This window comes from Coregonus clupeaformis, chromosome 9, assembly GCF_020615455.1.
Source record: "Coregonus clupeaformis isolate EN_2021a chromosome 9, ASM2061545v1, whole genome shotgun sequence".
In the NCBI taxonomy this organism is placed as follows: Eukaryota; Metazoa; Chordata; class Actinopteri; order Salmoniformes; family Salmonidae; genus Coregonus; species Coregonus clupeaformis.
Window position 1 is genome coordinate 24,917,712 of NC_059200.1, and position 144,179 is coordinate 25,061,890.

General features: G+C 45.5%; 4 protein-coding genes and 1 long non-coding RNA gene across 12 annotated transcripts in view; 2 read left to right on the forward strand and 3 right to left on the reverse strand.

Moving 5' to 3' along the window:
- The window catches only part of LOC121573522 (heterogeneous nuclear ribonucleoprotein K-like), a 13,476-nt gene extending 9,812 nt beyond the window's left edge, over positions 1–3,664 (reverse strand). For 2 of the 5 annotated variants that reach the window (XM_045222537.1, XM_045222536.1), the window contains exons 1-4: positions 3,475–3,664; positions 1,659–1,768; positions 846–943; positions 542–598 (exon numbers count right to left, since the gene is read on the reverse strand). In XM_045222537.1, the coding sequence (XP_045078472.1) occupies positions 542–598; positions 846–943; positions 1,659–1,719 (216 nt within the window). In that variant the 5' untranslated portion in view covers positions 1,720–1,768; positions 3,475–3,664. The remainder of the gene's footprint in view (positions 1–541; positions 599–845; positions 944–1,658; positions 1,769–3,474) is intronic. The other 3 variants (XM_045222535.1, XM_045222533.1, XM_045222534.1) reach the window with 2 other exon arrangements.
- A 12,998-nt stretch (positions 3,665–16,662) lies between these two features.
- On the forward strand, positions 16,663–48,710 carry LOC121574532 (BDNF/NT-3 growth factors receptor-like). The gene is made up of 18 exons (XM_041887136.2): positions 16,663–16,899; positions 26,422–26,496; positions 26,660–26,731; positions 34,146–34,214; positions 35,887–36,047; positions 36,307–36,443; positions 36,872–37,004; positions 37,440–37,754; positions 38,138–38,155; positions 38,370–38,378; positions 39,903–39,937; positions 40,051–40,150; positions 40,382–40,573; positions 41,489–41,619; positions 43,544–43,716; positions 43,966–44,206; positions 45,583–45,741; positions 46,448–48,710. The coding sequence occupies exons 1-18, from the start codon at positions 16,694–16,696 to the stop codon at positions 46,631–46,633; spliced, it is 2,412 nt and encodes an 803-aa protein (XP_041743070.2). The 5' UTR covers positions 16,663–16,693; the 3' UTR covers positions 46,634–48,710.
- Positions 24,303–24,632, forward strand: LOC123491561. The gene is made up of 2 exons (XR_006661413.1): positions 24,303–24,335; positions 24,434–24,632. It is a non-coding gene; the product is annotated as an uncharacterized LOC123491561 (long non-coding RNA).
- Positions 48,711–57,871: 9,161 nt separating the features above from the next.
- Positions 57,872–70,806, reverse strand: LOC121573523 (E3 ubiquitin-protein ligase KCMF1). 3 transcript variants are annotated; one of them, XM_041885582.2, is made up of 7 exons: positions 70,607–70,806; positions 67,706–67,873; positions 66,964–67,103; positions 66,570–66,671; positions 66,089–66,266; positions 65,375–65,663; positions 57,872–59,519 (listed from the first exon to the last, which is right to left on the reverse strand). In XM_041885582.2, the coding sequence occupies exons 1-7, from the start codon at positions 70,620–70,622 to the stop codon at positions 59,231–59,233; spliced, it is 1,182 nt and encodes a 393-aa protein (XP_041741516.1). In that variant the 5' UTR covers positions 70,623–70,806; the 3' UTR covers positions 57,872–59,230. The 3 variants fall into 3 exon arrangements, with proteins under 3 accessions (XP_041741516.1, XP_041741517.1, XP_045078473.1); XM_041885583.2 differs by lacking the exon at positions 70,607–70,806 and adding an exon at positions 70,341–70,471; XM_045222538.1 differs by lacking the exons at positions 67,706–67,873; positions 70,607–70,806 and adding an exon at positions 67,664–67,696.
- Positions 70,807–100,382: 29,576 nt separating this feature from the next.
- The window catches only part of LOC123491562 (calcium/calmodulin-dependent protein kinase type IV-like), a 46,438-nt gene continuing 2,641 nt past the window's right edge, over positions 100,383–144,179 (reverse strand). The window contains exons 2-11 of one of the 2 annotated variants that reach the window (XM_045222539.1): positions 108,445–108,523; positions 108,276–108,338; positions 108,088–108,170; positions 107,920–107,992; positions 104,920–105,010; positions 104,567–104,641; positions 103,870–103,945; positions 103,295–103,421; positions 101,854–102,006; positions 100,383–101,584 (exon numbers count right to left, since the gene is read on the reverse strand). In XM_045222539.1, coding sequence (XP_045078474.1) covers positions 101,420–101,584; positions 101,854–102,006; positions 103,295–103,421; positions 103,870–103,945; positions 104,567–104,641; positions 104,920–105,010; positions 107,920–107,992; positions 108,088–108,170; positions 108,276–108,338; positions 108,445–108,523 — 985 coding nt within the window. In that variant the 3' untranslated portion in view covers positions 100,383–101,419. The remainder of the gene's footprint in view (positions 101,585–101,853; positions 102,007–103,294; positions 103,422–103,869; positions 103,946–104,566; positions 104,642–104,919; positions 105,011–107,919; positions 107,993–108,087; positions 108,171–108,275; positions 108,339–108,444; positions 108,524–144,179) is intronic. The other variant, XM_045222540.1, reaches the window with a different exon arrangement.

The window sequence follows — 144,179 nt, forward strand, 5'->3', positions numbered from 1 at the left end:
GTATAAGAACACTGCAGTTATCCCTCCCAGTTTTCACAGACATGCAACATTTACTTGAAGAACAGTGCAGATGCAAAGTTTGTTAACAGAATGACGGCACAAACAGCACAAAACATTCTGTTAAACTTTGCAGCTGCACTGTTCAAGTAAATGTGTTTTGTCAAATGTTAAGTGGAAATTGTTGAAAGTAGTACATGTGCATAGAGTTGTATGGTTGGTTTAAATTCCCAATCATTGGTTTTTGTTTGACATATTTTAAAGTCTCTGCATCATTCTGTTAACGTGGAATTGCTTCAAGTCAAACAATACATTCAGATAACAGAATGACAATCTATAGATGGGAAATTATCTATATTAAAGGGAAACCATTTAGTACAGGGATCACGTTTCTTTAATAGGACGCATAAGGGTTGTCATTAGAATGGGGTAATTGGATTCCATAATGCCTATGAAAATGTTGGGTTTATAAGGACATAAATATAGCTTTACAGCAAATCCCCCAGTCGAGGAAAGCATTTGACGATGCCAACTCTGTACTCACGTCTGTGCGCAAGGCTTTTATATTCTTGCCACCCTTTCCGATAACAGCTCCAGCATTCTGAGGAGAAACAAGAGGGTTTCCTTAGGAACAGAGTAATTGGTCTGAGAGTCCGCTGAATTATATGAAACTTGGAAGATGGGATGTGATTAGCAAAACTCAGAACACCAGAAAAAAACACCTACCAATCGACGATGACATACAGACGTAAGAAATAGCATTGCTGATTTTATGCAGTAAACAAAAATCGTGAATTCCTGATTTAAAAGGAATAGGCCTAAAATCCCATTTCTGTTGGCAGGCTTACTTTGCTCTGCAGCAGTACCCGCAGCTCCACCATCTCGTCAGTGTTGCGAGAGCGCTTGAAGGCCTGCTCCTCCTCCATGTCCTCAGCAGGTCGTTTACCTGGAGGGAGAAACCTGGAGAGTTAGCCTGATGCTATGCTCTGCCCAATACTGGTTCCAAGACAGGCGACAGTATCCACCCAGCATGTGTTCAGCCCCTATCAGTCCACTTCCTGGATTAAAACTAGCAGAACTGCTCCTGAAACCGCAGTGACTTGGACAAGAGAAACCCATGGCCATCTGACATGCACACATGGTGCCAGCATGTAGCTATACCAGTAGTCCAGGGATTGACATTAAAGTCTGAAAAGTACCTGCCTATCAGGCAAGTCAATAGTAATTTTTGGTTGCCTGTAGATTATGATCACTTGCCTGAAAATTAATTAGCCATTTACATGCAGAAGTGCCATATATTGCCTGCCTTTCACCTACACATAGGGGAGAATTCTTTGTATTTTGGTTGTTATCAGAAAAAAGAATATACCAGAGCAGGCTTAACTTGCCTGTGCCATAAACTGTCTGTATTTTACTTAAACAAACAGGAGGAACCAGAACGATCAGTTTTAGGCTACTGGAATTCTTTAAAGTTTGATTGTTTAGTTCACTTGCCCAAGGCAATAGGGCATCCCTTAATGTCAATCCCTGTAGTCTCTTCTGTAAAGACTGATATCAGCTATTAGAGAAAAGCAGTCTTATACGTCTAGTCTAATCAAGGTAATTGCATGGCTTACACACAGCTTTGATGAGGCACTGACAGAATAGCCTACGCGTCTTACCGTTAGTGTCAGTGTTGCTGAAAGTGGTCTCTTCTTCCTGCTGCTCGATTTCTGTCTCCATTGTCTTGCACCAGCAGTGAAATGCGAACAGGCTCCTCTCTGTGGATCAACTGTGTGGAGGCAACAATGTAAATGAGGCTATGCCTTTTGAGGACACTGAGGCGGTGTCAGACAAGACCAAGGGAAACTCACCTCTATGATAAAAGCCTCACCAACCCAATCTAGTCACTAATCAAACCTGTTGTTGCCTTGCCCCCATTTACAACTTAAATTCCTATTAATTCTTGGCCACAGAATACACAAAAGTGTATACTATAATTCAATGGAATATATCCCAAATCACTGCCCCTGATAAGTGGTTACCACGTGACATAATCATGGTAACTGGTCTAAAATTAAAATAGTACCCCCAACAAATTGTAGGGGTTAGTTTTAGTCATTGTGACCCGCTAGCTAGCTAGGTAGTTATGGTGTGGGTGTAGTATGCTCTGCCTCAAAGATTATTACAAAATATTTCTGGATGCCTGCAGGCCAATGAGTTGCATTACCAAAGAACTGGATGATGACATTAGTTAGATAGTTAGCTAACATTCGCTAACTACTGACGCAGATGTTAACAACTGCTAGTAGTAACTAGTGAGCTAGAAAACATGCTAATGTTACACATGTCAACACTGGAAGTAATCTAGCCAAATTAACGTTAGCTATTTACAGTAGCTAGATTATTTCCAGTGTTGCTACAACGACGAGACAGCCTATAGGGAGGGGGTCAGAGACCTGGCCGTGTGGTGCCAGGAAAACAACCTCTCCCTCCCTCAACGTGATCAAGACAAAGAAGATGATTGTGGACTACAGGAAAATGAGGACCGAGCTTCAAGTTCCTTGGTGTCCACATCAACAAACTATCATGGTCCAAACAAACCAAGACAGTCGTGAAGATGGCACGACAAAGCCTATTCCCCCCCCATGAGACTGAAAAGATTTGGCATGGGTCCTCAGATCCTGCTGCTCTTTTATTTATCCATTTTTTACTTAACACTTATTTTTCTAAAAACTGCACTGTTGGTTAAGGGCTTGTAAATAAGCATTTCACTGTAAGGTCTAAACCTGTTGTATTCGACGCTACGCATGTGACAAATACCATTTTATTTGAAGGCCTAACTAGCTAACATTACTTGCCTCTGCACAAACACATTTAGAGTAACGTTAGCTAACGCCTAGCTAGATTTTTTTAGTCAGCTGTTAGCATGTTGGTTTAGTTGTCTGACTAACGTTAGCTAGCCGTCTTAACCTGTATTAACTAACTAACGCGTTACGTTAGCCAGGTAACGTTAGTTATCATCACATTGGCTAACCATCCTGGCTGCGTAAATTAGTTAGCCACCAGCAGCTAGCTAGATAACTAACAACTCATCTGTGCAAGTAGCTAACATGCATGCGCTGTAGTGTATGCAAGCGGCCTAGTTTAGTTTAACGATTGGCTGAATAAGTAAACTTCCAGCACATACTAGATTCCAAATCATGTAGCTACTTAGCTAATGTTAGCTGACGTTTTCTCAAAGGAGGGGAAAGCAAATGAGCCGTTATCTAGCGAAATTAACTAGGCTCAATTGCTAAAGTTAGCTGCATAGCTAGCTACCGTTAGTTAGCGTAGCTAATATTAGCGATAGAGTTCACGAGGCATGTCCCCAAATGAGCCTAAAAGTGATTGAATTCCCATTGACCGATTACAATGCAAATGAACTAACAAACAACCTCTTTATAATTTAACTTTAACCACGACCCTAAATAAATGTAAACAAAATATTTAACAAACCTCCAGCCAAACCGCGTTCTCCACAGCAGTTTATTGTCCTGAAATTGTTAGCAACCAATCCTTCCGATTACGGTGAAGCAGCAAAATAGGGCGTCAGTCTACTGTATTCTTTCACTGATTGGAGCGGGCAGGTTCGAGACCAAAAATATTGTAAAGAGATTGGCTATATCAGCTGTCTCTCAAAGTCAACACGTCTTCAAAGAAATGTAAGAGGTCGACAAATTAGCTAACGCCAGGCACGAACATTTGATTTACCAATCATGCAGAGCTATGTGAGAGTCCTTAAAGCAACTGGGCGGGACTTGCAGGTCCCGAGCGCCAGAGACCATACCTTTGTAGCTACACTGAACAAAAGTATAAACGCAACACGTAAAGTGTTGGTGCCATGTTTCATGAGCTGAAATAAAAGATCCCAGAAGTGTTCCATACGCACAAAAAACGTATTTCTGTCAAATGTTGTGTACAAATGTGTATACATCCCTGTTAGTGAGCATTTATCCTTTGCCAAAATAATCCAGCCACCTGACAGATGTGGAATATCAAGAAGCTGATTAAACAGCACGATCATTACACAGGTGCACCTTGTGCTGGGGACAATAAAAGGACACTCTAAAATGTGCCACAGATGTCTCAAGTTTTGAGGGAGCTTGCAATTGGCATGCTGACTGCAGGAATGTCCACCAGAGCTGTTGCCAGAGAAATGAATGTTCATTTCTCTACCATAAGCCGCCTCCAACATTGTTTTAGAGAATTTGACAGTATGTCCAACCGGCCTCACAACCGCAGACCACGTGTTTGGCGTCCTGTGGGCGAGTGGTTTGCTGATGTCAACGTTGTGAACAGAGGTGGCGGTGGGGTGGGGTTATGGTATGGGCAGGCATAAGCTACAGAAAATGAACACAATTGCATTTTATCAATGGCTATTTGAATGCACAGAAATACTGTGATGAGATCCTGAGGCCCATTGTGAGGCCCATTTTTCTAAGGTATCTGTGACCAACAGATGCATATCTGTATTCCCAGTTATGTGAAATCCATAGATTAGGGCCTAATACATTTATTTCAATTGATTGATTTCCTTATATGAACTGTAACTCAGTAAAATCTTTGAAATTGTTGCATTTTGCATCCATATTTTTGTTCAGTATATTTTGCAATGCATCTGTGCATGGAGTGTGTGACTGAAATATTGACAAAACATGAAATGTGTCAAGGGGAATGAGGTTGACACAGGTTGACACGGGTAAGATATGTTAATCTTCCAACAGGACAATGACCTTAAGCACACAGCCAAGACAACACAGGAGTGGCTTTGGGACAAGTCTCTGAATGTCCTTGAGTGGCCCAGCCAGAGTCTGGACTTGAACCCGATCTAACATCTCTGGAGAGACCTGAAAATAGCTGTGCAGCGACGCTCCCCATCCAACCTGACAGAGCTTGAGAGGATATGCAGAGAAGAATGGGAGAAACTCCAAGCTTGTAGTGTTATACCCTAGAAGACTCGATGCTGTAATTGCTGCCAAAGGTGCTTCAACAAAGTACTGAGTAAAAGGTCAGAATAGTTATGTAAATGTAATATTTCCGTTTTCTATTTTTAATACATTTGCAAAAATGTCTAAAAACCTGTTTTTGCTTTGTCATTATGGGGTATTGTGTGTAGATTGATGAGGGGGAAAAAATAATTTAATCCATTTTAGAATAAGGCTGTAACATCACAAAATGTGGAAAAGGTCAAGGGGTCTGAATACTTTCCGAATGCACTGTATATCAATGCGGAATCGAGTTTTGATAACTGGTCACCATCAGTCGATTCTTGTAAAAATGTCAATTCTGAACACGCTGGTTTACATAACACCACACAGCTTTGATGATGCACTGACAGAATAGCCAACGCGGTCCTTCTGCGGGGTGCTGAAATTCATACTTTAATTAAAACCTTTAGCGAGTACAACCACCGACTATTTTCTCGTTGCTCATACTATGGACACGCAGCAGCACGTAAACTGAGAGTCAATTGGGGTCCGTGGTATCAGGGATCATTGGGACGTCCAGACTTTTAACCCATACCCTAACCCTAACCTTAACCATCCTTAGGACATCCCAAAGGAACCCGTATAGCACAAACACAATTGAATCTCAGTTTACATAGTACGAGCAACGTGGAAAAAGTTGGTTGTTGTATTTGCTAAAAGTTTTTATTAAAAGGAAGAATTTCACTACCCAGCTGAAGGACTGCAGTTGCACAGGACAAACATACAGTTGAAGTCTGAAGTTTACATACACCTTAGCCAAATACATTTAAACTCAGTTTTTCACAATTCCTGACATTTAATTATAGTAAAAATTCCCTGTCTTAGGTCAGTTAGGATCACCACTTTATTTTAAGAATGTGAAATGTCAGAATAATAGTAGAGAGAATTATTTATTTCAGCTTTTATTTATTTCATCACATTCCCAGTGGGTCAGAAGTTTACATACACTCAATTAGTATTTGGTAGCATTGCCTTTAAATTGTTTAACTTGGGTCAAACGTTTCGGGTAGCCTTCCACAAGCTTCCCACAATAAGTTGGGTGAATTTTGGCCCATTCCTCCTGACAGAGCTGGTGTAACTGAGTCAGGTTTTTTAGGCCTCCTTGCTCGCACACGCTTTTTCAGTTCTGCCCACAAATGTTCTATAGGATTGAGGTCAGGGCTTTGTGATGGCCACTCCAATACCTTGACTTTGTTGTCCTTAAGCCATTTTGCCACAACTTTGGAAGTATGCTTGGGGTCATTGTCCATTTGGAAGACCCATTTGCGACCAAGCTTTAACTTCCTGACTGATGTCTTGAGATGTTGCTTCAATATATCCACATAATTTTCCTTCCTCATGATGCCATCTATTTTGTGAAGTGCACCAGTCCCTCCTGCAGCAAAGCACCCCCACAGCATGATGCTGCCACCCCCGTGCTTCACGGTTGGGATGGTGTTCTTCGGCTTGCAAGCAACCCCCTTTTTCCTCCAAACATAACGATGGTCATTATGGCCAAACAGTTATATTTTTGTTTCATCAGACCAGAGGACATTTCTCCAAAAAGTACGAACTTTGTCCCCATGTGCAGTTGCAAACCGTAGTCTGGCTTTTTTATGGCGGTTTTGGAGCAGTGGCTTCTTCCTTGCTGAGCGGCCTTTCAGGTTATGTCGATATAGGACTCGTTTTACTGTGGATATAGATACTTTTGTACCTGTTTCCTCCAGCATCTTCACAAGGTCCTTTGCTGTTGTTCTGAGATTGATTTGCACTTTTCGCACCAAAGTACGTTCATCTCTAGGAGACAGAACGCGTCTCCTTCCTGAGCGGTATGACGGCTGCGTGGTCCCATGGTGTTTATACTTGCGTACTATTGTTTGTACAGATGAACATGGTACCTTCAGGCATTTGGAAATTGCTCCCAAGGATGAACCAGACTTGTGGAGGTCTACAATTTTTTTTCTGAGGTCTTGGCTGATTTCTTTTGATTTTCCCATGATGTCAAGCAAAGAGGCACTGAGTTTGAAGGTAGGCCTTGAAATACATCCACAGGTACACCTCCAATCGACTCAAATTATGTCAATTAGCCTATAAGAAGCTTCTAAAGCCATGACATCATTTTCTGGAATTTTCCAAGTTGTTTAAAGGCACAGTCAACTTAGTGTATGTAAACTTCTGACCCACTGGAATTGTGATACAGTGAATTATAAGTGAAATAATCTGTCTGTAAACAATTGTTGGAAAAATTACTTGTGTCATGCACAAAGTAGATGTCCTAACCGACTTGCCAAACTATAGTTTGTTAACAAGACATTTGTAGAGTGGTTGAAAAACTAGTTTTAATGACTCCAACCTAAGTGTATGTAAACTTCCGACTTCAACTGTAGGTACAGGTAAGCGGTTTCATAATTTACAATTTTACAAGAATCGATTGAAGGTGCCTCAATATTGTTGCTAGCAAATCCCAGAACCAGTTATCAAAACTCAACTCCGCCTCGATATAAGAGGACGTGTCACGGTTCAGACAGACAACAAGAGGACCACAATTGCGTCACACCAGAAAGTTTATTAAAACTTAAGGGAAAAGGGAAGTAGGGAGTGAGTGAAGGCTCCAGGGGTTATCCCGTCCAATGTGCTGGGTCTGTGCCCCCCCCCAGTGGCAGCGATGCGTCCGATGACGCCGGTGGTAGGTGGTCCAGAAGTCCTGGGGGGGGAGGAAACACAGACACAACGGGGCGAATGAAACAAGGCAGAAGTACAGTTCAAGGGAAATCCAAATACGTTGTAGCAAGGCAGAAGGCTGGTCAGAGTTACCGGGGTCGAAGAGTAGTCAGGAGTCGTAATGGCAGAGAGCAGGTCTGGTTTTCCTGGGGCAGAAGAGTATCCAAGAATCAGGCAGGTCCGGGGTCACAACACAAGGGTGAGCCAGAAGCGCGAGCACACAGGTTCCGGGTGTGAGCTTAGCAGACGATCTGACAAAGGAGAGCTGAAAGACGGGACTTTAAATACTGGGAGAGGTTAGTGGGTAATGCAGCGCAGCTGGCAGAGTAATTAGAGCCGAGCAGAGCAGGAACAGGTGGAGCTCGTTAGGCTGAGTAGAGAGAGAGAGATGAGCAGAGTGGAAGATAGTGGAAACACATTAAGGTGGTAACCCGGTGGAGTGAGAGGGCTCATGACAGAACCCCCCAAGGGACGGCCCCAGAAGTCCCAAGAGCAACACCACGCCGGGCGGGAGGAGGGGAGCCGGAGGAGGGCTAGAACTCCTCCGAACGGTCCGAGCGAACGCCCTCATCCTCGGAGGAAGCCGGAGGGCCGTGGTCGGGAGATGGGACAGGTCCCGAGACAGGATCAGGCACAGGACAGGAAGCCGAGCGGGCAGGACGGTTAGGGATCCCTCTGGGGCGGCCCCCTACGGATTGCAGGTTGATCAGGATGCCGTTGGTGGAAGGCGGTGATGAGAGTCCTATCCACAATCCGACTAGCTGGCACCCAGGTCCTTTCCTCAGGTCCATAGCCCTCCCAGTCAATGAGGTACTGGAGACCCCTACCCCTCCGTCTGGACCGAAGCAGGCGGCGGACGGTGTAAACCAGACCACCATCGACGAGCCGTGGAGGAGGAGGACAAGGCGCAGCAGGGACCAGCGGACTCTCATGAATGGGCTTAATCTTAGACACCTGGAAAGTGGGGTGCACCCTCATGGAATTAGGCAGTTGGAGCCGGACAGCAGTTGGGCTAATCACTCTTATGATAGGGAATGGGCCAATGAACCGAGGTGCCAACTTCTGCGACTCCACCCTGAGTGGCAGGTTCCTTGATGACAACCACACCCTTTGACCAACATGGTAGGTGGGAGCAGGGATTCTCCGACGGTTGGCCCCGGTAGTGTAGCTGGCAACGGATCTGAGAAGTGTGGCTCGGGCCTGTGACCAGGTGCGGCGACATCGACGGGCAAACGCAAGTGCAGATGGGCAAGTAACCTCCCCTTCCTGACTGGCAAATAGAGGAGGCTGGTATCCATAAACACATTGGAAAGGGGACATACCGATGGCAGAGCAGGTCAGAGAATTGTGTGCGTACTCCACCCATGTCAATTGCTGCGACCAGGAGTGGGGGGTTGCGTGAAGTCATGCATCGCAGTGCCTTCTCGAGCTCCTGATTAGCCCGCTCTGACTGCCCATTGGATTGGGGATGGAATCCGAAGTCAGACTGACTGTGGCTCCCAGCAGGTGACAGAACTCCTTCCAAAAAGCGGAGGAGAATTGTGGACCACGGTCAGAAACTACATCCTTTGGCAGTCCGTGGATCCGGAAGACGTGTTCCAGGACCACCTGGGCGGTCTCCTTGGCGGTTGGGAGCTTGGGGAGGGGAATGAAGTGTGCCATCTTGCTGAATCGGTCAACTATGGTGAGAATGACGGTCTTGCCCCTTGAAGGGGGCAGCCCCGTGACAAAGTCAAGGGCGATGTGAGACCAGGGACGTCTGGGCACAGGCAGGGGCTGCAGCAATCCGGCTGGGGGCTGGCAGGACGACTTGTGTTGGTTGCAGATGGGGCAGGCTTGGACGAATTCCCGTACATCCTTTCTCAGAGCGGGCCACCAGAACCTCTGGGCGAGCAGGTTGTAAGTGCGGGTGGAGCCAGGGTGACAAGCTAGGCGGGAGTCATGTCCCCACTGACCGACCTGGGACCTTAGGTTTTCGGGGACAAAAGGCGGTCAGCTGGGCAAGTGCTGGGACCGGGCTGGTTACGGAGAGCTTCCAGCACCTGTTCCTCAACAGCCCAGGTCAGAGCTGCTACGATGCAGGGACTTGGCAGAATCGACACAGGATCCTTGGAGGGGTTGTCATCCTTCTGGAATTGACGGGAGAGGGCGTCTGGCTTGGTGTTGCGTGATCCAGGCCGGTATGACAGAGTGAAATTAAACCTGGTGAAGAACAGGGCCCAGCGGGACTGCCTGGAGTTCAACCGTTTGGCCGTGCGGATGTACTCCAAGTTCTTATGATCGGTCCAAACGAGAAATGGAATGGTGGACCCCTCCAGCCAGTGACGCCACTCCTCCAAGGCAAGCTTCACAGCCAGCAGCTCTCGGTTCCCTATGTCGTAATTGCACTCAGAGGGGGACAACCGCCGTGAGAAAAAGGCACAGGGATGGAGCTTCCTATCCTCCGCAGCCCACTGAGAAATCACAGCACCAACTCCCACATCCGAGGCGTCCACCTCCACAATGAATTGCCGGTCCACGTCAGGCATCTGGAGGATGGGAGCGGAGGTGAACCTTACCTTGAGGGTACTGAAGGCCTTGTCGGCTGCTGGGGTCCAGGTGAAGGGTTGCTTGGTGCTGGTTAGAGCAGTGAGAGGGGCAGCAACGGTACTGTAGTTCCGGATAAACTTTCTATAGAAGTTAGCAAACCCCAGAAACTGTTGCAGCTTCTTTCTGTTCTCCGGAACTGGCCATGACGTGACTGCTGATACTTTGGCAGGATCCATTTGGATACTTCCCTCTGCCACTATGTACCCCAGGAAGGCCACTGTCTTGACGTGAAACTCACATTTCTCTGCCTTGGCGTAGAGGGAATTCTCCAGAAGACGATGAAGGACTTGCTGGACATGGCGGGTGTGTTCAGACAGGTTTCTGGAGTAGATTAAGATGTCATCCAGGTAAACGAAGACAAACTTGTTTAACATGTCCCGCAGTACATCATTCACTAGAGCCTGGAACACAGCAGGAGCATTGGTGAGGCCAAAAGGCATAACCAGATACTCGTAGTGGCCTGTTGGTGTATTGAATGCGGTCTTCCATTCATCTCCCTCCCGGATCCGCACTAGGTGGTAAGCGTTTCTGAGATCCAACTTGGTAAAAACAGTGGCTCCCTGGAGCAACTCAAAAGCAGAGGTGAGCAGAGGGAGAGGGTAACGGTTTTTCACTGTGATGTCGTTGAGTCCCCTGTAGTCGATGCAGGGGCGAAGAGATCCGTCCCTCTTCCCCACAAAGAAGAAGCCAGCACCAGCCGGAGATGAAGATGAACGGATCAATCCTGTGGACAGAGAGTCATTGATGTAGTCCTCCATGGACCTTCTTTCAGGAGCAGACAACGAATAAAGACGACCCCTTGGAGGGGCTGTTCCAGGGAGGAGGTCGATGGCACAGTCGTACGGTCGGGTGAGGGGGCAGAGATGTGGCTCTTGCTTTGTTAAACACTTCTCTGAGACCATGGTAGCATTCTGGGACATGGGAGAGGTCAGGGGCGGAGTTAGTAGGTACTGGCCGAGGGGGTAGTGCGGCAGCAAGCAGGCAGGTTCGGTGGCAGTCCTCTCCCCACTCCCTGATCACCCCGGTCACCCAGTCGAGCTGAGGGTTGTGCCGGGCGGAGCCATGGGTAACCCAGGATGAGGGGTTGGCCTGGAGAGGGGAGCAGGTGAAACTGGATAGTCTCTTGATGGTTTCCGGACAGACCCATCAAGACCGGGGCCGTGACATGAGTGACCGATCCGAGTAAGTGTCCGTCCAGTGCCCGGGCAGGAATAGGAGGTGTCAAACGGAGGTTCTCCAGTCCCAGTTGGCGTGCCAGCTTGATGTCCATTATGTTGGCTTCGGCGCCAGAATCCACCAGAGCAGCCAGGGTGTGAGTAGAGTCAGAGAGGCGGAGGTGAACTTGCAGCAAGGGTTTGCGGTCGGAGGACTGGATGGTCATTGAGCTCAACCGGACTCCCCCTATGCCCGGTGAGCTTCGGCCTTAAAAGGGCAGGTTACCACACGATGTCCATCACCTCCACAATAGAGGCAGAGGTTTGAGGTGAGCGGCGCTGGCGCTCTGCAGGAGTGAGAGAGGCTCGCCCAATCTCCATAGGCTCAGACTGATCAAGCTGACTTGGGTGAGTGGCAGTAGCTGACAGGAGCCCAGTCGGATCTCTCCGAATGCCGGTAGTTGGTGGACCTTGGCGCCCCCTCTCACGGCACGACGGGTCTGTATCCTTCTGTCGATCCGGACAGTCAGTGCGATGGCTTCATCAAGAGTGGAAGGCAGTTCATGGGAGACCAACTCGTCCTTGATATAGTCAGCCAAGCTATGGAAGAACGCGTCCACCAACGATGGTGTGTTCCAAGAACTTCGTCTTGCCAGGGTTCGGAAGTCGATGGAATGGTCTGCGACTGTACGTCTGCCTTGTCGAATACTGAACAGTTCACGAGACGCCTCTGCGGTTGGTGAATCCAGGTCAAACACCTTCAGCATCTCCTCAGCAAACAGGTCGAAGGTTGCACATGCGGGGGGTTTGACGTTCGAACTCTGCTGTTCCCCAGAGTCGAGCTCGGCCCGTCAGGTGAGTGATGGCATACCCGACCCTAGCCCCCTCCGTGGCGAAGGTCCTTGGCTGCAAGGAGAACTGAAGTCGGCAGCTAGTCAGGAATGGCCGGACCTGGGTAGAATCGCCGTTGAACCGCTCGGGGTTTCCAATCTGGGGTTCCGGGCAGCGGCTGAAATGACCGGGGCAGGTAACTCGGAGGCAGGGCTGGTGGGCAGACTGGCTGGGGTAAGGTTGGTGAGGAGTTGGATGATCCTGGCGAGTTGTTGTTGCTGCTGCTGGGACTGCTGCTGGTGCTGCTGGAACTGCTGATGCTGTTGGTGGCCGACCTGAAGCAGAGAGGTGATGTCGCCGCTCATGCGACCTAGCTCTCTCTCAGTGTGTTCCAGGCGTAGCATGGCGGTGGGTTGCTCAGGTTCTTCGGTTTCCATGTCGGGGGAAGTGTGCGCTGAGTCCATGATGGTCAGATCGTACTGTCACGGTTCAGACAGACGACAAGAGGACCACAATTGCGTCACACCAGAAAGTTTATTAAAACTTAAGGGAAAAGGGAAGTAGGGAGTGAGTGAAGGCTCCAGGGGTTATCCCGTCCAATGTGCTGGGTCTGTGCCCCCCCCCAGTGGCAGCGATGCGTCCGATGACGCCGGTGGTAGGTGGTCCAGAAGTCCTGGGGGGGAGGAAACACAGACACAACGGGGCGAATGAAACAAGGCAGAAGTACAGTTCAAGGGAAATCCAAATACGTTGTAGCAAGGCAGAAGGCTGGTCAGAGTTACCGGGGTCGAAGAGTAGTCAGGAGTCGTAATGGCAGAGAGCAGGTCTGGTTTTCCCGGGGCAGAAGAGTATCCAAGAATCAGGCAGGTCCGGGGTCACAACACAAGGGTGAGCCAGAAGCGCGAGCACACAGGTTCCGGGTGTGAGCTTAGCAGACGATCTGACAAAGGAGAGCTGAAAGACGGGACTTTAAATACTGGGAGAGGTTAGTGGGTAATGCAGCGCAGCTGGCAGAGTAATTAGAGCCGAGCAGAGCAGGAACAGGTGGAGCTCGTTAGGCTGAGTAGAGAGAGAGAGATGAGCAGAGTGGAAGATAGTGGAAACACATTAAGGTGGTAACCCGGTGGAGTGAGAGGGCTCATGACAGGACGGAGTGTTCCTCAGCTAGATAAGAGGTAAGAGGTTTTTATTTACATCCTTAATATAACTAAAAACAATGTATTTTAGTAACTGATATTACACTTTTATTTATTAAATATCAATACAGTCATGGCCTGAGCACAGAAGTTGGTGCTATCTCAAAACAAGAACCCTCGGGGTTGAAAATTGGCAGAAAAGCCTATATTTTTGGTTCAAAAGAGATTCAATACTGTACAGTATAGTTTGCATTCTTCTGTACTTGACTTCCCCATCTAGGTACAATTGAGGACATCATGTGACTGCTATCCAACTATTTGAACCCTCATTAGGGACATTTCTGTAATAACAACAAATATCTCTTCCTGTTGAGTGAATTGGAAAGCTCTTGGGTGATGTCCTTTATCTTGGTTATGCAAATCGCCATTTCTCCCTGATTTCCAGGCCCATTCAGATAGGCAAGTCTCAACTATAAGCAAAATAAAGAGCTCTCATCCTTCTCTCATAGTCTGAGCCGGTTACCATGGAGACAGATATCATTCCATACTTGACGTTTCTCATAGAAAAGCCTGCTTACACATTTTCGCCATTTTCATCTGCATCCATAGCGACACTTGACATTGTCCATGCTATTTGGAAAGCCCCAAGTATCCATAGTGACATTATCCATCCAGTGTGTGTGTGTGTGTGTGTGTGTGGATCAGAGTGATGAGTTCAGGCGCAGAATACCTCAGATCATGTCCAATAGTGTCCTGTCAGAGGTTAGGCACTAAGGTACATCACGTTCACTCGTTCCATTGTGTGTTCATTTGACAAACCCATAGGGATGGGTCCCCCCAGATCCCCACAGAGCCATATATTTAGATGTAAATACATGACTCTGGGTCCCCCACTGATTGTTCAGTGAGTAAACCATTCCAACGAATCTGATCCTAATGAACAAATGTGAATAAAATATGACCTCATAGAATAACTCTATACCACCAATCCTACACTATTCTGTTCTATCTTATACATTGGGTAAATCACAATTTGATACCCTCCTGTTTCTGTTTATAGTCTTCATAAGTGCCATGTGATTAAAGCTAAGGTACAGGGGCAGAAAACGTATGTGCATGGTTGCAATATTTTATCCAACTGACTTTATTGTGGGTCTCATTTCAATAACCATTGATGTCTGAAATGTCCTTCACTTGCACATTATGATATTTATTTTATCACTAAAAGACCTTGTCAAATGATTGCACTTTTCCCACAGAGATACAATGGTCCCACAACATCACAGCAGCTGTGTGTGTTGTTGACCACCTGGAATGAAAAGAACAGTGTCATGTGCCACTACCAGGGGTCTTCTTCTCTATTACCTTTTGTAGTAGATTTACTTGCGCTCAAGTTGCAAACTTCCCAGATTTAAAAAGTTGAACTGAGCATATTACATATTTTTTAATAATGTATATCACTCTGCTGTATTTCACCAGCTATTCAATATGCTTCAATATGCTAACTTCAGAATCACTCTTTTTTTTATGAATAGATAGCCTACATATTTCATCTCATGACCCCCCAATAACATGCTTCCACAAACATTTATTTTTAAAACCATATGCTAGTTTAGGCTATCTTTGCTTTGACAAATTACAATGAATATTTCGATAGTAGCTATTTCTCCACTGTCTTCCTTCCTCCACTGGGATGGAAGACTCATTTGAAGCACACACAGACATATTTTGTTTAGTAATTATTTTTCATAGATGCAGCCCATCTTGTGCGTCAAACTGCACGTCACACTGGTAATGGCCATCCATGGAGCTGTGGTATTGTTGTTTGAAAAAGCACTATCTAGTCATATGGAACGAGTTTGTGGGTATGCAGAATAAAATTGGCACGTCAAATATTACAAATATAGGTAATGTAATTAAATTGTATTCAAATATTTAACCCCCTATTATAAGTTAAATATAAGTGTGATGTAGGGCTGTAGTGAGTAGCCTATTCCCACCTATTTTTCAGAGTATGTGTGCATGATAAGCATGCAAATTGAAAGCTGTTGAATTAAATAGTCCTAACACTGATACATGTTGATAAACTGTCAGCAATACATATCACTGTCTCGAGCGTCTTAACCATCTCCCTATAAACGCAATTCCAGTGATGGCTGGTAGAGATGCGCTCCACCACAGCGGTAATCAATAGACGAATGCAGGTACCCTGCCTCCACGCACAAGCACTCTGTTGCGCAACCTGGTCTCAGAGCATTTTGTATTATTCTGTATGTAAATCCGAGATATACCATTTGGGATGTTATTTATTAATTTGTGGATGTCCATCATCCATTAGGTATGATATGTTAAGAATTAAAATTCGTATGGTATGTTACGAATTGCAATTCGTATGATATGTTACGACTTTTGCAATACGTATGATATGTTATGAATTTCAATTTGTTGTGGCTAACGTTAGCTAGGTGGCTAACATTAGCTAGGCTAGGGGTTAGGGTTAGGAGTTAGGTTAGGGTTACGGTTAGGAGTAAGGTTACAGGGTTAAGGTTAGGGGAAGGGTTAACTAACATGCTAAGTAGTTGCAAAGTAGCAAAAAAGTAGTAAGTAGTTGGAAAGTTGCTAATTAGCAAAAAAGGAAAAGCTGTCCATGATGAGATTCGAAGATGCAACCTTTGGGTTTCTAGACGTTTGCGTTATATGACCACCCATCCACCCCAACCAACTAGCCTCTTTCGTGTTTGCGTTAAGTAACTGTCTTATTTAACCACACCAAACATAACATATCATACTAATTCGAGTGTCCCGGATTTACATTCACTATGTTACGTCTAGTCTATGAGAACAGGCTGTGTTGCTACATCACCAGTCATTCTGACTCTACCGTGCTGTCTCTCTTATTTCCATCTCCATCAGTACTGCATATGAAGAAGAATCACCAGGATAACGGTTTGCTCCCCCAAAGCATCTAGAGCGCAACGTTTGACCGCGCAGAGACAGTCGCTCTGCCCCTGAGAAAGAGACGAGTGAGACAGCACCAGGACGGAGCACTTGACACCTTGCTTCACCGCATCGATATGCAGTAGTGTGATACTAATTCTGCGGAGATAGAGAAGGCCATTTCATGGCATCCTGATATTAAACTGAAGGGATTGCGCATTCGTGATCAACTGTTGTCTCATTCGTGGTGCCGAACGGATTAATTTGGCTATAGGAGGGGGGGGGGGGATTAATAATATCCAGATTTGATCAATAGCCCTGGGATATCGTTGGACCTGTGATGGGCTCCAACGTAGGGGGATATGGAATGGCTCGCTCCGGAATCTTTATGGTTTTGATGGGGTTGTGGAGGTTTATCTCTGCTTGCCCTGCATCCTGCACTTGCACCATCTCAAGGATTGCTTGTATCGATCCTGACCCAGGGATCGAGGATTTCCCTATCCTTACGTTAGATGACATGGAAATGGACATCAATATCACCGATATGTAAGTAAAATAAATGGCTACGCCATTGTAGACATGGTAAAGCCTAATATGAACGTCACAATTGTATAAAGGTTAACGTGTTTAAGCAAACCAATGTCAGATTGCTAAAACAAATACATACAAAAATATTTACGGTGTAAAATCGCAAAATAAGGGGTGTCTACTATGCCATAGACTACTATGCAGGCTGTTAATCTCTCATGTTTCTCAGTTTTGTATAGAGACATAGCCTAAGGAACATCAAGCAAAGATAATAGTGTGGGATAATTCTCATGCTAAAGAGAGTTTTGTGTGTGTGTGACTGTGTGTGAGCGTGCGTGTCGGGTGGTGTGGTTGCGCGCTGTTGGGAATACTTGAATTAGGGTATCTTCCTCTAGAAATCAGGCCCAAGCAGTGATAGTATTAAGGCATCTTCCTCTACAAACCAGGCCCATGCAGTGATAGTGGAAATTATATTATGGAGGATTATGGCATGATGTCGGCCGTGGCCCCAAATACAGGGACTGTGGGAAACACGAAAAAAACACGATGGAAAAATGTCAGATAAATGGTCCAAATCACTATTATAATGTAGGGTAGCAAATATCACGGACTCGAATCTATGTCGCCCCCACAAAATGCCCAACGTAGCAATGGACTATGGAGTGGTTCTTGTCAATATCAAACACGTATGTAGCTCAAAGTCACAGTGGTATACAGTTGAAGTCGGAAGTTTACATACACTTAGGTTGGAGTCATATAAACTCGTTTTTCAACCACTCCACACATTTCTTGTTAACAAACTATAGTTTTGGGAAGTCGGATAGGACATCTACTTTGTGCATGACACAAGTAATTTTTCCAACAATTGTTTACAGACAGATTATTTCACTTATAATTCCCTGTATCACAATTCCAGTGGGTCAGAAGTTTACATACACTAAATTGACTGTACCTTTAAACCGCTTGGAAAATTCCAGAAAATGATGTCATGGCTTTAGAAGCTTCTGATAGGCTAATTGACATCATTTGAGTCAATTGGAGGTGTACCTGTGGATGTATTTCAAGGCCTACCTTCAAATCAAATCAAATCAAATTTTATTGGTCACATGCGCCGAATACAACAGGTGCAGACATTACAGTGAAATGCTTACTTACAGCCCTTAACCAACAGTGCATTTATTTTAAACAAAAAAAGTAAGAATAAAACAACAACAAAAAAAGTGTTGAGAAAAAAAGAGCAGAAGTAAAATAAAGTGACAGTAGGGAGGCTATATATACAGTAAAATAAAGTGACAGTAGGGAGGCTATATATACAGGGGGGTACCGTTGCAGAGTCAATGTGCGGGGGGCACCGGCTAGTTGAGGTAGTTGAGGTAATATGTACATGTGGGTAGAGTTAAAGTGACTATGCATAAATACTTAACAGAGTAGCAGCAGCGTAAAAAGGATGGGGTGGGGGGGCAGTGCAAATAGTCCGGGTAGCCATGATTAGCTGTTCAGGAGTCTTATGGCTTGGGGGTAGAAGCTGTTGAGAAGTCTTTTGGACCTAGACTTGGCACTCCGGTACCGCTTGCCGTGCGGTAGCAGAGAGAACAGTCTATGACTAGGGTGGCTGGAGTCTTTGACAATTTTGAGGGCCTTCCTCTGACACCGCCTGGTATAGAGGTCAAACTCAGTGCCTCTTTGCTTGACATCATGGGAAAATCAAAAGAAATCAGCCAAGACCTCAGGAAAAAAAACGGTAGACCCCCACAAGTCTGGTTCATCCTTGGGAACAATTTCCAAACGCCTGAAGGTACCATGTTCATCTGTACAAACAATAGTACGCAAGTATAAACACCATGGGACCACGCAGCCGTCATACTGCTCAGGAAGGAGACGCGTTCTGTCTCCTAGAGATGAACGTACTTTGGTGCGAAAAGTGCAAATCAATCCCAGAACAACAGCAAAGGACCTTGTGAAGATACTGGAGGAAACAGGTACAATGGTATCTATATCCACAGTAAAACGAGTCCTATATCGACATAACCTGAAAGGCCGCTCAGCAAGGAAGAAGCCACTGCTCCAAAACCGCCATAAAAAAGCCAGACTACGGTTTGCAACTGCACATGGGGACAAAGATCGTACCTTTTGGAGAAATGTCCTCTGGTCTGATGAAACAAAAATATAACTGTTTGGCCATAATGACCATCGTTATGTTTGGAGGAAAAAGGGGGGACTTGCAAGCCAAAGATCTGTTACGGTTCGGCACTGTTGTTCTTGTTCCCTCTTGTTTTCTGTTTCCCTTTTTCCCTGTGTGTGTGTTGGTTGTGTCTGTCTCCCCCTGCTGTGCAGCCCAGTCAGAGGATCTAGGTCAGGGGGCGTGGCCATTCACTCACAAGATCAGTTACATCCAGCTGCGGCTCATTGTCACCAATCTACAAGCAGTTATCTACCCGGGCTGGACACCTCTCCAGCGCCAGTTCGTTCCTTCACCACCTGTGGTAACTTGGCTCCGTACAGGAGTCTCAGTTTAGTTGTTACTCTCTTAGCTTTATAGTTGTTTCTGCCAAGTTTGTAACCTGTTTTCTTCTTCGACCAGATCCCGTCGATTCCTGCTGCCTGCCTGCCTGCCACTCCCACGCCGCAACCCGCTCACCAGTTGTCTGTTATCCTCGGCATCCAGCTCTCGGTGCTACTGGCTCTCCTCACCACGCAGCTCCTACCCCGGTCTGTAGCTGCTCCACCCTGCACTACTCCTCTCTGCCAAAACCCCTGAATAAAACAACATCATATTCCACCCTCGTTGTCCGTGTGTCCGTCTCTGCGCCTGAGTCCCCACCAAATCTAACAGAACGAACTGGCCCTACATGGACTCAGCAGAGACGCCACATGAAACAACGGGTGATGGCGATAACGCGCCCTCCATTCACAGGGAATGTTATTGGGACAACACGACCAACTCATCGGGTCTCTATTGATAACAACCAGCGGTTGTTGGATCAAGTATCTCAGCTCACCTCTCAGGTAGCTAACCTGGTAACACTCACTACTCTTCCTCCCTCTGCTTCTCCTCCGCCTGTTCCTCCTACAGTTGCTCCAGGCTCGGTTTCGCTCCTGCCCTTCGGGGAACCCCCCTACGACCTCACCCGAACCTTTACCGGGGACCTGAACAAATGCCGTGGTTTCCTGCTTCAGTGCCGCTTGGTGTTCAAACAGAAGCCCCTGTCGCTCTCCACGGAATCCTCAAAGGTACATTACGCTCTGGGGTTACTAAGGGGCAAAGCTTTGATTTGGGCAGAAGCGGCTTATTCTACTCAGCAGATTGCCAGCCTGTCGTTTGACGATTTTTCCTCTCAATTGGAGATTGTGTTTGATCACCCGGACCATGCCGGGACCGCCACAAAGAGACTATTGAAGCTACGACAGGGCATGGGTTGCGTGGCTGAATACGCCATTGATTTTTGGACCTTGGCAGCCGATTCCAAGTGGAATGACGACGCTCTTCAGGGAGCGTTTGTTAACGGTTTGAGTGACACAATTAAGGATGAACTAGCTGTTCGTGAGGAGCCTGCTAACCTTCATTCTCTCGTTTCTCTTGCTACCCGTATAGACAACAGGCTACGGGAGAGGAGACAGGAGAGGAGCGGTCGGGTCCGCACTGCAGGCGGGGGGCCCTCGCTTTCTGCAACCCGAGCAACACCACCACTCGGACACCGCCCATACACCTCAGCGGATCCCTCCACGGAACTGGACGAGCCCATGCAGCTGGGCCGTGCTCGTCTGTCCCCTGCCGAAAAGGAAGCGCATGCGGGCTGGTGAGTGCGTGTACTGTGGGGACCGCACTCATTTTCTGGTTAACTGTCCGGTTCGCCCCAAAGACAAAGCTTGCAGGTAAACGTGGGCGTACTTGCAAGTGTTACACCTGACTCCATGCCCACAGCACCCCGTCTAGTTATCCCAGCTACAGTCCAGTTCAGGAATCTGTCTCTCCCTTTAGCTGCTCTCATTGACTCTGGTGCTGAGGATAGTTTCCTGGACATTGACCTGGTTACTCAGGCTGAGATCCCTGTTAAGCCCCTGCCTAAGCCTATTACAGTAACCGCTATTGACGGTCATCAGTTTGCCAACATCACCCACCAAACTGTCCCCGTTTCTCTCATACTGTCAGGCAATCACAAAGAAACCATCCAGTTTAAAGTAGTCTCCTCCTCTGCCTCCCCTCTTATCCTCGGTTTCCCTTGGCTTAGCCTTCACAACCCCCATATTGACTGGCAAAACCACAAGATACACAGTTGGAGTACTCACTGCCATTATGCTTGCCTTGGGTCGGCTATTCCGCCCTCTGTAGGTTCCCCTGCATCCCCTGTCAAACCCCCAGACCTCTCTTCAGTCCCTGACGAGTACCTGGACCTGGCCGAGGTATTCAGCAAGTCCAAAGCACTTTCACTACCACCTCATAGGCCATACGATTGCGCCATTGAGTTACTGCCTGGAGCCCCTTTGCCATCCAGTCGGCTTTTCAATCTGTCCCGTACTGGAGAGAAGCTATGGAAACCTACATAGGCGACTCTCTAGCCTCTGGCCTCATTCGTCCCTCATCTTCCGCTGTTGGGGCGGGGTTCTTTTGTTGAGAAGAAGGACAAAACATTACGCCCCTGCATTGACTACAGAGGACTTAATAACATCACAGTCAGAAATACGTACCCCTGCCTCTCATCAACTCAGCTTTTGAACCCCTTCATGGAGCTACCGTGTTTACCAAACTCGACCTGCGTAACGCTTACCACCTCGTTAGGATCAAGCAGGGAGACGAATGGAAAACTGCGTTCAATACCCCTCTCGGACATTTTGAATACCTAGTCATGCCATTCGGTCTCACTAACGCCCCAGCAGTGTTTCAGGCCATGGTTAACGATGTGTTGAGGGATTTTCTACACCGTTTTGTGTTTGTCTATTTGGATGACATTCTTATATTCTCTAAGTCACAGGATGAACACGTCTCCCACGTCCGTCTGGTTCTCCAACGCCTCATGGAAAATAAACTATATGTGAAGGCAGAAAAGTGTGAGTTCCACCGGCAGTCCGTCCCCTTTTTGGGTTTTATTATCGAGCGGGGACAAGTGTCACCAGACCCTGACAAGATCAGAGCAGTTGCGGAGTGGCCCACACCCACGTCCCGGAAGCAGCTACAACGCTTCCTGGGCTTCGCCAACTTCTACCGACGCTTCATCAGGGGTTTCAGCCAAGTGGTTGCCCCCTGACCAAGCTCACCTCCCCTAAGGTGCCATTCCTGTGGACACCGGAGGCCGAGTCAGCCGTGAGTACACTGAAGGAACTATTCACCACCTCACCTGTTCTTATTCATCCAGATGCTAGTTTGCAGTTTATTGTGGAAGTGGACGCCTCTGATTCGGGGGTGGGGGCTGTCCTGTCACAACGTTCCTCCACGGACCAGAAGATCCATCCTGTGGCCTTTTTCTCGAGGAGGTTGACCCCTGCGGAGAATAACTACGACGTGGGTAACCGGGAGTTGCTTGCTGTTAAGTTGGCATTGGAGGAGTGGAGGCACTGGCTGGACGGAGCAGAGCAACCCTTCATAGTCTGGACAGACCACAAGAACCTGGCTTACATCCAGTCATCCAAGAGGCTAAACTCCCGTCAGGCCAGATGGGCCCTGTTTTTCAGCAGGTTCAAGTTTACTTTAACATACCGTCCTGGCACACGCAATGTCAAGCCTGATGCTCTCTCTCGCCAGTTTACAGACAATGAAGACTCCAGCAATCCTGAACCTATTCTGCCCGCTTCCTGTTTGGTGGCGGCTGTTCACTGGGAAATCGAGTCCCTCGGTCCGATCGGCTCAAGAGTCGGAACCTGGACCGGCCGATGGTCCCTCCGACCTTCTCTATGTTCCCGCAGCCGTGCGGCCGCAAGTGCTCAACTGGATCCACACCTCGAGCTTCTCCTGCCACCCTGGTATGAACCGTACACTGTCGCTATTGAAGAGGCACTTTTGGTGGCCATCTGTTGAGGCTGACGTCCGGGAGTACGTGGCGGCCTGTTCCATCTGTGCCCAAAATAAGGCCTCCCACCGGGCTCCTTCGGGCCTGCTGCGGCCTCTCCCAGTCCCGAGTCGTCCTTGGTCTCACGTGGCCTTGGACTTCGTCACTGGACTTCCTATGTCGGAAGGTAATGACACCATACTCACCATCGTGGACAGATTCTCTAAATCTGCCCATTTTGTTGCATTACCAAAATTACCGTCTGCCAGTGAGACGGCCGACCTCTTGGTCCTACATGTATTCCGTCCCCATGGAATACCTGTGGACATAGTGTCCGATAGAGGTCCACAGTTCATTTCTCGGGTATGGAAGGAGTTTTGTTCTGCTCTGGGTGCCTCTGTCAGTCTCTCATCAGGTTTCCATCCCCAGTCCAATGGCCAGACTGAGAGGACCAATCAGGACCTGGAGGCTGCTCTACGCTGTGTGACATCCCAGAACCCGTCCACCTGGGCCAAACACCTCCCGTGGGTCGAATATGCCCACAATTCCCTCACCTCATCTGCCACTGGTCTCTCACCATTTGAGGCGGCTTTGGGATACCAACCGCCATTGTTCCCGTCTCAGGAAAAGGAGTTAGCCGTCCCATCAGTTCAGGATAACCTTCGTCGCTGCCGCAAGGTGTGGGTGGACACCCGTGAGGCCCTTCTACGGACAGCAGAGCGCAACAAGAGAGTGGCGGACAGACACCGGATAGTCGCTCCCCCAGTTCCAGCCTGGTCAGCGAGTCTGGCTCTCCTCCAGCAACATCCCTCTACGCACGGACTCCCGTAAGCTGTCGCCCGGTATTTGGGTCCTTTCGTGATCGACTCCATCATCAACCCTTCGGCTGTTCGGTTGAAGCTTCCCAGGCCATGAGAGTCCATCCTACATTTCACGTGTCCCAGCTTAAACTGGTCTCCTCCAGCCCTTTGTGTCCGCCGGTGGATCCCCCTCCGCCACCGCCAGTATTGACGACCATCCAGCCTACACGGTGCGGAGACTGCTGGACGTCCGGAGGCGTGGTAGAGGTTTTCAGTACCTGGTGGACTGGGAGGGATATGGTCCCGAGGAGAGGTCCTGGATTCCCGGCGGTTTATACTGGACCCGCAGCTGGTGGCTGACTTCCATAGGGACCACCCTGACAAGCCGGGGGGTCGCCGGGTGGCGCCCGTTGAGGGGGGGGTACTGTTACGGTTCGGCACTGTTGTTCTTGTTCCCTCTTGTTTTCTGTTTCCCTTTTTCCCTGTGTGTGTGTTGGTTGTGTCTGTCTCCCCCTGCTGTGCAGCCCAGTCAGAGGATCTAGGTCAGGGGGCGTGGCCATTCACTCACAAGATCAGTTACATCCAGCTGCGGCTCATTGTCACCAATCTACAAGCAGTTATCTACCCGGGCTGGACACCTCTCCAGCGCCAGTTCGTTCCTTCACCACCTGTGGTAACTTGGCTCCGTACAGGAGTCTCAGTTTAGTTGTTACTCTCTTAGCTTTATAGTTGTTTCTGCCAAGTTTGTAACCTGTTTTCTTCTTCGACCAGATCCCGTCGATTCCTGCTGCCTGCCTGCCTGCCACTCCCACGCCGCAACCCGCTCACCAGTTGTCTGTTATCCTCGGCATCCAGCTCTCGGTGCTACTGGCTCTCCTCACCACGCAGCTCCTACCCCGGTCTGTAGCTGCTCCACCCTGCACTACTCCTCTCTGCCAAAACCCCCTGAATAAAACAACATCATATTCACCCTCGTTGTCCGTGTGTCCGTCTCTGCGCCTGAGTCCCCACCAAATCTAACAAGATCACCATCCCAACCGTGAAGCACGGGGGTGGCAGCATCATGCTGTGGGGGTGCTTTGCTGCAGGAGGGACTGGTGCACTTCACAAAATAGATGGCATCATGAGGAAGGAAAATTATGTGGATATATTAAAGCAACATCTCAAGACATCAGTCAGGAAGTTAAAGCTTGGTCGCAAATGGGTCTTCCAAATGGACAATGACCCCAAGCATACTTCCAAAGTTGTGGCAAAATGGCTTAAGGACAACAAAGTCAAGGTATTGGAGTGGCCATCACAAAGCCCTGACCTCAATCCTATAGAAAATGTGTGGGCATAACTGAAAAAGCGTGTGCGAGCAAGGAGGCCAACAAACCTGACTCAGTTACACCAGCTCTGTCAGGAGGAATGGGCCAAAATTCACCCAACTTATTGTGGGAAGCTTGTGGAAGGCTACCCGAAACGTTTGACCCAAGTGAAACAATTTAAAGGCAAAGCTACCAAATACTAATTTAGTGTATGTAAACTTCTGACCCACTGGGAATGTGATGAAATAAATAAAAGCTGAAATAAATCATTCTCTCTACTATTATTCTGACATTTCACATTCTTAAAATAAAGTGGTGATCCTAACTGACCTAAAACAGGGAATTTTTAATAGGATTAAATGTCAGGAATTGTGAAAAACTGAGTTTAAATGTATTTGGCTAAGGTGTATGTAAACTTCCGACTTCAACTGTATGTATAAGACACAGGTTTCTAGCCATCTATCAGGCTTAGGCCACAATTGTTGAAGTGCCAGAGGTGCACGGGATGAGGTCTGTGTAGAGAAAAGAGTGTCTATAGGCCTTACCACTGCATGTTGTTGGTGATAGTGAAGTTTATCAGGCTTGTTATTGTAGCATATGTAGGCCTATAGATGTACAATATTTCAGTACAGTATGTCTAAACAATACAGATACTTCTCAGAGTAAGCTGTAGAGTACAGTAGTGTGCCTGTCACCTATATGGTTCCTAAACAAATCCAGATAGTGAGCAAACTATCCACACCAGCGTGCAGGTGCCAAACATCTAGTCAGGGTGGTGTTGTATCCTGTGTCCGACCTGAGACCCTGTCCCCCTTCCTTACTTTAATCATAGGGGAACCTTCATTGATGATGGTCTACTGGCATGTCACCTTGGCATACAAGGCATTTTCATTAAATATTATGAATATTTAACATTTAGAATTAATTCTAAACATGTATTAATATAACATACACCACCATCACCAATCCAGGAGTTATGTGCTCTAGTATAAATATGTATCTATCATCGTAGCTGTTCTAATCAGTAGATCAAGTATTTGGAGGAGTGTCTGAAGAGACACTAGTTTCTACCACTATCAAATATATCTATCAAAACAGTTCAGAATCCTGTAACACTGCCCACCATGGGCATAATGGCCAAATAATTTTGATATTTCCATATGTTTGAAAATACTATCCATCTATTGTCCCTTTATATCATCAGACACTAAATGCCTTAAAATGGCATGAGAATTAAATGTTAAACCTTGGTGAAGATCTATTGACCAAAACTTTGGTTTGTGATCCATTGTGGACCATACAAGAATGTCCGTGTGCTGGATCTTCTTTATGAAGAATTTTCATTTGAAAGGGAGTGCTATTTAAAGTACTAATTTAGGGACAAGAACATGTGAATAATGTACTTTATTTGTAATAACAATAATTTGTAAACGTTGTATTTCAATTTTACAGATACATTGCAAATCAAAACAGACTATTTGACATCAATGATAACAGCTTGAAGTACTACTCGAATCTCAGAAATCTGTAAGTATTAATACTACTCAAATGTTGTTACGGTCATTATCCAGACTATTGTAGCATGTTATGGAATATTTATAGATTAGGTTATGCTGAACTTTGTTAATATGTAACAGTGACGTTAAAAATAACACGTTTTCTCTCTTTATAAATCTCCCCCCCTGAACAGAACTGTGACGAATACAGGACTGACTTCTATCTCATCAGAAGCCTTTTTCAACAATACAAGACTTCAATATCTGTAAGTACTGTAGTCTTTGATTGATCCTCTGTTTGTTGTTTTCCTTCTCATCCTTCTCTTCACAGATTGAGCTAATGTACTCTCAAAGAGCAAATCTAGGGGCCACAAGCCAGTCAAAAACAATTAAGGCAAATTCATATTATAGGGAAGTAGATTCTTACTATTTACCTCACACTGAAGTCATGACTTCTAGTTGTGTGGTAATTCTGGTCCAAATCTGTATGGATTGGCATGATGATGTATAGTGAAAGGAGATGGCTCAAGCACATACAGATCTGGGACCAGGGCGTGGTAAGGCTCATGGCTGGGTAACAGGACGACATGCTCAGCAAACAGTGAGGAACATTGTGTTTAGTTGAGCAATGTGATCACTGCCAATAGAGATCCTATTAAATTACTAGAGGGGCTATGTCATAAAACCGAAAAAGTTCCAGAATGGGGTGAAAATGGCAGCCATATTGGTCAGGGAGAAATCCAAACCAGTCTATTTGGAATTAATGGCAGTAGAGGCATCATCCTGATTTTACTTACGCAGGAAAGGAAAATAAAAGTAAGACGTGATATATAAAAAATGGTGTAATAGAATTATTGTCAAACCAAAAGTGTAATATAATTATAAATGCAGTTTATATGGGTTATATACCAATTTTCTGTATAGATAGACTCTAAAATATATGTGTGAGTGCTATTATATGATGCAATATCAGTACTTGTTGCATTTACAACTTGTCTAAGTCCTATCATCAACAGATTTCAGCCAGTGTATGACTGTGGATTGACTGCATTGTTTGAATGGAATATTGGCATAATGGCAGTTCATTTTTTTAAATTTATGGAATCATTCCTCTAAAACTGGCTGGCTAGCTAGCTACAGTGCGGATACATTCTTCAAATTCATTATTTTACCCAGGGGTTGGAACCGGTTCAGGGAACAGAACAGAAAACCTGAAAATAACAACTTTTTTTGAGTAACAGAATCAGAAACGGGAACCAAAGAGATCTATACTGTTCCGGAACAGAACCGTCATTTGAAAAGCATGGGAACCAGATAATAACGTTATTTTACATTCCAGGCATTTTTTTTCAGTCCCACAAATAACGCAACAAGGTGCATATGACAAAGCCCTCACTCTGTCACTCAGAAACGTATTCCAGTGTCTGCCTGCCAGCTGAACATCTTTACCAGTGTGTGTGTGTGTAGGCTACCTGCCCCTCCTCCTCCGAAGCTTAGTCTATTAGCCTACTGATGTTACAAGTGTGATTAAGAAATTAGGGAGAGATTTTTTATTAGAGAAGAATGGATTAACCTTTTCAGTGCTATTTACGTATACTATAGTTATCACATTTCACATTGGATTTATTAACTACAAAAAGGTAAGACGTGTTTTTAATTCTGGTGCCGCTCTGCACACACAAGCATGTTAGCTAGCTAGCTCTGGTCCAACTCTCGGAAGTTCAAAGACATTAAATGTTCCTCCATAGAAGCCGCTCCTCCGTAGGTATAATTCTGTGGGCCTAACTCAGATAATGCATGTCATAACAAGATGCCCAGCGCTTCAAGCCAAGCCTCCTCCTCCACCCTCTCTCTCCCACACCCGGCCTCAAAATTTAAGTAGCATCTCGCGCCCTACACTTGGTTGTCCATCACGCATGTAAACAACTATAGACTAGGCAGCCGATATCCGAAAGCACTATCGTTGTCGCGAACTCTGATGCGGATGTGGTGTGAATCAAATGCAGGACACAGGAGCTAAGTCAAACCAGACTTTACTTGCATAAACCAAAATAACAAAACGGGTCTAACCAACCCGGAGGCGAACAATACGCCACAGTGCGTAAAACACTCCAAAACCGACTGCGCACAAAACAACAGTGCGACGGTACAAAATGAGCGACTGGCAAACAGCACTGCACCAAACGACAGGTGAAAACAATTACACACAACACATGACAAACTAATGGAACATATAAAGGGTACATAATCACACTAACAGGGAACAGGTGTACAACAACTAGACAAAACCAAACGAACATCGAAACATACAACGGTGGCAGCTAGTACTCCGGGGACGACGACCGCCGAAGCCTGCCCGAGCAAGGAGGAGGAGCAGCCTCGGCCGAAACCGTGACAGTACCCCCCCCTTGACGCGCGGCTCCAGCCGTGCGCCGACCCCGGCCTCGGGGACGACCAGGAGGACGCGGAGCCGGGCGCGCGGGGTGCCCCTGGTGGAACTCTGACAGGAGAAACGGGTCTAGGATGTCCCTCCGCGGCACCCAGCACCGTTCCTCCGGGCCGTACCCCTCCCACTCCACGAGATACTGGAGACCCCCCATCCGACGTCTCGAGTCCAAGATGGACCGAACGGTGTACGCCGGAGCCCCCTCGATGTCCAGTGGGGGCGGAGGAGTCTCTCCTATCTCACCTTCCTGGAGTGGACCAGCTACCACCGGCCTGAGAAGAGACACATGGAACGAGGGGTTAATATTCTTATATTCAATAGGCAGTTGTAACCTATAACACACCTCGTTCAATCTTCTCAGGACTTTAAAAGGCCCCACAAACCGCCGACCCAGCTTCCGGCAGGGCAGGCGGAGGGGCATGTTTCTGGTCGAGAGCCAGACTCGATCTCCAGGTGCGTACACCGGCCCCTCACTGCGGTGGAGATCTGGCTCTGCTGCCATGGTGCCAGAACCGGCTGGTACCCTAACACACATTGGAAAGGGGTTAGGTTGGTGGAGGAGTGGCGGAGAGAGTTTTGGGCCATCTCTGCCCAGGGAATGTACCTAGCCCACTCCTCCGGCCGGTCCTGGCAATACGACCTCAGAAACCTACCCACATCCTGGTTCACTCGTTCTACCTGCCCATTGCTCTCCGGGTGGTACCCCGAGGTAAGGCTCACCGAGACCCCCAAACGCTCCATGAACGCTCTCCAGACTCGGGAGGTGAACTGGGGGCCTCGATCAGACACTATATCCTCGGGTACCCCGTAATGCCGGAAGACGTGGGTAAATAGTGCCTCAGCGGTCTGTAGGGCAGTAGGAAGACCCGACATAGGGAGGAGACGACAGGCCTTAGAGAACCGGTCCACAACGACCAGGATGGTGGTATTCCCCTGAGAGGGGGGAAGGTCTGTCACAAAATCCACCGAGAGGTGGGACCAGGGTCGTTGTGGAACGGGCAGGGGTTGTAACTTACCCCTGGGCAAGTGTCTGGGCGCCTTACACTGGGCGCACACCGAGCAGGAGGAGACATAAACCCTCACATCCCTGGCTAACGTTGGCCACCAGTACTTAGTGCTAAGACAGTGCACTGTCCGGCCAATACCCGGATGTCCAGAGGAGGGTGACGTGTGAGCCCAGTAAATGAGTCGATCCCGAACCTCGAGCGGAACGTACGTCCGACCCACAGGACACTATGGAGGGCTAGGGTCGGCACGCAACGCCCGCTCGATTTCAGCATCGACCTCCCACACAACCGGTGCCACTAGACAAGACGCCGGTAGTATGGGAGTAGGCTCAACGGACCTCTCCTCTGTGTCATACCGCCGGGAAAGAGCGTCTGCCTTACTGTTCTGGGACCCAGGGATGTACGTGATCTTAAATACGAACATGGCTAGAAACATGTTCCACCGAGCATGGCGAGGGTTCAGTCTCCTAGCTGCCCGGATGTACTCCAGGTTCCGATGGTCAGTCAAAATGAGGAAAGGGTGTTGAGCCCCCTCAAGCCAATGCCTCCACACCTTAAGGGCCTGTACCACAGCTAACAGCTCCCTGTCCCCGACGTCATAATTTCGCTCCGCCGGGCTGAGCTTTTTAGAGTAGAAAGCACAGGGGCGGAGTTTAGGTGGCGTGCCGGACCGTTGAGAGAGAACGGCTCCTATACCGGCCTCAGACGCGTCCACCTCAACCTGAAAGGGTAAGGCGGGATCCGGATGCGCCAGCACCGGAGCCGAAGTAAACAGGTCCTTCAGTTTCCCAAAAGCCCTGTCCGCCTCAGCTGACCACTGCAGGCGCACCGGACCACCCTTCAGAAGGGACGTTATGGGAGCTGCCACCTGTCCAAAACCCCGGATAAACCTCTGGTAGTAATTCGCAAAGCCCAAGAACTGCTGCACCTCTTTAACAGTGGTTGGGGTTTGCCAATTACGCACGGCTGACACACGGTCCACCTCCATCTTCACCCCTGACGTGGACAACCGATAACCCAAAAAGGAGACAGACTCCTGAAAAAACAGACATTTCTCTGCCTTGACATACAGGTCGTGCTCCAACAGCCTCCTCAATACACCACGCACCAGGGCTACATGCTCGGCTCGGGTAGAAGAGTACACTAGAATGTCATCAATGTACACGACCACCCCTTGCCCCTGCATATCCCGGAAGATCTCATCCACAAAGGATTGGAAGACTGACGGAGCATTCATCAACCCGTATGGCATGACGAGATACTCGTAATGACCCGAAGTTGTACTAAATGCTGTTTTCCATTCGTCGCCCTCCCTAATGCGCACCAAGTTATACGCGCTCCTGAGATCCAGTTTTGTGAAAAACCGCGCTCCGTGCAATGACTCCGTCATGGTCGCAATCAGAGGGAGTGGATAACTGTACTTCACAGTAATCTGATTGATACCACGGTAATCAATGCACGGGCGCAACCCTCCATCTTTTTTCTTCACAAAAAAGAAGCTTGAGGACGCAGGGGAAGTGGAGGGCCGTATGTATCCCTATCTCAAGGATTCGGCTATGTAAGTCTCCATAGCCTTTCTCTCCTCTTGAGACAAGGGATACACGTGGCTCCGTGGGAGCGCTGCTCCTACCTGGAGGTCTATCGCACAATCCCCCTGTCTGTGAGGAGGCAGCTGCGTCGCCCTTGCTTTACTGAACACAAGTGCCAAATCCCCATATTCAGGTGGAATGTGCAATGCGGGCACTTGGTTTGGACTTTCCACCAAGGTCGCCCCCACGGAAACACCCAGACATCGCCCCTCACACTGAGCAGACCACTCCTTGAGAGCTCTCTGTTGCCACAAAATGGCAGGGTTATGGGTACTTAACCAGGGAATTCCCAGCACCACCGGGTACGCAGGGGAGTCGATCAGATATAGCTGAATAGTCTCCTCATGACCCCCCTGCGTACACATCCTAAGTGGTGCTGTGACTTCCCTAATCAACCCCGACCCCAACGGGCGGCTATCTAAAGCATGAACGGGAAAAGGATCGTCAACAGGCAGGAGGGGAATCCCTAAATCTAAACAAAACTTCCGATCAACAAAATTCCCAGCTGCGCCTGAATCTACTAGCGCCTTATGCTGGGAATGAGGTGCAACCTGTGGAAAACTAACAGGTATACAAAAGTGCACAACAGAGAGCTCTGGGTAAGTGGGGCGTCTACTCACCTGGGAATGCTCCCCAGTGCGTGGCCTGTTGTCCCCTCCTCCTGGAGACCCTCCCCAGCACCTGGCCGCAGTGTGCCCTCCACGGCCGCAATTGGTGCAGGGGACAGCCCCCCTCGGGCTCCTTCTCCTCCTCTCTCTAGCGCCAGCACCCCCGAGCTCCATAGGGCTCGGCTCGGAGGTGCTGGAGGATGGAATGGACGGACCACACTCGGGACGTCCACGGGTGGCCAGCAGGGTGTCCAGACGGATGGACATGTCGACCAACTGGTCGAAGGTGAAATTGGTGTCCCTGCAGGCCAACTCACGCTGAACGTCCTCCCGTAGGCTACATCGAAAATGATCGATGAGGGCCCGTTCATTCCACCCTGCATCTGCCGCTAGAGTCCGGAACTCCAGTGCGAACGCCTGTGCGCTCCTCCTCCCTGTCGGAGGTAGTATAGACGCTCCCCCGCCGCTTTGCCCTCAGGTGGCTGGTCGAACACGGCCTTGAAGCGACGGGAGAACTCCCGCGTAGGAGATGGTGGTGGCGTCTATCCTCCTCCCACTCGGCGTTGGCCCATTCCAACGCCTTGCCCGTGAGACAGGAGATGAGGGCGGAAACGCTCTCGTGTCCCGAGGGCACCGGGTGTACAGTGGCCAGGTAGAGCTCCACCTGCAGGAGGAACCCCTGACACCCGGCAGCTGTGCCGTCATACGCCCTCGGGAGGCGAGAGCCGAATCCCACTGGGTTCCGGGCCTGGGACGGGCGGACCGCCCGATGGTGGTGGTAAGGTAGGTGGGGGGTGTGGGTACCCCTCTGGACTCCCATCGGTGCAGGGTGTTGATGACGTCCTGCAGAGCGGTCCCCAGTTGTCGGATCTGGTCATCCTGGCCGCGGACGTGCTCCTCCAGCGACTCAGGTGCTGCTGTTGCTCCTGCTGATTCCATCTTAAGGTGTGTAATTCTGTCGCGAACTCTGATGCGGATGTGGTGTGAATCAAATGCAGGACACATGAGCTAAGTCAAACCAGACTTTACTTGCATAAACCAAAATAACAAAACGGGTCTAACCAACCCGGAGGCGAACAATACGCCACAGTGCGTAAAACACTCCAAAACCGACTGCGCACAAAACAACAGTGCGACGGTACAAAATGAGCGACTGGCAAACAGCACTGCACCAAACGACAGGTGAAAACAATTACACACAACACATGACAAACTAATGGAACATATAAAGGGTACATAATCACACTAACAGGGAACAGGTGTACAATAACTAGACAAAACCAAACGAACATCGAAACATACAACGGTGGCAGCTAGTACTCCGGGGACGACGACCGCCGAAGCCTGCCCGAGCAAGGAGGAGGAGCAGCCTCGGCCGAAACCGTGACAATCGTCTGCCTAGGCTAAAACAACTATAGCTTTCCCGCTCCATAGCAACCTGCTCTATCTGCAGTGAAGTAATTCAATGTCGAGCTAATGTTTTATTTTTTTATATCGGAACAGTGGAACGGAACAAAAAAATTATGGTTCTGTTAAGAACTAAACGATTGGAAAATAATTTCCGTTACAACCCCTTACACAATATCTTATCACAGCACTGGCAAACCACAGGTTGACCAACTCCCTGACCAAAATGGCTGACCTTTATCCCATCATAAGAAGGTTCAAGACCATTCTAGAATTCTAATTCCTAAATCTATGTTACTGCCACACAAGGGAAGGATTCTAATAAGTAGGAGAGGAGTAACAGAGGAAGTAGTCCTGTCCGCACACTGCAAAGATAATGGCCGGACTCATCTATCAGAACTATACTTTTGTTAATGTATAGTTAAACTATACAAGGTGCAACATTTGAAAGGTGATAGAGTAAGGAGAGCAAGCTTTCCAAAATCACAGACTTTTTTGTAAGTCATTTTGTTGTAACGACACACTGATTATTGATTGATTAATTACATTGATTACATTATTTATGTCTGACCTACATTAGTTGCTTCATTGTAACCTTTATGATGTATTACTTTGACTGATAGGAATCTGAGAGACAATAAGTTGTCAACACTGTCCTGGAGGACATTCCTAAACTTTAACATTACATCTTTGTAAGTACCTATCCCTATCTACTATGTTATGTCATGTGACTTATTTTATAGATAAAAAGCCTATAAATATGTGATTGCAGTCGTGGTCAAAAGTTTTGAGAATGACACAAATACTAATTTTCACAAAGTCTACTGCCTCAGTTTTGATGATGGCAATTTGCATATACTCCAGAATGTTATGAAGAGTGATCAGATGAATTGCAATTAATTGCAAAATCCCTCTTTGCCATGAAAATTAACTTAATCCCCCCAAAACATTTCCACTGCATTTCAGCCCTGCCACAAAAGGACCAGCTGACATCATGTCAGTGATTCTCTCGTTAACACAGGTGAGAGTGTTGACGAGGACAAGGCTGGAGATCACTCTGTCATGCTGATTGAGTTAGAATAACAGACTGGAAACTTTAAAAGGAGGGTGGTGCTTGAAATCATTGTTCTTCCTCTGTTAACCATGGTTACCTGCAAGGAAACACGTGCCGTCATCATTGCTTTGCACAAAAAGGGCTTCACAGGCAAGGATATTGCTGCTAGTAAGATTGCACCTAAATCAACCATTTATCGGATCGTCAAGAACTTCAAGGAGAGAGGTTCAATTGTTGTGAAGAAGGCGTCAGGGCGCCCAAGAAAGTCCAGCAAGCGCCAGGACCGTCTCCTAAGGTTGATTCAGCTGCGGGATCGGGGCACCACCAGTGCAGAGCTTGCTCAGGAATGGCAGCAGGCAGGTGTGAGTGCATCTGCACGCACAGTGAGGCAAATACTTTTGGAGGATGGCCTGGTGTCAAGAAGGGCAGCAAAGAAGCCACTTCTCTCCAGGAAAAACATCAGGGACAGACTGATATTCTGCAAAAGGTACAGGGATTGGACTGCTGAGGACTAGGGTAAAGTCATTTTCTCTGATGAATCCCCTTTCCGATTGTTTGGGGCATCCGGAAAACACCTTGTCCGGAGAAGACAAGGTGAGCGCTACCATCAGTCCTGTGTCATGCCAACAGTAAAGCATCCTGAGACCATTCATGTGTGGGGTTGCTTCTCAGCCAAGGGAGTGGGCTCACTCACAATTATGCCTAAGAACACAGCCATGAATAAAGAATGGTACCAACACATCCTCCGAGAGCATCCAAGAACAGTTTAGTGACGACCAATGCCTTTTCCAGCATGATGGAGCACCTTGCCATAAGGCAAAAGTGATAACTAAGTGGCTTGGGGAACAAAACATCAACATTTTGGGTCCATGGCCAGGAAACTCCCCAGACCTTAATCCCATTGAGAACTTGTGGTTGATCCTCAAGAGGCGGGTGGACAAACAAAAACCCACAAATTCTGACAAACTCCAAGCATTGATTATGCAAGAATGGGCTGCCATCAGTCAGGATGTGGCTCAGAAGTTAATTGAAAGCATGCCAGGGCGGATTGCAGAGGTCTTGAAAAAGAAGGGTCAACACTGCAAATATTAACTCTTTGCATAAACTTAATGTAATTGTCAATAAAAGCCTTTGACACTTATGGAATGCTTGTAATTATACTTCAGTATACCATAGTAACATCTCACAAAAATATATCATAACACTGAAGCAGCGAACTTTGTGAAGACCAATACTTGTGTCATTCTCAAAACTTTTGACCACGACTGTACTATATGTGTGTGTGTTAATGCTCTGTTTTTGTCCTCTAGTCCTCTCCTGTCTGGTAACCCTCTGGAGTGTGTATGTGAGAACATGTGGATCAAACTGAGGCTGCAAGAGGACATTGACAGTTCAGAGAGTCAAGAGCTGAAATGCATAGACGACAGTGGAGTGAGGAGGGCCATCTCCAGATTCTTTCTCCCTGATTGTGGTAATGCCAACCCCTGAGACAGACAGGGAACTACACTGGAGAGAGAGCGAGAGCGAGAGAGAGAGAGAGAGAGAGAGAGAGAGTTTATGGAACATTGAAGAGCATTGAGGAGCTTACTAGAATGCCAGTGTATTGCCTTGAGTTTTCTTTTCAAATAGTCAGTAAACAGCTTGAAGTAGAAATCAAGTGAAGGTCACTTAGGTGCGACTTGTACAGTATAACAATGTTGTTAAAAGTTCTGTTTGCGTTTGTCTCACAGAGGCTCCCGCAGTGGAGGTCAGTCCCTCTATCTTCACAAAGACGGAGGGAAGTGATGTCACAGCAGTGTGCAGTGCAACAGGGTCTCCTGCCCCTGAGATCTCGTGGAATTTGGACACCCTCTTCACCAGCTATGAGGTGAGATGATGTTCTTTGTTTTGGCATATTATGATGGCACAACCCTCTGACTATTACTAAGGCTAGGATGATGAGGCCATGTTGTCAGGGAATAACTCCTGGCTTTATATGTAACTGAACCCATAACGCTACATTTTATTCATTATTTTACATGAAACTTAGTGAGTGCATACATTTTTCATACTGGCCCCCAGTGGGAAACGAACCCACAACCCTGGCGTTGCAAGCGCCATGCTCTACCAACTGAGCTACAGGGGAAGAGCAATATATCATTTTATTATCATAATAACAGCACATTATTCCATACTTTTATAAGGTGTTTTAGAATTTACACAATGATTTGTTATTTACTGTATTTACCGTGTAATATATGTAACTATTAATAATACTACTAATTCTAACGCTAATAATGCTAAATGTATTTACAGGTCAATGTCTTGGAGCTGCAGAGCAATCTGACGCTGTCAGGTCTCTCGCCTTCGGACAACGGCAGAGTGATCACTTGCAATGTTGAGAATGTAGTCGGCCAAACCGAGGCTTACCTCCTACTCAACATCCTCTGTAAGGACGTGTTCTGTTGTGTTGAGTACATGTACCTTTTTTATTTTAATTTTATTCTGGCACTGTGGTTGCAAAATGTAAAGTCATTTTCACTGATTATTCTACAGTGGCATTTATATAATCCTGGATCTGTAGCATCCTTGTATTTGTGGTCTACATTCTGAAAGACTTCCTCTGGTGGCTCTGTGTCCTTACTGAAAGAATGAGTGTCTCACTTTTCCTTTAGTACTGTCCACTATCCCTCAACAATCTGATTGACTCTACATGTCTTCTGTCACCTTGCCATACTCTTCTGCTCCTCAGTGCCTTACCATACCCTCCCTCCTGTCCAGCCCTCCCATTGCACTCCCCCAGACCTCCTTCCTCGTGTCTAGCACCCATTCCCAGTACCCTGTGACTATTCTTCCTTTCCTGTTCCTGTTGTCTCTGTGTCAGTTTGCCCCACTATCCTGGAGCTGCTGGAGCCATTGAGACTCCACCACTGGTGTATCCCCTTCAGTGTGACCGGGAACCCCAAGCCCAAGCTGCAGTGGTACCACCAGGACCAGGAGCTCCACGAACAGGAGTATATCAAGACTGAGATCCACGAGAGCCTTGGGAGCGTTCACCATGGCTGCCTGCAGCTTGCCAACCCGACTCATATCCACAACGGGCAGTATACGCTGGTGGCCAGCAACGAGTTCGGGGAGGACCGGAAAGTAATCGACGCCCACTTCCTGCTCCCGCCAGATGAGGGCGACTATCCCTCAGGTCTCACTCCTGTTCAATTTATAGTTACTGTAATTCTATATAAGATGTTATATAATCAATATATAAGCTGTTTTATATACTCAGAAAAAAAAGTGTGCTATGTAGAACCATCTGTCCCCATAGGACCTGAAAAAAGTTTCCAGATAGAACCCTTTCAGGTCAGATAAAACCCTTTTTGGTTACAAATAGCATCCTTTCAAGGGTTTTATTTGGAACCAGAGACTCTATGTGGAAGCAAAAATTGTTATATGTGACCTGAAGTCTCCTACGGGGACAAATGGTTCTACATAGCACTCTTTTTTTTCTGAGAATATACTGTTTTCTGTGTAGCATGGTATATGTAATGGATGTGTATGAATAACACGTAAATTCCCTTTTTTCAGAACAGCCATATTACCCTTGTAAGTATTTCTTAAGACGTTGCAATTTTGCTAAGAATTACCAAAATGTGCTGTTACAGAGACATGTATGCATTCTTTTTTCTCTTGACATGACATTAAGTTTAAGAGTTTAGGGATAATGACAGATTGATGACTCCTGCCTTGTCATAATTTCAATGTCCTCTGTCCACTGCTCGTCCTGTGCTGTGGATGTCATCACCATGCTGCGCCTCAGACACCACTGGTATGTGCTTGAACTTTGAAATCCTGTGGTCAACATTACATGACATAGCTAATTGAATTGAATTGAATTTATTTTGGGTAACAGACATATACAACAAAATGTACAATGTGGACCCAGAGGATATCACTTCAAAGTATTAATTAAAACGCTTGTTTGCAAAGTCGTCCTCGATGGTAAAACAATAACACATATAATGATTAAAAGGCAAGACAAACAACCATAAATACATTCATTTATATTGATATCCTAAAAAGTGTCACTATTCACTGCACTTTTCCCTAACCTTAAAAATCAACCATATTAATTTCACTTTAAAACAATCTATTCATGGCACATCATACCTATCATTCAAATAAATACACCTGACCAGCAGTAGGGGGCACAAAGGGCAGTGGAGTGGTTTCTCTTACTTAGACAACATTGTCCTAATGAAAATGCCTGCTTTTTAAAGCTATTTCTACTTTTTCTTTGCTTGATCTCCAAGGGGAGGCTATTCCATAGAAAAAATGTCTGTATAGAAAAACACTAGCTCTGGTATTGTAACTGTGTTGGTTATAGACCATATCAATGTGGTTTTTCATATAACCTGGGGCAAGATCATTTAAGATGTCAAACATATGATTAAGTTTAAGTTGGTCCACTTTGGACTCCAAAGGCAACAAGCCTCCTAGGGGGAACATTCAGCATATACCTGATAACATTCATTTGCATGACCTGCATTCTCCACTTTACCAAGCAGAGCAGGCATAATCAAAATGACACTGAATCAAGGTTGAGACAAGCAGTTTTTTAACTTTAATGTTAAAATATCTAGTGTTACGATATAAACATTACAATTTGTTTGCCATTTTAGAAAGAATTTTAGCAGCAATCATGTCTCCAGAAAGGGATTGATCTAGGGACACACCAAGATAAGTCACACTTGTTTTAGATTCAATCTCATTGCCTGCACAGTTTACCTTTATCTTGTCAGCCCTAAACAATCTATGTTTTGTTCCAAACTAAATAGATTCAGTTTTTCCCAAATGTAGCGACAATTTGTTGTCATTCAACCAATCTCTAACAAAATGCAATTCCTTACTCAGGCTCTCCTCTATGTAAACTGTATCCTTACCTGATACCAGTATGGCTGAGTCATCAGCATAAAGCAGGAGTTTGCACTTTACTGTATCTGGCATATCATTAACGTATATAAGAAATAAGAGAGGCCCTAAAATGTATCCCTGCGGTACTCCACAGTATATTTCTTTGGCCTCTGACAGAACATCACCAACATTACATACTTGTGTTCTGTTGGTCAGATAACACCTAAACCAATTCACTGCTACATCATTTAGACCCATGCATTTCAGTTTCATCAGGAGAATATCTTTAACACACCTTTAATACTGTACATATCCCAACCAGACAGTATTTTCAGCGTTTGAGAGGAAAGGAGATTAGATGATGTACTTCAATGTAGATGTTTGTATGTTTAATGCTGTTTTCATTCTGTATTAAATATGACTTGTCTTTTTCTCTCAGACTCACCACTACCCCCAATAGATGACAGTGTTGCAGTAAGTTAACATACACGCCATCATTTGTCATGCATGGTTATTTATATACAGTATTATAATGTAGTGCACTGAAATTGGCAGGTATTTTATGTTGTTGAATGGTGTTTTCCCAGGTGTACGTAGTGGTGGGAATCGCTGGCGTGGCATTAATTGTATGTGTTCTGATGGTGATCATTCTGAAATACGGAAGAAACTCAAAGTTTGGGATGAAGGGTAAGCTTTTTCTTTAATCTTAGTTAAGTCGTTTTTCAGACCTGTATTAAGACTTGCAGGACTCAAGTCATTTAAATGATAATGAATATCATGCACATTTCTACAGTCTATTTAGTCCCACCACATTCCAGCTTAGATTTTGCCACATAACAACATACAGAAGTCAAACATGAAAAAGACCTCTTCCACTCCTGTCATAATTATATTTCCTACCACTGTGCTCCTCCTCAGGCTCCTCCTCCTCGGTCATCAGTAACGACGATGACTCAGCCAGTCCTCTTCATCACGTCTCCAACGGCAACAACACCCCGTCGTCCTCGGAGTTGAGCCACGATGCGGTGATCATTGGAATGACAAAGATCCCTGTCATCGAGAACCCGCAGTATTTCCGCCAATCTGGCAGCATGCTGAAATCGGACACGTGTGAGTTACCGTGTCGCGGAGGTCTGCTGGTGGTGTAACTCAGTCTTTTTCTGATAAATCCATGACAGGGACACTGCGACTGGACTGTCTTCTCCGTCGACTTCCTGTCTGATGTTACTATGGTGATGACTTTGGTTGACCTCTTGCAGTTAATGCTGCTGTATCAGACTACGGTAGAGGGGCTATCACTCAGTGGAGGCTGCTGAGAGGAGGACGGCTCATAATAATGGCTGGAATGGAGTCAATGGAATGGTATCAACCACATGGAAACCACGTGTTTGATGTATTTGATACCATTCCATTGACTCCATTCCATCCATTATTATGAGCCGTCCTCCCCTCAGCAGCATCCACTGCTATCACTAGACAGACATTCTGACCATAGATAGCTGTGGTAAACACAGACAAACACATCTGACTATTGCACTTGTTGCCCTGTGAGAAATGTAGTTATGTTAATGGCTACCATAATGGGATACCATACTGGTCTGACAAGCGAACAGTACATCATTGTATTTTCGTCTGTGTATATCCTCTAAACAGCAGTAGACTAGGGCTGTTGCTATAGCTTCAGTGTATGCAATGAGTAGGGCCAGGAGGTTTTCCTGACCTCTTGACCTGACTAATTATAACTTGGGCCCAGAGGTTTTCCTGGTCAGTTCACCCTTAGTAATGGGCCTTGTATGGGCCTTTTGCCGGCAGGTAGCCTAAAGCGTTGGGCCAGTAACCGAGCCGATATGTCGAAAATCTGTTAATGTGCCCTTGAGCAAGGCACTTAACTCTAATTTGTTCCAGGGGTGCCGTACTCCTATGGCTGACCCTGTAAAACAACACATTTCACTGCACCTATCTGGTGTATGTGACAAAACATCATATTTTTTAAATAGCTTAACTGTGTCTCTCTTTACATCCCAGTTGTCCAGCACATCAAGAGACACAACATTGTGCTGAAGCGTGAGCTGGGAGAGGGGGCCTTTGGGAAGGTGTTTCTGGCTGAGTGCTACAACCTGACCCCAGATCAGGAAAAGATCCTGGTGGCCGTCAAGGTAAAGTACGGCCCTCCACGCAGTTATTTCAAACAATCAACACACACTTTACAAAGGTCAAATGCTGAAACGATGGGTCTTTTGTTCTGGCTTTGATATATAAAAAACAATTTTTTTTTGCTGTTTGTGCTTTTCAATACAATCTGAGTGTTACAGTGGGGAAAAAAAGTATTTAGTCAGCCACCAATTGTGCAAGTTCTCCCACTTAAAAAGATGAGAGAGGCCTGTAATTTTCATCATAGGTACACGTCAACTATGACAGACAAAATGAGGAAAAAAAATCCAGAAAATCACATTGTAGGATTTTTAATGAATTTATTTGCAAATTATGGTGGAAAATAAGTATTTGGTCAATAACAAAAGTTTCTCAATACTTTGTTATATACCCTTTGTTGGCAATGACACAGGTCAAACGTTTTCTGTAAGTCTTCACAAGGTTTTCACACACTGTTGCTAGGGTATTTTGGCCCATTCCTCCATGCAGATCTCCTCTAGAGCAGTGATGTTTTGGGGCTGTCGCTGGGCAACACGGACTTTCAACTCCCCTCCAAAGATGTTCTATGGGGTTGAGATCTGGAGACTGGCTAGCCCACTCCAGGACCTTGAAATGCTTCTTACGAAGCCACTCCTTCGTTGCCCGGGCGGTGTGTTTGGGATCATTGTCATGCTGAAAGACCCAGCCACGTTTCATCTTCAATGCCCTTGCTGATGGAAGGAGGTTTTCACTCAAAATCTCACGATACATGGCCCCATTCATTCTTTCCTTTACACGGATCAGTCGTCCTGGTCCCTTTGCAGAAAAAAAGCCCCAAAGCATAATGTTTCCACCCCCATGCTTCACAGTAGGTATGGTGTTCTTTGGATAAACTCAGCATTCTTTGTACTCCAAACACGACAAGTTGAGTTTTTACCAAAAAGTTATATTTTGGTTTCATCTGACCATATGACATTCTCCCAATCCTCTTCTGGATCATCCAAATGCACTCTAGCAAACTTCAGACGGGCCTGGACATGTACTGGCTTAAGCAGGGGGACACGTCTTGCACTGCAGGATTTGAGTCCCTGGCGGCGTAGTGTGTTACTGATGGTAGGCTTTGTTACTTTGGTCCCAGCTCTCTGCAGGTCATTCACTAGGTCCCCCCGTGTGGTTCTGGGATTTTTGCTCACCGTTCTTGTGATCATTTTGACCCCACGGGGTGAGATCTTGCGTGGAGCCCCAGATCGAGGGGAGATTATCAGTGGTCTTGTGTGTCTTCCATTTCCTAATAATTGCTCCCACAGTTGATTTCTTCAAACCAAGCTGCTTACCTATTGCAGATTCAGTCTTCCCAGCCTGGTGCAGGTCTACAATTTTGTTTCTGGTGTCCTTTGACAGCTCTTTGGTCTTGGCCATAGTGGAGTTTGGAGTGTGACTGTTTGAGGTTGTGGACAGGTGTCTTTTATACTGATAACAAGTTCAAACAGGTGCCATTAATACAGGTAACGAGTGGAGGACAGAGGAGCCTCTTAAATAAGAAGTTACAGGTCTGTGAGAGCCAGTAATCTTGCTTGTTTGTAGGTGACCAAATACTTATTTTCCACCATAATTTGCAAATAAATTCATAAAAAATCCTACAATGTGATTTTCTGGATTTTTTTTCCTCAATTTGTCTGTCATAGTTGACGTGTACCTATGATGAAAATTACAGGCCTCTCTCATCTTTTTAAGTGGGAGAACTTGCACAATTGGTGGCTGACTAAATACTTTTTTTCCCCACTGTATATTGTATGTACATTGTTTTGGATTATAGCACCACAAACTAATATCTCTTTGGATTGAATTGAACTTTGTAGGAAAGAGACTTTGAAACAATCAACAATCCCAGCAATCAATTATGATAATTGTGTGTGCGTGTGTGTGCGTGCGCATCCCTGTCCTCCTCAGACGTTGAAAGAAGGCAGCGAGAGCGGCCGTGCTGACTTCCACCGGGAGGCGGAGCTACTGACCAACCTGCAGCATGAGCACATCGTCACCTTCTACGGCGTGTGTGTGGACAGCGACCCGCTCATCATGGTGTTCGAGTACATGAAACACGGCGACCTCAACAAGTTCCTCAGGTACCGTCCTGTGTCCCGATGTCTACCTTTGTCCATTCTTCCTGTGTACTGTATTCAAAAGAAAGTAATAAGACGAGGTTATGTGGAACTTTGGCACATATGTTAGTGTGATGGTGATACTGTATTTGAATTAAAACTGGATAACTGCATTGCAATGCAAGCGAATGAGTTTGCACTTATCCTCCTCTGTTGTCAACTGTAGGTAACTATAGTTTGCATTGTGTCTGACCCACCTGTGTTGTGGTGCAGGTCCCATGGTCCTGACACGGTGCTGATGGCTGATGGGCAGCACAGCCTAATGGTGGAGCTGACCCAGTCCCAGATGCTGCACATCGCCCAGCAGATTGCTGCAGGCATGGTCTACCTGGCCTCCCAGCACTTTGTCCACAGAGACCTGGCCACACGCAACTGTCTGGTGGGAGAGAACCTGCTGGTCAAGATTGGGGACTTTGGCATGTCCAGGGACGTGTACAGCACCGACTACTACAGGGTGAGTCTCACACACACACACACACACACACACACACACACACCACACACACACACACACACACACACATACAAGCGGGACAGGAATACTCTCAAGTGTATAATTGGAACTTTGTTCTGGTTTTGGTTTGTAACAGCCGTGCAGTTACAGCAATAGTCATTTTAACTAGAAATATTTAATCTATTTTTAATGCCATTTAAATGCAAATTCTATAATCTGCATATAAGTGCTGTTTCCATGGTTATAGGGGGCAACAGTGCAAATTGCAGTTTTTTCCCTGAGCAAGGAGTTCATGGTTGACTTTGCGTTTAAGCCGCGATGCTAATTTAGCTGTGAATTCTACTACACTGTTTTAAGGCAAGTCTGTTTTTTTTACTGCTCTTAAAATTCCAAGATTTCATGAACACTCCTCTCCTTATCACTTCTATCCAGTATCGAACCCATTTCATATAATGTGAGGAAAAAATGGTCTACCATAGCAGATAGCCTGGTAGGCTAGCCCAATCTGTTTCTGCTTTACCCAACTCCTTTGTTGTTGTAATGCTAAACTGGCATGGTATTGGCTAGTTAAAGCACAAACGACCAGGCTAACGGCTATCTGCTACTATCTAGCCTACACTAGAATAGTATAGACAACGCTACAGACATTACAGATAGTAATCTTAAACCAGTAATATGATTTGACTGTTAGATCCAGACATGTTCTGTCTCCCAGTCAGCCCCAGTCCTAGGGTCTGTGTAGACAACAGTACCCTCTGCTGCTCACTGGCCCTCCCTGGGGAGAATCAATACAAAATAGATGAATGTAACTGAGACCCATCATCCCCCAATCAGATAGCAGCATATGAATAGGCCCACTCACTAATACACAGATAGAAAGACCAAGAATGCGGCTGAACAGCACTTGGCTCAACACATGGAAAGATTTGCCACTTATCGTAAACTGACAATCATGATGTCAATATCAGCCATGGCAGAAGATTGTTAATACCAATACAGGCAAAAAATGAATTGTGTAAGTTGGGCTTAAATACAATTTTTTTTACATATCACATCATGACATTGCATTCCACGAAAACTCTAGTCCCACACACAATACACATTTGTGTACATGTCATGTTCTTATCATGAATATTGTATATTCTTCCTTTAACCAATGGCCTTATCGTGTATGTTGGTTACTGACCTGACAAACTTAGTCCTTTCAGCTCCTTGTGGAGCGAAGTGACTCAACAACACCTATCCGTTTAACTCCTTCTTGGGGGTAGTTTCTTTACTTCACTACCGTTTGTTCCAACCTTCATCATCTCTTCTTCATTTTACCATCTCTGTGGTTTTCCTGGATGGTTCCTGATGGATCCTTTGTCTGTTTCCAGGTGGGTGGTCACACCATGCTGCCCATCCGCTGGATGCCTCCAGAGAGCATCATGTACCGGCGGTTCACCACGGAGAGCGACGTCTGGAGTCTAGGCGTTGTCCTCTGGGAGATCTTCACCTATGGGAAGCAGCCCTGGTACCAGCTCTCCAACAATGAGGTCAGTAGTCTCTTATGACAGACAGCAGCACTCGATGGGATTTGGTTCTGGGTACCGAGATGACAAGGTCAGAGACACAAGCTCAAACCTTTCCTAAAGTATATTGACTACACTGGTACCATAGCTAGGGCCCTGTGTTTTGGACAGTCATGTCACATGACCTGGATTTTAACATTTTATTTAAAGCTTTTTCAACAAACTGTCCCCTTTCATTTTTATGTCAGATCATCCGGCACCACCCTCAGACAATTGCTTTCATTTTTGGTGTAATTCTCATTTCTGGAAAAAACTTAAAATAAAGGTAAAACATTTAGGTCATGTGACATGATAGCCCAAAACACAGGGCCCTAACCATAGCACCTGACCTCCAATTATGAGATTTATTGACAAATCTCCAAATACATCACTCTGCTGTCATCTCTTTTTCAAATCTTATTTACAGTAGGTCACATTCGTATTGTCCATATAGATTTGAAATGTATGCGTTATGAATATATATTTCCAGACAATCTATTATATAAACCAGGGCTAATATGTCTATGAGTCTGAAAAACGTTCACCTTGGTGAACCTCACATTTGTTTAGATGCTGTTGTTGTCATAGCAATGCCTTCCTTAATTGCCCCTGTGGGGATAAATAAATTTAATTTGAATTAAATTGAAAAAGTACCGACCAGTGGTAGTGACCCGTGGTGCTCCCCCTACAGGTGATCGAGTGCATCACCCAGGGGCGCGTGCTGCAGCGGCCGCGTTCTTGTCCAAAGGAGGTGTACGACCTGATGCTGAGCTGCTGGCAGAGAGAACCCTACATGAGACTCAACATCAAGGAGATTCACAGCCTGCTCCAGAGTCTGGCCAAGGCCTCGCCTGTCTACCTGGATATACTGGGCTGAGTGAGTCTGGTCGGCTCTGTTTGTGTATGGGTGGGAATGAGGGTGGAGTTGTGTGCGTGCGTGTGTGTGTGTGTGTGCGCGTGTGTGAGCATACTGTATGTGTTTGTGCGGGTGCTGACTGTGCTTCTGCCTCCTCATCACATAGACAAAAGCCTTACATTTGATTGCGATTTCTTTTCCTTCTCCATTTAAAAAACGCATAGGACCCGTTTCTCAAACCCAGATTAAAAGAATCCAGGAGTAGGCCCAACTCTGGTTTAGTTCATCAAGAGCAAAAAATATGATTTCGTGAACATAAATTAACCTTGAATTACATACTCCTGGACTGGACTGTGACTGTGACTTTTTAAATGAAGATTAATAATAGTCAAAGAATAATTGAATAATGTCCTTGAAACCAAATGATCAGTAATCTTGATTAAATTGTAATTTAGTCAAGGAGTAGGCCTAATCTGGGTCAGCGAAACAGATCCTTAATGTACATTGTATTATTGTACTCTTCTTGTACACTGTGTTTGCTGGTGATAAACCAAGGGAAAATGACTGCGTGTCAAAATCATCATGGACAATGTATGGACACTTGCCAACATGGATACAGCTTTTCCTTTTTCCACCTAACATGAGGAGGAACATCTCATGTGGAGCGACATATAAAGTTGAGACGTGCAAAGAAAACTAAACCCAGTGCAATGAAGTAAGGCTTACCGCTTATATAGATGTCATGGACTATTTTTATGATGTGAGAACTTTCTAATTGATGTCAGGGGCTCTTGACTCTGTTGTTTTCATGTTACGTCACGTCTTTACATTTTGATTTGTGATTGGACTCTGTTGTCATCATGGCCAACCAGAGCCCAGGACTTATAATGACTTCATAACACATTCATAACATATACATACCACATTCATAAGCAGTATGTAAGCATAACATGAATGCTTTTTCCCCATGTAGTTATGAAATGCTAATGTACTGCTTATGAATGCAGTATGTAAGGTTATGAATGTTATGTTAAGTCTCTATGTAGGTACCCTCAGTCCAGAGAGAACGAGAGCCATTCATCCACACAACCAACATTGTTAATCCCTTGAGTGTTAATATACATATGTGCATATTAAGAAAACACTTTTCAATGTTATAAAAATAAGGGTTGACCTTTTAAAAGATGGGCATCTCTATGCCATATTTATAAATCATTTTTCTGAATTATTTTCTTTTTTTAAATGAATGTTTTCTGGTTGTGGTTCATTATCAGTGTTATTTTCTATCTGATTCTATTTTGCTAGCTACTGACATTGTCCATTTCCATGTAGAACGTGTTGGTGTTTTGAATGTGGTTAGAATGCGCTACACATGTCACAGTCTTAACTGGATAACTAAAGCACAGTGAAAAATATCCCAGTATTAAGTTGGAACATGGAGGAACTTTAAGTTGCCTCAACTCAAATCACAGCAGTATGGAAGTTGAGCATAGCATAACATTGTCTTTTTGTTTTGTTGTTTGTGAAGAGCACATTCACCAGCAATGTCTTAGCTAGAACATTCCTTTTATCCTCCACCGTATGATTCTATTGGCGGCCCGTAACTGTACTACACTGTTTGTTTTGCATTTTCAAATGTTGTTGTTGAGGTTGTTGTCGTGATAAGATGTTACAGTATATTGAAGCTGATAGGAAATGATGGACTTTGCCTTTGAGGATATTTGATTTATTTCAGCTGTATTTGTGGGGAATCGAGTATTGGCGCTGCTCTTAGTATGAGCTTAGGGTTTTCTGGTAGAATGCCCTATTCAGCTATTTATGCTCTTAAATTACTAATTTACTTGTTTCCATTATGTATATCATATTATTCGGAACCAGGATGTGATATTCTGTGATCTTACATTGATTGATATAACAGGGTTCCCCAACTGGCGGCCGTGGGTCGAATTTAGGAAATCTGTTCCAAAGTATTCCCACGCATAATACAGAAATATATGTGACCGTATACAAACGTAAGCAAGGTCTGGGCTTCTTGCGGTCAATTTGTAGTCTACTAATTATTAGTAATTATGTTCCGGCCCTCTGACCATCCGCTCAAGAAAAAATCAGCCCGCGGCTGAATCTATACTGAACAAAAATATAAATGCAACATACAACAATTTCAACGATTGTATTGAGTTACAGTTCATATAAGGAAATCAGTCAATTGAAATAAATTCATTAGGACCTAATCTATGAATTTCACATGACTGGGCAGGGGCGCAGCCATGGATGGGCCTGGGAGGGCATAGGCCTACCAACTTGGGAGCCAGGCCCAGCCAACAAAAAGAACAACAAAAATAAATCTTAAATTCATAATTCCAAACAGTCGATTTCTGAGTGGATAAACTATTGTAAGTATCGTCTGCATCTTTCTCCACAAAAGGGCTTTATTACAGACAGAAATACTCCTCAATTTCATTGTCTGGGTGGCTGGTCTCAGGTAGCTTAGTGGTTAAGAGCGTTGTGCCAGTAACCGAAAGGTCGCTGGTTCTAATCCCCGAGCCGACTAGGTGAAAAATCTGTCGATGTGCCCTTGAGCAAGGCACTTAACCCTAATTGCTCCTGTAAGTCGCTCTGGATAAGAGCGTCTGCTAAATGACAAAAAATGTCAAATGTAATGATCCCGCAGGTGAAGAAGCCGGATGTGGAGGTCCTGGTCTGGCGTGGTTACACGTGGTCTGCGGTTGTGAGGCCGGTTGGATGTACTGCCAAATTCTCTAAAACGATGTTGGAGGTGGCTTATGGTAGAGAAATTAACATTAAATTATCTGGCAACAACTCTGGTGGACATTCCTGCAGTCACCATACCAATTGCACGCTCCCTCAAAACTTGAGACATCTGTGGCATTGTGTTGTGTGACAAAACTGCACATTTTAGAGTGTCCTTTTATTGTCCTCAACACAAGGTTCACCTGTGTAATGATCATGCTGTTTAATCAGCCTCTTGATATGCTACACCTGTCAGGTGGATGGATTATCTTGGCAAAGGAGAAATTCTCACTAACAGTGATGTAAACTTTTTTGTGCACAAAATTTGAGATAAATAAGCTTTTTGTGCATATGGACAATTTCTGGGATCTCTTATTTCAGCTCATGAAACATTGGACCAACACTTTACATGTTGAGTTTATATTTTTGTTCAGTGTAGTTGATGATCCTTGTCCTATAAGCTATTGCAATGGTTAGGATCAGTTGTGAGAGTACCTTAAGTCTGATCCCCCATGTTGTACAGTAGAGCTGTGAGGCCTCCTGAACAGCTCCTATCAGGGATGTGATGACTTGGTAACTCTGACAGAGTTGAGGCAGATTATTTTTCTAAGTAAGAGGACCTACATACAGTATGTACCACTATATGATTACCTAAACAACTTCCTATCAACTACCATCTCCCCTGCTTTTGATTGAATCTTCATGGTGATCATGCATTCCCTATGATGATGGGTCAATATGGAAAAGGACCATTAATGTCCCAGTGCTCTGCTAAGTGTGTCTGTATGTAAGGTGTTTCAAATCAGATTGTTTCTGCAGTGATATCAATGGAAAGTCTTTCTCTATCTCTATGATGTCTTTACTGGAGTAGGCTAAGGCCAGGATTCAATCCGGACCGCGGAAGATCCACGTTGTAGCGCAGTTGGCATTTAACGGTAATTTCCAATTGAGCCGACATCTGCAGTTTTTACCGCGCTAACTTGCATAGCCGAAAAGGGGCTATCGGATTGAATCTAGGCCTAACTCTTACTCATAAACATGAGCTCTACACTACCGTTTATCAGTGATAATACATAAGCTCCCAGTTCCCATAACCTTTGGCTTTTGATATGGAGATAATCCAGTGCATTAATGTTGCTGAGGCAATAGATTCACTTCATAATGCTCTTTAGTGAGTCAGAAGTGCACACCCAAAGTCCTATGCTTTGAGCCACTGTCAGTTCCATTGTTGTATTAGCACCATCATCACTGTTGCATTCTTCGCTGAACCCCACAAATATCTGCCCTCAGCTATGTTGGACTGTCTGCAACATAACGCTGAAAAAGCGTACATATTTGTTTGGCGACCATGGTCTGTCTTGAATGCAGACACACATGATCTGTCTTGACCAGTTCCAGTATTTAGTCCGTTCTCTATTATAGTCATGTGTGTCTGCTCTGAATAGTCTGAATCGCCTGTAATCTGCATTCCATTCTGTACAGTTCTTATATTTGTCAAAATTAATAGTATGTTCTATAGTATATTCTGTTTCAAACAGGTACTTTGTCAAAAACGTGTGACAAAAATGTGTTATGGGCCACTGGCAATATGTAAATACAAATGTATTTGTGCTAAAAAAAACACATGTATACTTTATTTGTGCTTGTTCATAATATCACTGAGAATACTATCCAATTTTTTTGTGGAACTTTGGAACTCGAGAAGAGATTTCTTAAAACTGTATTTTCTCTATGAAGAAGGAACTAATTCAGTCCTATATCCCAGCTCACCCTGCTTTCCTATCTGGTGGAAGGACCATAGAGGTTATGACTGAGTGATGCTGTCTGTCTGTCTGTCTGTGAGAAGGCCATAGTGTCTAGGTCACCTGGAACGTCGAAGGACCAAATCCAGCGACCAGGTGAACCAATGGGGACGGAGGCCATCATTTCACCACCCAACCACTCATGTCTATCTCTGACTCTGGCCTATTGGTCTTCTTTCAGATTAATAACTGTGACTTCGCATCATGAATAATAGTATATTAATAATAGTATATTATTTTGAATGTAATCTAGAAGGGATGGGACCTTTTTTGAATGTAATCTATTTTGTAAATATGAAAAAGCATAATAGCATTTTTTTCATCCCTGTGCAGATAACATGTTTTACTTGCTGTCTGAATGTTGCGTGAGAGTCAGAGTGTATGCATTCATACGTTTGCGAGTGTCATGCCCCTGAGCTGCGGTGTGTGTATGTGTGTGTTTTTCTCCCAGCAGATTCAATCTCACCGCTTACGTGACAGTCAATTCTATCAATCAATTCTTTGTGCTTTGTGCTTTGTGGATCATGCAAGTAGCTTCTCTGCAGTTAATGGAATTGTTCCTTGTAACACTGTGCATTTAATAAAGGTGGTATGTCTTACAATAAGTCTCCTTTCAGAATGTCACTATGAGTAATACTTTACAATACCAATCTCAGGCATTATGTTCCATGAGGTTGTGTACATCTAAATAATTAATAGAACACCAAGCTGATTGAATTTCATCTGAGATCTGGGCGTCTTTGTGCAGCTGTTCAATTGTTAGCAAGTCATGTGAAATCGTAAACCGGATATATGCCAAAAATATCTCATCAAATCAATTCACATGATATATTGCATGTAGGCTACCGACCTGCAGCAGAATTCAATAGCATGCTCCCAATCTATCATGGAATTGCTGGCAGAGGTCATTTCAGTCATTGTGCCCCAGTAGCCACAATAGCCTCACCAGATCCATGCACCTCATAACTCACATTGATTTACTGCTCCTGCGCGACCATCAGGGTTGTGTTCATTATGGCACACCATAGCAAAACGTTTTTGCAACAGAAAACGAATACATGTTTTTTGTTCAGATAGTACATCCCTGGTAAGAACAGCTTTCTTCCATTTTGTGCCTACTGAATACGACCCAGCTCTCTGTTCTGTCTGATAGACAGGCAAAGTATATTAGCAGAGTGTTGATTGATACTTGATGTGTGCACCTGCCATTGCGTCTGGTGGCTATTTTAAAAGAACCAGCTCTCGCAGTTTTATGAAAGAAATTCCAAGAGCAACGTTGGGATTTAACAATTAACACAGTTAAGTGACAAAGGCAGCTGGCCCGTAGCAAAGGTCATGATACACAGTCGAATCAATACCAGTAGTGTTTGCTGAGCAGGATGCAGTGGTCCCTAGGCCAGTTCTTACATTTCCTCCCCAACTAGTTATAGTTAAGATTTGGGAATGGCAAATTCTTCTCAGAGTAGTGCTTGGTCGATTTCATTAGGCACAAAACAGAGTGGAACGGGGAGGTTCTCTATCTGAACTTGCCCAATAAAAATAAAACTTGTTTTCCATTGCAAAACGTTTTGCTACAGTGTGCCCTAATGAACACGACCTTAGTTGCAGTCATTTAGGCCAGGATTCAATCAGATCAGCGGTCACCCGCATAAGCCGACAAACACATAGCTTTTCATTGCTCTTGTTTAGGCGTGTCGGAGGGTGAACTGTGATAGAGCTGTGAAGTCAACAAGCAGCTCCTGGCGTTACCTATTGCAGACAGTAGAAATCCCATGCAGCCGCGTTACAAGTTCGAATACTGGAATGTGTGATGTAAACCTAATCTACACCTAAATCTATTTATTTAAAACAATTTTAGTGTCATTATTTCTATATAACACTTTCTCGTTCTGAACTTCTGTGGTTTTCGTGACAATGACCACAAGAGCTCACCGATTTGACAGCTCCAACACGGTTACACCCCAAACACCGCCACAAAAAAAAATCTATGGAAAGCTACGAGTTTGTCGGCTGTCGCGGTTTACCACTGAGATTATTGAATCCTGGCCTTAGAATAGTGGACAGGATCTGTGCATTTGGAAAGTATTCAGAACCCTTGACTTTTTCCACATTTTGTTACGTTACAGCCTTATTCTAAAATTGATTTAAAAAAAAAACTAAAATATAACATTTACATACACTACCAGTCAAAAGTTTGGACACACCTACTCATTCAAGGGTTTTTCTTTATTTTTACATTGTAGAATAATAGTGAAGACATCAAAACTATTAAATAACACATGCAATCATGTAGTAACCCAAAAAGTGATAAACAAATCAAAATGTTTTATATTTGAGATTCTTCAAATAGCCACCCTTTGCCTTGATGACTGCTTTGCACACACTTGGCATTCTCTCAACCAGCTTCACCTGGAATGCTTTTCCAACAGTCTTGAAGGAGTTCCCACATACAGTGGGGAGAACAAGTATTTGATACACTGCCGATTTTGCAGGTTTTCCTACTTACAAAGCATGTAGAGGTCTGTAATTTTTATCATAGGTACACTTCAACTGTGAGAGACGGAATCTAAAACAAAAATCTAGAAAATCACATTGTATGATTTTTAAGTAATTAATTTGCATTTTATTGCATGACATAAGTATTTGATACATCAGAAAAGCAGAACTTAATATTTGGTACAGAAACCTTTGTTTGCAATTACAGAGATCATACGTTTCCTGTAGGTCTTGACCTTGCGTGCGCTGCATGATTTTAATCCATGACGGCGTAGTGTGTTACTAATGGTTTTCTTTGAGACTGTGGTCCCAGCTCTCTTCAGGTCATTGACCAGGTCCTGCCGTGTAGTTCTGGGCTGATCCCTCACCTTCCTCATGATCATTGATGCCCCACGAGGTGAGATCTTGCATGGAGCCCCAGACTGAGGGTGATTGATCGTTATCTTGAACTTCTTCCATTTTCTAATAATTGCGCCAACAGTTGTTGCCTTCTCACCAAGCTGCTTGCCTATTGTCCTGTAGCCCATCCCAGCCTTGTGCAGGTCTACAATTTTATCCCTGATGTCCTTACACAGCTCTCTGGTCTTGGCCATTGTGGAGAGGTTGGAGTCTGTTTGATTGAGTGTGTGGACAGGTGTCTTTTATACAGGTAACGAGTTCAAACAGGTGCAGTTAATACAGGTAATGAGTGGAGAACAGGAGGGCTTCTTAAAGAAAAACTAACAGGTCTGTGAGAGCTGGAATTCTTACTGGTTGGTAGGTGATCAAATACTTATGTCATGCAATAAAATGCAAATTAATTACTTAAAAATCATACAATGTGATTTTCTGGATTTTTGTTTTAGATTCCGTCTCTCACAGTTGAAGTGTACCTATGATAAAAATTACAGACCTCTACATGCTTTGTAAGTAGGAAACCTGCAAAATCGGCAGTGTATCAAATACTTGTTCTCCCCACTGTATGCTGAGCACTTGTTGGCTGCTTTTCTTTCACTCTGCGGTCCGACTCATCCCAAACCATCTCAATTGGGTTGAGGTCGGGGGATTGTTGAGGCCAGATCATCTGATGCAGTACTCCATCACTCTCCTTCTTGGTCAAATAGCCCTTACACAGCCTGGAGGTGTGTTAGGTAATTGTCCTTTTGAAAAACAAATGATAGTCCCACTAAGCCCAAACCAGATGGGATGGCGTATCGCTGCAGAATGCTGTGGTAGCCATGCTTGTTAAGTGTGCCTTGAATTCTAAATAAATCACAGACAGTGTCACCAGCAAAGCACCCCCACACCATAACACATGCGGAGATCATCCGTTCACCCACACCGTGTCTCACAAAGACACAGTGGTTGGAACCAAAAATCTCAAATTTGGACTCCAGACCAAAGGACAAATTTCACCAGCCTAATGTCCATTGCTTGTGTTTCTTGGCCCAAGCAAGTCTCTTCTTATTATTGTTGTCCTTTAGTAGTGGATTCTTTGCAGCAATTCGACCATGAAGGCCTGATTCACACAGTCTCCTCTGAACAGTTGATTTTGAGATGTGTCTGTTACATGAACTCTGTGAAGCATTTATTTGGGCTGCAATTTCTGAGGCTGGTAACTCTAATGAACTTATCCTCTGCAGCAGAGGTAACTCTGGGTCTTCCTTTCCTGTGGCGGTCCTCATGAGAACCAGTTTCATCATAGCGCTTGATGGTTTTTGCGACTGCACTTGAAGAAACTTTCAAAGTTCCATATTGACTGACCTTCATGTCTTAAAGTAATGATGGACTGTCGTTTCTCTTTGCTTATTTGAGCTGTTCTTGCCATAATAGGGACTTGGTCTTTTACCAAATAGGGCTATCTTCTGTATACCCCCCTACCTTTCACAACACAACTGATTGGCTCAAATGCATTAAGGAAATAAATTCCACAAATTAACTTTTAAGGCACACCTGTTAATTGAAATGCATTCCAGGTGACTACTTAATGAAGCTGGTTGAGAGAATGCCAAGAGTGTGCAAAGCTGTCATCAAGGCAAAGGGTGGCTATTTGAAGAAACTCAAATATATTTTGATTAGTTTAACAATTTTTTGGTTACTACATGATTCCATGTGTTATTTCATAGTTTTGATGTCTTCACTATTATTCTACAATGTAGAAAATAGTACAAATAAAGAAAAACCCTTGAATGAGTAGGTGTGTCCAAACTTTTGACTGGTACTGTAAGTATTCAGACCCTTTACGCAGTACTTTGTTGAAGCACCTTTTGCAGTGATTACAGCCTCAAGTCTTCCTGGGTATGATGCTACAAGCTTGGCACACCTGTATTTGGGGAGTTTATCCCATTCTTCTCTGCAGATCCTCTCAAGCTCTGTCAGGTTGGATGGGGGGGCGTTGCTCCACAGCTATTTTCAGGTCTCTCCAGAGATGTTCGATCGGGTTCAAGTCCGGGATCTGGCTGGGCCACTCAAGGACATTCAGAGACTTGTCCCGAAACCACCCCTGCTTTGTCTTGGCTGTGTGCTTAGGGTCGTTGTCTTGTTGGAAGGTGAACCTTCACCCCAGTCTGAGGTCCTGAGCATTCTGGAGCAGGTTTTCATCAAGGATCTCTCTGTACTTTGCTCCGTTCATCTTTGCCTCGATCCTAACTAGTCTCCCAGTCCCTGCCGCTGAAAAACATCCCCACAGCATGATGCTGCCATCACCATGCTTCATCGTAGGGATGGTGCCAGGTTTCCTCCAGACGTGACGCTTGGCAATCTTGGTTTCATCAGACCAGAGAATCTTGTTTCTCCTGGTCTGAGAGTCCTTTAGTTGGTTCCAAACTTCTTCCATTTAAGAATAATGGAGACTACTGTGTTCTTGGGGACCTTCAATGCTGCAGAACTTTTTTGGTACCCTTCCCAGATCTGTGCCTCGACACAATCCTGTCTTGGAGCTCTACGGACAATTCCTTTGACCTCATGACTTGGTCTTTGCTCTGACATTCACTGTCAACTGTGGGACCTTATATAGACAGGTGTGTGCCTTTCCAAATCATGTCCAATCAATTGAATGTACCACAGGTGGACTCCAATCAAGTTGTAGAAACATCTCAAGGATGATCAATGGAAACAGGATGCACCCGAGCTCAAATTCGAGTCTCATTGCAAAGGGTCTGAATACTTATGTAAATAAGATATTTGCATAATACATTTGCACACAAAAAATTAAAACCTGTTTTTGCTTTGTCATTATGGGGTATTTTGTGTAGATTGATGAGGGGAAAAAATTATTAAATCAATTTTAGAATAAGGCTGTAACGTAACAAAATGTGGAAAACATCAAGAGGTCTGAATACTTTCCGAATGCACTGTATGCCATGCAGGTAGAGTTGAGCACGGTTAGTATGTAGCTAGCTACTGTGTTTGAACAAATCTCTGTGTAGTATGCAGGTCCAGGGAAACAGCTGTCTACAGGCACAGCCTTGTTTGTAGGACATGGGTTGGGCTGTGTTCATATGCACCAGGGGCTATTTGTCTCCATAGTGAGTGCAGTGTGTTGCTCACTGCTCAGTCATTCTAGTAGTAAAAAGGTGCAGCCATTGATGTGCATAGGTAGAGGTGAGAGGTCAAAGTACACAGGGTCCATTGTCCACTGGTCTTTAGGACCAGGGAAGTTGGTGCTGCACAGTAGTATTTTGTTGAGCCTTGTTTTTGTAACCCTGTTTGGTACACACCCAGTTAGATAAAATAACTCCTTAAAAAGGGATATTGCGAGATTTTGGCAATTAAGCCATTTTTCTACCTAAATACAATTTTAGATACTGTGGAGTATGCTACTTTACCTGTAGACGTCCAGTCATTGCCCAACTCTAGTTAGTATTGGCTCGCAAAACGACCTCTAACTTCCTTCATACTGCACGCAGAGACATAAAAATGGTATCCACAAGTTCACCTGACACTGGGAAGTAGAACATGGCTTACTTCCCAGAATCTCGCAGTATCCCTTTAAAGCCTAGCACATGGTGACCCATATACCCTTTTCACACTAGCAGACCGGAACCAAACTGTACTGGGTAAGGGTTGGATATTTTCCTTTTCACATTGTCCTTTCCAGCACAGTTCCAGCAACTATGGTGGATGCGTAATCAGGCCAGCTCAGTACAGCTTGGCTCGGCTCAGCTCAGTAGTGAAGAGCCCTATACAGTAGCCGAATAAGACATCATCACAAAGATCAAGAGGGAGGGGCTTGGTTTCATCAAAAGCTGTGCGCAGTTTATTGTAGTATTCTAAATGTACATTTAAAAAAACAAAGTCTGCCCATGTCCTAGAACCATTATGAAAGTTAACGCACAAATTCAATATACATCTCATTGTATTTTACATAGAGGATAAGAGTATAGGCATGGCGGTGGCATGATTCATTACAAGGCTTAAAAGAATCAGAGAAACAAAAAGAATAAATAGAAGGTGCTATCCTTACCTGAAATTAAAAAAATGTGGAATTTTTTTTTTTTCAGTCAAACAAAAAACAATGCCTGCAATGTGGAAAGTCTCGAGCTCCCCTTCCTCAACAAAGAAAGTAATACAAATTAACTTAGGGAGTCTGGGCCTACAGAAGCAGAGAGATGGAGAAGAGTAGAGTGCGATCGATGAGAATGGGAGACTAGTTCTTCTGTACAGGTGCATAAATTAGAAACAACATCTGGTGGTTACACACAGCTTGTCACTAAAACATCAACATCTAGGAAAAATGTTTTTCTGCTCCTAGTATTGTATTATTTTATCTGCTATGTGAATGCAGACGTCTCGAGTTTCTCTTGAGTTTTGCCGTTAGTGCAGCAAGTTGTTGTTATATTCAGACGATGTCACAGAGAGGGAAGGACCAACCGGAGCTGAGAGATAAACACATTGCATTGTTTTCTTTTTAAAGCTACTGCAGATTCCAATAGGTAGTGTTTTTCTATTTAAAATAAAACAAAAATTATTGACGTTTTTTTGCGATATTACATTTTTCTGAAAAACTCAATTATGTTTCAAGTAACCGTTTAAAATGGTTGACGAGAGAAAGCTTTGGGATATTTTTCTCTCTCCCTTTTTAATGATGAGGTCATTAAAAGTCATGCACGCTCCAAAGAACCTCATGCAGTAGTTTACCATCCAAGCACTTTTTATTTGTTAAGTCATAAATACACACAGCAGCTTCACCATTTGGTGTCTGATTCCTCTTCAGGTTTTGAATGTGGGGTATTTATAAGGAGAGCCTTTTGCATGAGAACAGGAAGAGAGATCTGCCACGTCTACCTAATGCTTACCTGCTAAAGGAAAAAAATAGTTATGTGGAACTGATTATCAACATTTGATATATATTTATATATATTGATTTATTTTCTCTCAATCTCTCGCTTGGCGCTGCACACTCATTCACTTGCACTTTCCCCAATCGCTCCCACTCTACTTTTTTATGGTTGTACACAAATGTAACAAAGGTGACAGGCCTGAAATTACAATCACCAAAAAACAAACCCAAAAACAGCCTGCTGCCCCGCCCGCCCGTCACTGGCAGTGGCAGCACAGAGGACAAAGTCTGCGTGGTGCTGGGATTACATCAAAGAGGAGGCGGTGGAGGTTCCTTAGAGCTCCTACAGCTGCTGTTGTAACCGCCAGTACCACTCTCCCTGAGGATGAGGTTCTCCAGGGCCACGTCTAAAGGCATGATATCCACGCAGCCCATGGCCCCGAAGCTGGCAAAGTCTCGCCGCTCATCCTCGTCCGAAGAGGAGCTCTCCTCGCGCATCAGCGTGCTCAGCAGCAGCTCCTGGACAAACAGGCTGCGGTCGGCACGCTCACCCTCCAGCGCCTGCCGTTCCACCTCCGACATCTTGGGCTCATTCAACCTGTAGGAGGACAGAGAGGAGGGTACCTGGTTAACACAGACCAGAGGGACTACGTGGAGGAAGTGGGAGTGCAGAGTGATGGGAGAGATGGTTCTAGGTAGTGAGAGAAGAGACCTGGGTAGGCCTGTGGGTGCTGAGAGAACAGACTGTGAGGTGGGAGACACCACGTAGGGGGGTGGGAGACACCACGTAGGGGGGTGGGAGACACCACGTAGGGGGGTGGGAGACACCACGTAGGGGGGTGGGAGACACCACGTAGGGGGATGGGAGACACCATGTCTGTGGGAGACACCATGTAGGGGGGTGGAAGACACCATGCCTGTGGGAGATACCATGTAGCGGGGTGGAAGACACCATGTCTGTGGGAGAAACCATGTAGCGGGGTGGGAGACACCATGTTTGTGGGGTGGGAGACACCACGTAGGGGGGTGGGAGACACCACGTAGGGGGGGTGGGAGACACCATGTCTGTGGGAGATAACATGTAGGGGGGTGGGAGACACCACGTAGGGGGGTGGGAGACACCATGTCTGTGGGAGACACCATGTAGGGGGGTGAAGACACCATGTCTTTGGGAGATACCATGTAGCGGGGTGAAGACACCATGTCTGTGGGAAATACCATGTAGCGGGGTGGAAGACACCATGTCTGTGGGAAACACCATGTAGGGGGGTGAAGACACCATGTCTTTGTGAGATACCATGTAGAGGGAAGGGAGACACCATGTCTGTGGGAGATACCATGTAGGGGGGTGGGAGATACCATGTAGAGGGGTGGGAGACACCATGTCGAGGGGTGGGAGACACCATGTCGAGCGGTGGGAGAAACCATGTATGTGGGAGACACCATGTAGGGGGGTGAATACACCATGTCTGTGGGAGACATCATATAGCTGGTGGAAGACACCATGTCTTTGGGAGACACCATGTAGGAGGGTGGGAGACACCATGTCTGTGGGAGATACCATGTAGCAGGGTGAAGACACCATGTCTGTGGGAGACACCATGTAGGGGGGTGGAAGACACCATGTCTGTGGGAGATACCATGTAGGGGGGTGGGAGACAATGTCTGTGGGAGATACCATGTAGGGGGGGTGGGAGATACCATGTAGCGGGTGGAAGACACCATGTCTTTGGGAGATACCATGTAGGGGGGTGGGAGACACCATGTAGGGGGGTGGAAGAGACCATGTCTGTGTGAGACACCATGTAGGGGGGTGGAAGAGACCATGTCTGTGGGAGACACCATGTAGGGGGGTGAAAGACACCATGTCTTTGGGAGATACCATGTAGAGGGATGAGAGACACCATGTCTGTGGGAGATACCATGTAGCGGGGTGGAAGACACCATGTCTGTGGGAGACACCATGTAGGGGGGTGAAGACACCATGTCTTTGGGAGATACCATGTAGCGGGCTGAAAACACCATGTCTGTGGGAGACACCATGTAGGGGGTGGGAGACACCATGTCTGTGGGAGATACCATGTAGCAGGGTGAAGACACCATGTCTGTGGGAGACACCATGAAGGGGGGTGGAAGACACCATGTCTGTGGGAGATACCATGTAGGGGGGTGGGAGACACAATGTCTGTGGGAGATACCATGTAGGGGGGGTGGGAGATACCATGTAGCAGGTGGAAGACACCATGTCTTTGGGAGATACCATGTAGGGGGGTGGGAGACACAATGTCTGTGGGAGATACCATGTAGGGGGGTGGGAGATACCATGTAGGGGGGTGGGAGAGACCATGTCTGTGGGAGACACCATGTAGGGGTGTGGAAGAGACCATGTCTGTGGGAGACACCATGTAGGGGGGTGAAAGACACCATGTCTGTGGGAGACACCATGTAGGGGGGTGAAGACACCATGTCTTTGGGAGATACCATGTAGCAGGCTGAAAACACTATGTCTGTGGGAGACACCATGTAGGGGGGTGGGAGACACCATGTCTGTGGGAGATACCATGTAGGGGGGTGGGAGACACCATGTCTGTGGGAGATACCATGTAGGGGGGTGGAAGACATCATGACTGTGGGAGATATCATGTAGGGGGGTGGGAGACACCATGTCTTTGGGAGAAACCATGTAGGGGGGTGGGAGACACCATGTCTGTGGGAGATACCATGTAGCAGGGTGAAGACACCATGTCTGTGGGAGATACCATGTAGGGGGGTGGGAGACACAATGTCTGTGGGAGATAACATGTAGGGGGGGTGGGAGATATCATGTAGCGGGTGGAAGACACCGTGTCTTTGGGAGATACCATGTAGGGGGGTGGGACACACCATGTAGGGGGGTGAAAGAGACCATGTATTTGGGAGATACCATGTAGAGGGATGGAAGACACCATGTCTGTGGGAGATACCATGTAGGGGGGTGGAAGACATCATGACTGTGGGAGATATCATGTAGGGGGGTGGGAGACACCATGTCTTTGGAAGACACCATGTAGGGGGGTGGGAGACACCATGTCTGTGGGAGATACCATGTAGCAGGGTGAAGACACCATGTCTGTGGGAGACACCATGTAGGGGGGTGGAAGACACAATGTCTGTGGGAGATACCATGTAGGGGGTGGGAGATACCATGTAGCGGGTGGAAGACACCATGTTTCTGGGAGATACCATGTAGGGGGGTGGGAGACAATGTCTTTGGGAGATACCATGTAGAGGGGTGGGAGACACCATGTCTGTGGGAGATACCATGTAGGGGGGTGGGAGATACCATGTAGGGGGGTGGGAGATACCATGTCTGTGGGGTGGGAGACACCACGTAGGGGGGTGGGAGACACCATGTCTGTGGGAGATACCATGTAGGGGGGTGGGAGATACCATGTAGGGGGGTGGGAGACACCATGTCTGTGGGAGATACCATGTAGGGGGTGGGAGACACCATGTAGGGGGGTGGGAGACACCATGTCTGTGGGGTGGGAGACACCATGTCTTTGGGAGATACCATGTAGGGGGGTGGGACACACCATGTAGGGGGGTGGGAGACACCATGTCTGTGGGAGATACCATGTAGAGGGATGAAGACACCATGTCTGTGGGAGATACCATGTAGGGGGGTGGAAGACATCATGACTGTGGGAGATATCATGTAGGGGGGTGGGAGACACCATGTCTTTGGAAGACACCATGTAGGGGGGTGGGAGACACCATGTCTGTGGGAGATACCATGTAGCAGGGTGAAGACACCATGTCTGTGGGAGACACCATGTAGGGGGGTGGAAGACACAATGTCTGTGGGAGATACCATGTAGGGGGGGTGGGAGATACCATGTAGCGGGTGGAAGACACCATGTTTCTGGGAGATACCATGTAGGGGGTGGGAGACACCATGTAGGGGGGTGGGAGACACCATGTAGGGGGGTGGGAGACACCATGTAGGGGGGGGTCGGAGACACCATGTCTGTGGGAGATACCATGTAGCGGGTGGAAGACACCATGTCTATGGGCGATACCATGTAGGGGGGTGGGAGACACCATGTCTGTGGGAGATACCATGTAGGGGGGTGGGAGACAATGTCTTTGGGAGATACCATGTAGAGGGGTGGGAGACACCATGTCTGTGGGAGATACCATGTAGGGGGATGGGAGATACCATGTAGGGGGTGGAAGACACCATGTCTATGGGCGATACCATGTAGGGGGGTGGGAGACACCATGTCTGTGGGAGATACCATGTAGCAGGGTGAAGACACCATGTCTGTGGGAGACACCATGTAGGGGGGTGGAAGACACAATGTCTGTGGGAGATACCATGTAGGGGGGGTGGGAGATACCATGTAGCGGGTGGAAGACACCATGTTTCTGGGAGATACCATGTAGGGGGTGGGAGACACCATGTAGGGGGGTGGAAGACACCATGTAGGGGGGTGGGAGACACCATGTAGGGGGGTGGGAGACACCATGTAGGGGGGTGGGAGACACCATGTAGGGGGGTGGGAGACACCATGTAGGGGGTGGGAGACACCATGTAGGGGGTGGGAGACACCATGTGGGGGGTGGGAGACACCATGTGGGGGGGGTCGGAGACACCATGTCTGTGGGAGATACCATGTAGCGGGTGGAAGACACCATGTCTATGGGCGATACCATGTAGGGGGTGGGAGACACCATGTCTGTGGGAGATACCATGTAGGGGGTGGGAGACAATGTCTTTGGGAGATACCATGTAGAGGGGTGGGAGACACCATGTCTGTGGGAGATACCATGTAGGGGGGATGGGAGATACCATGTAGGGTGTGGAAGACACCATGTCTATGGGCGATACCATGTAGGGGGGTGGGAGACACCATGTCTGTGGGAGATACCATGTAGGGGGGTGGGAGACAATGTCTTTGGGAGATACCATGTTGAGGGGTGGGAGACACCATGTCTGTGGGAGATACCATGTAGGGGGATGGGAGATACCATGTAGGGGGGTGGGAGATACCATGTAGGGGGGTGGGAGATACCATGTAGGGGGGTGGGAGATACCATGTCTGTGGGGTGGGAGACACCACGTAGGGGGGTGGGAGACACCATGTCTGTGGGAGATACCATGTAGGGGGGGTGGGAGATACCATGTAGGGGGCTGGGAGACACCATGTCTGTGGGAGATACCATGTAGGGGGTGGGAGACACCATGTAGGGGGGTGGGAGACACCATGTCTGTGGGGTGGGAGACACCATGTCTTTGGGAGATACCATGTAGGGGGGTGGGAGACACCATGTAGGGGGTGGGAGACACCATGTCTGTGGGAGACACCATGTAGGGGGGGGTCGGAGACACCATGTCTGTGGCAGATACCATGTAGCGGGTGGAAGACACCATGTCTATGGGAGATAGACATGGTGTCTTCCACCCCCCTACATGGTGTCTCCCACAGACATGGTGTCTTCCACCCTCCTACATGGTATCTCCCACAGACATGGTGTCTCCCACCCTTCTACATGGTATCTCCGACCCCCCTACATGGTGTCTCCCACCCCCCTACGTGGTGTCTCCCACCCCCCTACGTGGTGTCTCCCACCCCCCCTACGTGGTGTCTCCCACCCCACAGACGTGGTGTCTCCCACCCCACAGACATGGTGTCTCCCACCCCCCTACGTGGTGTCTCCCACCCCCCTACATGGTATCTCCCACAGACATGGTGTCTCCCACCCCTCTACATGGTATCTCCCACCCCCCTACATGGTGTCTCCCACCCCACAGACATGGTGTCTCCCACCCCCCTACGTGGTGTCTCCCACCCCACAGACATGGTGTCTCCCACCCCACAGACATGGTGTCTCCCACCCCACAGACATGGTATCTCCCAAAGACATGGTGTCTCCCACCCCCCTACATGGTATCTCCCACAGACATTGTGTCTCCCACCCCCCTACATGATATCTCCCCCACCATGTAGGGGGGTGGAAGACATCATGTCTGTGGGAGATACTATGTAGCGGGGTGGAAGACACCATGTCTGTGGGAAACACCATGTAGGGGGGTGGGAGACACTATGTCTGCAGGAGATACCATGTAGCGGGATGGAAGACACCATGTCTTTGGGAGATACCATGTAGGGGGGTGGGAGACACCATGTAGGGGGGAGGAAGACACCATGTCTGTGGGAGACACCATGTAGAGGGGTGGGAGACACTGTCTGTGGGAGATACCATGTAGGGGGGTGGAAGACACCAGGAGGATAATGAGCAGGGAGAGACCACGTCACAGGGAGTTCATAGGAACAACTCGGGTCCTGGGAGCTGTAACAATGTGGTAGAAGGCCAGAAGGGCCTGAGATGTCAAGTCTGCAGAGCCTTGATCCATTTATAAAAACAGTAAAGTAAGTAGAAGGCTCTGTCCACGAGTAGACAACTCACCGTGTGAGCAGGAACTGGGAGCTGTGGGAGGCCATAGAATTGCTCTCGGCCACGCCGGCAGAGTTGGCGACGGCGCTGGGCTGTGGGATGGTGGCGCTGATGTTGCCGCCGGGGTTAGAGCGTCGTGTGGCGTTCCTGGCCGTCTCCAGCTGCTGCCGGGCCACCTGGGCCTGCTGGCGCTCCAGCTGCAGCTGCATCTGTAACTGCTGCAGCTGAGACGCAGACGGGCCCGACGAGTTGAGCTGGCCGCCCGCCGAGCGCCGCACGCCCGACAGCTGAGACAATAGCTCTGTGGGAATGGGGAGGGGAGACAGATGAAGAGAAGTGTTTGAGTTTCTTTTGGTGACAGTCAAATGAACATTCTCCAGTATAGACAGGTTGGTGGGAGACACCATACTACTGTAGGGGAGTCACAGAGCTTTTGACAAGAGACATTACACTGTGTTTGCAGGTTATACGACATTGGAGACAGGAGCCATGCAGTCTCATGGAGAGATAAAAGAAGTGAAATGAATAGTCAAATGACTCCATGAGTAACCAAGTAAAACAGACTGTAGTCTACACCGACAGGGCCAGTTCTACCCAAATACCCAGCACATAGGAGCCAGAAGAGGGGAGAAACTGTACATTCTCTTATCCATTTCTATGAGGAAGAGCCTGTTTGCAATTATACTGACAGACAGACAGACTGGTCAGACCAGGTGCACTGCTCACCTGCTATGGGGTCCATGGCTTCCCTGTTACTGGGGGAGTAAGAGGAGCTCTGTGAAGAGGAGAGCCCCCCGGTGGAGCTGCTAGTAAAGTGCATGTTGGTCCTGCGTGCCCTAGGACCGCCCAGCCCGCGACCATGGTGGAACATCCGACGCACGTGCCGGACGCCACTGGACTCATCGTAAACACAGTGGGTTAAGGAGCACAGATCAAGGGGTTCGCTAGTAACTGGAATAATAACATCCACAGAGGTGTATAGTAATTACATCCACAGAGGTGTATAGTAATCACATCCACAGAGGTGTATAGTAATCACATCCACAGAGGTGTATAGTAATCACATCCACAGAGGTGTATAGTAATCACATCCACAGAGGTGTATACACTCAGAGGCAGGTAGGCGCACACATACACATAACACACACACACACACACACACACACACACACACACACACACAGAGTAGAGCTGCGTAAAAGGATATTAAGTCTCTAGGTGCTCGGTGTTCAAGTGTGAGATGAGCAGCAAAGTCGTCAGTCACATGATTGGGGTCCCCGCCCGGCAACGCAGCACATATTGGACAGATCTGAAATGAAGAAAGCAGTAAGCACCCTCTGGATATATTCAACTGACCATTCACAAGCATCAGTTGTAAAAAATAATTATTTGAGAATTGCATTACTGCTTCCATGAGCCCTGGAATCCAAGTTGGATGTATGAGATGTCATTGGATGCAATGTTTCCCCTAGAAACATTATATTGAAACCAATGGAGGCCACATTTTTTCAGGCAGAAGGGTAACAGAGCAAGACTGAGGGACCAGACTCTCCTGTCTTAGTGAAGCTAGATGAAACACTAGGATGATATCCCCCACTTACCACCTCTGTGGAAGTCTCTGCATGCTCTGAGGTGACATGCTCCTGTAGGGATGTCTCTGTGTAGCCCATTTTACCACAGTACGGACAGGAAAAGCTCTGGGGCTGCTCTACTGAGAAAGCCTCGCCGCCGTAATACAGGTCTGCAAAGCAAAACAATCCACACCACCATCACCATAACACAACAAACGTCTTATATCAAATAATAATCATATTGAATTTGTAGAGCACATTTCACATGCTCAACGCGCATAAGGCAGAAAACAAAGACAAAAAAAAAATATATATATATATATATCTCACCACGCAAATACACTGAAAGCAGAAGGATCATCAAAAATCTAATGACCTGACCAGGAAGAACTACAAGACAGCCCTGCTGGGCCACCTGACCAGGAAGAACTTCAAGATAGCCCTGCTGGGTCACGTGGTCAGGAAAAAACTCCTGTCCCTTCTCATAATGTAACATGTTTAATCTGCGTGTCATCCTTACCAAAGTCTACCCTGGTTAATCTACACTGCGTGGCGTGCTTACCAAAGTCTACCCTGGTTAATATACACTGCGTGGCGTGCTTACCAAAGTCTACCCTGGTTAATATACACTGCATGGCGTGCTTACCAAAGTCTACCCTGGTTAATCTACACTGCGTGGCGTGCTTACCAAAGTCTACCCTGGTTAATATACACTGCATGGCGTGCTTACCAAAGTCTATCCTGGTTAATATACACTGCATGGCGTGCTTACCAAAGTCTATCCTGGTTAATATACACTGCATGGCGTGCTCCGACGTGTGTCTCGTTGTGGTGGCTCCGCTCTCGTAGCACGACGCGCACAGGTCGTAGTCGTAGCAAATTAAACACTTGTACCGGCGCCCTCTGAAGTTCCCTTTTAAACACGCGTCACAGCTCACACCTGCAAAACAAGGGGGAGGATTGAATGTCAAAATGTATAGGCTAATTGCCCATTAGCGTTGTGTCGTAGGACACTGTGTGCAGACAATCAGAAAGAGAGAAAGAAAGATTACAGTCTGGTCCTACGCTGGCTGACCCTCATCAGCATGTGCTTGGCATTGGCACTTATCCACAAATGCGAATGGAGAGGAATTTTTCTAATCCACCGAATGTCAATAGCAAGTCATTAACGAATGCTGTGTGTAACTGGCTAGCACAGAATAATAGGGGCCCATCTTATCCGGTTCTCATGCATTTGTACGCATTATTTTGCATTTGTTGTTGCTTGGGCAATAAATGCAAACGCAAAACAGACCTTTAGATCACAATGCAGTAAATTAAGCAGGCCTAAACAGCAGATGGACAGGCAAGAGATGATCAGGAGAACAGAAACAGTGTATAGACAAAGTGACAATTAAAGAAACATAAAAGACACCAAACTGTCCTCTAGCTGACCCTCCGTGGTTTTTCTCTATCATCATATCAAGTGGTGGATTGCTGTGCTACTGTACTGATACACACATGGTCATTTCCTCCTTCAGACAGGCACTATGTAAACTGCTATAACCACCACCTCCACTTTGATACTGCTGCTGATATGAGACCATTTCACCGCTGTCATAAAGCCAAGGCATTTGACACATGTCCCTCCTTCGGCCACTGACAAAGCCAGATACAAAGTAGTGAAACTGAAAAAGGTTAGGCTATGCTGCTGTTCATTGCTCACATTTAGGGTGTGTTCGTAAATTCACTCTGGAGTGCCAGAGTGCGCTCTGGGTGATCGTAAATTCAGAGAGTTGTCAGATTGTCCATTCGTAAATTCAGAGCGTTGTCAGATTGTCCCGTTTGTAAATTCAGAGCGGTTCGCTCTTGGAGCGTTCAGAGCGCACACTGGACGCTCTGGCCGAGGGGTAGGGTTGATCCGAGCGTTCTGACCTAACAACGGCAGTCAAGCACCCAAGCTAACTGGCTAAAGTTGGCTAGCTTGCTAGCTACTTCCAGACACAAATGAGAGGACACCTCACTGACAATTTTACTCGCCCTAGCTGAGCTGGTTAGGCTGTTTTCATGTTATCTAAGGCAGGGTTTCCCAAACTTGGTCCTGGTCCTGCCTCCCCCCCAAAACGTGCACTCCACTCGGGGGGGGGGGCCCAGGACCGAGTTTGGGAAACCCTGATATAGAGCGTTGGTGTGCTGCTGGCAACAATTTAATTACGTTTTTTTGCCGACGTTTACTGACAACAGTCATATTCAACGGGTGTTGCGCGTTCGTAGATTCATCAGTTATTCTGCGCTCTGGCATACTCAGACGAGAGTGCTCTGAAATTGGAGTAGATAGACAGAATTAATTTACGAACACACCCAGTCAGACATTTCTGAGAACTTCTGTACTAATCTATCATTCAATTGTCTGGATTCTCCAAATTCTCAAATTGAGAATCTGCCCTTGCTGGATAACACAACAGCACTTGACTTTCCATCCTTGATGACAACAAAGCACTAATGGAATAAAACACCCCTTGCTACACTCTCAAGTGGTTTTCAGAGGCCTGGTGTCTGTCACACCTAAAGGTGTGCTGTTTAGGAAAACATCCTACTTGGAACCTGTATGTCATTTTGATATAGCTATGGAGGGACAGCGAGACAGAGAACACTTTCACCATACACTGACTTCATGACAGGCCTTCATATGTGCACAGATCCTTAGTTAGCTAACGTTATAGGAAAAAGATCCAGACCTGGCTAGTCATCCAGACCTAATATGACACAGTCCAACAAGTGTAGCAAGCCAGACAGAGATGTCTAAGTAGATATCATCAAGTAGGTTAAGGCCGGGTGTTCTCCAAAACCGTGCTCTAACAGGGTTAACTTAGCTAGCTAACATCAGCTGATTATACTAGTTAACGTTAGTTCGCTAGCATACTCTACGGATCCAATAAGTTAGCTTACTAGCTAATGAATTTCACCAGAATAAAGGTAGTTAGATAACGTGAATTAAGTGAAGGTAGAAGACGGTTAGCTAGATAGTTAGCTGGCTAGCTGCCTAGTTAGGTTTGGGCCACTGTGACTGAGGCCTCAAACTACCTTGATGACAGTGCATTCAGTGATCAAACCCTTCTTGGGTGGCATGGAGTATTTCAGCACAAAGTCCAGTTAAATAACCAGTTAACTAACTACCTACGAAAACAATATATGTGGCCATACCAACACACACCACGTATTCACCCTTCCTAAAAAAAGATGCCAGCCTGGACACTTAACTACTAGGCTAACGACGTTGTCATTGAAGAAAGCTAGCTAGCTAACATCCTGGCTATAGCAACTGACTGTCGGACCATCAGTTTAGCTAGCTAGGTAGATAGTTAGCAAGCTACCTAGCATGAGCGAACTCGCTTGAATAAGAAAAGGTCGCTCAATAAAAGTATTACTTATTTGAAACATGACTGTTCATAAATCCGGAGACTGTCGTTAACAAGAATTAGCCTGGTTCTAATCAGCAATCTACTCAGTAATCAGGAGGTTGAGAAAATTCATGGTGGCCGCCATCATGAGCCATGTCCAATGCATTGCAATACAAAACATGGCAACCCACTGACCAACCCTAGGAAGCTAATGTTAGCTTTCTAGCTAGCTACCTAGTTAGCAAGCTTCAGTGCTCAGTCTGCGACGCTATGGACGTCTATTTTTCACATACCCTCATGTCGGGACATCCTACAGACGATGACACAGCCCCCTCCTCGGCCTCCCTGGCACGGATCACGCGGAAAATATACAGCTATTGAGGGATAAACCTGGGGCTCTATTTCGTATTTTCTCTTTAAGATGGATCCTTAGCTTACAGTTCTCTGCTTCCCCCTCCCTGGCTGTCACGAAGAAGTACATAGACAGAGCATTCGCAGTCTGCTGAAGAAACACTAGGGGGTGCCCTTCACAATAATGTGGTAGTTCAACTGAAGAGGGTAAAAACAAATATCAGCCCATAGAAATAGAATCCATTTTATGATTCAGCCACTGTAATCCAAATTTGAGACAATAAAGCTATTTACCCAATGACTAGTTTGTTGTAAAAAAAAAAATATATATATATATATATATTTATATACTATATATACAAAAGTATGTGGACTGTTGATGATCACAAGTTTACTGGAGAACGGAGACCAAGTAGAGACTTTCGGACAAGGTGGATAATTGTATAATATGAGGCAGTTTATTCAGAGGTAAAGATATCTGTAAATAGCGTGCACGGACCCGTTCGTCAACCTCGTAGGGAGATATCAGATAATTGTATTAAATACGAAGCCCCAACACAAGATGGGTCATGCACATGATTTTAGTCAGACCAAGCTATAACATAATATATTTACTACGACAAATCCCTCTCTTCACGTCTCCCCAGAGACGTGACCAAGTAACAGTAAAGAAGGAAAACTTAAGACGTGACACAAGCTAACAGTGTAATTGGCAAAATAGGGAAAACTTTATCAGAAGATAAAGTTTTGATTCCCCCTCTTCACGTCTCACAAGAGACGTGACATAAAGCTTAAATGCTGCAATTTGGCAAAATAGGGAAAACTTTATCAGAAGATAAAGTTTTACATTCCCCCTCTTCACGTCTCACAAGAGACGTGACAAAAAAGCTTAAATGCTATTCATCATCCAGATATCCTTGGTCAGCATCGTCAATAGCAAGCAAAGGAAACATCTGACCGTTATCTGCAGGATGTGGATCAATAGCGGTGGTTATAATCCTGGTTGTCAGCGTCCGTATGCATGGAATGCAACAGCATCCACAAAGCACTAGAATTGCCGCAAAAACAGAGATGGATACAAGTATAGAAGAAACAAGCGTTTTATATTTACCAAACGCATCCATCCAAGAGTCCCACATTGAAGTATCCACCCCCTGAGTGACTCTTCATTTTGCCATTAAGAGTTCGTAACCCTTCCAGGGCGACAGTCAAGCTGCCATCTGTGGCTGTATTGTTGGGAATAAAGGTACAACATTGTTCACCAAACATAGCACATACTCCTCCTTTTTCAGCCAGGAGCATGTCGACAGCAATACGATTTTGGAAAGCCATGAGAGAGGTCGCAGCCAACTGGCCATGCACCGCCTCAAAACCTTGTTGTGTCCAATTGCCTAATTTTTGAACATTAAAATGGACATAATTGATTCTGTCAACATTTTTATTAATTGTGCACCACCAGCAAAATGAAGATTCAAAACCTGCGGCTACTTGGTCAATCAATTTATACTCATCTGGTACCCCCTAGGGACCCCAATTGCATCAATGTAGGTTGGGTCCCCATGAGTAGAGCCCACAGCGCGCCTGGTCCTGGTAGGATTTAAGTCAGACACATGGGTCACCAGCTCCTGAACACCTGTTGGATACACAGAAATTGGTAGCAAAGAGAGACTAGTGCACAGGTGCCTGTGGCATTTCCAGGCAGTCCATCAAACAGATGAACGCCTCCACACCACCACCAGACATCAGCCCTGGAAACAGGTTTAAACTCAGCATTAGGCGTATAGATAAACCGACACCATCCAACAGGTACCATACCCAACAATGGTAGACCTTTCGTGAGATTAACACAGGTAAAGTTAGCTCTAGCCACCTGATAGGAAAAAAATTGGTTTCTTAGTTGCTTTAGTAACCAAGGGATGAACTACGTCCCATAGTGTACAATTGGCGGAAGGGTTGTCATGTTTCATGACAGACAGGAAGCATTCTGGCGTAATGGCGGCAGGGATAATGCGAAGCAATGGCCGTGCCTCCATACAAACCACACAACTCTGATGAGTCACCTTTGCCGCTTCCTCAGTCAACAAGAGCCAGTTGTTAGAAAGGCCGGAGACACCTGTAGCGGTCAGGATTGCATCATCCAAAGTAGGTGGAGTGGTAAGTAAAATAATAGAATTATTCTTATTACCATTTTCATTAATAGCCTGTGCTTTTGTGTTATTAATATGACAAATTCGAACCTTCCAATAGACTGGTGCAGTGGTACAGCTTACATAAGGAGCAAGTCTAAAGTCCTGGCAGCCTAATGCAATACCAGGATAGATAGTAAATTTGAGTCCTTTAGAGTTTTTTGTCAAAGTCAAGAGTTTCCTCCATTGTTTTCCTAATGTAGTGGAGGTGCAACTGGACCAGTCATAATTAGTCTCACATACCAAGTTTGTCCAAGTCCAATCGCTATGGGTGTCCCCCACTGTCATATACCAGTCCCAGTCACGGTAGTAGGTCAGTTTTCTGAAGTCTACCCACGGCACTGTCGCAGTAGTGGTAACATTAAAGGGTATACATAATGTGGTGCTTCTATACAATTGTCTGGGCCTACAGGAAAGGGTGTTAGAGACAACTTGTCGTTTATTTACGTGGTGGCTGTGGCTTACATTCTGATCTGGGCTCAATGTGTCGGAGTGCAGGTTGGTCGGACGTATGGTTGTGGCATTGAATGTGTCGTTAGGTTTACTAGTGGGTGTAATGGGTGTCTGTGTCATGTGCTGTACTGACCAGAGTATGATTCCTAGAGTAACCCCAATAGTTACAATCAACAAAACAAGGAGTGGAGCAGAGCACCCCAGTCTCTCCCATGGTGGTCTGTCCCTCCTCTGTCTTTCCCCCTCCAGTATCTGAAGATGGGAGTCTCCTCCACATATTCAGATAGTGTTGGTGTCAAGAATTTGATCCGAATTTAATGTGATTAAATCACTTCTGACTTCAGTCAGGGTTCTGGAAGGAGTTGGTGCTGGTGTACAATGTGTCAAGTGGTGCCAAGGTGCGCCTGATTTACCTTTGACCTGGACTGAGTGTGAAGTAACCTCCTTCACTTCGTACGGTCCAGTCCACCTGGGATCTCGCCACTTTCTCTTGTGAACCTTGATCCTTACCCAGTCGCCAACTTTTACCTTCAGCAGCGCCGGATCTCCCGTCAGCTCCCCCTCTTGGACCTTGTGAATCTGTTTGGAGAGAGCTGCAGAGAGTTCCGTTAGTTTTCTCACATATTCAGACATTACAATTTGTTGTACATCAAGGGCGGGCATATGACCTCCCTCCCTTGGTGGACCAGGCATGACTCTACCAGTCATAATCTCATGTGGAGAGAGATGGGTGCCTGCTCCTGGAGAGGCTCTCATGGCCATCAACGCCAGGGGCAGAGCTTCAACCCACGTCAACTTTGAACCTGCACATACCTTGGCTATCTTAGCCTTCAAAGTTTGATTGGCGCGTTCCCACGAGGCCCTGAGATTGCGGCCGGTACACAGACCCAAACTTGTGCACAATGCCGAACCTCTCCTCCACCTGTCTCAGGTGTTGGTTACTGAAATGGGACCCGTTGTCGGATCGAATTTGTCTTGGAACCCCATACCTTGGTATGAGTTCAGTCTGCAGCCACTTAATAACTGACCTAGCATCCTCACGTGCTGTTGGTATTGCCTCAACCCATTTGGAGAATCGATCTACCATTACCAATAAGTACCTTTTCCCATTAGTTACATTATCAGCCCCCCATGTCAGTGTAATCTATGCTAATGTCCTGAAAACATGCATTAGGTACTGGGTATGAACCCATGGGTGTTTGGAAAGGTTTCTTTGGGTTGTGGCTGCCACAAATGCTGCACTCATCACAAAACAAGTCTGTCATGTCCTTAATGTGTGGGTGCCACCAAATATGGGAAACCTTCTGTAAAGTTTTGAGTTTCCCTTCATGGGTGGGCCCATGAGCCTCACGTATCAGCTCGGGGCAGAGATTAGCTGGGGCCACCAACCTGCCGTCATGGCATCTCCAAAGTTCATCAGGTCCTTTGGTGGCTCCCATCTGTCCCCATACCGAGTGCTCATACGGGCCCGCTGTGAATTGTAGTTCCTTTATGTGTTGGTCTGTGAGTTCTGTTCTAGCTGGTTGAGTCTGCAGCACCATCTGTCTTGGAGTGTAGCCCCCAGCTTTCTTGGCTGCTTTGTCAGCTGCGTCATTTCCCTCGCTGACTTTGTTCTTGAGTTGCTGATGTCCTTTGCACTTCATGATGGCCACCTGCTCAGGTAGTGAGACTGCTTTTATCAGTCTCTCCATTTGTGCCTTGTGTTTGATCGGAAGGTTTCCTGTTGTGGTGAAGTTACGTCTGACCCATTGTGGTCCATCTGTATGGACTGCTCCATGAGCATATGCTGAGTCAGTGTAGATGTTCACAGTCTTTCCTTCAGCCTTTTCCAGGGCTTGAGTCAAACCAATGATCTCAGCTAGTTGGGCTGAGGCAGGTTGTGGGATGATGTCTGATTCCAGGGTCACGTGTGACCCGTCTGGAAGCTGCTGTACCACTGCATATGCTGCTATGTTCCCTTCTTCTCCTCTATAGCAGCATCCATCGGTGTACAACCATAGATCAGGATTGGTAAGGGGTTCGTTTCCCAAGTCTGGTCGCAGTTTCAGTTCCTGTGCCGCCCTCTCTTCGCAGGAGTGTGCCAACCCTTCTTCTGCATTGAGTGCGTCTGCCATGTTTTTGTCGGTGTTGACAAAAGTAATGTGTGATTGGGTGCATTTATTCTGGATTTTGTTCTTTCTTTCAGCGCTGAACGTGAATTCCTTGCTCATCAGATATGCTGCAACCCCATGGTGCGTATGGATTTCCAATTTGTGGCACATTACCAGGTGGGCGGGTTTTTCAATAGCTTTTGCCACTGCAGCCACGTACCTGGAACATGTTGTCTGACCTGCTTCAATATGGTCCAACTTAGAGGAATGATACATCAGTACTCTTCTCTCCCCCCTCTTGTTTCTGAAAAAGGATGGAAGAAGTGAACCCCTCCTTTTCAGAAACATCAAGATGAAATTTGTTTTTGTAGTCGGGTGCTGTCAGAGCTGCTGCCACCGAGAGATCGGTTTTTAGGAGAGCAAATGCTGTTGATGCTTCAGGTGTCCAGGTAAGTGAGGAGTGTAAGTTTCTTGGTCCTGCTTCTCTCACTATTTCTCTCAGTGGTTCAGTCCTGGATGTGTAGTCAGGGATGTGGGTACGGCTGTACCCTGTCAACCCCAGGAAGGACAACATGCCTGACACTGTGATGGGACGTGGATGATGGAGTATGGAATCTCGGTGGGATTTCGAGAGACCAGCACCTTCTCCTGAGATTTCTCTGCCAAGGAAAAGGACAGTTCTGCGACAGGACTGGACTTTGCTCATTTTGACCTTGTAGCCTTTGACAGCCAAGAAGTCAAGTAGGGTTTTTGTCATTTGTAGACAGAGATCAGATGTGGGAGCCCCCAGCAAAAGGTCATCTACATATTGGATGAGTATCACTCCTTCAGGGATTTTCAATTCAGCCAGGTGTGTCTTTAGGATATGATTGAAGATTCCGGGAGAACACCTGTAACCCTGTGGAAGAACCGAATACGTATACTGTTGATGTTCATATGTGAAGGCAAAGAGAGGCTGTGAAGCCTCATCCAGTGGAATGCTGAAGAAGGCATTAGCCAGATCCACAACGGTGAAGTATTGGTGTTTTGGTGAGAGATTACTCAGTGTAATGTGAGGGTCAGGGACAGGTAGGTCAATGGGTGCAGTGACGTCGTTCACTGCTCGGAAGTCTTGTACCATCCGGTATGTTTCACCTCCTGTTTTCAAGACTGGTAAGATTGGTGTGTTCCATGGAGACACAGTGCGATATATGACACGAGCTCCCAACAACCCATCTATGGTTGGTTTGATCCCCATGGTCTGTTCAGGTTTCAGACGGTACTGTGTTCGGTAGATAGGAATTTGATCAGGGTTGAGTAAGGTGATGGTGACTGGTGCCACCTGTAGTTGTCCAACATCAAATGGGGTGTGTGTCCATATGCCTTCATCAATGGTGGAAAGCAGTGCTTGTGATGAGGGGTGGTCTGTGTAAGGTTTACCATGGTGTCTTGGGAGAGTCAAACGTTCAGGAAGGCAATGTTCCTCTGTGTCAACTGTCATAAACCTCCACATGTTCTCAGTGGTGGCTTTGGTTATTCCTGGAGTTTGGGTGGGTTCCCACTGGAGTTTGGATGCTCTTCTGATCATAGGCCCAAGGCTCCTTGCTTCAAAACCGTTTCCAACTGCCAGTGTAACATGGGGAGCAGATTCTTCGCCCAGTAGGTACCAGGATTTCAAATGGGAAGGTAGGATAACCGGAGCAGCCACTCCTTCCTGTCCACACACTATGGTACAACATCTGATTGTTGGTGTCAGGTGCATCATGTTTTCATCCCAGTCATCGGTATATGGGTTGACATCATTATCAGTCACATTAAGTGTACAGTGGATTTCAGCTTGAGGAGTCTTGTATGGGTGAAATGTATAAATGAGTTGTCTCAGCTGGTTGAACTTGAATTGAACCTCAGGGGTTCCTTGGCCGGATTCGATGCACTTCAACCAGTATATTTCTTGGGTCAGGGAGAGCACTGGGGTTGGGATGATGGGTAGCATCAGCACCCTAACTGGATGAACTGGTGTGGAGGTAATGGGATCAATGGAAACCTCCACACCCTTTTCGGTAAGGTAGATTGAACATTTCAGTTTGCACAATAGGTCCCTTCCTAATAGGTTGATTGGACAGTTGGGACAATATAGGAATTGATGCTTCAAATTGGAAGGGCCCCATTGGAAGAGCAATGGTATGGTCTTGTTTTGTGCTTCGGGTGTTCCTGATACCCCCACCACCTGTATTGATTCCGAAGAGAGTGGTTGACGAGATCTTATGGCAGAGTACGTACATCCTGTATCTACCAAAAATTGGTGGGTAACTCCCTCCACTTCACACATGACAGTTGGTTCAGTATGAAGTGGAAAATGCTGACCCCCATTCCCGTTCTGTGGTGGTGGGCAGCTTCAGGGCCAGGGAGGATATTCGTCTGACATGCCCTGGAAGGTAGGAGCTGGCTGCTGGTTAGGCTGTTGGTTTGGGTCTTGTTGTGGGTGGTTATATGCTGGTAGGGCAGCATGTGGCTGGTACATCGGTCTTGGGCCTCCTCTTGATCTGAAGGCATAACCTCTACCCCTGTTTGCCAGCCAGTGTTGCTGTTGCGGACTAGGTGGTAATGGACACCATCTGACAGAGTGGCCATATTGATGACAATTGTAACAGGCCCCCCTATTACCTTGTGGCCTTGGCTGTCCCCATTGAGTCTGGTATGGTGCCACCGGTGGCTGATACGGTGGAGTTGGTGCTTGATAGTATGGCTGAGGCACCATTGCGATCGTTGGGAGTGTTGTTGGAGGCGGCTGTTGTGTTTGTATCATTTGTGAGACAGTTTTTTCAATTATTTGAGAAATGTCAGGTTGGTCTTCAGCCACCATCTGTTTCTTTGGCTTATCTCCCTTCTGTGCCTCTTTCAGTTGTAGTTTGAGCAGCTGCACCTGCAGGGATTGGACATGTGTTTCCGCCCCTCCCTTGTCTTTGTTGTATTGGGTGATGTGATGATGAACATGGGAGCTAAACTGCGCCCTAGGGAGTGCCATTAATCCCACAGTTCCCCTTAGTTTGGTTCGAACGTCACTTGGGGTCCCGCTCACCACCATCTCTTTCCACATGCTGCACGTGGTGTCGGAGTGATCATATGGTTCGTCATGGACCGTTCTCCAGGTGGTTTTGGCCCTGTCCAGGTAGGCAGCTGGCTGTTCCCCAGGGCCGATGGTAAAGAGGTCAGTGTTGCATGGTTTCGTTCGGTAGGATATGCCCTCCTCAGAACTTCCCACAACACAGTTCTATAGACTTCCGGTGGCGTCACACCTCCGCTCTTTTCCAGACCTGCCTCTCTTGTCAGTACCATCATGGTGGTGTGATCTGTGGCCCTGGCCAAGAGTGCCTTCATGTCTGCCAGAGCAAGCCTAAATCCAGATGTAAGGGTTTGAAGTTGCAACAGCCAAGCAGACGCTCCACCATGGAGGCTGGGCATCTGATCCATCAGGGGCGGTCAGGTCAGTCATCTTCCAGGGTTGGTATTCTTCATGTTGTCGGTCTGCTGTTGGTCTAAGTGGCATTTGGGAGTTCAATCCCCTTTCCCTGAGTCTGGCAGATTTTCTGATGGGTTCATGCAAGTCAACAACTTCCCCCACCATCACCCCTTTCAAGGCCCAGGTCTTCCCCTTCTCTGCTTCTTCTATTATGGTGGTGTTATGTGACGCCTGTCCCTGACACGCATCCCACTCAGCCTCATAGGTTTTTTTCTTCCTTCCTTTGTTCTCCTTCATCATCCTCACTTGGTGGGTCCCCGATTGAGACCCCCGTGAGCTTCTTAATGAGCCGGACCCTATCGACCCCCAAAGCTCATTGTCCCCTGCACCCCCTTCTGTCATGGATTGGGTACTTCCCCTTTCGACAAACCATTCTGAGAGTCTGGGTTTAGGCTGATTGGGTGCAGCTGCTTGTCTTAGGCCAGATGCTCCCCCTTTCCTGTATAGATCTGACGGTTGGTTTTGAGTCATCATTACCAGGGACTCTGGGTTGGAACCCCCCACTTGTGGGACTGGGTCTGGGTTGGGTTCCGCCGGCCGGGTGTGGCTCCTCTCGTCCTTGTGGCTCGCTGTTGGCTCGGACTTCCACACAGTGAAGTACTCCTTGCCCTACGCTTAGTGCCATGTTCCCCTCTAGGTGTCCTCCTTGCACCACGAACACAGGCGCTTGTACCACTGCAGGACTTAGGAATGGGTTATAAGGGTTAGTTGGAGGAGTGGGTGTGTATGCGGGTGGTGTGCTCTTCGCTTCCTGTGGCAGGGTCGGATACAGTGGTGCTGAGGGCGCTGGTATGTCACTCATGGACTGTGTCCCCACTATTGGTGTTGTCTCAGTTGTGGGTTCAATCACCACACCCATCATGTCTGGTTTCTTGTATGGGTGTGCTCGTCGTGTTTCCTCAATTGCCCACGTACCTATCCTTAGCTCAGCCTCTGCTCTCTCTCTGTGTTTAGTCCCTTCCTTCTTGAATAAGTGAGACTTATTCCTTTTCACTTCACTTTCTGTTCCTTCCCTCACTGCCTCCCCTAGCTCTATCTCCATAGAGGTGAGTTGCCCTTTAGACGGGGCACCCCCGCTAAAGTAACCTGCCTGTGTCCATTTGAGTTTCACTCCCTCCCACACTTTCTTTACTGTCTTATACTGTTCTTTCCCTCCCGCTCTATCCTGTATTCTTTGATCTAGATATTCATTAAATTTGAGTTTTGGGACGGTAGTGGTTGCCATGGTTATACAGTTTATTAGACTATCTTGGTGCTCTTAGCCCGTCACTGGCCGAATCCAGCAATGTATTCTTGGCGCTGACTGAGATTTATCTCTGATGTCCCACCCTCGTACACAAAAAAATTTTCAATGCTTTATTATTAGGAATTATTTTGCAAAAGGTATTATTGTTTTTCAATTATTCGAATTATTATATATTTTCCCAAAAGGTATCAGAACCGCCCTTTTGGAACAATATATTAACAAACCCGAGCGCTCCCAAAACAATCATCAATTTAATCCCAGGAATTATTTTGCAAAAGTTATTATTGTCTTTCAGGTACTCGAGCTATTATATACTTTCCCAAAAGGTATCAGAATCGCCCTTTTGGAAGAATACATTAACAAACCCAAGCGCTCCTAAAATAATTATCAATCTAATTCTAGGGATTTATTTAGCAAAAGTTATTATTGTTTTTCAGGTATTCGAGTTATTATATATTTTCCCAAAAGGTATCAGAATCGCCCTTTTGGAACAATATATTAGCAAACTCGAGCGCTCCCAAAATAATTATCAATTTAATTTTGGGAATTATTTTGCAAAAGTTATTATTGTTTTTCAGGTATTCGAGTTATTATATATTTTCCCAAAAGGTATCAGAATCGCCCTTTTGGAACAATATATTAGCAAACTCGAGCGCTCCCAAAATAATTATCAATTTAATTTTGGGAATTATTTTGCAAAAGTTATTATTGTTTTTTCAGGTATTCGAGTTATTATATATTTTCCCAAAAGGTATCAGAATCGCCCTTTTGGAACAATATATTAGCAAACTCGAGCGCTCCCAAAATAATTATCAATTTAATTTTGGGAATTATTTAAATACCAACACCCCAAGAGGGAAAAAAGTTCAAGTCAGCTTTTAGCGCAGCGGCTACATAACAGGCAAAATAGGACTCAGTGGTCCTCTTAAAAGTTATCCACTAGTTAGTCTCATGAAACGGCCAATCTTACACAACATTCAGGTTATCATTTCAACAATTACATTTTCATTACATATCAGCATCAACACACGAATTCAGTTTAAGTTCCTCACAGTACATATAGTTGAGTGCCACGTCAACCAAATTGCCCGACTATCTGAACTTGTATTTTTTATTATTATTTTTTGATTCTCCTCAAGGAGACTCCCAGTCGTTTAAACCATTCAACTGGCGTCTAGTCGGGAGAACCTTTTCTGGACTTGGATTCTCACGGAATTAACTCAACCCGACTATCTGAATCTTTTTATCAAGTCACCAGATCCTTCTCTTGTGGATCAAATAAAAGAGTCCATCGCTTGTGGACCAAAACCTCTGTAATAGGCTCCTCACTAGAAAGCCGCATTTCAACAGGAAAAAAACCACTGTAACTAGACTTCTTCTCTTAGAGTCACATTTCAACAGTAAAAACCTAAGATTTCAGATATCAACAGCAAAAAATAAAAGGGTCCGTCTCTCGTGAACCACAACCTGTAACTAGACTCCTCCCCTAGAGAGTCACATTTCAACAGTAAGAACCTAAAGAATTCAGATATCTTTACATATGTGCCTTTTGAGTCATAATAGATATGTTATAAATTTATCAGTAATCCATACTCACGCCCAGTACTACTGATCATAATTTGGGTTTATCCTACAATACAATATGCAGATTTTGTTTTAACAGGTTCTGCTTACCTTTGTATTGACGGCCGTCTAGATCAGTTTCCTGAGGCGAGCTGGATTCCCGGCTGCTCCTGCGGATGGTCACCCGTCCTTTCAGATCCGTCTCTTACTTGTCTCCTGTCTCTATCAACTTTTATGGACCGAATTCAGAGTTAGAAAACCATCCTCTGCTACCAAGTTTGTTGATGATCACAAGTTTACTGGAGAACGGAGACCAAGTAGAGACTTTCGGACAAGGTGGATAATTGTATAATATGAGGCAGTTTATTCAGAGGTAAAGATATCTGTAAATAGCGTGCACGGACCCGTTCGTCAACCTCGTAGGGGAGATATCTGAGAGCGCGCCTCTAAACATTGTGTGCTGACATTTTATACAATAAAATAAAGTAGGTTGATTCTAGTAGTTCTGATCTTCTGATTGGTCCTGATGAGTTGGTCGAGGTCACTTCCATTGCATTGGCTCTGAGTCGGGTTGTCTGTCTTCAGATGTTCAGCCTAAAAGAAGGGGGTTTTTGTGTGTGTGTGCTTAACAATGATATGTGTGTGTATGTGTGTGTATGTGTGTGTATGTGTGTGTGTGTGTATGTGTGTGTGTATGTGTGTGTGTGTGTGTATGTGTGTGTATGTGTGTGTGTGTGTATGTGTGTATGTGTGTGTGTGTATGTGTGTATGTTTAACAATGATGATGTGTGTGTGTGTGTGTATGTGTGTGTGTGTGGGGGGGTGTGTGTGTGTATGTCCTCAGAGCAATAACTCGTGAGTTTGGGTGAACTGAGAGACCTATGGCGTGGGTGTTGTCCATAGCCACCTGCTGATAAGGCCGACAAGATAGAAGTCTTTGTGCATTGTATTAAATACGAAGCCCCAACACAAGATGGGTCATGCACATGATTTTAGTCAGACCAAGCTATAACATAATATATTTACTACGACAGGACACCCCTTCAAATTAGTGGATTCGGCTATTTCAGCCATACCCGTTGCTGACAGGTGTATAAAATCGAGCACACAGCCATGCAATCTCCATAGACAAACATTGGCAGTAGAATGGCCCGTACTGAAGAGCTCAGTGACTTTCAACCTGGCACCGTCATAGGATGCCACCTTTCCAACAAGTCAGTTCATCACATTTCTGCCCTGCTAGAGCTGCTCCGGTCAACTGTAAATGCTGTTATTGTGAAGTGTAAACGTCTAGATTGTGAAGTGTAAACGTCTAGGAGCAACAACGGCTCAGCTGCGAAGTGGTAGGCCACCCAGGCTCACAGAACGGGACCGTCGAGTGCTGAAGCACGTAGTGCGTAAAAATCGTCAGTCACAACACTCACTAGTTCCAAACTGCCTCTGGAAGCAAATTCAGCACAAGTACTGCCTAAGATCACCATGCGCAATGCCTAGCGTGGAGTGGTGTAAAGCTTGCAGCCATTGGTCCTCTGGAGCAGTGGAAACGCGTTCTCTGGAGTGATGAATCATTCTTCACCATCTGGCAGTCCGATGGATGAAGCTGGGTTTTGGCGGATGCCAGGAGAACGCTAACTGCCCGAATGCATAGTGCCAACTGTAAAGTTTGGTGGATGAGGATAATAGTCTGGGGTTGTTTTTCATGGTTCGGGCTAGGCCTCTTAGTTCCAGTGAAGGAAATCTTAACGCTACAGCATACAATGACATTCTAGATGATTCTGTGCTTCCATCTTTGTGGCAACTGTTTGGGGAAAGCCCTTTCCTGTTTTAGCATGACAATGCCCACGTGCACAAAGTGAGGTCCATACAGAAATGGTTTGTCGAGATCGGTGTGGAAGAACTTGACTGGCCTGCACAGAGCCCTGACCTCAACCCCATCGAACACCTTTGGGATGAAGTGGAACACCGACTGCAAGCCAGGCCTAATCGCCCAACATCAGTGCCCAACCTCACTAATGCTCTTGTGGCTGAATGGAAGCAAGTCCCCGCAGCAATGTTCCAACATCTAGTGGAAAGCCTTCCCAGAAGAGTGGAGGCTGTTATAGCAGCAAAGGGGGGACCAACTCCATAATAATGCCCATGATTTTGGAACGAGATGTTCAAGGAGCAGGTGTCCACATACTTTTGGCCATGTAGTGTGTGATATATATATATATATATATATATATATATATATATATATATATATATATATATATATATATATACACACATGGGACCAGTGTTGGTCCCGTGTTTCATGAGCTGAAATAAAATATCCAATAAATTTTCCCTACGCACAAAAAATGTATTTCTCTCAAATTTTGTGCACAAATTTGTTTATATCCCTGTTAGTGAGCATTTCTCCTTTGCCAAGATAATCCATCCACCTGATAGGTGTGGCATATCAAGAAGCTGATTAAACAGCATGATCATTACACAAGTGCACCTTGTGCTGAGGACAATAAAAGGACACTCTAAAATGTGCAGTTTTGTCACACAACACAATGCCACAGATGTCTCAAGTTTTGAGGGAGCGTGCAATTGGCATGCTGACTGCAGGAATGTCTCTAAAACTTTGTTTTTGAGAATTAGGCAGTACGTCCAACCGACTTCACAACCGCAGACCACGCCAGACCAGGACCTCCACATCCGACATCTTCACCTGTGGGATCGTCTGAGACCCTTTTGTGAGGAAAAACTCATTCTGATTGGCTGGGACTGGCTCCCCAGTGGGTGGGCCTATGGCTGCGCCCCTGCCCAATCATGTGAAATCCATAGATTAGGGCCTAATGAATTTATTTCAATTGACTGATTTCCTTATTTGAACTGTAACTCCGTAAAATCATTGAAATTGTTGCATGTTGCATTTATATTTTTGTTCAGTATGTCTACAGTGCATTCGGAAAGCATTCAGACTTTTTCCACATTTTGTTACATTACAGCCTTATTCTAAAATCTCATCAATCTACACACAATACCCCATAATGACAAAGTGAAAAGAGGTTTTTAGAAATGTCTGCTAACTTATTTAAAATAAAAAACAGAAATACCTTATTTACATAAGTATTCAGACCCTTTGCTATGAGACTCGAAATTGAGCTCAGGTGCATCCTGTTTCCATTGATCATCCTTGAGATGTTTCTACAACTTGATTGGAGTCCACCTGTGGTAAACTTAAGTGATTGGACATGATTTGTAAAGGCACACACCTGTCTATATAAGGTCCCACAGTTGACAGTGCATGTCAGAGCAAAAACCAAGCCATGAGGTTGAAGGAATTGTTTGTAGAGCTCCGTGACAGGATTGTGTCGAGGCGCAGATCTGGGGAAGGGTACCAAAAAATGTCTGCAGCATTGAAGGTCCCCAAGAACACAGTGGCCTCCATCATTCTTAAATGGAAGAAGTTTGGAACCACCAATACTCTTCCTAGAGCTGGCCACCTGGCCAAACTGAGCAATTGGGGGAGAAGGGCCTTAGTCAGGAAGGTGACCAAGAACCCGATGGTTACTCTGACAGAGCTCCAGAGTTCCTCTGTGAAGATGGGAGAACCTTCCAGAAGGACAACCATCTCTGCAGCACTCCACCAATCAGGCCTTTATAGTAGAGTAGAGACAAGATTCTCTGGTCTGATGAAACCAAGATGTAACTATTTTTCCTGAATGCCAAGTGTCATATCTGGAGGAAACCTGGCACCATCCCTACGGTGTAGCATGGTGGTGGCAGCATCATGCTGTGGGGATGTTTTTCAGCGGCAGGGACTGGGAGACTAGTCAGGATCGAGGGAAAGATGAACGGAGCAAAGTACAGAGAGATCCTTGATGAAAACCTGCTCCAGAGCACTCAGGACTTCAGACTGGGGCGAAGGTTCACCTTCCAACAGGACAACGACCCTAAGCACACAGCCAAGACAACGCAGGAGTGGCTTCGGGACAAGTCTCTGAATGTCCTTTAGTGGCCCAGCCAGAGCCCGGACTTGAACCCGGTCGAACATCTCTGGAGAGACCTGAAAATAGCCATGCAGCGACGCTCCCCATCCAACCTGACAGAGCTTGAGAAGATCTGCAGAGAAGAATGTGAGAAACTCCCCAAATACAGGTGTGCCAAGCTTGTAGCATCATACCCAAGAAGACTCGAGGCTGTAATCGCTGCCAAAGGTGCTTCAACAAAGTACTGAGTGAAGGGTCTGAATACTTATGTAAATATCATATTTAAGTTTTTTATTGTTAATAATTTTGCTAACATTTCTAAAAACGTGCTTTTTATTTATCATTATGGGGTATTGTGTGTAGATTGATGAGGGGGAAAAACAATTTAATCCATTTTAGAATAAGGCTGTAATATAACAATATTTGGAAAAAGTGCAGGGGTCTGAATATTTTCAGAATGCACTGTATATATATATATATATTTACATCATTTAGCAGACACTCTTATCCAGAGCAACTTGCAAAAGCACTTAGGGTTAAGTGGGGCACATTGGCAGATTTGTTACCTAGTCAGCTCAGGGATTCGAACCAGCAACCTTTTGGTTACCGACCCAACACTCTTTACCGCTAGGCTACCTGCCGCCATGTATGTTTGTACTGTGTATATAAACACTGTATATGTATATGTACAGTTGAAGTCGGAAGTTTACATACAACTTAGCCAAATACATTTAAACTCAATTTTTCCCAATTCCTGACATTTACTCCTAGTAAAAATTCCCTGTCTTAGGTCAATTAGGATCACCACTTTATTTTAAGAATGTGAAATGTCAGAATAATAGTAGAGATAATTATTTCTTTCAGCTTTTATTTCTTTCATCACATTCCCAGCTGGTCAGAATTTTACATACACTCAATTAGTATTTGGTAGCGTTGCCTTTAAATTGTTTAACTTGGGTCAAACGTTTCGGGTAGCCTTCCACAAGCTTCCCTTAATAAGTTGGGTGAATTTTGACCCATTCCTCCTCACAGAGCTGGTGTAACTGAGTCAGGTTTGTAGGCCTCCTTGCTCGCACATGCATTTTCAGTTCTGCCCACAAATGTTCTATAGGATTGAGGTCAGGGCTTTGTGATGGCCACTCCAATACCTTGACTTTGTTGTCCTTAAGCCATTTTGCCACAACTTTGGAAGTATGCTTGGGGTCATTGTCCATTTGGAAGACCCATTTGCGACCCAGCTTTAACTTCCTGACTGTTGTCTTGAGATATTGCTTCAATATATCCACATAAATTCCTTCCTCCTGCAGCAAAGTACCCACACAGCATGATGCTCCTCCGAGCGCCGAAACCATTCATCCACCGCAGGTGCCTCGATCTGGCTCTGATGCCAAGGTGCCAGAACCGGCTGATAACCTAGTACACACTGGAAAGGAGTAAGGTTAGTGGAGGTGTGGCGGAGGGAATTTTGGGCCATCTCTGCCCAGGGGATGAAAACCGACCACTCCCCCGGCCGGTCCTGGCAATAGGACCGCAGAAACCTACCCACATCCTGGTTTACTCTTTCCACCTGCCCATTACTCTCGGGGTGAAACCCTGAGGTCAGGCTGACTGAGACCCCCAGACGTTCCATGAACGCCCTCCAGACCCTTGAGGTGAACTGGGAACCCCGATCAGACACTATATCCTCAGGTACCCCGTAGTGCCGGAAGACGTGTGTAAATAGGGCCTCTGCAGTCTGTAGGGCCATAGGGAGACCGGGCAAAGGAATGAGACGGCAGGACTTAGAAAACCGATCCACAACGACCAGGATCGGGGTGTTCCCTTGTGGCGGGGGAAGGTCCGTAATGAAATCCACCGATAGGTGGGACCAGGGCCGTTGTGGAACGGGTAGGGGTTGTAATTTCCCTCTGGGCAGGTGTCTAGGTGCCTTGCACTGGGCGCGCACCGAGCAGGAGGAAACATAAACCCTCACGTCCTTAGCTAAAGTGGGCCACCAGGACTTCCCACTAAGACAGTGCACTGTCTGACCGATGCCAGGATGACCAGAGGAGGGTGACGTGTGAGCCCAATAGATCAATCGATCGCGGACATCTAACGGAACGTACATACGACCCTCTGGACACTGGGGGGGAGTGGGCTCCGTACGTAACGCCCGCTCGATGTCCGCGTCAACCTCCCACACCACCGGTGCCACCAGACAAGAAGCCGGAAGTATGGGAGTGGGCTCCATGGACCTCTCCTCTGTGTCATACAGCCGGGACATAGCGTCTGCCTTAGCGTTCTGGGAACCTGGTCTGTAAGAAAGGGTGAACACAAAACTGGTGAAAAACATGGCCCACCTTGCCTGGCGAGGGTTCAGTCTCCTCGCCGCCCGGATGTACTCCATATTGCGGTGGTCAGTCAAAATGAGGAAAGGGTGTTTAGCCCCCTCAAGCCAATGCCTCCACGCTTTCAGAGCCTGGACAACAGCTAACAGCTCCCGGTCCCCCACATCATTGTTGCGCTCCGCCGGGCTGAGCTTCTTCGAAAAGAAAGCACAGGGGCGGAGTTTTGGTCGCGTACCCGAGCGCTGAGACAGTACAGCTCCTATCCCAGCCTCGGACGCGTCCACCTCTACTGTGAATGCCAAGGAGGGATCCGGATGAGCCAGCACAGGAGCCGAGGTAAACAGGTCCTTCAGGTGACCAAAAGCCCTGTCCGCCTCAGCTGACCACTGCAGTCGCACCGGTCCCCCCTTCAGCAAGGAGGTAATGGGAGCCGCTATCTGACCAAAGCCCCAGATAAACCTCCGGTAGTAGTTGGCAAACCCTAAGAATCGCTGCACCTCCTTAACCGTGGTTGGAGTCGGCCAATTACGCACGGCCGAAATGCGGTCAATCTCCATCTCCACCCCTGACGCGGACAGGTGGTGCCCTAGGACGGAGACGGACTGTTGAAAGAACAGACATTTCTCCGCCTTGACGTACAGGTCATGTTCCAACATTCGACCAAGCACCTTGCGCACCAGGGACACATGCTCGGCTCGTGTAGCGGAGTATATGAGAATGTCATCTATATACACCACTACACCCTGTCCGTGCAGGTCCCTGAAAATCTCATCGACAAAGGATTGGAAGACTGATGGAGCAATCATCAACCCGTACGGCATGACGAGGTACTCATAGTGCCCAGAGGTGGTCCTAAATGCCATCTTCCACTCATCCCCCTCCCGGATACGCACCAGGTTGTACGCGCTCCTGAGATCCAATTTGGTGAAGAAGCACGCCCTGTGCAATGACTCCGTCACACTAGCAATGAGAGGTAGTGGATAACTGTACTTAACAGTGATCTGATTGAGACCACGGTAGTCAATGCACGGGCGTAAACCTCCATCCTTCTTCTTCACAAAAAAGAAACTTGAGGAGGCAGGTGAAGTGGAAGGCCGAATGTATCCCTGTCCCAGAGATTCGGAGACATATGTTTCCATAGCAGCCGTCTCCTCCTGTGACAGAGGATAAATGTGACTCCGGGGAAGTGCAGCGCCTACCTGGAGATTTATCGCACAATCCCCCTGTCGATAGGGTGGTGAGTTGCCTTCTTTTTACAGAAGGCGAGAGCCAAATCGGCATAGTCGGGGGGAATGTGCATAGTGGAGACCTGCTTTGGACTTTCCACCGTAGTTGCACCTATGGAAACACCTACACACCTCCCCGAGCACTGACGTGACCATTCATTGAGGGCCCTCTGTTGCCATGAAATTGTGGGGTCATGAGAGGTTAACCAGGGAAGCCCCAACACCACTGGAAATACAAGAGAATTGATCAGAAAGAGACTAATTCTCTCCTCATGACCCTCCTGCGTTTTCATCCAGAGTGGAGCTGTGACCTCCCTAATCAGGCCTGACCCTAAAGGGTGACTATCTAAGACATGTACAGGGAAGGGCACATCAACAGGAACAATAGGAATCCCTAATCTACGGGCAAATATACGATCAATAAAGTTCCCAGCTGCGCCTGAATCTACGAGCGCCTTATGCTATGTCAATACACGTGCGCAACAGGGAGCTCTGGGTGAGTCGGGTGCCTACTCACCTGGGAAGGTCCACCAGTGCTCTGCCTGCTGCCTCGACTCCCTGAGGACCATCCCCAGCACCGACCAGCAGTGTGTCCTCTGCGGCCACAGTTGGTGCAGGAAACGGCCCCCTTCCGGTCTCCCTGAGAGCAGCACCTCCGAGCTCCATCGGTGTAGGGTCGGAGGTGCTGGGGGATGGAATGGACGGACCCCGATCCGGACGTCCACGGGTGGCCAACAGGTTATCCAGCCTTATCGACAAACCACCAGCTGGTCCAGGTTAAGGTTGGTGTCCCTGCAGGCCAGCTCCCGACGAACGTCCTCCCGTAGGCTGCACCGGTAGTGGTCAATCAGGGCCCTCTCATTCCATCCCGCGCTGGCTGCCAGGGTCCTGAAGTCCAGTGCGAAGTCCTGAGCGCTCCTCTTCCCCTGTCTGAGGTGGAACAGACGTTCCCCCGCCGCTCTCCCCTCCGGTGGATGATCAAATACCTCCCGGAAGCGGCGGGTGAAATCTTCATAGCGCACCGACGTCGCGTCTATTCCTCCCCACTCTGCGTTGGCCCACTCGAGCGCTCTCCCTGACAGACAGGAGATGAGGGCGGACACGCTCTCGTATCCCGAGGGAGCCGGGTGGATGGTAGCCAGGTAGAGCTCTACCTGGAGCAGAAAACCCTGGCACCCGGCAGCTGTACCATCATATTCCCTCGGGAGCGAGAGCCGAATCCCACTGGACCCAGGTGATGAAGGGGTGGACAGCGGTGTGGGTTGCAGTGTAGTTGAAGGAGGTGTAGGAAAAACCCCTCTCTCCCATCGCTCCATAGGTTTCAACACGCGATCCATGGCTGTGCCGAGAGTCTGTATCATGCGTTCCTCCACTGATCCGGAAGGAATGACTGTACCTGCTGACTCCATTTGAGGTGCGTGTTTCTGTCAGGCGTCAGTGTGTTGCGGTAGGACGGAGTCAGGCGCAGGACACAGAGCTAGTAGACAACGTACTTTACTCGTGAAAATAAATGAACATAATCTCCACGCAGGGAGGACAAATACCGCTCACCAGTCGATGACACCAAACATAGAACAAACACGCACACAACACAGTGGGAGCCAGAGGGTTAAATAGGAAAAAAAATCATGAACATAATGGGAACCAGGTGTGTACAATAAAGACAAAACAAGTAGGACACAGAAACATAGATCTGTGTCCTATTTTCCAAGCTGTTTAAAGGCACAGTCAACTTAGTGTATGTAAACTTCTGACCCACTGGAATTGTGATACAGTGAATCATAAGTGAAATAATCTGTCTGTAAATAATTGTTGGAAAAAGTAGATGTCCTAACCGACTTGCCAAAACTATAGTTTGTTAACAAGGCATTTGTGGAGTAGTTGAAAAACAAGTTTTAATGACTCCAACCTAAGTGTATGTAAACTTCCGACTTCAACTGTATTGTAGCAAGGTGTATGTGAGTGTTACATTTTTACATTTTAGTCAAACTCTTATCCAGAGCGACTTACAGTTAGTGAGTGCATACATTATTTTATTTTTATTTTTTCATACTGGCCCCCTGTGGGAATCAAACCCACAACCCTGGCATAGCAAACACTATGCTCTACCAACTGAGCTACAGTGGGGGAAAAAAGTATTTAGTCAGCCACCAATTGTGCAAGTTCTCCCACTTAACAAGATGAGAGAGGCCTGTAATTTTCATCATAGGTACAGGTCAACTATGACAGACAAAATGAGGGAAAAAAATCCAGAAAATCACATTGTAGGATTTTTTATGAATTTATTTGCAAATTATGGTGGAAAATAAGTATTTGGTCAATAACAAAAGTTTCTCAATACTTTGTTATATACCCTTTGTTGGCAATGACACAGGTCAAACGTTTTCTGTAAGTCTTCACAAGGTTTTCACACACTGTTGCTGGTATTTTGGCCCATTCCTCCATGCAGATCTCCTCTAGAGCAGTGATGTTTTGGGGCTGTCACTGGGCAACATGGACTTTCAACTCCCCTCCAAAGATTTTCTATGGGGTTGAGATCTGGAGACTGGCTAGGCCACTCCAGGACCTTGAAATGCTTCTTACGAAGCCACTCCTTCGTTGCCCGGGCGGTGTGTTTGGGATCATTGTCATGCTGAAAGACCCAGCCACATTTCATCTTCAATGCCCTTGCTGATGGAAGGAAGTTTTCACTCAAAATCTCATGATACATGGCCCCATTCATTCTTTCCTTTACACGGATCAGTCGTCCTGGTCCCTTTGAAGAAAAACAGCCCCAAAGCATGATGTTTCCACCCCCATGCTTCACAGTAGGTATGGTGTTCTTTGGATGCAACTCAGCATTCTTTGTCCTCCAAACACGACGAGTTGAGTTTTTACCAAAAAGTTATATTTTGGTTTCATCTGACCATATGACATTCTCCCAATCCTCTTCTGGATCATCCAAATGCACTCTAGCAAACTTCAGACAGGCCTGGACATGAACTGGCTTAAGCAAGGGGACACGTCTGGCACTGCAGGATTTGAGTCCCTGAAGGTGTAGTGTGTTACTGATGGTAGGCTTTGTTACTTTGGTCCCAGCTCTCTGCAGGTCATTCACTAGGTCCCCCCGTGTGGTTCTGGGATTTTTGCTCACTGTTCTTGTGATCATTTTGACCCCACGGGGTGAGATCTTGCGTGGAGCCACAGATCGAGGGAGATTATCAGTGGTCTTGTATGTCTTCCATTTCCTAATAATTGCTCCCACAGTTGATTTCTTCAAACCAAGCTGCTTACCTTTTGCAGATTCAGTCTTCCCAGCTTGGTGCAGGTCTACAATTTTGTTTCTGGTGTCCTTTGACAGCTCTTTGGTCTTGGCCATAGTGGAGTTTGGAGTGTGACTGTTTGAGGTTGTGGACAGGTGTCTTTAATACTGATAACAAGTTCAAACAGGTGCCATTAATACAGGTAACGAGTGGAGGACAGAGGAGCCTCTTAAAGAAAAAGTTACAGGTCTGTGAGAGCAAGAAATCTTGCTTGTTTGTAGGTGACCAAATACTTATTTTCCACCATAATTTGCAAATAAATTCATTAAAAATCCTACAATGTGATTTTCAGGAATTTTTTTTCTCAATTTGTCTGTCATAGTTGACGTGTACCTATGATGAAAATTACAGGCCTCTCTCATCTTTTTAAGTGGGAGAACTTGCACAATTGGTGGCTGACTAAATACTTTTTTCCCCCACTGTACATCCCTGCCGGCCATTCCCTCCCCTACCCTGGGCCAATTCTGCACCGCCCCATGGGTCTCCCGGTCGTGGCCGGCTACGACAGAGCCTGGATTCGAACCAGGATCTCTAGTGGCACAGCTAGCACTGCAATGCAGTGCCTTAGACCACTGCAGGGAGTAGGGCAGGATCCATGGATCGTGCCCAATGATCATGCCCCATCACTTTCTCCACATCGACCTGTTTCATTGGTGGCAGCACTGGGATGGCCTTTGGAGGAGCTTACCTGTTGGCATTTAGGGCTTGGTTCAAATGGGAGGAAACTTTGAGAGAGAGGGGTAATTCTGTAGCATGGTGTATGTGAGAATACTACTGCCTCTGCCCGAGGCGCAGGGTAGTGCTCTCACCTTTGCATCGCAGGATCCATAGATCCCCCTTACAGCTCACTCTCTCTCCATATTGACCTGTTACATTTTTTTATTTTGTCATTTAGCAGACACTCTTATCCATTATTTTTTCATACTGGGAATCGAACCCACAACCCTGGCGTTGCAAACGCCATGCTCTACCAACTGAGCTACATACATTATACCATAGACATTGGTCAGTATAGGGGCATCTTCCAGTACTGGGCGATGGAGACCACCCCACCTAATTAATCTACAATGTAGCGGAAACACTGGAAATGGTAGCTCAATAAAATAATGAAAAACCATTTGTATACAAGTTCAAAAAGTACATAAGCCGTCAGATATACAAAACTGCCCAAACATATGTAACTTCATATAGTTTATTAATTGTTTTGTCCTGCAGTCCTTACCAAATCAATGTTAATGGTAACCATTTTAAGACAACATTGAATGATTTAATGTTTCCTTGAGCATATAAAAGGAATATCAAGTTAACGTCTTGGGGCCTTAAGAGTCCTCTAATACTTCACTGTTTAACACAGATTACATCTGTCATGTGATGTCAGTCAACTATAGTGAATCTTTACAGACAACCGCAGCAGTTCAATTCAACATTCCTACATGCATATATTTGTCATGAGCACTCTCTCTTCCTGGTAGCAACATTAATTGCATTCAATTATCTTCCACTCTGCTCACCTCCCTCTCTCTACTCAGCCTAACTAGCTCCACCTGCCCTGCTCTGCTCTTGTTACCTGGCCAGCTGCACTGCATTTCCCACTCACCATCCTCACCTTGCCTCACTCTGTTCTAATTACTCTGCCAGCTGAACTGCATTTCCCCACTACCTCTCCCAGTATATCAAGCCCTGGTTTTCAGCCAAGCCCTGTCAGATCGTCTTCAAACCCGGACCAGTAACCTGCCTGTCTGCGCTCTGACTCCTGTTTGTGATACCGATCCTTTCTTGACTGCCTCCTTGTTCTACTGCCCCGTCTATCCCAACCTGCCTTCTGGACCTCGACTACTCTCCGATCTTCAGCCCCTCCGGTAACTCGTTTCTGCCTTCTGTCTCTCACCACGATATTTGCCCAGCCCTGATCTGTACTTCTGCCTGCCATTCATATTGCTGTTGTGTGTGTGTGTTCCCCCAGGACTCCGACCACCAGATGAGCGTGCCCAGACGTTTCACCACCCTCAGCCCGATACGCCGCTCCATCACTGGGGAACACACACACTAAGCACTTGGACTGGACACCCCCGGACATTTGGTGACCCCCGGAGCACAGGTACCCACAGGAGGACCCTGAAAGACCCCTGACACCCCTGGGACTCCTCTTCCCGCCTGTAACCTTGAATAAAGAACTCTGAATTTGAACTTGCGCTCTTGGGTCCTCTTCTGTTCGTGACAGAACGATCTGACCATCATGGACCCAGCGCACTCCCCTGACCACGATGGAGGAAGAGCCAGAGAGGACTGCCCTACAGCGACTGGAACGCTCTGAGGGAGACATAAATCGGATGGCTGGCGACATCGCTTCCCCTTCTCCAGCTATTCAACCAGCAGCAACAACAGTTCCAACTGCAGCAACAACAGCTAGCCCAAGCCCTGCAACTACTCTCAAGCCCGGCTACTCCACCTGCACCCCCCTGGTCCTTTTGTTCCTGTACCACCGATACTCCTTCATCCCTCCGCTGGAGGTCCCAATGCTGCAGGCCCGGCAGTGCTGCCACCAGATCCCCACGCTCCTGAACCAAGGATTGGGAACCCGGAACGTTTTGATGGCAACCAGAAGCAAGTAAGACCATTCTTGAGCAGCTGCCGAATCCAGTTTGCACTACAGCCCAGGACTTTCTCAACAGAGGGAGCCAAGGTGGGGTATGTCATCACACATCTCACCGGTCGAGCTCGGTTGTGGGAACGGCGGAATTCGACCGGCAAACCCCAGCCTGTGCCTCCTTCAGTGCCTTTGAGGAGGAGATGTTAAAGGTCTTTGACCTAGGCTCGCCAACAGCCGAGCGTCACAAGCTCTGCTCACCATCCGTCAGGGCAATCGGACAGTGGCAGACTTCTCCATTGACTTTCGTACCCTGGCCAGTCAAAGCTCGTTTAACCCAGAGGCACTGGTGCAAGCCTTCCTCCATAGCCTGGCGGACTATATCAAGGACGAGCTTGTTTCCCATGACCCGCCCTCAACGCTTGATGCCGCCATTGACCTTGCCGTTCGCATTGACCGCCGTATACAGACCCGGAGGAGGGAGAAGGGCCGTCTCAGTCAACCTGCCATCCGTACTCGGGTCGATACCGCTTCTGTCCAGCCCCTGCCTGTCAAGTCCCATAGCCAACTCAATCAGCCTGAGCCCATGGAGATTGGCCGTGCCTCTCTGACTCCCGAGGAGCGTCGGCGCCGTCTAAGCTCCAACCTTTGCCTCTACTGTGGTGGCGAGAATCACCGTGTCGCTACTTGTCCGGCAAAAGCCGCAGCTCACCAGGTGTAGGGGAGATCCGGGTGAGCTCAACAAGCCTTCAGTCTCCCTCCATCCGAAAGACCCTGCTTCATCTCCGCCTTCAGCTTTCTGACAAGACTCATACATTGGCCGCCCTTGTGGATTCCGGAGCCGAAGCAAACATCATGGACCCTGAGCTTGCACAGCAACTGGGCGTGAACCATCATCAACTGACACAACCCATTCCTGCACGAGCCCTGGATGGGCATCATCTTGGCACTGTCACTCATATCTCCGCCCCTGTGACAATCCTGCTGTCAGGAAACCACCAGGAGTCCATCCAGTTTCACCTCCTACACTCACCTGGCCAACCACTCATTCTTGGATACCCGTGGCTCCGTCAGCACAACCCCCCACATCGACTGGGAGACAGGAACAGTCCGTGAGTGGGGGAAGGAGTTGTCACCAGACCTGTTTAAGGGGGCCACCCTGCCCGTTCACCGGGAAGGATCTAGCGCTACCTCCGACATATCCAATGTTCCGGCCTGTTACCACAGCCTGAAAGAGGTGTTCAACAAATCCAAGGCGACATCTCTACCCCCCACACAGACCCTATGACTGCGCGATTGATCTCCTGTCTGGCACAGCACCTCCCAAGGGTCGTCTGTATTCACTGTCAGCCCCGGAAAGAAAGGCCATGGAGGACTACATTAATGACTCTCTTGCCTCCGGGATAATTAGACCGTCGTCTTCCCCGCAGGAGCGGGATTCTTCTTTGTCGGCAAGAAGGACGGTTCTCTTCGTCCATGCATAGATTACCGGGGTCTGAACGACATCACGGTTAAGAATCGCTACCCACTGCCCTTACTTTCGTCTGCCTTCGAACTGCTGCAGGGAGCCACTGTATTCACTAAGCTGGACCTTCGCAATGCCTACCATCTGGTGCGGATGAGGGAGGGAGACGAATGGAAGACAGCGTTCAACACACCAACCGGCCACTATGAATATCTCGTCATGCCCTTCGGCCTCACCAATGCCCCAGCAGTTTTTCAAGCCCTAGTGAATGATATCCTCAGGGACATGCTAAATACGTTCGTATTTGTGTACCTTGACGATATTTTAATATTCTCAAAGACTCTGTCAGAACACACGCACCACGTCCGGTTGGTCCTGCGCCGCCTGCTGGAGAACTCTCTTTTCGTGAAGGCAGAGAAGTGCGAGTTCCATGCCAAGACCGTTTCATTCCTGGGGTATGTGGTGACCGAGGGCAGCATTCAGATGGATCTCACGAAGGTGTCGGCTGTCACTTCCTGGCCAGTTCCTGAGTCTCGGAAGAAGTTGCAACAGTTCCTGGGCTTTGCCAACTTTTATAGGAGATTCATCAGAAACTATAGCACAGTGGCTGCACCCCTCACGGCGCTAACCAGCACTAAACAACCGTACCAATGGACATCAGCTGCTGATAAGGCCTTCAATATCCTCAAGACATGTTTCACTTCTGCTCCCATCCTCCAGATGCCAGATGCAGCAAGGCAGTTTGTGGTGGAGGTAGATGCTTCGGACGTGGGAGTGGGTGCAGTGCTTTCTCAAAGAGCAGCTGAGGATGGCAAGATGCACCCCTGTGCCTTCTACTCCCGTCGGCTAACCCCTGCCGAATGCAACTACGACATTGGGAACCGCGAGCTGTTGGCTGTCAAGCTCGCCCTTGAAGAATGGCGGCACTGGTTAGAGGGGTCAAAGGAACCATTCGTAGTGTGGACAGACCACAAGAACCTGGAGTATATCCAAACAGCCAGGAGGCTGAACTCCCGTCAACAGCGGTGGTCTCTGTTCTTTACGCGCTTCAATTTCACGCTCTCCTACCGCCCGGGATCTCGCAACATCAAACCTGATGCTCTTTCCCGGATGTTTCAGAAGGACGAGACCACCGCCATGACAGCTCCCATTCTTCCCAGCCACTTGGTCGTAGCGGCCCTCACCTGGGAGATCGAGAAGCAGGTCATGGAGGCTCTTCGGGACCAGCCAGGTCCAAGCACCAGCGCCCCCAACCGTCTGTTTGTTCCAGCAAATCTCAGGTCACCTGTGATTCAGTGGGGCACGAATCCCGTCTGGCCTGTCATCCCGGCATCACTCGCACCCTTCATCTGGTCCGCCAGCGGTTCTGGTGGCGGGGATGAGACGGGATGTCCGAGAATTCATCCGAGCTTGTCCCACTTGTAACCGAAACAAGACTCCCAACCAGCCTCCTGCTGGGTTGCTGCAACCCCTACTCATACCCAAGAGGCCCTGGTCCCACGTTTCACTGGACTTTGTTACGGGCCTTCCGCCCTCTGACGGACACACAGTCATCCTTACCATTGTTGACCGCTTTTAGTAAGATGACCCACTTCGTGCCCCCTTCCCAAACTACCCTCTGCTAAAGAGACCTCCCAGGTGGTCCTGGAACATGTGTTTCGTATCCATGGCCTACCCCAGGATATAGTGTCAGACCGGGGCCCGCAATTCTCAGCAACCTTTTGGAAGGAGTTCTGTCATCTCCTTGGGGCCACCGCCAGCCTATCGTCTGGATTCCACCCGCAGTCAAACGGCCAGACTGAACGCATGAACCAGGAGCTGGAGAAGGCACTGAGGTGTGTGGCTTCCCAAAATCCCCGGGCCTGGGCTCAACACCTGCTCTGGGTGGAATATGCCCATAATTCACTCACCAGTTCCTCCACCGGGCTCTCCCCCTTTCAGTGTGTCTACGGGTATCAACCTCCACTGTTTGCCAGCCAGGAGGCGGATGCCACCTGTCCGTCTGCTCTTGCGTATGCCCGCCGCTGCCGCCGCACCTGGGCCCAGGCTCGCACTGTGCTCCTGAAGTCTGGAACCAGCTACGCCGTCGGTGCCAACCGACGGAGGACCCCAGCACCTACTTACCGGGTTGGTCAGAAGGTCTGGCTGTCTGCCCGGGATCTGCCGCTGCGGGTTGTATCACGAAAGCTGGCCCCTCGCTTCATTGGTCCTTTTCCTGTGCAGAAAGTCATCAGTCCAACGGCGGTCCGACTTCAGTTGCCCGCTTCCATGCGGGTCCACCCCACCTTCCACGTCTCCAAGGTCAAGCCGGTCCATGAAAGTCCCCTGGTCCCTGCAGCTCCGGCGCCACCTCCTCCGCGCCTCGTAGATGGCGGTCCTGTCTTCACCGTCCGGCGGCTGCTCCGCTCTAGGCGAAGGGGTAGGGGTCTCCAGTACCTCGTTGATTGGGAGGGATATGGTCCAGAGGAGAGGACCTGGATCCCGGCCAGGAGGATAGTGGACCGGACCCTTATCACTGACTTCCACCGACTACATCCTGATCAGCCTGCAATCCGTAGGGGGCCGTCCAAGAGGGGTTCCTAGCCGTCCGGCCCGCCCTGCTCCTGTCTCAGTGCCTGTCCTGTCTCCCGACCGTGACCCTCCAGCTCCTTCTGAGGATGAGGAGATTCACTCGGACCGCTCGGAGGAGTTCTGACCCGCCGCCTGCTCCCCTCCACCCTCCCGGCATGATGTTGTTCTTGGGACTTCTGGGGCCGTCCCTTGGAGGGGGGGTCCTGTCATGAGCACTCTCTCTTCCTGGTAGCAACATTAATTGCATTCAATTATCTTCCACTCTGCTCACCTCCCTCTCTCTACTCAGCCTAACTAGCTCCACCTGCCCTGCTCTGCTCTTGTTACCTGGCCAGCTGCACTGCATTTCCCACTCACCATCCTCACCTTGCCTCACTCTGTTCTAATTACTCTGCCAGCTGAACTGCATTTCCCCACTACCTCTCCCAGTATATCAAGCCCTGGTTTTCAGCCAAGCCCTGTCAGATCGTCTTCAAACCCGGACCAGTAACCTGCCTGTCTGCGCTCTGACTCCTGTTTGTGATACCCGATCCTTTCTTGACTGCCTCCTTGTTCTACTGCCCCGTCTATCCCAACCTGCCTTCTGGACCTCGACTACTCTCCGATCTTCAGCCCCTCCGGTAACTCGTTTCTGCCTTCTGTCTCTCACCACGATATTTGCCCAGCCCTGATCTGTACTTCTGCCTGCCATTCATATTGCTGTTGTGTGTGTGTGTTCCCCCAGGACTCCGACCACCAGATGAGCGTGCCCAGACGTTTCACCACCCTCAGCCCGATACGCCGCTCCATCACTGGGGAACACACACACTAAGCACTTGGACTGGACACCCCCGGACATTTGGTGACCCCCGGAGCACAGGTACCCACAGGAGGACCCTGAAAGACCCCTGACACCCCTGGGACTCCTCTTCCCGCCTGTAACCTTGAATAAAGAACTCTGAATTTGAACTTGCGCTCTTGGGTCCTCTTCTGTTCGTGACAATATTATCCACATCATTCCTTTATACTGAAGGCAAAAGCATGCTAAAATTCAATACATAGCCAACCTTTTTCTTTGTAGATTTAAAAAAGAATTCCATAACAAGGCATGTCAGTTAATGGGTTAATTAAGCAATAAGGTACGGGGGGTGTGGTATATGGCCAATATACCACGGCTAAGGGCTGTTCTTAGGCACGACGCAATGCCATATACCACAAAACCCTGAGGTGCCTTATTGCTATTATAACGTTATTAGAGCAGTAACAATAAATGTTTTGTCAGCCAATCAGCATTCAGGGCTCGAACCACCCAGTTTATAATGAGAAATAAATATTTGCACGAAGAGAACACCCTCTTCAATTGTATATGACAGAGGTGGGATATTATCAAATAAAGCAGCAGCCTCAACCAATTTTGGCACTGAATATCTAAATAAAATAAAATTGTATCTACTCATCCATCATTTCCCTGCAAATTGTGTATTTGGCAATAAAAAACTGGGGTGCCTTTTCAGTTGTACACAACATATTTTGCTATACAAAAGTGAAAAGTTCTTAATGCTAAAACAACTCTGCACTACGAAATAACCTAATGTTCCTTGAAAGTCCGTTTGAATACAATCATTGTGCTATTGATTGTTTTTAACATGTTTCTAATCTAATTCTTAACAAGATATGAAATATTTCTTACAAAGGGAGTGTAAAATCCAGTTAATAAGATACAATAATAAGGCATTCTCCTTGGAAGTTGTAATAAAGGTTAAGTTTATGACCATCTGGAAAATGTGTCAAACCCGTTCTTCAAACAGATACTGTAGGCTTACTCAACCAGTATTGAAAATCAACCTAGATCGATTCTATATTCTGCCACCAAAGCATCATGATGATTACCAGAACACATAATGACCTACTATCCTTATTCTGCCAATTGTTATGAATTCATTTACAAACTGGCAAATTAATACTGGGAACACTTGGAGACCATTTTGCAGTTATAACATTGTATAATGGAAGAGCTAAACCATCCAGTGAAGCTACTTGTTGTGTGAGTTATGAAATGGGAATGCGCAGTCGTAAACTCTGATTTCACATGTACTTTAAATACTTGTAGGCATGTTGTTCCAATGTGCCGAGTCAATATGGTTGTACACCGTTTCATAAATCAGTCACATGCAATAAAGCCAAGCAGAGTATCGCCAGTACAGATGGTAATACCACATAGCTCCTCTCAGCAACTTCAGTCTAGCAGGAGGGTTGAATGCCTTCACAGGGTGACAACGACAGAGGAGATCCACAGTTAGGATCCCTCCTGGATCTGTGACTGGTCGTTCCGTGGCTGCTCCTCTTGTGCCTCTTTTTGATTGGCGGAGTTGTTGCAGTTGCTGTTCTTGCTGTTGTCAGCGTTGCCGTGACTGCTAGCGCTGCCCAATCGTGATGAAGCCACCACGGCCTTTACTGCAGCCTGTCAACAAACACACAGTACACAGTATATCATTAATTGACACAGTTTAGGATTCATGTGTAGGCCCAATGTGACTATGCTGATAAATCAAGGTATTATAGCAATCATATATGTTTGTCTATGCTTGCCTTCCAAATACATTCAAAGGATCTTGACACAACTACACAATCATGAGTTTAAAATGTCCTGACATCAATAAATTAGACATGGTACTACTTGCCCTCAACTACGGTACAAAATCCTATTGAGAAACGTTGTTTTGTACCTACCTTGAGTTTTCGGCGTGCATTGAACTCCTGCAGTTTCTTCTGAGCAGTGTCCATATGGGCTGAGTTAACTGCCTTCCCAGTCACCCAGGGGTGCTGCAGCGCTTGCAAGGTCGTCAGCCGCTTCTTTGGATCCTGGACAATCAGCTTTCTCACCTACAGGACAGCAGCACGTATATATGGTTAGTAACTGGGTCACTGAGACTGAATTCATCATTTTCTTGGATGCTGTTTCTGCAGGTTTCTGTCCACATAACAAGTCAGCCCAGTTCATAATTTGGAGATAAAATTCAGAATGAACAGTAAGAGATGGATGTAGCCTGTTTGCCCTGGATTTCTAGTTACCCTCCTTTGATAATCAGACACACCTATATGGACACACTCACACTGACCATTCACCTGGGAAACATTTCACCTGACCCAATGCTACAATCACAGATGATCCAATATATTGACCGCTCTAACAATTAAAATAAATGTCTTAAAAAATGGAAGGCAATCAGGAGGAGGCAAGATCAGGTGGGACCATTCTAGTCAATGGCACAACTCTGATATAACGTTTTTTTTTCCCAAAGTTGCTGGGATGTCACGTGCCATATTTATATCAGTACACTCATAACAACCTAAGCATTACGAAACTTCTATTCGATCAAATAAGCCACACATAGCAAATAACCATTTTTTCTGGGGGGGGACCAAATTCGACACTATCATTGACCACCATACAAAACTCCTTGCCTGGTGAGCCAAAAAAATGAGAAAGCACCACTTGCTGGAGAAGACAGATTTTGGGCCCAGTTCTCCCTCTCACTTTGCCTCTTCCTCTCTTCTACAATGCAGCCAGCAACCATATGTCTAACCAATTGTCTAACCAATCGGATGCTAAAGCGCAGGCCTAGAAGTTTGCAGGGCATTACAGAAGTACAGTACAGTATGTTCTTTCAGAAGCCAAGCCAGTAGTGTACAGGACGAGAAGGGAACCCTCATGCTGGTTAGGGGAAGTAGGTTTTCATTCTCCACCAATTACTGATTTATTAATTACGCGTAAGTACCAGGGGGAAATGTCAGCCAGCGTGACTGTGGTAACCTCGGGACCCCAGGGGTGTCTTAACTAGGAACCAAACAGAACCAAACGGAAGCAAACAGAACAAAACGGGATGGGACCTACCTGAATTTGTCCAATAGAAACTCTAGTTTTCAATGAAAAACATTTTGCAACAGACAAAATGTTTTGCGACAGAATTGGCGTAATGAATACACCCCTGGTAACAGTAAATATCGTGTAGTCCCGTGTAGCTCAGTTGGTAGAGCATGGCGTTTGCAACGCCAGGGTTGTGGGTTCGTTTCCCACGGGGGACCAGTATGAAAAAAATAAAAATAAAATATATGCACTCACTAAGTCGCTCTGGATAAGAGCGTCTGCTAAAATGTAAATAAAACTCACCAGGTCCTTGGCATTGAGGGACACATTGTCCCACCAGGGGGAGACAAACTCATATTCACAGTTGAGGATCCTCTTGAACATGTACTGGTCCCCTCTGTCATCGAAGAACGGTTCAAAGCCACATAGCCTTTGAGAGAGGATGAAATACGAGGCATACATCAACCACAGACAGTTCCTGTCTATTGATTCAATAGCTGGCTACAGTCTGACAGGATCTGATAGCCACAGGGGCCTAAGCTACAACTCTATTAGAGGTGCAATCCTCCTCGCACTAAGGTTTGCTAGTCACACACTCTCTTATTCTCCCAGATTGATGTGCCTTCAAAATATGTTATTTGTACAGTTTAATATTCATTAACTGGTAGTGAGTCTGTATACCAGCGATTCTTCTGAATGCTGTTGCTAGCAGTTGCACTACCATTACCTGGCTTGCTGTATAATGGGGAACTCACACCCACATACTATGTATACCAATCAGTATGTGAAAGAAACAAAATCACTCAGAAGCTATACAACAGGAATGCACCAACACCCTTGGTTCAGAAACCAACTTTTGAGTGTCTGGTGTCACTTACAAGATATACGTGATAACTCCCACCGACCACACGTCAACCTCAGGTCCATAAGCACTTCCTCGCAGAATCTCTGGGGCTGGAGAGAGGGGAGGAAGGATAGATAGGGGAGAGATGAAAAAGAGAAGAGCAAGATGGAGGGAGGGAGGGAGGGAGAGTGGGGAGGCGGGGAGGGAGGGCGGGAGGGAGGGTGGGGAGGGAGGGAGGGAGGTCGAGGAGGGCGGGTGGGGAGGGAGGGAGTGAGGGAGGGAGGGAGGGAGGGAGGGCAGGCGGGGGAGGGGAGGGAGGGAGGGAGGGAGGGAGGGAGGGAGGGAGGGAGGGAGGGTAGGTAGGGAGGGAGGGAGGGAGGGAGGGAGGGAGGGAGGGAGGGAGGGAGGGAGGGAGGGAGGGAGGGAGGGAGGGAGGGAGGGAGGGAGGGGCAGCATAACGGGGAAGGAGAGAGACAGAGGTTAAAACACAGTAGGGAATTCTTACTCAGTAACGATTTATCCAAGGATGTACTATGTAGAATGTGGATAAATATTACAACATACACCCTGTCCTCATGGTAACCGTCTCTGCTCAAGTCTTTGCAAGTTAAGCATGCAACCAAAACAACAAAAATCTGCTAGGTCTGAAATGGCAATCTCTAGTCTAGCAGCTAGCAAATATTATGTTCCAAGTGAATGAAAAATCATCACAGTAATGGGTTACAGCTCACCACAGTATCCTGGTGTACCACAAACAGTCTTCATTGTGACCTGATCATCGATGATCTTCGACAGACCAAAATCAGCTGCAAAATGAAAGACAGAGACAGAGATATATTAAAGATTATGCCTCTTTCTGGAAGTCCTCATATCTGGTATTAGAATAAAATAGTAGAATAAAATACCGGTAGAATAGAATACAATAGAAAATAGATCATTCCAATAATAGAATATAATCGTTGGCATTGATTCCCCAATTATGTCTGATCAAGTCAGCTCTGTCTCTGATAGCACAACAGAGTCAATGGATGTTGTTTGGGATAATGGTAGTGAATCCCACAGGGTATTGAGTAACCCCACCAACCTATTTTGAGGGGAGCGTCTGGTGCTGCGGTGGCGTATAGGAGGTTCTCAGGTTTCAGGTCTCGATGCACCACGCCGTTCTCATGCAGGTACTGGACAAATACAAAGACACAAGACAACACCATAGCACCCAGGTGGCTGTCTGACTCCTACACACGTTGTGTGCTATTGATCTGTCTGCTGGGGTATGGGGCTGGACTGTTTGGGGATTTTGGGATTCAGCACCGCCGAATGAATCGGCGCCCGCTCCCACAATTCATTTTCTACACAGAACCATAACATTCCTGCTTTATAGTGCACTGTTGAAAATGCTCTATGGGTAAACAAAATACAAAGTTGAACTATCTTTCACAACCTCTATCTTATCGTTGTCTATTCTGAACTGTGTATTACACTGTGTGTGTCTGTGTGTGTGTGTGTATGTGTGTGTGTGTGTATCAGTCACCAGATGTCAACCCAATTGAACACTTTTGGAGCGACACCTGAGTAAGCGTTTTCCACCACCATCAACAATTTGTTTTGCCGGAAGAATGGAGTCGCATCCCTCCAATAGAGTTCCAGAGACTTGTAGAACATATGCCAAGGTGCATTGAAGCTGTTCTGGCTGCTCAACACCCTATTAAGACACCTTATGTTAGTGTTTCCTTTATTTTGGCAGCTACCTGTACACTGTGCTATGATACTGTGTACTGGACGTAAACATGATTTAAAGTATGTTTTAAACTATTCTTGGGTTCAGTGAGTACTTTCACCCGTGTTAACACGGTAACTCATCAAACAAGGCAATGTGAGCCATAGAAGTCTGCCCAGTTACAGAAAACAGCAGCACAAGGCAGCTACCTTGATAAGCTGGCCATTGAAAAGACGAGGTGGGATTCAAGTGAGGGAAAGCAATACATTCAAAGACTTTGTGGTGTCATGGATAAGGTATAGAGTATAGACCTACTCTATGGCTCACTGTCTTGATAATGATATTTGTTTGTAAAGCAACCTTCTTGTATAACTTATCTTCTGCACACTGTGGGTGGGTTGGTGGTTATGCAAATCCCTAGTTTCTTATGTAACATTAAGCTGTTAAAGAACCACATTCTATTCCACTGGCATGAAAATTATAAGCATCAAGGTTAGTACCGAATGAGCTACCCTTATTATGCAACAAAAACAGTCATCTTTTCTAATTGGGAATGGCTAGGTTGAATAGATCTCGTTCACAGTGAATGAAGGCATAATTTTCTCCCCACACTATGTATTGTGACAACCCCTCGGTGTAATGGCTCTGATGTCAGAGGGGAATTCTCCTCTCCTGCACAAAGCTCGATGGAGCTGACACAGATAAGGTGTCCTCTCGACAAGTAGAGAGTGGGATGGTGGGATGAAGGGATGAAGAGAAGGCGGGACGCACACGCACACACCACCACAGATATCTCAGGTCTCCCACGGCTGCCATAGCACCACTCAAAATAAGCTATTCTGGCCAATAGGCCAACGACACAGCTCTGTGTTCTCATTGACAGTGGATCTCTTCTGATAGAGAAAGTAAAGTACCTGAGAGGTGGGCTAGCCAATGTATTTGGCCAATGAGGAAAATATTAGCTCTCAATGGTAAGTCTCAACATCAAGAACATTAGCTAACCTAATACCGTCTTTTGACAGTAAAGAACTTAACAACGGATCTAAAACGTGGTTCCAGATTCTCCATGTCCAAAATAATCAACACATTGTGATGATAAGATAACACCAAATGAGGTGCCTATAATAAAGGACTCAAATCTGTCACAAACAGAGTGGGGACTTAAGTGTAGACGTGCCAGTGAGATTGGCGGGACATGAGGCTACCAAGATGCTCCACTGGGACGTTAGCTAGATATCCAGATGGCTTTGATCATGTAACAGACAGACCGCAGAACCTCTCTGCCGTTTCCGAAGTGGCCGTGTACACTGTAAATAAATCACTCCCAATCAACACGGAACAAAGACTTCCTCGACGCTTGCTCAACAACACAAGGAAACTTCAAAAAGACCTGGAGGCTTCAGAAATCCCGTTTTTTCTCTCCTCAGTAAACCCGTTGGGAAAACAGCAGCTGTTTCAGACTGACTACACCACCAAGCCCTGAGCTGATTTAAATAGACCCCTCTGTGTTTGCAAACATTGCCGCACGAGGGCGATGTGCACAAGATGGTGACAGAACAAGGGGGAGTTGTTATAGAACGCCAGCAAAAACAATCCTCTATTTACATGTTGCTTATGAGTGCATTTCACACTACTTTTGGATTATAATAGGATGTTAAGGCTCGTATGAATGTCCTACTTAATATAATGTTCATGTCATCATCGCAAATCAACTGCATTATACTTTAAAAAAATACTTCAACTTCAACCAGTAAAATGGCTCTTTGGCTAGCTTTTGCTACATCAATGAGCTTCAGCATTCTAGCTAACAACTGCTGAATCCAAAATATTTTTTTTGCAAAGACCACAACCAAATATAATCTTAGCGACTGTTCAAGCAAGAATCAAAACCTAACTGTAAGCCTATGAGAACCCCCAAAAAGTATTTTGTTTAGAAGTAATAAAAACATAAATCTAGGCTATGTTGAATGGGCGCAGTTGGCGATGGCTTTCTTACCATGGGCGCATGTGTGTGTGACGTCAGTGTGTCGTGTACTGGAAAAGGGTCTATGTGTTAAAAAAAATCCCTGTTTTACTATTTCATCTCCTTAGCAACAGCAATCTAACAGAGGATCATGGAAGACACTAACAGGACTCCTAACATGAGGAAGAAGACATATGCCTTGGTCCATGTTGATGACATTTCAAAGATAGCTCAGTGAGAGACAGACACGTTTTGTTCTTTACAATGTATAGATAAGGGGAAGGCGGTGTGAATGTGTGATGGTGCCTCCCAGCTATGCAGGTCAAAAGCATTACAGTATGTCAGAGTTTGCTAGACATTTTTTAGCCTACTTTCTGACAGGTGTCAGAGAAAGGAAGTCAGCTTACTGCAACAGCTTCTAATACTTGTATGACAGCATCAGCAGCATCCCGCTCAGTGTAGAAGCCCTTCTCCACAACCCTGAGAGAAAAACATGTTGTGATTGTTGTAACAGAGGAATGGCACAGAGTGTGTGAGTGTGCGTGTGCGTGTGACCATTAGGGCAGTTAACTAACCTATCAAATAGCTCTCCTCCAGTCACAAGCTCCAAGACCAGACTGATCTCTGATGGGGTCTCAAAGATCTCTTTTAGTTTGATCTGAAAAAAATAAATAAAAAAAACATAAATTCAGTATCAATAAAAAACATAATAACAATCGTTAATTCTAGGCAAAGACAGCACAAAAGTGTGTAGAACCCTCACAATGTTAGGGTGAGAGAGTCGAAGTAGAACACCTATCTCTGTCCTAACTATCTTCTTATCCACCTGCAGGAACAAAATAGAACTGGGTTAAGGAAGAAAAATTAGCCTGTTGTACTCTCTGGGTAAAAAATTACACTAAGACCATGATGAACATCCAGTGAGAACTTACTGTTTTCTTCAGTGTTTTCACTGCGTACGGCTTCTGTGTTCCCTTCTGTCGACATCTGCACACCACCGACGTTGCTCCCCTAAATGCAGAGGGAATACACAGTTAAGCTACAAGAACAACTGTCAAGTGGGTAGGGAGTAGCAACACATTGTGCACAGCGCCCAAGACACTGACTCCCGGGAAATGGTGAATAGGCTTTGATGTGGTTATTTTGTACTTCCATTATGGCTGGGCAGCCTACAGTGCCTACACTCTTAGAAAAAAGGGTTCCAAAAGGGTACTTCGGCTGTCCCCATAGGATAACCCTTTTTGGTTCCAGGTAGAACCCTTTTTGGTTCCAGGTAGAACGCTTTTGGGTTCCATGTAGAACCCTCTGTGGAAAGGGTTCCACATGGAACCGAAAAGGGTTCTACATGGAACCAAAAAGAGTTGTTCAAAGGGTTCTCCTATGGGGACAGCCGAATAACCATTTTAGGTTGTCTGAATTGTACTTCCATTATGGCTGGTTAGCCTACAGTACTTAGAGTGTTTGTCTGAATTGTAAGTGGGGCAATTCTCCAAAATAAAGTAGACAAATTCCACCACAATCCCATAGACTTATACAGTACAACAGTAGTAGGCAGATACGGAGATTAGGCCTATATTCCTTCAGGTTTAAACATCAGTTGAAATGGGTTAGCAGTTTGTTCACCTCTTTAATTAAAATCCCTGGGCCTCTCAGAGTAGGAGTGCTGATCTAGGATCTGTTTGGCCTTTTAGATCATAATGAATATGATTATATGGACAGGGGGGACCTGATCCTAGATCAGCACTCCTACCCTAAGACAAAACTAACTAAGATCTACTTTAAATGTATTCAAACATAAAAAGTAGTACTGTTAGTTCTGAATATAATTCCACTTTGCATTTAGCATCTTTCACATGTACAACCTGACCCTGCTAGTGTCAGAGGAGTTGAGATGAGAGTTTAAAGAGAAGATTGCTATAATGGGTCCAAGAAAGCAAGAGGAATCCACACTGTGTTGCAGTACAGCAGTACATAAAAAGGTAGGCTAAATTCCAATGCGCAAATACATCTAATTTGTTTGCACAGCTTACAATTAGCAGGGAGAGGGAAGAGGGAGAAAGGGAGAGAGAGAGAGATAGGCAGCTTTTGTGTTCAGAGGAAAGCATATGGGCTCCCATTAGGAGTCCAGACCCCAATACTCACCATTACTACAGAACACTCTCTCTCCCCCTCTCTTTGTCTCTTGCCCCCTCTCTTTCTCTCTCTTACTCCCACACACCTCCTCTCTATCTCTCTCCCTCTCTCTTTCTCTCCCACACATTCTCTCTCTCTCCTTGTCCTGCCTCTCTCCCACACATTCTCTCTCTCTTTCAATATATACCATTCAGCAGACGCTTTGTTCCAAAGCGACTTAACAGTCATGCGTGCACAAATTTTACGTATGTGTGGTCCCGGGAATGAAACCCATTATACTGGCTTTGCAAGCGCCATGCTCTACCAACTGAACACTCTCTCTCTCTCCCTCTCTCTCTCTCTCTGTCTTCCCCTCTCTCTCTCTCTCTCTCTCTCTGTCTCTCTCTCTCTCTGTCTCTCTGTCTTCCTCTCTCTCTCTCTCTCTCTCTCTCTCCCTCTCTCTCTCTCTCTCTCTCTCTCTCTCTCTCTCTCTCTCTCTCTCTCTCTCTCTCTCTCTCTCTCTCTCTCTCTCTCTCTCTCTCTCTCTCTCTCTCTCTCTCTCTCTCTCTCTCTCTCTCTCTCTCTCTCTCGTGGGGAAGACCATCACGGCTGGTCCATGTGAACAGACATAAGGCAGGCATGACAGCCAGATCACAGCTTCAATCTAAGCACAACAACATCCAAGAGTCTGAGGAGAGAGAGTTCAGATGAAAAGCTACACTTGGATTGTACTCTATTATTGTGCAATGGATCTCAGGGGCAAAGGCGTAGGCCTATCTGAGCAAATGACGCAAATCAAATAAACACTAATAGCTAAATATCATCAAATTGTTATCAGGCTGATTAGATTACCTCATCCTAGCGTACCCTCCTCCCTCCTTGGATCTCTCCCTGTAATGTCTACAATGCCTAATTTCATTAAATCATTAAATGTTAATGTTGTACAGAACAATTCAACTTCTTCCTGCATTGTTTCTGTCATACTTATTCCATGATTTTCATGAATTATTTAGCATTGTGTTGAACCTCTCAACCCAAGCAGAGATAAACATTATTTCATCCTGAAGTCATTGTACAGACAGCAGATGAGTGAAGATGCTGGTTCATTTAGCTTGGAAGGATGACACCCTGAGAATGAAGGTTATTGTTGCTGTCAGTTCTAGTGCTAAACTGTGCAGAGACTGGCAAAAGAGATCTACATCTACAGATCTAGCCACTAAACTGAACAGAGGTCTACACACACACACACACACACACACACACACACACACACACACACACACACAGAGAGAAAATTAGCTATTAATATAATCAGATTCAGAAAGGCTTTTCTCTGATAAGGGATTCAATTGTGGGATCATTTAACTAACAAATTGGTCTTCTACATCAAGGCCAGAGAGCTCCATCCAAGATCATCAGTGATGAGTTCCAGTAATTGACTAATGGATCATATTCATAATTCTGGAATGGCCATATCCATCCACAGCACCAAGATAATATCAGAATGGGCTTGGATTCTACCTGGATTTTGTTGGAGAGGCTTCCATTAAATAACACCCTCTGTGTTCTGTTAGACAGGTAACTCTTTATCCACAATATAGCAGGGGGTGTAAAGCCACAACACATACATTTTTCCAGCAACAGACTATGATCAATAATGTCAAAAGTATAACAAAACAGCCCCCACAATATTTTTGTGTAAGTGCTGTGCTTGTTGAATGTCCTTCCCTATAAGCATGCTGAAAGTCTGTGGTCAATTTGTTTACTGAAAAATTGCATTGTATCTGGTCAAACACAATTTTTTCCAAAAGTTTACTAAGGGTTGGTAACAGGCTGATTGGTAGCTTAGTGGTTAAGAGCGTTGTGCCAGTAACCGAAAGGTCGCTGGTTCTAATCCCCAAGCCGACTAGGTGAAAAATCTGTCGATGTGCCCTTGAGCAAGGCACTTAACCCTGATTGCTCCTGTAAGTCGCTCTGGATAAGAGCGTCTACTAAATGACTAAAATGTAAAATGTGATTGGTCGGCTATTTGAGTCGGGCTTTACTATTCTTAGGTAGGGGAATAACTTTTTATTCCCTCCAGGCCTGAGGGCACACACTTTCTAATTGGCTTAAATTGAAGATATGGCAAATAGGAGCTGCAATATCGTCCACTATTATCCTCAATTGTCAGACCCCGTGGCTTGTCATTGTTGATAGACAACACTACTTTTTTCACCTCTTCCACACTTACTTTACGGATTTCAAAATTACAACACTTGTCTTTCATAATTTGGTCAGATATACTTGGATGTGTAGTGTCAGCGTTTAGCTAATCCCATAAACTCTAAATGCAACACTAGTTTTGTCAGCTTCCTGCCTCCTGTTTGTCTCCGGGCCTCTAGAGGTCATCTGTGTTCCCCTCTGCCTTAGTTCTTCCTCGTGTGTGTCAGCTTCCTGCCTCCTGTTTGTCTCCGGGCCTCTAGAGGTCATCTGTGTTCCCCTCTGCCTTAGTTCTTCCTCATGTGTCCTAATTAGCTTGATCCAGGTCACCTGTGCCTTGTTTCCCCTTGTGTATTTTAGCTGTGTGTTTTCCCCTTGTTTCTCACTTGGTTATTGCGTCCTGACTATGTGTCTCCTGCTTTGTCCCACCGTGTCTGTCCTAGTAAGTTGTTCAAAGTTATCTTTAGTTTGTTTTTCTCCCCTCGTGGAGTTGTTTTGTTTTGCCTCCTGTTTTGGAACATTAAATCTACTTGCCTGGAGTATTGCCTTGGGTGTTTCATTTGGGTCCTACAACACCTCCTCTGTGGCTAAGGGGTAGTACCCCCAGCTCTCCACATCTGAGACCGGAGTTTCTAGCCCGGCTTGTGACAGAAACACCATTTGTGGTTAATGGCTCTCACTGTGGTTCGCTGGAGTCCCAAAGCTTTAGAAATGATCTGTCACAAGCCGGGCTAGAAACTCCGGTCTCAGATGTGGAGAGCTGGGGGTACTACCCCTTAGCCACAGAGGAGGTGTTGTAGGACCCAAATGAAACACCCAAGGCAATACTCCAGGCAAGTAGATTTAATGTTCCAAAACAGGAGGCAAAACAAAACAACTCCACGAGGGGAGAAAAACAAACTAAAGATAACTTTGAACAACTTACTAGGACAGACACGGTGGGACAAAGCAGGAGACACATAGTCAGGACGCAATAACCAAGTGAGAAACAAGGGGAAAACACACAGCTAAAATACACAAGGGGAAACAAGGCACAGGTGACCTGGATCAAGCTAATTAGGACACATGAGGAAGAACTAAGGCAGAGGGGAACACAGATGACCTCTAGAGGCCCGGAGACAAACAGGAGGCAGGAAGCTGACACACACGAGGAAGAACTAAGGCAGAGGGGAACACAGATGACCTCTAGAGGCCCGGAGACAAACAGGAGGCAGGAAGCTGACAAGTTTAGGTGAGACAATATTGCATTTAGGAGGGAATAAAAGAAAACCCGACCCTGGGCAAAAACAGTGACATTGATACATTGTGGGAGGCAACAAGTATGCCTATGCAAATTAGATTCATTAAGATAAGAACTGTCTATGAAGAGGATGACACAGACAACAGGATAATAATAATAATAATAATAATAATAATAATAATAATCTGCAATCTGAATGGCATAATACGATTCCCCCCTGGAAACCACACTGACCTCACCCTCTTTTAGTTAATAAGTGTCACATTTATATCACCAGCATAAAGTGGGACAAATGTAGGACAAGTGGAATATGATGACTGCAAATGTCACTCACAATTTAGGATGCCCATTGTTTAAAATAAATGTCTCATTAATCTTTTACACAACTGATGGTTGTCGTCCTCAACAGGACTGTACAGGATTAGTGCCTGTCATGTGGCTTTACACAGCATGAATGAAAATAACAAATGAACTTCAATTTAAAAACTACTGGTTCTTTTCAATCATAGTCATTTGAATTTAACTCATGTAGAGCTTTCACAAAATGAATTTGTCGTATTACAGTGCATTACAGTAAACTGGGCCTAAACCCCCAAAAGACATTTATATTATTTATACTACTCAACAATATGACTATGTAACTACAACTGTAGAAGTTCTACCGATTGAATGAAACTCAAATAAACCCTCAAGCTTTTCTAAACCAACAAAACAAGTAATCTGAATGAAGGCATATCTTTGCTGTTGCAGCTCATTGCTGCCTGCCTTTATATGACACAAGCTGCTCCTGTTTCAGTGTTGTACTCACACAGCATTATGTAATCCCAGCAGAGATGCTGCTGCTCCTGTTTCAGTGTTGTACTCACACAGCATTATGTAATCCCAGCAGAGATGCTGCTGCTCCTGTTTCAGTGTTGTACTCACACAGCATTATGTAATCCCAGCAGAGATGCTGCTGCTCCTGTTTCAGTGTTGTACTCACACAGCATTATATAATCCCAGCAGAGATGCTGCTGCTCCTGTTTCAGTGTTGTACTCACACAGCATTATGTAATCCCAGCAGAGATGCTGCTGCTCCTGTTTCAGTGTTGTACTCACACAGCATTATGTAATCCCAGCAGAGATGCTGCTGCTCCTGTTTCAGTGTTGTACTCACACAGCATTATATAATCCCAGCAGAGATGCTGCTGCTCCTGTTTCAGTGTTGTACTCACACAGCATTATGTAATCCCAGCAGAGATGCTGTTGCTCCTGTTTCAGTGTTGTACTCACACAGCATTATGTAATCCCAGCAGAGATGCTGCTGCTCCTCTCAGGAGAAAGATGAGCTACATTCATGCATTCAGCTGGGGCCACTGCCTGTCTGCTCAGACGCAGAGCCAAATAGCTTCCCTCTGGTCTCCGATTGAGAATGCTCAAAGTCCAAAGCTTTAACTGTGTGTGATGGTATAACTGGGGCTAGGAGTTATTCCAGACCATGTGAATTGAGCATGAAAAGCACGAGCCCTAGGTAGGTAGCCCATAATTATTCCTGATCAGGGTAAACGCCTGGCCCTAGTGATGGTATAAGTGCTATACCCAAAGCCATGTAAAGCTATATGTTCAACATTCAACTTGCCAACGCTAAGATATATTTTGTCACTTGTCAACCTTGCAGACGTATAGTTAGTCTGATCATACACTATAAATTAACATATCGGCCTCACCTTACAAGGTGTAAGACCACCTATAGTAACAATCAGGTGTTTGGTACTGTAAACTCCTGTGGACTAAGCCCACCTGAGCCAACAAAGATAGCCTATATTCAACCCTAAGTATAATGCAATGGGCTCTATTCTCGGCTGGCGTAAAGGCGGCGCTAGTGTCACATGCACTTTACTTTGCAATTTCGTCATGTAAAAACTGGCGCACTAGCATTTTCCAGCCCTAACGCCAGTTCGGCAATTTACTGAGGCATGGACATTTCTGAGGCGTGTCCTTAAAAACATGATCCAAAGTGCTAATTTCAGGCAGCGCTGGTAGGGATATTTAAGACCAACCAAAAGCTGGTTTTAGCGGTAACACAGTTAGTTATGGCATGAATTTTGACAGCGGAAACACAGCCTATCCAGCCGTGATGCACACTGCCCATATGCGCATGGAACAATATGTGATTTGGTGCCTGTATACTTATTACTATACGTATTTAGAAACATAAAACACTCATGTTTCTTCCCCATTTCATTGTATTTGATTAAAAACAAAGCATAGCCTCCCCTACTCTCAGTTGTTTATTAATTTTTTATTTAACCTTTATTTAAGTAGGCAAGTCAGTTAACCTCTACAGGATCGGTGTCCCGTATAGGGGACAGTTGAGCTAACGTGCGCTAATGTGATTAGCATGACTGTTGTAAGTAACAGCAAAATGTCCAGGACATAGACATGTCTTATATGGGCAGAAAGCTTAAATTCTTGTTAATCTAACTTCACTGTCCAATTTACAGTAGCTATTACAGTGAAAAGGACCAAGCTATTTTTAACTGCCATAAATGTTATTCATGTCATTATTAATGTTATTCATGTCATTATTAGGGCAGCAGGTAGCTTAGTGGTTAAGAGCGTTGTGCCAGTAACCGAGAGGTTGCTGGTTCGAATCCCCGAGCCGACTAGGTGAATAATCTGTTGATGTGCACTTGAGCAAGGTACTTAACCCTAATTGCTCCTGTAAGTCACTCTGGATAAGAGCGTCTGCTAAATGACTAATTATTATTATAATTATTATTAATAGGTTTTACATAATATCATTATTATTTGTACAACTTGTATTTTGAATATTGATTTTGCTTGTATTTATGTGATAGGAACTATCTGTACATTCTATGTTGTGTTGGGACGCTTTTAGTGGTGACAAGTTCCAGACATCGCGGTAAAGTAGCGGTGGTAAAGTTTAGTACTCTGAAAGATAAGTTAAATTAACGACGTGTTTATTTACAAGTATTCTTGTTTCTAAGTGGACCCATTTCCCTCTCAGTTGTGTGCAGCCAGCGAGGTATGTTCATTATGTTAATGATTTGTCGCGCATATTTACGTGCAAGGTTTCTGTAACGTGAACACCAACTTGTTTTTTGTGCATGTGTTGAAATGTATTTAAACAGTTCGACGGTGGATTGATGACGGTGGAGAATTTAGTAGAAGAATAAATCCATCAGTAACCAGAACAGCGGCGTCGTGTATTTCCTGGAGGGAGTGATAGTCGAACTCGAGTCTGCGTGATCGTTTCCTGACCTGCTCTGCAAGACGGCTCGTCAAGACGGACTCACAGATAAGCCACTGTTCAGTGTTAAAGGACTCACACAAGTTCATCCGTTTTTATTTTTCATGAAGACGTCCGTAAGTCAGACACTTAAGTTTGTGTTCTGAAAAGGTGACACAAGGATTGGAAAATATAAAGGACTTCAAAGGGCTGTGTGTAGCCAAGTAACATAACAGTGTGTAACAAGATATTAAGAGACATTAATGTAAGTGATTTAGCGATATTGATAATTCTTTATTTCATTGAATATAAGTCATTGATTTACTTAAGAAGAGGATTTATGTTTGTGCATTTAAGAAAGCTGTTATTTTGAGTGATTCTGCAACATTTCAAAATCTTTATAATGCCTGCCTTTATTCTGAAGGGTTAATTTCAAAGACAATAACTTAACTTGGCATATTCTATTCTCTTGAGTATTTCTTTTTGTAAAATGTTTGTTGTAAACTCTACTGTTTATTTAAGACAACTGTCTTGTGTACAGGTTACTTTCAAATAAGTTAATATGTCACATAGAAGTAAAGAGAGTCAGTGTAAAGGATCACTCGTAGAGCCAGTAGAAGAGACAGAGCAGACAGATGAGTCTAGCGTTGTACAAGAAGCAGTACAGTCTGAAGAGCCTCGACGAAGTGGAAGAGCCCGTACATTAACGGAAAAGGGAAAAGAATTTCAGAAAGAAAAAACAAAATAACTACTAATTCGCTTTGACAGCATTTATGAACGCTGGAAAGTTTTAACTAAGGTGGCTAAGAAATCAGTTACAAAACAAGATCCAAGCAACATCCTACACGAACACAGCAGCACTATTCAAAGAGAGTTATCTGAACTGAATAATGTTTATGAAGAATATCGCAGGATTGACAGCCCAGCTCACGAGATGCGCCGCAAGCTGGATAAATGTATATCAGTCACCAAGATTGTTGTACACAACGCGCAATCTCAAATTCAAGGAACAAAGGAGGAACTGATTTGGCCGGATGCAAGCTCCGTATTCGCATCTACGATTTCCAGTGTGTCATCTCCAGACTTTAAGTCTTCTAAGGCCACTTCCATTCGCTCTAATGTATCCTCAGTTAAACGACAAGAAGCCGCTGCTGAGTATGCAGCCACAAAGGCTGTGTTGAAGATTATGGCTGAGCAAGAGTGCCACCAAGAGAAACTCCAAAGACTTGAAGTTGAGGACAAGAAGATAGTTGCAGAGCAAGAAGTAGCTGCAGTAACTCGTCGTCTTCAAGGCGAAAGAGAAGAGACTGAACGTAAGATAGAAAAGGAGAGACAAGAAGCTTTGCTCTTAAAGAAACAGCAAGAAGAGAATGCTGCAAGGAAAATATATGTAGAAGACTTAAAAAGAGAGCTTGGACGTTTAGAGGAGATAAAAAGACTGAACGCGGCCAGAGCAAGGCTTCAAGTCTATGACGAAAATGAGTTGTATCCAGACCAAAGGCTTACTCCACATAAGTCTGAGCTGCCTACATTTGAGCAACCAATTGATCAGGTGAATCCTGTGTATCAGCACCCACAACCACTAAGGGATGTGGCTCCAAGAAGTGTGCTTCAAAACGACACAAGAGAGCTTGTGAAAGTCCTGGCTGAGGCTATATCAGCAAATAGGCTTCCCATTCCAGAGCCTACAATTTTTTGTGGGGATCCACTCAAGTTTAACCATTGTAAGTCTTCCTTTCAGACACTGATTGAGAGAAAAAATATTCCAGCTGCAGAGAAAATCTTCTTCCTTCAGAAATATGTGGGAGGAGCAGCTAAAGAAGCAGTAGAAGGTTATTTTCTGATCGATTCAGAAGATTCATATCATGCAGCATGGGACCTGCTCAAGGAACGTTATGGTGAGCCGTTTGTGATTGCCAAGGCCTTCCGAGACAAATTACATGCTTGGCCAAAACTAGCTCCTAAGGAGAGTGCAGACTTAAGAAAATTTGTAGACTTTCTAAGTAGTTGTGAATTCGCTATTGCTCACAATGAGAGTCTAAAGGTTCTTAATGATGATATTGAGAATCAAAAACTAGCTGCCAAACTACCCGACTGGTTAAGTAGCAGATGGAACCGAAGGGCCACACAATACCAACTGGAACACAGAAGGTTCCCAAGCTTTAACTATTTTGTGACATTCCTGTCGATGGAAGCTAGTATTGCGTGCAACCCTATAACATCCTACAACGCATTACGACAAAGTGAACCTGATAAAGCAAAGATCAAGAACCAAACTGTAGGTGCCAAGATCTTCACAACTAACATCAGTGAGAGAAACATAGTCACATGTGTGTTATGTAAGAAATTAGGACACAGTTTACACAAGTGCTTCAAATTCATTGAAAGGACAGTCGCGAACGAGTCAAGTTCATTCAGAATGAAAGACTGTGCTTCGGATGTTTAAGTCCTGGCCATCAATCCAAGAGCTGCAGTAGCCGGATGGTCTGTGACACCTGCTCAAAACGTCATCCCACATGCCTACACGAAGATCGCTCAAAACAAGAACCAAAAGGGGGAAACATCTAAAGACATAAGTTATGGCAAGGAAAGAAAGCTACTGTCAACACAAGAGGTTATCAAGGAAACCACATCCAACAGAGTTGTGCAAGATGGCAATACTACACAGACTTCAGCGATAGTACCTGTCTATGTGTCAACGCAAAGTGATTCAAGTAAGGAAGTTCTTGTCTATGCTCTGCTAGATTCACAAAGTGATTCTTCCTTCATTCTTGAGGAAGTAGCAAACATTCTAGATACGAACACGGAACAAGTGAAGCTGAAACTATCTACAATGTCGTCAAAAAGGACAATTGTACCCTGTAAAAGACTCAAATACCTACAAATAAGAGGTCTATTCTCCTCTAAGAAGATCACAGTGCCAACAACGTACACTCGTGAATTTATCCCTGCCAATCGGACACACATTCCAACTTCAGAGACCGCTAAAGCATGGCCTCATATGGAGCATCTTGCAGAACACATTGCACCGCCAAAGGAATGTGAAATTGGTCTGCTAATCGGATACAATTGCCCACAAGCGCTAATGCCCAGAGAAGTCGTATGTGGAGAAGAAAACGAACCCTTTGCTCAGAGAACTGATCTAGGTTGGAGCATAGTGAGTTATGGTGACCCACAAGAGCACTACAGTGATGCAATTGGAGTAAGTCACCGCATCATTGTAAGGAAAGTGACACCTGAACCCAAACCAACAATCAAGCTCAAAGGTGATGTTCACTATGTTTGCAAGACTCAGATCAAGGAAATGATCAGTCCAAATGATGTAATTAAGGTACTAGAATCTGATTTCAGTGAAAGAGTTGAAGAAGATGCAACCGTCTCTCAGGAAGATCTCCACTTCTTGACTAAGCTGAGAGATGAAATCAAACACAAACAAGATGGTCATTATGAAATGCCCTTACCTTTCAAACAAGACAGACCAAATCTACCCAATAATAAGTCATGTTCTGTTCAGCGTCTAAGAGGCTTGGAACGAAGGCTCAAGAGAGACCAGAAATACTGCTCAGACTACATGAACTTCATGAAAGATATCATTGCTCGTGGTGATGCTGAGAAGGTTCCCGAAAAGGAACTCAACAATCATCCAGCCTGGTATATTCCCCACCACGGGGTATACCACCCTCAAAAGCCTGGAAAGATACGCGTCGTCTTCGATTGCTCAGCAAGATTCCAAGACACGTCATTGAATGACCACCTTCTTACTGGGCCAGAGCTCACAAATACCTTGGTGGGAGTTCTCTGCAGGTTTCGCAAGGGCCCAATTGCTATTATGTGTGATGTGGAGCGAATGTTCCATCAGTTCCATGTAAGACCAGAAGACCAAGACTACCTGAGGTTCTTATGGTGGGAGAATGGTGACCTGATGTCTCCGCCATCAACTTTCCGGATGAAAGTCCATCTGTTTGGGGCAGCCTCCTCACCCGGCTGTGCCAATTTTGGTCTCAAACATCTAGCCGCTAAAGGTCAGGATCAATTTAACCAAAACGCTGTTAAATTCATCCAAAGGAATTTTTATGTTGACGATGGACTGGTGAGTGTAACGTCTGATGCTGAGGCAATTCAACTCATCAAGGAAGCAAGAGGTCTTTGCAGCACAGGCAAGCTAAGACTACATAAGTTCGTCTCCAACAGCAAGCATGTATTGAAATCAATACCAAAGGAAGAGTGCGCTGAAAGTGTCAAAAAACCTTGATATGGCTTTGGGAGAGCCACTCATGGAAAGAGCTCTCGGAGTGCAATGGTGCGTGTCCTCTGATGACTTTCAGCTCAGAGTTACAGTCAAGGAACACCCGTTGACCAGAAGAGGAGTGCTATCAACAATTATTATTATTATTATTATTATTATTTAGCTTCCATCTACGATCCATTGGGGTTCGTAGCCCCATTCATTCTCCTAGGAAAGCAGATATTGCAACAACTGTGTCGAGACAAGGCCGGTTGGGATGAACCACTCTCAGAGGAGCTCAAGACACAGTGGGAATCTTGGCTACAAGATCTACAAAACTTGTCTAATGTAAGGATCAGAAGGTGCTATATTCCAGCAAACTTCATAGATGTCAAACAGTACGAGCTTCACCACTTCTCAGATGCCAGCGTCACAGGCTATGGGGAGTGTGGTTATCTCAGAACAATCAACACCAATGGGGATGTCCATTGTTCGTTAGTCATGGGGAAAGCACGTGTTGCCCCCACCAAAGTGACCACAATACCACGCCTTGAGTTATCTGCAGCAGTGGTAGCAGCAAGGACAAGTGTTGTGCTCAGAAAGGAGCTCGAAATAGATGGTCTTCAAGAACATTTTTGGACAGACTCAAAGGTTGTCCTTGGATATATAAACAATGATGCAAGACGATTCCACGTCTTTGTGGCTAACAGAATCCAAAGAATCAAGTCCACTACAGATTCAAAGCAATGGCGATTTGTACGTTCTGAAGATAATCCTGCGGATCATGCTTCAAGAGGCCTAAAGGCAGATTAGCTTGTAGCTTCAACTTGGTTTAATGGGCCAGATTTTCTGTGGAAAAGAGAGCTGCCCATAGAAGACGTCAAAGTAAGTGAGGTCACTGACAATGATCCAGAACTTCGAAAGGCCCAGGTGCTCAACACAAAAGCAAAAGAGGACAGGACATTGTTAGACCGCCTGACAAGGTTTTCTGACTGGAAAAGAGCCGTCAAAGCTATTGCTCGTCTTAAGCGCCATGCTAAGCAAATCAAGGGTCTCAAACTTAAAACAAATGAAGCCACAAGTGTTGAGGAAAGACAGGAAGCAGAGCTTTTCATCATCAAATTGGTTCAAACGGAAGTATTCAGCACTGAAATCAAAGGTATAAAGCAATGCAAGGAAGTAAAACCCAAAGACAAAACAAACAAGCTACACAAACTAAGTCCCTTTGTCGATGAGTACGGTGTGCTCAGGGTTGGAGGACGTTTGACAAGATCTGCCCTTCATCCACATGTAAAGCATCCTGCCATTGTACCTAAGGCAAGTCATGTGTCTTCTTTACTCATCAAGCACTACCATGAAAAGGTGCATCATCAAGGAAGAGGAATAACTGTCAATGAATTGCGATCCAATGGTATATGGGTTACAGGTTGCAGCAGCGCAGTTGCCTCGCACATCTACAAATGCACAACATGCAGAAAGTATAGAAGGAACACACAGGAACCAAAGATGGCAGACTTGCCAGACGAGAGACTGGAAATGACCCCTCCATTCACATATTGTGGTATAGATTGCTTCGGACCATTCTATGTGAAAGAAGCGAGAAAGGAACTGAAAAGATATGGTCTTCTTTTCACTTGTATGTGTTCTAGAGCCATACATATTGAAATGCTTGATGATCTCACTACAGATGCTTTCATCAATGCACTGCGTGCATTCATTGCAATACGTGGAAATGTAAGACAGTTGAGATGTGATCAAGGCACCAACTTTGTTGGCGCTAAAGGAGAGTTCATGAATGCAATGAAGGACCTGGATCATGAACAGGTAAAGGAACATGGATGTGAGTTTGTTATGAACTTCCCATCATCAAGTCACATGGGAGGTGTATGGGAGAGACAAATTAGGACCATCAGAAGCGTTCTAACAGCGATCCTTGACCAATCTGCTAAAAGACTTGACAGTGCATCACTTAGAACCTTCCTGTATGAAGTGATGGCTATCGTAAATAGCAGACCTCTGACAACAGAGCACTTAAATGATCCAACAAGTCTTGAACCTCTCACTCCCAACCATATCCTCATGATGAAGTCAAAGATAACAACTCCCCCTCCTGGTCAGTTTGTGAGTCAGGATCTCTACCTCCGCAAGAGATGGCGACAGGTACAGTTCTTGGCAAACGAATTCTGGACACGGTGGAAGAAGGAGTACCTCCTTAATCTTCAGCAAAGACAAATATGGCAAAAGGATAAGAGAAATACGAAGGTTAATGACATTGTCATCCTACAAGAGGACTGCTCTCCACGAAATCAATGGAGATTAGCAAGAGTAGCACAGGTGTACCCTAGCACTGATGGAAGAGTCAGAAAGGTAAAACTGTTAATTAGTGACTCAACCTTAGATAACCAGGGAAAACGCACTACAAAGCCAGTCTATCTTGACAGGCCTGTATACAAGACAGTTTTACTGCTTGAAGCAGAATGAATGTTATGGTCATTTTGTGAGGTGAAATCCCAAAGGATGTGATTTGGTGGGAGTTTAACTGCCATACATGTTATTCATGTCATTATTAATGTTATTAATGTCATTATTAATAGGTTTTACATAATATCATTATTATTTGTACAACTTGTATTTTGAATATTGATTTTGCTTGTATTTATGTGATAGGAACTATCTGTACATTCTATGTTGTGTTGGGACGCTTTTAGTGGTGACAAGTTCCAGACATCGCGGTAAAGTAGCGGTGGTAAAGTTTAGTACTCTGAAAGATAAGTTAAATTAACGACGTGTTTATTTACAAGTATTCTTGTTTCTAAGTGGACCCATTTCCCTCTCAGTTGTGTGCAGACAGCGAGGTATGTTCATTATGTTAATTATTTGTCGCGCATATTTACGTGCAAGGTTTCTGTAACGTGAACGCCAACTTGTTTTTTGTGCATGTGTTGAAATGTATTTAAACAGTTCGACGGTGGATTGATGACGGTGGAGAATTTAGTAGAAGAATAAATCCATCAGTAACCAGAACAGCGGCGTCGTGTATTTCCTGGAGGGAGTGATACTATTGTTTGAGGAGAGTGCACAAAAACAAAAAACTTATCACGGCAACTGGTTTGATACATTCACCTCTGAAGGTAAATAATGTACGTACATTCAGTATTCTTGCTCTGATTTGTCATCCTAAGGGTCCCAGAGATAAAATGTAGCATAGTTTTGTTTGATAAAATCTATTTTTATATTCAAATGTAGGAACTGGATTCTACAGTTTGAACCCCTGCTGTCTCTGGCTCCACACCCACCCCGCCCGGCCATCTTGATGTGTGAAAGTTAGTATTTAAGCTAATGAACCATCATGTATGACATTCCTGGGAGTGTTCAACCTTACATTTTGTATTACCATATGATTTTTGTATGTTCTCTATAGTTATGTACTTGAAAAAAAATGTATCAATTGACAAATTTGGCACATTTGGGCAGACTTAGTCCAGTATTGCAATACGTCACTGGATCAATCTGAAACTTTGCACACACACTGCTGCCATCTAGTGGCCAAAATCTAAACTGCGCCAAAAACTGCAATATTATATTGTGGCCTTTCTCTTGCATTTCAAAGATGATGGAACAAAAAAATATATATATAGAAAACACATGTTTTTTTGTTTGTATTATCTTTTACCAGATCTAATGTGTTATATTCTCCTACATTAATTTCATATTTCCACAAACTTCAAAGTGTTTCCTTTCAAATGGTATCAAGAATATGCATATCCTTGCTTCAGGTCCTGAGCTACAGGCAGTTAGATTTGGGTATGTCATTTTAGGCGAAAATTGAAAAAAAGGGTCCGATCCTTAAGAACAAATTCTTATTTACAATGATGTCCCTACCCCAGACGCCGCTGGGCCAATTGTGCGCAGCTCTATGGGACTGCCAATCACGGCCCGATTGGGATACAGCCTGGAATTAAACCAGGGACTGTACTGATGCCTCTAGCACTGAAATGAACTGAGATGCAGTGCCTTAGACCGCTGCGCCACTCGGGAGCCCAAATACACAACTTGAAGCAACCACATATTTAGTCAATGAAGTCTATTTTCTTTTTGTCCTGCCCAATGTTATTAAGTAGGCTAGTCAAGACCGTCAATAAAGTGTATGCTTGTGAGACCACTTGGAAATAAATCTTAATCACCAAAGCTTTATTAAAATATCAAGTTTGAGAAACAAAACAATGAGCTGACATTCCCTTTTTATCTACTGTATGTATTGTAGGCAGGCCTACATTATTTTAGCAATGCTTTGGAGCTGCTTAAAACCCCCTATATGTGTCCATGCCATCATGAAAGGAGAGATGAGAACCTCGGTGAATACCAGTGAACCTGGTATTTAGAAGTGATTTTCCTGTAACAATTGTTTGTTTTCGTTTCATATTTTGTAAACCCAAGCCCTCTGTAGGCTACCCTTCCCCTATAAGCCTACTATAACGAAGGCTGGTTCAACAGCAATGCATGTCTTTTTTTCTGCTTTTTTTATGATATCATAACATTTTACATGTATTTATTGTTGTTGAAAAAACGAACAGATTGCTTGTTTTTCGTAAAATTTTATTAAAACCAAACTTATTAGAATTATTCACTGTCCCTGTGGTATTAGGTATGCCTTGGTTAGCACTCCACAACCCCACATTCTCATGGCCGCAGTGGGTTTTCACGGGGTGGTCGCGAGAGTGTCAGGGTAGGTGTCTAGGTGTTTCCGTTGGTGCAACCACAGTGGAAACTCCAGACAGTACCTCCAACGTGCGCATTCCCCCCGACTACCTCGATTTGGCGCACGCGTTTTCCAAAATGCAGGCGACTAAGTTACCACCTCATCGGGCGAAGGATTGCACGATAAACCTCCGGGTAGATGCTGTGCCTCCCAGTAGTCATGTGTATCCCCTGTCACAGGCTGAAACGGAGGCTATGGAAACATACGTCTCTGAGTCCCTGGGCCAGGGGTTTATACGTCCCTCCACTTCGCCCGCCTCCTCAAGTTTATTTTTTAAAAAGGAGAAAGACGGCGGTCTGCGCCCTTGCATTGATTATCGATCACTGAACAAGGAGACGATACGATTAAGTTATCCTCTCCCCCTCATTCCTTCAGTGATCGAGTCAATGCATGGGGCGCGCTTCTTCACCAAATTAGATCTCCGGAGTGCGTACAACCTGGTGCGTATCCGAGAGGGAGATGAGTGGAAGACAGCATTCAGCACAACCACGGGGCATTATGAATACCTGGTGATGCCCTACGGTTTGATGAATGCTCCATCCGTCTTCCAGTCCTTTGTGAACGAGGTGTTTTGGGACATGCTTGGTCGCGGTGTAGTGGTCTACATCGATGACATTCTGGTGTATTCCACTACGCGCGCCGAGCATGTGTCCCTGGTTCGCAAAGTGCTGGCCCGACTGTTGGAAAATGACCTTTATGCCAAGGCAGAGAAGTGTCTGTTTTTCCAGCAGTCCGTCTCCTTCCTCGGATACCGCATTACCACCTCAGGTGTGGAGATGGAGGGAGATCGCATTTCAGCAGTGCGTAATTGGCTGACTCCAACCACGGTTAAGGAGGTGCAGCGCTGTCTTGGCTTCGCCAACTACTATCGGAGGTTTATCCGGGGCTTTGGCAAGGTCGCAGCTCCCATTACATCTCTGTTGAAGGGTGGGCCGTCCCGGCTCCGCTGGTCTGCTGAGGCTGACAGGGCCTTCAGTAACCTGAGGGGTCTGTTCACCTCAGCTCCGGTACTGGCCCACCCCGATCCATCACTACCGTTCGTAGTGGAGGTGGATGTGTCCGAGGTAGGGATAGGCGCTGTCCTATCTCAACGCTCGGGCACGCCACCCAAGCTCCGCCCCTGTGCCGTCTTCTCTAAGAAGCTCAGCCCGGCGGAGCAGAACTATGACGTTGGTGATCGGGAGCTGTTGGCTGTGGCCGAGCCCTGACCATGTGGAGGCATTGGCTCGAAGGGGCGAAACACCCTTTCCTCGTCTGGACGGACAACCGTAACCTGGAGTACATCCAGGCAGCGAGGAGGCTGAATCCGCGCCAGGCCAGGTAGGCCCTATTCTTCACCCGGTTTGATTTCACACTATCATACATCCCGGGTACGAAGAACGTGAAGGCAGACTCATTGTCACAGCTGTATGACACAGAGGAGAGGCCCAGAGACAACACCCCCATACTCCCGGCCTCCTGCATTGTGGCGCCGGTAATATGGGCTGCAGTACGTGCCTGCTCTTATCCGTGACCGTCTGATCTACTGGGCACACACGTCACCCTCCTCTGGTCACCCAGGTATCGGTTGTACAGTGCGCTGCCTGACCGGAAAGTACTGGTGGCCTACCTTGGCTAAGGACGTGAGGGTGTCTCCTCCTGCTCGGTGTGCGCCCAGAGTAAGCCACCTAGGCACCTCCCAGCGGGTAAGTTACAACCTTTACCAGTTCCACAAAGACCATGGTCTCACCTGAGTGTTGATTTCCTGACTGATCTTCCCCTCTCCCAAGGTAACACCACCATCCTGGTCGTTGTGGACCGCTTTTCCAAGGCCTGCCGCCTCCTTCCTCTGCCCGGTCTCCCCACGGCCCTGCAAACTGCGGAGGCCCTGTTTACACACGTCTTCCGGCACTACGGGGTACCAGAGGATATAGTGTCTGACCGGGGTCCCCAGTTCACATTCAAGGTCTGGAAGGCGTTCATGGAACGTCTGGGGGTCTCAGTCAGCCTGACCTCTGGTTTCCACCCCGAGTCTAATGGGCAGGTGGAATGGGTAAATCAGGATGTGGGTAGGTTCCTGCAGTCCTACAGCCAGGACAGGCCTGGGGAGTGGTCTGTGTTCTTGCCATGGGCCGAATATGCCCAGAACTCTCTCCGTCACTCCTCCACTAACCTAACGCCATTCCAATGTCTTTTAGACCAACTGGTTCTGGCACCGTAGCACCAGAGCCAGACCGAGGCTCCTGCGGTGGATGACTGGTTTCGGCGCGCGGAGGAGACGTGGGACGCTGCCCACGTCCACCTTCAACGCGCCGTGCATCGTCAGAAGGCCAACGCTGACCGCCACCGCAGTGAGGCCCCAGTCTTCGTACCGGGTGATCGGGTCTGGCTCTCGACCCGGAATCTGCCCCTCCGCCTGCCCTGCCGGAAGCTGAGCCCGTAGTTTGTGGGGCCATTCAAAGTCCTGAGGAGAATCAATGAGGTTACCTATAGGTTATTACTCCCCCATGATTACCGTATTAACCCCTCGTTTCATGTGTCTCTCCTCAGGCCGGTGGTGGCTGGTCCGCTCCAGGAGTCTGAGGTGCGGGAGGTCCCTCCGTCTCCTCTGGACATTGAGGGGGCCCCGGCGTACTCCGTCCGTTCCATCCTGGATTCGAGGCGTCGGGTGGGGGGCCTTCAGTACCTCGTGGAGTGGGAGGGGTACGGTCCGGTGGAACGGTGCTGGGTCCCGGTGAGGGATATCCTCGATCCCTCCCTGTTGCGGGATTTCCACCGTCGCCATCCGGCTCGCCCTGCTCCGCATCCTCCTGGCTGTCTCCGAGGCTGGGGTCGGCGCGCTGCTGGATCTGCGCGTCAAGGGGGGGTACTGTCATGACTTCCTCCGAAGCTGCCTCCTCTCCTTGTTCGGGCAGGCTTCGGCGTTCGCCGTCACCGGCCTTCTAGCCACTGCCGCTCCATATCTCATCATTCCATTTGTCTTGTCTTGTCAATTACACACACCTGGTTCATATTCCCCTCATTAGTATGTGTTTACGTGTTCCTTCTGCCCCCTTGTCCTTGTGGGTGATTGTTGCATGTGAGATGAGTGTAGCTCGGTGGAGCTACCTGTACTTTTATTGCCGGGGTATATTTTCCCTGTGTGCCTGTATTTGTTCCAGTGCGCCTGTTTTGCGCACTGGACTGTTGACGCTATCTAGCGTAAACGTGTACTATGGAATAAACTCTGTATTCTGTGATTTACCCTCCTGCGCCTGACTCCTTCAAATCACACTCTCACACACAGGAAGAAATGATGGTGCCTGTAAGTGTATTTAGACATAGGCTATTTAAAACAAGTTGTTGTTTTGTTTAGAATTTGATTCAAATTATTTGCTCTCTTTTTAGGCCTTATCAATAATGTATTTAATCTTGCTTATTGACAACATTTGGCATGTCCTTTCCCCTGCCATAATGCAATTTACAGTAGGCCTAGCCCCTATATCAGTGCGAATGCTATACATCTATTTCCATGTTGAAGGCCATGCAATTACTTAGAACAATGTGGACTGCAAACATATTCAAATTAACATATTTAGCAAAGATGGGATATGTCTACATTTTGTTATTTTGTTTATGTAAGCTGTTTAACAAACTATAAAGGACTAACATTGGAAATGGAGTTGATTCCAAGGCAATACATAAAAGACTGTAAATACACAACTTGAAGCAACCACATATTTAGCCATGGAGCACGTTCTGATTGGCCAGTGAGGGGCCAAGCCTCGACACACCCATAACTTGTTTATTCATCAAAACCCAGCCATTCCGCGCTGCCAGCAACTGTGGTGATAATTCTGCTTGTGAAAATAGCAACAACAAAAAAAAGTGACACTACCACAAGTGCTTAAATTTACCATTGCATCAGGCTTGTTAAAATATTTCCTGTCACCTAAATTAATTACCAACTTGAATTAATTCAAACTCCACAGGGCACCATCTCTCTGCTCACAACAGACAGCAGACTGCTTCATCCCATTTCAACAGCATGGGAAGCAGCAGCAGCTCCATATGGGTATTCTGTAGATGGCTCTAATGATCCTATGCATTAGATTCCCTCTCTCTCCATTCCATATCCCTGATTAGGGCTCAGTGGCAGATCCTTAAGCGCAGCTGTTGTCCCGATGCTATCAGACTGCCTTGTATAATGCAATTCATTATGAATACGGAGTGGGGCTCTTATAGATCCTGCAGCAGAGACAGAGACGTATAAAGCAGTGCAGGTGAATGATCAATACTGCACCTTTAATACTTTAGCCTGTAGGCCAAAACCTCATGCAGTACACCTCATATTCACATGTCATTTTAATATGATTAAAATATAATTTGTGGATTTTACGATACTGTATGATAATATTGAATGTACTTCATTGAAACACAGCCTGCCCTATTGTATGTTTCTATATCTCACCCTCCCTCAGAGGTTTAGAGCTAAACAAAAACAAATAAAAATAACACATGCACCAAAATCAATCTGTTATAATCTGCTATGAGATCGTAAACATGTGTTGCTGCTGGTGTCTCACAGTGTCATTGCCTAGAGACAGTTTCGGTAGTAGGTGACATCAACATTGCTCTTATGAAATCCACAGAGTATCTCAAATGAGGACAATACATTAAATAGTACCCGCAAAACACCAGTCTCAACATCAACAGTGAAGAGGCAACTCCGGGATGCTGACCTTCTAGGCAGAGTTGCAAAGAAAAAGCCATATCTCAGACTGGCCAATAAAAATAAAAGATTAAGATGGGCAGTCTGAGATATGGCTTTTTCTTTGCAACTCTGCCTAGAAGGTCAGCATCCCGGAGTCGCCTCTTCACTGTTGACGTTGAGACTGGTGTTTTGCGGTTACTATTTAATGAAGCTGCCAGTTGAGGACCTGTTTCTCAAACTAGACACTCTAATGTATTTGTCCTCTTGCTCAGTTGTGCACCGGGGCCTCCCACTCCTCTTTCTATTCTGGTTAGAGCCAGTTTGCGCTGTTCTGTGAAGGGAGTAGTACACGGCGTTGTACGAGATCTTCAGTTTCTTGGCAATTTCTCGCATGGAATAGCCTTCATTTCTCAGAACAAGAATAGACTGACGAGTTTCAGAAGAAAGTTATTTGTTTCTGGCCATTTTGAGCCTGTAATCGAACCCACAATTGCTGATGCTCCAGATACTCAACTAGTCTCAAGAAGGCCACTTTTATTGCTTCTTTAATCAGCACAACAGTTTTCAGCTGTGCTAACATAATTGCAAAATGGTTTTCTAATGATCAATTAGCCTTTTAAAATGATAAACTTGGATTAGCAAACACAACGTGCCATTGGAACACAGGACTGATGGTTGCTGATAATGGGCCTCTGTACGCCTATGTAGATATTCCATTAAAAATCAGCCGCTTCCAGCTACAATAGCCATTTACAACATTAACAATGTCTACACTGTATTTCTGATCAATTTGATGTTATTTTAATGGACACATTTTTTTATTTTATTTTGAAAACAAGGACATTTCTAAGTGACCCCAAACCTTTGAACGGTAGTGTATCTTGATTACGTAATTATTCAACCCCCTGAGTCAATACGTGTTAGAATCACCTTTGGCATTGATTACAGCTGTGTGTCTTTCTGGGTAAATCTCTAAGCGCTTTACACACCTGAATTGTACAATATTTGCACATTATTCTTTAAAAAAATATTCAAGCTCTGTCGGTTGTTGATCATTGCTAGACAGCCATTTGCAAGTCTTTTTTTTTTTTTTTTTTTTTTCGGGGGGATGGATCAGCTTAATATTGCAGATAGATTGTATCTTCTATCAATGTAATTGTCTGCATCACTTCCAATCCCCCATGTTTTTTTTATTTTTTATATATATATTCCCCTTTATTACTTTTCAACCCCACCATCCTTTCCCTACTTGGAGTAAATTAGTGAACAACAACGCCCAGGCCTCTACTTCCGGTCTATACTTACTATCTACACCTTATAGACAGAGTTAATTTTACAATAATTCTATATCTATCTATATATATATATATATATATATATATATATATTTTTTTTTTTTTTTGCTCCTAAACTTCTTCTACTCTCAACCTCTCCGATCATTTTCATGATGTCCATCCGGTTTGCTTCTAAATGCCATATCTTTCTAACTGTGCTCTTTCCCAAAAGCTCCCAACATACAACCTATATACTTATTATGGACACAGTATGCTTACATTATTAGCTATCTTTGTTATTATTTGTTGTTATTTGTTATTAGTCCCATCCTTCAACTCTATTCAATACCTCCCATCTATCTCTTAACACCATCCATATAGGATTTCTATTTGCCATATATATTTCAACCATACTGTGATGTTTTACAAAAGTTCTGAACCTTTCTATTCTCATTGCTTCTACAGATTGTGAATTAAAAATAAACATTTTTGAAAAAAGTATTATTATATTATTGATTGATTGACTATGACTTTTCAGATCACCCAGTAATGCTATCTGCAAGGTTAGTTCCAGGTAAATATTGCAATCCTTTAGCCATTCCTGGACCTGTGTCCAAAAACAAGCTACAAATGGACAGAACCAAAACAAATGATCTAATGATTCTATCTCTTCACAGCAAAATCTGCAGAGCTGGGAAGATTGTATCCCCCATATAAATAACATTCTATTGGTAGCAAGAATTTTATATAATAATTTAAATTGAAAGATTCTAATTTTTGAATCCGGTGTCGCTTTTGCGTGTCAGTTCATAAACACTATGCCATGGGATCGGTACGTCAAAGATCTCTTCCCAACTATTTTGCAATCTATATGGGACTGCTGTCAATCCTTTGGTCCTTAAGTGAAACTGATATACTTTTTTATTTATCACAGTTTTCCTTAACCAATTATGTTCTTTAATGCAAGGCCGACAGACAAGTTCCTTACTTTCTCCCCCTTCAACTTTCCTCTTCCACTTTTGCGGTAAGGCTGCAATTATTTGGTTGTAATTTTGGGTAGAGCAGACATTTCCATATGTTTTTGTTAGCTGCATGTGCGACATAACTCCACCAGTCCTACCGATGATATCATTTACGAAGATTATACCTTTTTTTAAACATTCTGTCAAAAAATAAAGGTTTTTTGTCAATTAGTATATTTGAATTTAACCACAATATTTGTTGCATTATTTGTTCTGTCGTTTCTGGAGGATTAAATTGAAATTGCAACCAACTTTCTATGGCTTGTTTTAGAAATAGTGACATTTGGGAGATTATTTCCTTTTCAAATAACTGAAAGTGAGAGGTTGTAATCTGAATAAAGGGAAAAAGGCCTTTCTTGAACAGTGGGTGAGACAATCTTACTAATTTGCTTGAGAACCAGTTCGGATTTAAGTATAACTTTTGGATGACTGAAGATTTTAGTGATAGGTCTAATGCTTTAATATTTAATAATTTCTGTCCTCCGAATTCATATTCATTATATAAATATGCTCTTTTAATTTTGTCTGGCTTGCCGTCCAAATAAAATTGAATATTTTTTTCTCATATAATTTAAAAAACTGTTTGCTAGGCGTAGGCAAGACCATAAGCAAATAGGTAAACTGGGATAATACTAAAGAGTTAATCAGGGTGATTTTTCCACAAATTGACAGGTATTTTCCTTTCCATGGTAGTAAGATCTTATCTATTTTTGCTAACTTTCTATTAAAATTTATTGAAGTGAGATCATTTATTTCCTTTGGGATATGTATTCCGAGTATATCCACATCACCATCAGACCATTTTATTGGTAAACTACATGGTAATGTAAAAATTGTATTTTTAGTGATCCAATACGTAATATAGTACATTTGTCATAATTTGGTTTTAATCCAGAGAGGTTAGAAAATGTATCTAGATCCTCTATGAGGCTGTGGAGGGATTCTAGTTGTGGATCTAAAAGAAAACATGAATCATCTGCGTACAATGACACCTTTGTTTTTAAGCCCTGTATTTCTAATCCTCTGATATTATTATTGGATCTGATTTTAATAGCTAACATCTCGATGGCCACAATAAATAGATATGCCGATAGTGGACAACCTTGTTTCACTCCTCTTGACAGTTTGAAACTTTCTGAGAAATAGCCATTATTTACTATTTTACACCTAGGGTTACTATACATGATTTTGACCCATTTTATAAGAGATTCTCCAAAATTGAAATGCTCCAGGCATTTATATATAAATTCCAGTCGAACTTTATCAAATGCCTTTTTCGAAGTCTGCTATGAATAGCAGGCCTGGTTTCCCATATTTTCCATAGTGTTCTATTGTTTCCAATACTTGCCTTATATTATCTCCAATGTATCTTCCATGTAAAAAACCTGTCTGATTAGAATGAATAATATCCGACAATACCTTTTTAATTCTATGCGCTATACATTTTGCTAGGATTTTTGCATCACAACACTGAAGTGTAAGGGGCCTCCAATTTTGTAAATGGACTGGATCTTTATATTTTCCACTTGTATCCTGTTTCAGTAATAATGAGATCAGACCTTCTTCTTGAGTGTCAGATAATCTACCATTTACATAGGAGTGGTTAAAACATGCTAATAACGGTCCTCTTAGTATATCAAAAAAGGTTTGGTATACCTCGATTGGTATGCCATCCAACCCTGGAGTTTTCCCGGACTTAAAGTCTTTAATTGCATCCAGAAGTTCCTCCTCTGTAATTTCCCGGACTTAAAGTCTTTAATTTCCCGGACTTAAAGTCTTTAATTGCATCCAGAAGTTCCTCCTCTGTAATTTCACCTTCACATGAGTCTCACATGGCTGTTAATTTGACATTATCAATAGGAAAAAAATCTCTACAATTAGCTTCAGTTAGAGGAGATGGAGGCGACTGAAAAGAAAACATATGCTTAAAATACTTTGTTTCTTCCTTCAAAATATCATTAGGTGAATTATGGGTGACTCCGTCAATTGTAACCAGTTTCATTAAGTTCTTTTTGGTAGCATTCCTATGTTGAAGATTAAAAAAGAATTTTGTGCATTTTTCCCCATATTCCATCCAGTTTGCTTTATTTTTATAATATATTACACTTGATCTTTCTTGAATAAGTTTTTCCATTTCTTTTTGTTTTTCCTCTAATTTATTCTGAGCCTCTATGTTACAGTTTTTATTGCCATCTATCTGTTCTGTTAGACTTTCTATTTCCTTTCTTAGTATAAACTCTTTTGACCTAAATTGCTTTTGTTTTCGAGATGAGTACTGAATTGCATGGCCTCTAAAGGCACATTTAAAGGTGTCCCATACAATGAGGGGATTCGCTGTACCTATGTTATGTTGGAAAAAGTCAGTTATAAATTCCTTTGTTCTAATTATAAATAAATTATCATCTAATAGGCTTTGATTAAATTTCCAATATCCTCGCCCACGTGGAAATTCAGTCAGAGTAATGTATATGCCTATTATATGATGGTCCGACCGCATTCTGTCCCCTATCAACACTTTTTTTACTTTTGGTGCCAACGAGAATGAGATAAGAAAGAAGTCAAGACGACTAGCTTGATTCAGTCTCCGCCATGTATATCTCACTAGATCAGCATATTTAAGCCTCCATATATCTACTAGTTCTAATGTATCCATGACATTCACAATTTCCTTAAGAGCATGTGGGTGATTGTTTGTGGTGTGATTTCCTTTTCGGTCCATTGAGCTATTTAAAACAGTATTATAATCCCCCACCATAATAATATTGTCTTGAGTTGCTTGCAGGCTTGATAATTTATTATATATATTGTCAAAGAATTGTGGATCATCATTATTTGGTCCGTAAAGGTTAATGAGCCATATCTGTTTATGGTCCAATACCATATTTAAAATAATCCATCTACCTTGCGTATCTATTTGGACAATTTGCACATTCGGATCGAAATTACTATTAATTAATATCATCACCCCTTTTGAATTTCTTTGCCCATGGGAGAAGTATATTTCCCCCCCCCATTCTTTTTTCCACGCTACTTCATCTCGAATTGTTGAATGAGTTTCCTGTATACAATAGATATTATATTCCTTCTCTTTGAGCCATGTAAATATTGTTCTCTTTTGTTATTATCAGCTAAGCCATTACAATTATAACTGGCTATACTTATTTCACCATACACCATAATGAGATACAAGTTTCAAGTCTATTTATCATTATATATGTTTGTAAATTTACCAATAAAAATAGCGTAATGATTGAGTGTCCATATAGCTGTACCGTGATATTTGCATTGCTACGGAGTAACCCTTCAATTGTTCTCCACTAATTCCCCCGCTAAAGCCCCTCCCCATCCCAAGTTGAGCCGTCATCCCAGTGATCAGCATCCCCCCACGTCCCTCCGTATCCCTAAGGCCCCGAGAGGCCAGGACCCATCCATCGAAAACAGCACACAGTGCCACCCACAAAACAGAAGCAGGTTAACCGCCAAAAGCATTTCCAATGCTTTCACCTCTACATATATATATCTATATAACTATTATTATTTTTTTTATTATGCATATCCTATTTTCCATCATTATCAATTAATATGCGTAATAATGTCGGCAGTTCACGCATAGGATTCTAACATATAACCAGGATTGCCATTGTATTACATTTAATTCATTGACAAGCAATTATTATCCTAGCAAATAATTCCCGCGGTCCATCCCATACCCCCCCCCCAACATCCCCACCCCCCCCACAACAGATGCCAGACCAGCACACACGCACATACTCACATACTCCAACACACTCAACCCCCCTCCTCCACAATCCACCATAAAATCCGATACTCAACGGCTGTTATATCCCAGAGCCCAACTCGAGAAATAACTTGATCTACGAGTGCACATACAGTTAAAGCTGATTGAGAAAGCATGCAAATTGAGCAGAAATTGACAACAATGTGAGATTTGATTAATCTACTTAATCTATGTCAAGTCCTAGGTGATGGAGATCAGATCCACCCTCTTCACCTGAGACACAAACACTCTGATCCCCTGTTGTAACCATTTTTCCCAAGCATCTCCATGCGGTCAGACCTTTGATTATTTTGTGCCACCTGGGCCACAATGATAAACCCCCTCTCTGATTGTCCGAGTGTGACCCCCTCCCCATGGGTTACTGCAGCCAGTGTTGCCAGCACTGCCACTACCTGGGTGGGCATACCCCACCGGAATCCCCACCGGCTAGGTAAAAGGTCGTCAAGGTTCTCATTAGCAGCTTTGAGAATTTCCTTGTATATTATGCTCTCCCATCAGGGGGCTCTGGCTTTGTAGGACCAACCCTGCCAGGCAGGCTCAGAATCTTGAGGGGGCGGTGCTGCTCAAGTAGGTCTCTGACCGCATTTATTTCTCTATTTAGGCTGCATATTCACAGCAGGTCCATAAAATAGATGGGAACTTCTCTTTGGTGTATGGGTCGCTCAGGTGGGTGTCCAGGTTATAGGGTTAGGGATCTTTCCATCATGATAGGACAATGAATAATTAGATTAGATGTATACTATATTTAAAAATGTATATCCCTCATCTACACAAAATTGAAAGCTCTCTCTCTCACTACCCCTGTTCATAGACCCCCGGTCGGCTCTGGGATATGCAACCATTTCCCCTCTCACTCACTTAACGCCGTACCTTTTCAAACACAAAAATGCACACCACATGGTTGACTGCGGAAGAAATGGGCCGAGCGTGCAAACGCACCCGCATCCACATCTGCTGCAAGGGGGAAAGGACGCCAGAGAGAACACAGGACCAACCACAACAACCATCCGCCAAAACAACAACCTCCCGCCAAAAAAATCCATGTTCTAATTATTTGTATATAAAGATGTATTATTCTGCTTGTTATATAGTTTTATCCATTTATAAAATACTATACTTACTATAAATATTATTTAATATTACAATCCCTATCATTGCTAGTATCAGGTGCTCCAATATTTGACTCCTCCATTACAACTTTTAGAATAGCCATGGAGTAGTCTTTGTGTCTCTGAACATTTGGTTGTCAATATATAATTTATCCACCACTAGTGCGACACGTTTTTTTTTTTTGCAAGTCTTTCCATCGATTGTCAAGCCGATTTAAGTCCAAACTGACACTAGGCACAGGAACATTCAATGTCGTCTTGGTAAGCAACTCCAGTGTGTATTTGGCCTTGTGTTTTAGGTTTGATATTTGGTATTTTATTAGGATCCCTATTAGCTGTTGCGAAAGCAGGAGCTACTCTTCCTGGGGTCCACATAAAACATGAAACATGACATAATACAGAACATTAATAGACAAGAACAGAACTACATCAATTTTAAAAAGGCACACGTAGCCTACATATCAATACATACACACAAACTATCTAGGTCAAATAGGGGAGAGGCATTGTGCCGTGAGGTGTTGCTTCATCAGTTTTCTTTAAACCATGTTTGCTGTTAATTTGAGCAATATGAGATGGAAGGGAGTTCCATGCAATAAGTCCTCTATATTGAGGAGAGACGCAGTCAGTCTCTCCTCAACTCTTAGCCAAGAGAGACTGCATGCATAATATTTATATTAGCCCTCTGATTACAATGAAGAGCAAGACGTGCCGGTCTGTTCTGGGCCCGCTGCAGCTTAACTAGGTCTTTCTTTGCAGCACACGACTGGACAATAATCAAGATAAGACAAAACTAGAGCCTGCAGGACTTGCTTTTTGGAGTGTGGTGTCAAAAAAGCAGAGCATCTCTTTATTACGGACATACCTCTCTCCATCTTTACAACCACTGAATCTATATGTTTTGACCATGACAGTTTACAATCTAAGGTAACACCAGGTAATTTAGTCTCCTCAACTTGTTCAACAGCCACACCATTCATTACCAGATTCAGCTGAGGTCTAGAACTTAGGGAATGATTTGTACCAAATACAATGCTCTTAGTTTTAGAGATGTTCAGGGCCAGTTTATTACTGGCCACCCATTCCAAAACAGACTGCAACTCTTTGTTAAGGGTTTCAGTGACTTCATTAGCTGTGGTTTCTGATGCCTATATGGTTGAATCATCAGCATACATCGACACACATGCTTTGTTTAATGCCAGTGGCAGGTCATTGGTAAAAATAGAAAAGATTAGAGGGCCTAGAGAGCTGCCCTGCAGTACACCACACTTTACATGTTTGACATTAGAGAAGCTTCCATTAAATAAAACCCTCTGAGTTCTATTAGATAGATAGCTCTGAATCCACGATATGGCAGAGGTTGAAAAGTCACAACACATACGTTTTCTCAACAACAGGTTATGGTCAATAATATCAAAGGTTGCACTGAAATCTAACAGTACAGTCCCACAATCTTCTTATTATCAATTTCTTTCAACCAATCATCAGTCATTTGTGTCAGTGCAGTACATGTTGAGTGCCCTTCTCTATAAGCATGCTGAAAGTCTGTTGTTAATTGACATTTACATTTTAGTCATTTAGCAGACGCTCTTATCCAGAGCGACTTACAGTTAGTGAGTGCATACATTTTCATACTGGCCCCCCGTGGGAAACGAACCCACAACCCTGGCGTTGTAAGTGCCATGCTCTACCAACTGAGCTACAGGGGACAGCTAATTTGTTTACAGAGAAATAGCATTGTATTTGGTCAAACACAATTTTTTCCAACATTTTGCTAAGAGCTGGCAGCAAGTCTGCTGTTAGAACCAGTAAAGGCCGCTTTACCACTCTTGGGTAGCGGAATGACTTTGGCTTCCCAAAGACTTTCCTCTAGGCTCAGATTAAAGATATGACAGTTGGAGTGGCTATAGAGTCAGCTACCATCCTCAGTAACTTTCCATCTAAGTTGTCAATGCCAGGAGGTTTGTCATTAACAATCATTTTTCCACCTCTCCCACACCAACTTTACAAAATTCTAACTAGCAATGCTTTTCTTTCATTATTTGTTTTTTTATGCATGAGTACGACGACTCACTGTTTGTTTTTGCCATTTCCTGCCTAAGTTTGCCCACTTTGCCAATGAAGTAATCATTAAAATAATTGGCAACATCAAATGGTTTTGTGATTAATAAGCCATCTGAGTAAATGAAAGATGGGTTTGAATTTGTCTTTCTGACCATAATTTAATTTAAAGTACTCCAAAGTTTTTTTTCCATCATTCTTTATATCATTGATCTTGGCTTCATAATACAGTTTATTGTTCTATTTATTGACTTTAATCACATAATTTCTCAATTTGCAGTAAGTCAGATGTGCAGCCAGACTTATTAGCCACTCCTTTTGCCCCATCTCTTTCAACCATACTGTTCTTCAATTCCTCATAAATCCATGGAGCCTTAACAGTTCTAACAGTCAGTTTCTTAACAATGTTTATCAATAATTGGAAGAAGCATTTTCATAAATTCATCAAGTGCAGCATCTGGATGCTCCTTATTAATTACATCAGATGAACAAATATTTTTAACATCCACACATCATCCACATAAGAGTCACAGCAAAATATTTTGTATTATCTCTTATTCACTATTTTAGGCCCAGCTTTTGGAACTTTGGCTTTCCTGGATATAGCCACTGCATCCAATGGGTACGGATACAGCTTTAGAACAAAGTTCTACAGTATTAGTAAAAATGTGATCAATACATGTGGATTATCTTGTTCCTGTACTGTTTGTAAACACCCTGGTAGGTTGATTAATAACCTAAACCAGATAACAAGCACTGGTTACTGTGAGAAGCTTCCTCTTGAGTGGACAGCTTGATGAAAATCAGTCAATATTCAGGTCCCCAAGAAAGTAGACCTCTCTGTTTACATCAAATACACTATCAAGCATTTCACAGATATTATTTAGATACTGACTGTTAGCGCTTAGTGGCCTATAGCAACACACCAAAAGAAAATGCTTTAGATGTGCCAAGTGAACCTGCAACCACAACACTTCAATAACACTTGACATAATATCTTCTCTAAGCATTATAGGGATATGGCTCTGAATATATACAGCAACACCTCCCCCATAAGCATTCCTGTCTCTTCTATAGATGTTATATCCCTGTATTGCTACTACTGTATAAGCAAATGAATTATCTAAGTGAGTCTCAGAAATTGATCATATATGAATGTTATCTGATGTTAGCAAGTTATTGATTTCATGAACTTTATTTCTAAGGCTACATAAACTCAGCAAAAAAAGAAACGTCCTCTCACAGTCAACTGCGTTTATATTCAGCAAACTTAACGTGTAAATATTTGTATGAACATAACAAGATTCAACAACTGAGACATAAACTGAACAAGTTCCACAGACATGTGACTAACAGAAATGGAATAATGTGTCCCTGAACAAAGGGGGGGTCAAAATCTAAAGTAACAGTCAGTATCTGGTGTGGCCACCAGCTGCATTAAGTACTGCAGTGCATCTCCTCCTCATGGACTGCACCAGATTTGCCAGTTCTTGCTGTGAGATGTTACCCCACTCTTCCACCAAGGCACCTGCAAGTTCCCGGACATTTCTGGGGGGGAATGGCCCTAGCCCTCACCCTCCGATCCAACATGTCCCAGACGTGCTCAATGGGTTGAGATCCGGGCTCTTCGCTGGCCATGGCAGAACACTGACATTCCTGTCTTGCAGGAATCACGCACAGAATGAGCGGTATGGCTGGTGGTAGTGATTTATAGATGACCTGGAGCCAGTGGGTTTGGCGACGAATATGTAGTGAGGGCCAGCCAACAAGAGCGTACAGGTCACAATGGTGGGTAGTATATGGGGCTTTGGTGACAAAACGGATGGCACTGTGATAGACTACATCCAATTTGCTGAGTAGAGTGTTGGAGGCTATTTTGTAAATGACATCGCCGAAGTCAAGGATCGGTAGGATAGTCAGTTTTACGAGGGCATGTTTGGCAGCATGAGTGAAGGAGGCTTTGTTGCGAAATAGGAAGCCGATTCTAGATTTAACTTTTGATTGGAGATGCTTAATGTGAGTCTGGAAGGAGAGTTTACAGTCTAACCAGACACCTAGGTATTTGTAGTTGTCCACATACTCTAGGTCAGACCCGCCGAGAGTAGTGATTCTAGTCGGGTGGGCAGGTGCAAGCAGCGTTTGGTTGAAGAGCATGCATTTAGTTTTACTAGTGTTTAAGAGCAGTTGGAGGCTACGGAAGGATGGCGTTGAAGCTCGTTTGGAGGTTTGTTAACACAGTGTCTAATGAAGGGCCAGATGTATACAAAATGGTGTCGTCCGCATAGAGGTGTATCCGAGCGTCACCAGCAGCAAGAGCGACATCATTGATATACACAGAGAATAGAGTCTGCCCGAGAATTGAAACCTGTGGCACCCCCATAGAGACGGCCAGAGGTCCAGACAACAGGCCCTCCGATTTGACACATTGAACTCTATCTGAGAAGTAGTTGGTGAACCAGGCGAGGCAGTCATTAGAGAAACCAAGGCTATTTAGTCTGCCAATAAGAATGCGGTGGTTGACAGAGTCGAAAGCCTTGGCCAGAGCGATGAAGACGGCTGCGCAGTACTGTCTTTTATCGATCGTGTTTATAATATCGTTTAGGACCTTGAGCGTGGCTGAGGTGCACCCATGACCAGCTCGGAAACCGGATTACATAGCGGAGAAGGTACGGTGATCTGTTTGTTAACTTGGCTTTCAAATACTTTCGAAAGGCAGGGCAGGATGGATATAGGTCTATAACAGTTTGGATCTAGAGTGTCACCCCCTTTGAAGAGGGGGATGACCGCGGCAGCTTTCCAATCTCTGGGGATCTCAGACTTTACGAAAGAGAGGATGAACAGGCTAGTAATAGGGGCTGCGACAATTTCGGCGGCTAATTTTAGAAAAAAAGGGTCCAGATTGTCTAGCCCAGCTGATTTGTAGGAGTCCAGATTTTTCAGAACATTAGCTGTCTGAATTTGTGTGAAGGAGAAGCCGGGGGGGCATGGGCAAGTAGCAGCGGAGGGTGCAGAGCTGGTGGCCGGGGTATTGGTAGCCAGGTGGAGAGCATGGCCAGCCGTAGCAAAATGCTTGTTGAAATTCTCGATTATTGTAGATTTATCGGTGGTGACAGTGTTTCCTAGCCTCAGTGCAGTGGGCAGTTGGGAGGAGGTGCTCTTATTTTCCATGGACTTTACAGTGTCCCAAAACTTTTTGGAGTTAGTGCTACAGGATGCAAACTTATGTTTGAACAAGCTAGCGTTTGCTTTCCTAACTGATTGTGTATATTGGTTCCTGACTTCCCTAAAAAGTTGCATATCGCGGGGTCTGTTCGATACTAATGCAGTACGCCACAGGATGTTTTTGTGCTGGTCAAGGGCAGTCAAGTCTGAGGAGAACCAGGGGCTATATCTGTTCTTAGTTCTGAATTTTTTGAATGGGGCATGCTTATTTAAGATTGAGAGGAAAGCACTTTTAAAGAACAACCAGGCATCCTCTACTGACGGAATGAAGTCAATATCCATCCAGGATACCCGGGCCAGGTCAATTAGAAAGGCCTGCTCACTAAAGTGTTTTAGGGAGCGTTTGACAGTGATGAGGGGTGGTCGTTTGACCGCGGACCCATTACGGACGCAGGCAATAAGGCAGTGATCGCTGAGATCCTGGTTGAAGACAGCAGAGGTGTATTTAGAGGGTAAATTTGTCAGGATGATATCTATGAGGGTGCCCATGTTTACAGATTTAGGATTGTACCTGGTAGGTTCGTTGATCATTTGTGTGAGATTGAGGGCATCTAGTTTAGATTGTAGGTTGGACGGGGTGTTAAGCATATCCCCAGTTTAGGTCACCAAGCAGTACGAACGCTGAGGATAGATGGGGGGCAATCAGTTCACATATGGTGTCTAGGGCACAGCTCGGGGCTGAGGGGGGTCTGTAGCAAGCGGCAACAGAGAGAGACTTACTTCTGGAAAGGTGGAATTTTAGAAGTAGAAGGTCAAACTGTTTGGGCACAGATCTGGATAGTACAATAGAGCTCTGCAGGCTATCTCTACAGTAGATTGCAACCCCACCCCCTTTGGCAGTTCTATCGAGACGGAAAATGTTGTAGTTGGGGATGGAAATCTCTGAATTTTTGGTGGCCTTACTAAGCCAGGATTCAGACACTGCTAGAACATCAGGGTTGTCGGAGTGTGCTAACGCAGTGAATAACTCAAACTTAGGGAGGAGGCTTCGGATGTTAACGTGCAAGAAACCAAGGCTTTTACGATTACAGAAGTCAACAAATGATAATGCCTGGGGAGTAGGAGTGATACTGGGGGCTACAGGGCCTGGGTTAACCTCTACATCACCAGAGGAACAGAGGAGGAGTAGAATAAGGATACGGCTAAAGGCTTTAAGTACTGGTCTTCTAGTGCGTTGGGTACAGAGAAAAAAATGGGCAGGTTTGGTTTGGCTGGTAGGTAGTGCAGGCCACGGACAATGGTGAAGACCGCTAACGGTGGCTAATAGCAAGTAGCTAGTTAGCTGGCTAGTTTCAGCCAGAGGTTCTGGATAAAAATGTATGAAGAAACAACAGAATCCGTTCCACATTGGGTGAGGCGGGTTGCAGGAAAGTATATTTAAGTTAAAGGATGGAAAGTGAGATTGAGAAATATATACGAAAAAGACAAAAAAACAAAAAACAGGCTATTTACATGAGGACACTACAGAAAAAAAGACCGCACTGCTATGCACTCCATCTCAATCTTCCTGTGATCCATCTTCAGTTTCTCAGAGATCATTTCCCTCACTTTGTCCACAGACTCCATCCAGGTCTCATGTGGAGATTCTGCAATTCCGTCCACAACCATGTTGTTTCACCTTGATTGTCCCTCGAGATAATCTGATTTCTCCGTCATTGTTATCATGGATTCACATACAGAACTGATGTTCTCTCTCAATGACTTGCAGATTGCTGTCATCTTGCCGTTCTCCTGTTTG

Excerpts from the sequence above, each read along its gene's own strand:
- LOC121574532 (XM_041887136.2), top strand. The coding sequence starts at position 16,694 with ATGGGCTCCAACGTAGGGGGATATGGAATGGCTCGCTCCGGAATCTTT. Across the intron at positions 37,005-37,439 it reads CCTCCTACTCAACATCCTCT|TTTGCCCCACTATCCTGGAG; the intron begins GTAAGGACGTGT and ends TCTCTGTGTCAG. Across the intron at positions 40,574-41,488 it reads CATGCTGAAATCGGACACGT|TTGTCCAGCACATCAAGAGA; the intron begins GTGAGTTACCGT and ends TTTACATCCCAG.
- LOC121573523 (XM_041885582.2), bottom strand. Across the intron at positions 67,104-67,705 it reads ATTAACCAGGATAGACTTTG|ACCTGTATTACGGCGGCGAG; the intron begins GTAAGCACGCCA and ends TTTGCTTTGCAG. Across the intron at positions 65,664-66,088 it reads AGCCATGGACCCCATAGCAG|AGCTATTGTCTCAGCTGTCG; the intron begins GTGAGCAGTGCA and ends CCATTCCCACAG.